Source organism: Camelus dromedarius, chromosome X (genome assembly GCF_036321535.1).
Source record: "Camelus dromedarius isolate mCamDro1 chromosome X, mCamDro1.pat, whole genome shotgun sequence".
NCBI lineage: Eukaryota > Metazoa > Chordata > Mammalia > Artiodactyla > Camelidae > Camelus > Camelus dromedarius.
Window position 1 is genome coordinate 58,879,338 of NC_087472.1, and position 122,019 is coordinate 59,001,356.

At 36.1% G+C, this 122,019-nt stretch overlaps 1 protein-coding gene across 5 annotated transcripts; it reads left to right on the forward strand.

The window, feature by feature from the left end:
* The first annotated feature begins 22,302 nt into the window (after positions 1-22,302).
* PHKA1 (phosphorylase kinase regulatory subunit alpha 1) lies at positions 22,303-121,346 on the forward strand. 5 transcript variants are annotated; one of them, XM_031446387.2, is made up of 32 exons: positions 22,304-22,773; positions 23,299-23,457; positions 29,682-29,729; positions 31,549-31,717; positions 37,931-38,013; positions 41,202-41,282; positions 46,052-46,150; positions 47,098-47,244; positions 48,524-48,577; positions 50,056-50,178; positions 53,064-53,159; positions 54,080-54,187; positions 55,624-55,702; positions 62,513-62,647; positions 86,943-87,052; positions 88,030-88,174; positions 95,128-95,206; positions 96,966-97,132; positions 98,954-99,130; positions 100,842-100,933; positions 101,297-101,436; positions 102,527-102,683; positions 103,163-103,242; positions 104,433-104,511; positions 104,653-104,782; positions 106,942-107,043; positions 107,931-108,046; positions 108,176-108,214; positions 115,192-115,362; positions 117,723-117,776; positions 119,439-119,639; positions 120,832-121,346. In XM_031446387.2, the coding sequence occupies exons 1-32, from the start codon at positions 22,696-22,698 to the stop codon at positions 121,003-121,005; spliced, it is 3,672 nt and encodes a 1,223-aa protein (XP_031302247.1). In that variant the 5' UTR covers positions 22,304-22,695; the 3' UTR covers positions 121,006-121,346. The 5 variants fall into 5 exon arrangements, with proteins under 5 accessions (XP_064339109.1, XP_031302247.1, XP_031302248.1 ...); XM_064483039.1 differs by lacking the exon at positions 119,439-119,639 and having other exon boundaries at positions 22,303-22,773; XM_031446388.2 differs by lacking the exon at positions 108,176-108,214.
* Positions 121,347-122,019: the final 673 nt, after the last annotated feature.

Genomic DNA, 122,019 nt, shown 5'->3' on the forward strand with positions numbered 1-122,019 from the left:
TAACTCTTGGGTAGAAATCAATCTTTCTTTTCCCTGCTTTGCGATACTACACCTGGTCCCTGTTAACATTCCATCTATGCCAATTAAATGAATGTTAGGCTTTGTCAATAGAGAGCACTAGAGTGATCCTACAAATGCCAGAAAGAAAATGTTGCCCTTCTAGTTGCATTCTTCCATTTTATTTTATTCACTGCAGAAGTTCAGAGGTCAGTACAGAAAAGCTCAGGCTGTGCTCTCCCTATCATCAGCTGCCTCTGAGCAGCTCAAGCCTCTCCATGTACCACCACCATTTACCACCATCCTGAAACTGTGGTCTCCTCTGCAGACCAGCAAAGGCCCACTCTCTCTGGCAAGTTTCTTCACCTCTGGCAGGCAGGGTGGACTTTTGGTAGCCACACCATCTCAAAGAGGTCCGATTCTCAGCTAGAGAAAGAAGGCAGCCTCTATGATTCGTTTATCATCTGCTCTTCCTCGAGAGGTAGTGATTGCTGTTTTGCACCTGCTACTTTTACTCCTTTTAGTAGTTAACCACCTTTAACTACTTAACAATTCTTTGTATTAACAGTTCTCTCTCCAAATGGTTCTCTCTCCATGGTTTCTGCTTCCTGACTGGACTCTGACTGATATACCAATTATCAACCTAGAGATGTTTCCTTCTAAACCAAACTTTCTAGGGTATCTTTTCAATTTGTAAATGCATTTTAAATTTTACCAAATGACTTTTCATCATACATCAAGTTATTCACATAGTTTTTTTTTTTTTTTTGCATAATGGCTTTCTAATTGTAAAGAAGCCTAGAGATTGGGATTAACAGATACACACTACTGTATATAAAATAGATAAACAATAAGGACCTACTGTATAGCACAGGGAACTATATTCAATATCTTATAATAGCCTATAATGAAAAAGAATATGAAAAGGATATATATGTGTGTATATGTATAACTGAACTGTTTTGCTGTACACCTGAAACTAACATTGTAAATCAAATACACTTCAGTAAAAAATAAAATAAAGAAGCCTAGGGAAAAATGCAGAAAACATGAACAAAGAGGTATGCATTACAAATCACTAAAGTTTAAAGAATAATACAAATTTCTTTAAAACTCATTGATGAATCTTTTGTTGCAGACTCTCATTAAGATACTCCAAGTGCCATATAACCCTCTCCCCATTGCTCACTAAACCCAGACTGTTGACTATGTGGAGGTTTTATACTATGAATTGGAGGAGAGCTTTGTTTCCTGGAATTTCACCCCCCACACACACACACACAAAATTGTAGAATTTGTTTACGATTACTCTCTGTTCTCCCCATGATGAAGTCACTCAACCTCACCAAACACAGATCCAACCCCCTACTGTGTCCACAGCCAGACCAGAGAAGGACTCTGAAGGCCAGGGAGAGGAGGGAAAGCCAAGGTCAAAATACATTACTTTTCAGAAGAAGGACCACCAGACAATGATCCAAACTTGAGAGCTGCCTGCTTTTTGAGCCCATTCAGGGTGAGTGATAATAGTCAAGCTTCCATTCATGCTCTCTGCTTATCTGTGCAGCAGCATAGGGCTATGTCCACCCTCCCCTCTACCAACAAACACACTGCCCACACTAGCCTGCTCTAAAAAGTTAAAGAAAAAGTAGAAAATGGACAAAACATATGAAGGCACTATTCCCAGAGTCAGAAATTCAAATAACAATAAAAATTTTTGTTTATTTTGTCCCCACTGTTAGGGAAATGCTCATTAAAACAACAGTTACAATTTTTACCCAATATATTGGTAAGAAATTAATAGATCAATATCAAATATGGTAAAATACAACTGTTAAGACTGTAAATCAGTAAACAATATCCATTAAAATTTTAAATGTGTATGCACTTGACAAAAATTCACTTATAGATGTTCATTCTAGGTACAGTTGCCAGATGAAATACAGGATACCAAGGTAAACTTGATTTTCAAATAAACAACAAGTACATTTTTAGTATAAGTATGTGTTATGCAGTATTTGAGATGTACTTATATATCTCAAACAATTACTAAATACTAAACAATTATTCATTCTTTATATGAAATTCAAATTTAACTGAGCATCCTAAATTTTTATTTGCTAATTCTGACAACCTAACCCTAAAGAACAACTCAATCCTATATACAAGGATAAATGTACAAGAATTTTCATTGCTGTGTTGTTTATAATAATGAAAATAGAAATATTTATCAATAGAATAATAATTTTAAAAACTACACTGTGATTAAATATGCAGAAGTTAAAAAGACTAAAGTGGATTTATAAGCACTGACATGAAAAAATTCCTTAAAATATATTCTTGGGTTAAAGAATTTTATGAAACAATATTTAGAATTTGATATCATTTAGTAAGACAAAGCAAAACTAAATTATGCATTTCTATAGGTACAAATACATTAGCAAATGCATAGAAGTAGGTCTTAAAAGATACTCATCAACTTTTTGTTTTGTTTTGAGGGGTCTTTTAAATTTTTTTAACTGAAGTTAGTTGACTTACAATGTTTCAGGTGTACAGCAGTGATTCAGTTATATATATGTGTACGTATGTATGTGTATGTATATATATATTCATATATGTATATGTACATAGCCTTTTTCATATTCTTTTCCATTGTAGGTTATTACAAGATATTAAATATAGTTCTCTATGCTGTAAGGAGGTCCTTGTTTATCTATTGCATATATGGTAGCGTGTATTTGTTAATTCCAAATTCCCAATTTATCCCTCCCCCCACCTTTCCCTTTTGGTAACCATAAATTTGTTTTCTATGTCTGTGAGTCTATTTCTGTTTTGTAAATAAGTTCATTTGTATCAATTTTTTAGATTCTACATACAAGTGATATCATATTATGTTTGTCTTCGTCTGACTTACTTCACTTAATATGATCATCTCTAGGTCCATCTGTATTGCTGCAAATGGCATTATTTCGTTCTTTTTCATGGCTGAGATATATATATACATGACATATATTGTTTATCCAGTCATCTGTCAATGGACATTTAGGTTGCTTCCATGTCTTGGCTATTGTAAATATTGCTGCTGTGAACACTGGAGTGCATGTATCTATTTGAATTAGAGCTTTTGTCTTTTCTAGATATATGCCCAGGAGTGGGATTGCTGGATCACATGGTAAGTCCATTTTTAGTTTTTTAAGGAACCTCCATACTGTCATCCATAGTGGCTGCACCAATTTATATTCCCACCAACAGTATAGGAGGGTTCCTTTTTCTCCACACCCTCTCCAGCATTTATTATTTGTAGACTTTTTGATGGTGGCCATTCTGACCAGTGTGAGGTGATACTTCATTATAATTTTGATTTGCATTTCTCTAGTAATTAGCAATTTTGAGCATCTTTTCATGTCCTGTTAGCCATCTGTATGTCTTCTTTGGAGAAATGTCTATTTAGGAATTCTGCCCATTTTTTGATTGAATTGCTTGGGGGTTTTTAATTTTTATTTTATTCTTTAGGGGGAGGTCATTAGGTATATTTACTTACTATTAGTTTTTTTTAATTAATGGAGGTACTGGTGATTGAACCCAGTATGGATAGAAGGAATGGATGGATGGATGGTTGGATGGGTGGTGTAAGAAGAAAAGAGGGAGAAAGGGAAACAGGGAAGGATAAAGGAATAAAATAAGGATGGAGAAAAGGAAAGAGAAAATGAGAAGCAAACCAGATTTTCCTGCTCTTTTGCATGGCCCAAGCAAATATGTCCTTATCTTTAGACTATCTTATTTCTTATAGGATCCTTAGTTACTAGATGTCTGCTAAGGTGACATTTTATTTTGAAGACAGTCTTGACTTCTATTACTCCTATTTGCTGCTTTCACTCTTTTTTTCTTTCTACTCTTCCTCCCTTGTTCATCTTATCCATGCGCATGGCTTCTCTTACTATTCTTCAGTAGAAGTCTTCCAATTCTCTTCCTCCAACCTCAGCCTCTTCGCCAAGTAGCAATCCTACATTTCTAGTTGTACCACATGGTGGCGCTCAAGGAGAGGGAACCTTGGGCATTCTTTTTCTATTCAAGTTCTGGATGCTCTAGCCACATTCCCACTTTCGTCTTCTGCATCTTACTACAGGCTCTTGGAGTCATGGACCTCAGAGGAGGAGGGGTTTTTGTAAGAGGACGAGGTCATAATTTGAAAGTAACAACAATAATAATATTTGCGGAGGGTTCCCATCTGGACGGATCAATGTTAAGCACTTTACATGTTATCTCACTTAAGCTCGATCTTCAATTTTAGGATTAACAATCTTGGAAGACCAGGTTTATTACCTTTATTTATAATTAAGGAAACAGACTTAGAAAGGTAAATTCACTTGCCCAAGGTCACACAGTAAGCAGAAACACCAGATTTGAACCTGAATCTGTTACTATACAGCTGGAGTTCTTGACTGCTGTGTTATATTATTTGGGGATAAATAAGAGAATGATGTCTCTTTCTATATAGTATGTGGGGTATGGAAACAAGAGACTCCTCTATTGGAAAACACTGCAAGACAATGGTGTCTTTAGGTAAATTAGACAAAAATTTTAAAATGATAACTAATTCTCTTTGTCGTAGCATTCTATTGCTAAAATTAAAACAAGAAGTGGGAGTGAACACTGGAAAAAAGTAGAGGATGAGGTTGTCTTTTTTAACCATGAAACAAAAAAGCCAGAGTGCATTCAAGAAAGAATTGGGTAGAGACAGATATGGAGAAAAGAAGAGGGGAAAAATTGACCAGAAATTCCTGCATTTGGGGTAGTGTTCGAGAATGACAAAGACATGAGTCTTTGTGGCATCTGCTGGTTTCAAGTTACCAAGCAGAGAAAACTCTGACTAAAGTCAGCCTGTGCAGGTACAGCAATATTCTGAAAGATGTAGGCAACCTGATGACTGAAGGTGGATGGCAGCAGCAAAGGGCATTGCTCAGGGTTCAAAAGTAAGCTTTAGTGGAAAATTGTGATAGTGCCCTCTGTCAAAGAAGGGGCAGCCAGGTCATAGGGCAATATTTCATAAAAATAAGAGCACAAACTCTATCTTGTGTTCTCATTGTTCCTGATATGACTGATAGACTCTTCCTGATGTGACTTAGGAAGGTTTCATCTACATAGAGCATTCCTATTTGAGGTATCCCTGGGAATAACAACCAGAGAATTTACCAGAATGCTCCATTTAAAATGTTTTCAAGACCCAATCTGCCATTCCAACAAGAGAGCAGGAAGGATGTAACCTTACAGAGATTATAAAGATTTATTGACTTGGTTGGGGAGAGGGTATAGAATACTTATGAGAAAACAAATTGAATCAGGTGACTGACTTATATGGGGAAGTTGTTGGCTAGACGTGGGAAGGAGAAGCAGAATAGGAGTGCATTTTCTAGAACATATAACTGCTGAGGAGAGGACCTTCTTAAAGGTATAGTCCACTGCAGCATTTGGGAACAAAGCTGGAGAAGAAAGCACTTTTTCGTTCTGTGAGGCACTTGGAAATAAGAGAATATAGCCCCCAGTCTCCTTCCTCAAAAGCCAAAGGCCAGGCCTGATGACCTAGATAAAGCTGTTTATGTTCCTTGGAGGTCTTTACTTCTTGCACAAGAAACTTCTGGGGGAAAAAGGCCGTGGTAGCAGCAGTACTGGTAGGGCAATGCCTTGACACTAGGCTTTCATACTCATTGAGAACAATTGGGTACTGCCTCAAAAACATGGGAAACAAAGAGGCTCCAAGAGAACAAACAACAAACTAGTGGTTACCAGTGGACACATTTAAAACCTATCCTTCTCAAACTCTTCCAAAAAATTGTAAAGGAGGGAATGCTTCCAAACTCATTTTACAAGGCCAATATTAATGTGATACCAAAACTGACAAGGATGACACAAAAAAGAAAATTACAATCCAATATATCTGATGACCATAGATGAAGAAATCCTCAACAAAATAGTACATCAAATAGGACAACACATTAAAAGGATCATACACTATGATCAAGTGGTATTTATTCCAAGGATGCAAGGGTGTTCAACAACTGCAAATCAATCAATGCGACAAACCACATTAACAAAGTGAAGAATAAAAATTATATAATCATCTCAATAGATGCAGAAAAAGCACTCAAAAAGATTCAACATCCATTTATCACAAACTATCAATAAAATAGGTATACAAGGAATGTACTTCAACTTAACAAAGGCCATATGTAACAAACCCCCCACTAACATCATACTCAATGGTGAAAAGCTGAAAGCATTCCTTTCTAGATCAGGAATAAGACAAGGATGTCCACTCTTGCCATTCTTTTCTTTTATTATTGAGTAATAGTTATTTTACAATGTTGTGTCAAATTCTAGTGTAGAGCACAATTTTTCAGTTATACGTGAACATGTATATATTCACTGTCACATTTTTTTTTCACTATGAGCTACCACAAGATCTTGTATATTTTTTCCTGTGGTATACAGTATAATCTTGTTTATCTATTCTGCATTTTAAAGTCAATCTGTCCCTTTCCACCCCCCCCCGCCCCCTTGGCAACCACAAGTTTGTATTCTATGTCTATGAGTCTGTTTCTGTTTTGTATTTATGTTTTGTTTGTTTGTTTGTTTTAGATTCCTCATATAAGCGATCTCATGTGGTATTTTTCTTTCTCTTTCTGGGTTACTTCACTTTAAATGACATTCTCCAGGAACATCCATGTTGCTGCAAATGGCATTATGTTGTCGGTTTTTGTGGCTGAATAGTATTCCATTGTATAAATATACCACAGTTTCTTTATTCAGTCATCTGTTGATGGACATCTAGCCTGCTTCCATGTCTTGGCTATTGTAAATAATGCTGCTATGAACATTGGAGTGCAGGTGTCATTTTGAAGTAGGGTTCCTTCTGGATATATGCCCAAGAGTGGGATTCCTGGGTCCCACGGTAAGTCTATTCCTAGTCTTTTGAGGAATCTCCATACTGTTTTCCACAGTGGCTTTCCTTGTTTCCCTCTCCCACTCTTAATGATTTAGAAGTCTTCTTTTACAATTTTGTGTTTATTCTTTTTGTAATTCATGGCAGTTATCTCCTTTCCAGTTATGAGTTTCTCATTTTTGTAGCATCCTGCTTCTTTTCTATTTAGAGTAGACCTGTCAATATTTCTTTTATCATGGGTTTAGTGTTGCTGAACTCTTTTAGTTTTTGCTTGTCTGTGAAGTTCTTTATCTCTCCTTCTATTGTAAAGGATAGCCTTGCTGGATAGAGTATCCTAGGCTGCATCTTTTTTTCATTCAGGACTTTGAATATATCTTGCCACTCCCTTCTGGCCTGTAGTGTTTGTGTAGAGAAATCAGCTGAGAGCCTTATGGGGGTTCCCTTGTAACTCACTCTTTGTTTGTCTCTTGCTGCCTTTAGGATCATTTCTTTATCCTTGACTTTGGCCATCTTGATTATGACATGTCTTGGTGTGGGTCTGTTTGGGTTCTTCCTGTTTGGAACCCTCTGAGCCTCCTGTACTTGGATATCTGATTCCTTTAGGTTTGGGAAGTTTTCAGTCATGATTTCTACAAATACCTTTTCAATCCCCTTTGTTCTTTCTTCCCCTTCTGGAACCCCTATTATGCATAGATTGTCACGCTTTATATTATCCCATAGGTCCCTTATATTGTTTTCATTGTTTTTTTTATTTGTTTTTCTCTCAGCTGTTCTAATTGGGTACTTTCTGTTGCCCTGTCTTCAAGGTCACTTATTCGTTCCTCTGCATTATCTAGCCTGCTTTGTACAGTCCTTAGGTCAGCTGTCATCTCAGCAAATGAGTTTACTAATTCTACTTGGTTCTTTATAGGTTCTATTTCAGTTTTGACATACTTTATATCTCTAAACACTATTTCTTTTAGTTCCTTCAGTACTTTGATCACTCCTTTTTTTGAAATCTTGATCTAGTAGGCCATCAATGTCTGTTTCCTTGATCATGCTTTCAGGGGATTTCTCTTGCTCTTTTAATTGGGAGTGGTTCCTCTGCTTCTTCATCTTGCTCATATCTCTCTGGCACTGTGGCTTAAGGAGTATCAGTTATCTAGTTCTCCTGGAGACAGTGTGCTCTTAATGATTTTATTGAGAGGTCTTTGTGTCTTCGCTCTGTTTCATGAACTCAGCTTGCTGTTTCCAGAGGCCCTCTGTTGGCGCCCTCGGCTGTGCTGCTCCCAATGGCTGTCAGCTAGCAGATCGTGCTGCCTCCTGACACTGGGTCAGGAGCTGAGGTCTTACCTGGTGGGCGGGCGGGTCACTCCCCCTCCCGATGCAACAGTCAGATGCTGCGCTCAGGGGGAAGCAGGTGGGCAGATTGCGCCCCCTCCCAACACCATGGTCAGGTGCTGCATTCCTGCCAGGAAGAGGGGTGGCCGCCCGTCCTCTCCCAGTGCCAGTCACTCCGCTGCTCTGTGCGTCTGCGCTCCAAAGACGGGCTCGGGGAAGACCGGGGAACGGCCCCGCCCCTGCTCTGTGCCAAATCTCAGCTCCTTGTTTGTCTTGGCGGGGTGAGTTCTCTGAGGTGCCAGGGCAGAAAGATCCTATCTGCCTCGGGCTGTAAACAAGTCTCAGTCCTGCCTAGGAGGTTGCAGAGCCCCCAGGTGCAGATTCAGGTCTTGGTTCCTCCCCTGCCCTGGCGCTGCGCACAGGAGGAGATGGCAGCTGTGGCTGCGCCCCGCCTCTCTTCTCTTGAGTAGCACCAGTAATGGCGGCGCAGGCCTGAGGAGACAAAGGATACGGCGCCCCTCCCCCCATGGTACACCAGCCATGTTGCTTTGCTTTTTTCACAATTTATGGGGGACCGAGGTTGTTCTGCTCCATATCCCTTCCCAGCCACGGTGCGAAGCCCCCTGCAGTCCCCCGGGGCTGCCTCAGTGCTGCTGCCCCAGTCCTCCGCCCGGCTTGGGCAGCCTGTCCCGGCCCCAGCTGCTGACTCGCATCTCAGGCTGGGTGTCATGGGGACCCTTTGTACCCGTTTAACTCAGTTCTGTCGGTCAAGGGGTGCTCAGGGCAGATCTGAGCCTCAGAGGCTCCCCTTCCGTCCCACTGGCCTCTCCGTTGGAGGAGGGGGGAACCTAGCGAATGAGCGCCAGTCCTCCTTTGCTGCTCCCTCCCCGCGGGATCGGTCCCGCACTGTTTTGCTTTTTCTTCTTTCTTTTTTTCTTTTCTCCTACCAGATTTTTGCTGTCTTTGTCTTTCGAAGAGGGTGATGTTCTGTCAGAGTTCAGCAGGTGCTCTGGTTGGCTGAGTGGGTCTGTAGATGTGAGTTTTGGTGTATTTGTGGGAGAGGGTGAGCTACAAGCATCCTTCTACTCTGCCATCTTGCTTCTCTCTCCCACTCTTGCCATTCTTATTCAACATAGTATTGGAAGTCTGATCTACAGCAATCAGGCAAGGGGACAAAAAACATCCAAATTGGAAAAGAAGTAAAACTGTCACTATTTGCAGATGACAGAATACTATATACAGAAAACCCTAAAGGCTGCAAAAAAATTAGAAATAATAAACATAGTAAAGTTGCAAGGTACAAAATCAATGTATAAAAATCTATTGTGCTTTTATACACCATCAATGAACTATCAGAAGGAGAAATTAAGAAAACAACCCTATTTACAATTACAATGAAAAGAATAAAATACCTGGGAATAAATTTAACCAAAGAGGTAAAAGACCTGTACACTTAAAAATATAAGACATTATACTTTTTTTATTAAAGTGTGGTTAATTTACAATGTTAGTTTCCGGTGTACAGCAAAGCTATTCATATAAATATATATAAATATATATAAATATATATATATATATACACACACATATGTATATTGAAAAATATAAGGCATCATTAAAAGAATTGAAGAAGGTACAAGTAAATGGAAAAATATTCCATGCTCCTGGACTGGAAGAAATATCATTGTTAAAATGTCCATATTACCTAAAGCAATCTACAGATTCAATGCATTTCCCATCAAAATACTGACATTTTTCACAGAACTAGAACAAAAAATCATAGTATTTGTATGGAACTACAAATGACTCTAATAATCAAAATAGTCTTGAGAAAGAACAAAGCTGGAGGCATCACACTTCTTGATATAAACTATATTACAAAGGTATAGTAGTCAAAACAGTATGGTATTGGCATTAAAAACAGATACATAGATCAATGAAACAGGCTAAAGAGCCCATAAATAAACTCACACATATATAGTCAATTAATTTACAGCAAAGTAGCCAAGAATATACAATGGGGAAAGGGCAGTCTCTTCAATAAATAGTGTTGGGAAAACTGGACAGCCACATGCAAAAGAATGAAATTAGACCACTATTTTACACTATACACAAAAATTAACTCAAAATTGATTAAACAGTTGAATATAAGACCTGAAAACATAAAACTCTTAGAAGAAAACATAGGCAATAAGCTCTTTGACATCAGTCTTGATGATTTTTTGAATTTGACACCAAAAGCAAAGACAACAAAAGCAAAAATAGACAAGTGGGACTTCATCAAACTAAAAAAGTTCTGCATAGCAAAGAAAACTATCAACAAAATGAAAAGACAATCTACAGAATGGTAGAAAATATTTGCAGCTCATATATCTGATAAGGGGTTAATATCCAAAAGATATAAAGAACTTACACAACTCAATAGAAAAAAAATCAGATCAAAAAATAGGCAGAGGACCTGAATACGCATTTTTCCAAAGAAGACATACAGACAGCCAACTTGTATATGACAAGATGTTCAACACCACTAATCATCAAGGAAATGCAACTCAAAACCACAATGAGATATCACCTCACACCTGTTAGAATGGCTATTATCAAAAAAAAAAAAAAAAGAAGAAGAAGAAGAAAAGAAAAGAAAACAGGAAATAACAAGTGTTGGCAAGGATGTGGAGAAAAGAAAACTCTTGTGCAATGCTGGTGGGAATGTAAATTGGCACAGCCACTATGGAAAACAGTATGGAGATTCCTCAAAAAATTAAAAATAGAACTTCCAAAATCAAAAATTAAAAATAGAATATGATCTAGCAATTCCAATCCTTAGCATTTATCTAAAGAAAATGAATACACTAACTTTAAAAGTTACATGCACCCTCCCTCCATATTCATAGCAGCATTATTTGTAATAGCCAAGATATAGAAATAACCTAACTGTCCACTGATGGATGAATTTATAAAAAAAAAGTGATATATATATAGATACATATATCTATATATATATTTATTTATATATATATAGATATATATATAAAATGAATGCTATTCAGCCATAAAAACGAAGGAAACCTTGCCATTTGCAAGAATATGGATGGACCTTGAGAGTATTATGTTAAGTGAAGTAAGTCAGACAAAGACAAATGCCATATGATCTCACCTATATATGGAGTCTTTAAAAAACAAAAACCTGAACTCATAGATACAAACAACAGATTGGTAGTTGCCAGAGGCAGGGGTAGGGGTGGGCAAAATGGGTAAAGGTGGCCAAAAATACAAACTTCCAGTTATAAAAATAAGTAAGTCCTGGGAATATAATGTACAGCATGGTGACTAGAGTTAATAATACTATATCACATATTTGAAAGTTGCTAGGGCAGTAAATCTTAAAAATTCTAATCACAAGAAAAAAATGTAACCCTGTGTGGTGATGGATGTTAACTAGACTTATTGTGCTGATTATTCTGCAATATATACAAATACAGAATCATTATTGTTAAACATGTAAAACTAATATAGTTCTATATGTCAAATATATCTCAATAAAAATATATTAAGAAAGTCCAATTCCATTTACAATAGAATCTAAAAGAATAAAATACTAGGAATAAATTCAATCAGGGAAGTGAAAGACTTGTATACTGAAAACTACAAAACATTGCTGAAAGAAATTAAAGAAGACCTAAATAAATGGAAAGATAATCTGTGTTCCTGGATTGAAAAATTGAATATTGTTAAAGATGTTATTAATATCCAAAGTGATCTACAGATTCAACCCACTCCCTATCAAAATTTCAACAGCCTTTTTTGCAGAAATGATAAGGCCAATCCTCAAATTCATATTGAATTTCAAGGGGCCTCAAATAGAGAAAATAATCTTGAAAAAGAACAGAGGACCCACACTTCCTTACTTCAAAACTTACTAAGCTGCAGTAATCAAAACAGTATTGTACTGGAAAAGGACAGAAATGTTGACTGATGGAATAAAATTAAGGGTCCAGAAATAAACTCATGCATCGATGACAAATTAATTTTTGACAAGTCTATTCAATGGGGACAAGTTCTTTTAACAAATGGTACTGCGACAACTGATTTCCACATACAGAAAATGAATTTGGGCCTCACCTCACACATATACAAAAATTAACTCAAAATGGATCAATGACCTAAATATAAGAGCCAATATTAGAAAACTCTCTGAAGAAAACATAGGGGTAAATCTTAATAACCTTGGATTTGGCAATGGATTCCTAAATGTGACACCAAAAGCATGAACAACAGAAGAAAAAATAGATAAATGGTATTGTATCAAAATTTTAAAACTTTTGTGCATAAAGAAAGGTATCAAAAAAGTGAAGGCCAATCTACAGAATGGTAAAAAAATTTGCAAATCACATATCTGATAAAGTTTAATATCCAGAATATATAAAGAATTCCTACAACTCAGCAACAAAGAGAAGAAAACCCAATTAGTTTTAAAAATAAGCAAATGACTTGAACAGACATTTCTCCAAAGAAGATATACAAATGACCAATGAGCCCAACATCACTAGTCATTAGGAAAATGAAAATGAAAATCACAATGTGATACCATTCATAGCACTTCACATGTACAATTTAAAAACTATAACAAGTATTGGCAAAGATATGGAGAACTTGGATCCATCATACCTTGCTGGTGAGAACGTAAAATGGTATAACTGCTGTGGAAAACAATTTGGCAGTTTCTCAAAGAGTTAAACATAGAAATTACCGTATGACTTAGCAATTCCTCTCCTAAGTATATACCCAAAAGAATTGAAAATAGAATCTTAAACAGACACTTTTATGCCAATGTTCAATGCAGGACTATTCACAATAGCCACAAGGTGGAAACGACTGAAGGGTTGTTACACTTCATGTAAATGAAGTGTGGTGTATATATGCAATGGAATATAATTCAGCTGTAAAAAAAGAATTACATTCTGATATGTGCTACAATACGGATGAACCCTGAAAACATTACGTTAAGTGAAATAAGCCAGACACAAAAGACATAAAGCAGATTAGAAGATACCAGGGGCTGGGAGAAAGGGGAAATGGGGAGCTATACCTAATGAATACAGAGTTTCTGTTTGGGTTGATGAAGAAGCTTTGGAAATATGCTATACTATGTAAGAAGGAGATAAAATACAAGCATATAGTCATAGTTACATAAAGAAACTCTGGAAAATAATGTATTTATTGAGATGAACTGATTAGGGGAACAGGGTGAATGGGGAAAATGGGAGAGGAGTAGAAGCAAGACTTTTCACTACATACTTTTTATTATTGTTTGAGTTCTGAATCATATGAATGTATTACCTATTCAAGAAAAGGTTAACTACAATTAAAGATAAATACAGAATTCCAGGCAATAATAACAAGGTGAGAAAAGAACCGCTGTTCAATGAGTCAGTAAAGCATGCTACAAACTGTGTCATGTTTCAAAGAACAGAAATACTGAACTATTTTAGATATGTTAAAACATTTTATAGTTAAGAGTACATATTAAAAATTAAGAGCAGCCACTAAAAGAATGTAAGTGCAAACTATAGTTTCTAAGCCAGAACAGGAAACAAAAGGGAATATAGAAAGATTTATCAATCCAAGGTCAAAAAATGTGGTAAAAAGAGAATACAAATCAAAATGGTGGAAACAGCACTCTAAATATGGCAATCATAACACTTTAAACAGGTGGAATTAATCTATTAAAAGTGGATTTTGAGAATGAATAAGAGACATGCAGAAGGCTATTTGTTCCAGCATTATTTATAATATGAAAAGACTAGAAACAACCCAAATGTTCCATCAATAGAGGTCTAGTACATCCACATAATGAAGTACTATATAGCTTTGAAAAGGATTAAGAATATCTCTATATATTCTGATGGAGTGATCTCCAAAACATGTAGTTCATTTGAAAAAGCAAAGCAGAGAAAAGTGTGCATGATACCATCTACATAAGAAGGGAAGAGATAGAAATACATATCAATGCATTTGTTTATACAAAAGGGAAATATATATCATAAAATAAAGAAAAATTGTTACCTATAGGGAGTGGGAAGGAATAGCAATAAAGAGATAGGGATGAAAACTAGACTTCTTTGAGTTTACTCCTTTGTTCTATAGATTTGACTTTGGAACCATGTAAATACATCACATAATTGTGAAATCATTTTTTTAAAAAAAGCAATCCCTAAAAATCAAAAGCAAAATAAAACAAATGAATCTGTGTATCCAGATAGCGACATCGTAACACATAAAGTGACCTTAAAACACAGCAACATTAATGTATACCCCTAACAGGATACATCTTAAGATAAGGACAAAAATATCTACAAAAGAATATTAAACTCTTTGTGGTGATCATATTTTTGGTAGTATGATGCTGGTATAGTTATTTTGACACTGTTGTCTGTATATTGTGGAATAAAGCAAATGAGTGATAATGTTGTTGTTTTGAGAATCAGGATTTTGTTGTGATAGAAAGAAGATATAGATTGTTGAGGTTAAGTAAAAATTCATGGTCCCAAATTTAAATTGGAAGGAGCATGATGCCCAGGGCCCAGATTTTGATTTCTAAATACCATTACACACTAAACTAAAAGGAACTAGAACTCCTGAGGGGAATGGCTGAGTTCTTGTCTGAGATGGGAAATATACATGTAGAAGCTCCAAAGTCCTGCATTCTCAGAAAGCAAGGAGGCTATCACAGACCACTAGGGTTGTGTCAAAAGGACCCAGGGGCCAGTGTATAGGGGCTAAAGATGGGACAATCTGAGTATCAGTAAGAATAAGTGTAACAGATTAAAATACATCAAATGTTTAAATCCGTATGTTTATGGTAATACTAAAAAATCACATTTTAAAAATTATAATTAACTCATCACTTTGAAAACCAATAAATAAAGGCATTTATTCTGCCTTTCCTATGCAAACTGTACCACTAGGTACCAAACAGTAGATGAATTCTTTCATAAAAGAATTTCCGCTAATAAGTGAATATGGAATGACAGAATATCACTGTTTTGCAACTCTTAATGAATAAATGGATCTAACCACTGAGGGACAACCAAACATTATGTGTCACCTGACGGAAGAACTCCATATGTGCAGTTTAGCCAAGAAAATGGAACCTGAATCTGATTAAGCCTCTAAAGTGAAGGACCAGTTTGTAGGAAAAACAGAAGACAGGAGAATATCTTAAAAAAAAAAAACTACCATGAAATGGAATTGGCAAAGTCCAACTGGGGAAACCCTATAGGACAAACAACCATATTTTTTTTTAACAAATTCCAAGGAAAAAAGGAGAGATATGTGGGAAAACCTATGGCTTAAAAGAAACTTAAAAAACTTATAAGACACATAAATCAAATGGATCTTCTTCAGATCTTGATTTTCTCTCTTTCTTTCAATCTCTCTCACACACACACACACACACACACACACATATGCATTTATGAAATAGTTGGGAAATTTGAACAAAGAAAGGATGTTTGATGATATTAGGGAACTATATTTTTAGGTACAATAATGGTAGTGTGGTTATATTTAATAAAGCTTTCTTATCTTTTATAAATGCATAATATTTATGAATGAAAGAATATGAAGTCTGAGATTTGCTTCAGAATAGAATGGGAGAAAGAGTAGGTGGGAGTTTAAATGACAGAAACAGGATTAGCTATTAGTTGGTAATTGTCGAAGATAGGTGGTGAGGTTCATTGTATTATACATTCTATTTTTGTAATAAAATATTTTTTAAAAGTATCCAAAGGAATACAAAAATAAAGATATAATCAGTCAATAAAGCTAAGAGCTGGCCCTGGGAAAAGATAAATTTCTAGGCAGATTCATCATATAAAAGAGAGAAAAGACACAAAGTACGTCAGGAGTACAAAGGGGGGCATGATTCAGATTCAGAAAAGGCTTAAAAGTTGTAAGAAAAGTTTGCCACAATTTTCTAGTAATAATGTTTGACCCCTCCCCACCACCACAAAGACATTTGGCAAGATCTGGAGAGTGGTTGTCACAACCTGGTTGGTGGTGTGGGGCAGAGAGGTAGTGCTACTGACATCTAGTTGGTAGAGGCCAGGATTGCTGCTAAACATCCAAGAATGCACAGGACAGTCCCCACAACCAAGAATCATCCAGCCTAAAATGTCAATAATGCCAACATTGAGACATCCTGACCTGGATTAAATTGGCAGGCTTCTAGAAAACTATTAATTATCAACATTGACCCAAGAAGATGTTGAAAATCTAGATAATGAAATAATCAAAAAATAAATTTAAAGCATTTTCACATATCTACCTGTTTCCAAAAGACACCATGTCATCAAGTTCTGCCAGATGAGTTCTACCAAGACTTCAAGGAACACATGACATTCATTTCATGTAAAGTTTTAGAGAATAGAAAAAGATGGGAAAGGGGAAAGAGTATAGCTCAAGTGGTAGAGGGTATGCTTAGCATGCACAAGGTCCTGAGTTCAATCCTTAGTACATCCTCTAAAAAGTAAATAAGTAAGTCTAATTACCTTCCCCCACAAAAATTTGTTTTTATTTTTAAAAAGATGGGAAACTACCAATTTCATTTCACAAGCAAGCATCATCAATAAAAATAAAAGATTATAGGCCAATATAATTTAAAAACAGATGCAAAAATCCTAAAAATGTATTAGTAAATTGAATCTAGTGCATATTAAAAGAATAGTTTATCATGACCAAGTGTGGTTCATCTTATGAATAAAATTATGGCTCACCATAAGGAAACCTATTGTGTAATTCACACATTAACCAAGTAGAGGAATAAACTATATGACTTTTTTCAATACATGCAGAAAGAGCAGCCAATAAAATTCAACATTTATTCATAATAATATTAATGATAAAGTTCTAGGAAGCCAAAGAGAGAAAGGAATTATTTTAAAGTGATAAATGGTATCTTCTGGAAACCTACTGCAGATATATTTAATAGTGAAACATTAGACTCAGTTAAAATCAGGAACAAGAAAGGATAACCACTATCCCCGCTATAAGAGTTATAAAGATTTGAAAGGTAACGACACAACTGTTACTGTTTGCAAACGATATGCCTGTCCACTTAGAAAATCCAAAAATATCACCTTCAAACCAGTACATCTAGTGAGCTAACATAGAAAGTGTATATAAGATTACCATACAAAAATCATTTTCCTATATGCAATAATAACCAATTAAAATATAATGAGGAAATATCTTATTCTTAATAGCAAAAAAAGCTGTAAATTTACCACACAATAAACCTAACAAAAAAGTCCAAGTGTTTCATGGAGAAACCTATAAAGTTTACTGAAAGAAATAAAAGAAGGCCCAAATAAATAAATACACATTGTTTGTAGACAGTAAAGCTAAATATTCTCAACATGTCCATTCACCCCAAATGAGTCTATAAATTCAGTACAATCACAATAAAAACCAGGATTTTCCTTAGAACCTGACCAGATAATTCTAAAGTTCTTATGGAAGAGTAAAGCTCAAGAATGGCCAAGGAAGTGCAACATTGATGAAAGAGTAGAAAAATAAATTAATAGAACAGAGTAGTGATCCAGAAACAGACCCACGGGTGCCATCAAAGTAGCATTTCAAATCAATGGGAAAATGGTACTCATTAAGTGGTATTAGTGCAATTGGCTAACCATTTAGGAAAACGTTGTTAAGTTTCTATCTAAACTCATTTATAAAAATGAATTATAGAGGAATTGAGAGAGTTATGGAGAGATAAACAACAAGTTTCTTCTGTATAGCACAGGAAACTATATTCAATATCTTGCAGAACCTATAATGAAAAAGAATATGAAAAAGACTATATGTATGTATATGTATGACTGAAACATGCTGTACATCAGAAATTGACACAACGTTGTAAACTGACTGTAGTTCAATAAAAAGAAATTTTAAAGAGTTATGGTGGATAAAAAGCAAAACAATAAAAGTATTACAAAGAACAATAATGTGTTAATGATCTTGCAGGCAGGAAGGCTGTATTAGTTTCTTAGTGCTGCCATAACATATTACCACAATCTAGGTGGTTTAAAATAACAAAATTTTATTCTCTCACAGTCTAGAAGCCAGAAGTCCAATATCAAAGTGTCAGCAAGATTGGTTCCTTCTAGAGTCTGAGGGATTATCTGGTCCATGCTTCTCTCCTGGCTTCTTGTGACTGCTGGCAATCCTTGACATTCCTTGGCTTGTAAATGCATTACTTCCATCTCTGCCTCTGTCTTCACAACGCCTTCTCTTCCCTATGTGTCTTCTTTTCTTATAAGGATCCTTGGCATTGGATTTATGGCCCAGTAGGAAAATCCAGCATGATCTCGTCTCCAGATCTTTAATTATGTCTGCAAAGACCCCTTTTCCAAATAAGGTCTTGTTCACAAGTTCCGGGTTAACATATTTTTGTTGGGTCACCATTCAACCTACTATACAGGCCTTCTAAAATAAGACGAAAAGGAAAAGACTCATAATTTCATTAACAATAAAAGCTATGTGAAAAAAGAAACCATAAATAATTTTAATAGTCAAACCACTTTTGGGGAAACATGTGCATTATCTCTTTCGGAATTCTTTTTTAAGTTAAAATACAGAATATATCATTTTTAAAACTTCCTATAAATCAGTAAGAAAAACAGCCTGAGATAAATGACTAAGTATATAAACAGTTATTAACCAGAAGAAATAAGATAAAATAAATAAGTTTATTATTAGTTTAGTTAGTTTCTTAGCTGGTTTCTTAGTTTCTCCATAATATAACATAAATTAAATTTAAAAAGCATAAAATGCCCAATGACATTACTATTCAGATAAATGAAACTTAAGGAAGATACCATTTTGCACCCATCAGATTGCCCAAAATTAAAGTTTAATGATGTGTATTTGTAAGGATGGGGAAAATGGAGACTTTCATACACTACTGGTTGGTGCAGATAATTTGAATGGCTTTTTAGTTATATCAAAGTTTTAAATGCCTATTTCCAAAACACCTGTATGCACTCACAAGAAGACATATATGTATGTTCATTGAAATACTGTTTTCAAGAGTTCTAACCTGGAAACCAACCAAATGTTCATCAATAGAGGAATGCCTACATAAACCATGGTATATGAAGTAGATTCTTATGCAATAACATGACTAGATCATCATGACATAATTTGGGATGGATAAGACAATCTGCACAACAGTAGGTACAGTATCATATTGCTTATATTAAAAGAATACACAGAAAATAATGTTTATATACATTGCTATATATATGTGCAAATCCATAGGGAAAAATCTGGAAGGATACAAACCAATACTATAACAATGGTTACCTTTGGGGAGAAAGATAAAGGAGATGTTAATTATGGGTTATAGACATAGGGAACTTTAACCTTATCTGTAATAGTTGAACTTTTTTCATGAAGAATATGTTTGTAGATTACCTATAACATTTTTTTAATTTAAAGGGAGTGAATGGGAAATAATGGAAAGGAGACAGTATATGAACTATTTTTTCAATAAATTCAATAATAAAAGATTTATTATTAATAAATAGAGAATAGCTAAGGAAAATGGAACATCTACTAGAGGGAAGATTAATGCAGACATTAACATGTAATGTAAAACCAGGGAAAATATTTATAAATGGGAAGTTAAAAAATTTTTGGATTTTTGAAAATTAGTATGATTAAAACTTCTGGGTAATATAAAGGAGCAACAGTAAAATATTCTCAGGAACTTGGAAATAAAATTTTATTCAAAAGCTAAACTATGAAATGAATATACAATGAATTAAATGAAAAAATGACCTTCAAGAAACATAATGGCTTCCAAATGGACAAGACTTGAGTATAATTTGGTTGAATAATTCCCACGTATCTAAAGGGAGAACGTGTCAGTGAACCAAGGAAGCATAGAAAAGGAAGAGTCTGTGAAGCCAACATAGACAGAACAGACTTATTAGTTACTTAATCTTTATGCGCCTTAGTTTCTCCATCTCTAAAATGGGGTTAACAATAATATTTACTTCGTAGGGTTATTGTATAAAACAAAACAGCACTTGGTAAGGAGCGAGGCTTATACATTTTAAAGGGAGGGAATGTGGTGGTCAGGCTAATATAAACTGTCACAGTTCTCTTTCTCATTATCAGCCAGTATCTGGTTTTCATACATCAGTCTCTCATGAGGTAACCAACATGAGTCAGCCTTCTGAGTCTGATCGGTTCAGTGACACTGAGGAGATCAAGTTTCTGAGACTGTAGGACAGAAAGGCTCAGCCTGGAACGAGGTTGAAAGTACCAAGGTAATGCCATCCAGCAAGGTCTCTTGGTAGCCAGCCAGTTACCTTTCTTGATGACATGCTACCCTTGACATTCCTAATTATTCACACCTCTAAATAACTTATGGGGGGGGTCTATGCAGAAGAAATTAAAAAACTAGAAAAAACCTAAAATATTAATAGGTGGTTGTTTGTGTGAAGGAATTATGGGTGATTCGCTTTACTTTTCTACACCTTCCAAATTTTCTTTAGTGAGTATATATTACTTTAATATTTTAAACACATTTTAAAATGATGGTGAGGTGAAGAAAAGGAGAGGGCAGTAGCTTCAAGGGGACAAGGGTAGAGAAAGAGTTTTTGATGCAACAGGCCAAGGGGAAGGTATGAGGGAGTTAGGACCAGAGCAGGGACAGTCAAGCACTCTTTCCTCCAAAATGGAAGCAGTTTTCCTTGGAAAGACTTTTTCTCCCCTGTGCACCTGGGCCTTGAAGCGGCTTGTCATTTGCCAGTCACAGCATTTGCGTAGCCAGCGAATGCAATGGAAACTATTTGCTTGCGAATTCTAAGTATATCACCGTATCTAACTATATCACTGGCTGGCTGTTGAACTTGAAATTCCCAGATATGAGTTCTTGAGCATTCCCTCCCTCCTTCTTCATCATCGTTACCAAATATTTTCTAGTCACCTCCTAGGTGCCTGGCGTTATGCTAATTTGGGCGGGGGGGGGGGGAGGGTGGGAGTTGGAATGGAGGGAGCTTACGAAGAGAGACTAAATTTAGAGAAATAAAAAGATAGACAAAAATGCAAAATCACTGTGACCTAGGAGAGGTGACTAGGGAAGGCTTATAATCAGAGACTCTCGGAGTTGGACCTTAAAGGTCAATTGGTCTAATTCTCTTACCCCACGATTCAGAGAGCAGGTGGTACTTAAGCCGTGTCTTGAGAGACGTGCAGGGTTTGGCTAAGTGGAGATCAAGATGTGGGGGGTGGGGGCAGTAAACAGAGGGAGCAAAGGCCCTGAGGCTAGGACACCCGGCGGGGTGCAGACCGAGTATCCTTTGGCCGGTGATCAGCGTTAGCTACAGGCCTGTTTCTAGTTTCCCTTTCTTGCCTTCATTTGCAGCTGTCTTTGTTGCCTCAGCCTTGTGACCTACGTGCGCACGAGGGAGCCTTCCAAAGCCGTTATACAATCTCCTCCAGCTCCTGTCCGTCCAAGTCCATCCTGAGCACTGCTCGCTCCAAGCCAATTTCCCGCCTGGGGCACTCGCTTCCTCAAAGCACACCACCGCCCCGTCCTTCCAAGGGCGCCGATTCGCCACTTTCTAAGGAATAAAGTACCTCAGGGACTTATTTCTTGTTTGGTTTGGGTCAGAGTGAGTTTAATCTGAGCTTTGAGTCAAAAGTGTAAAACACAATAAAGACACGGAAATTCCAATTCTTTAGACCTTTAACGCAAACGATCGTTCTTTCCTTTCAGATTTGAAGTTACCGTAGGTTCCTATAACTATCCCGGCGGAAGAAACAGCCTCCCCAACATTTTGTGTGCACAGTGAGTGTGGACAACTGAAACAGTCACTTGAGGTGTTTCGAAAATAACTCCCAGATAGCACATTGCCTACGGTGACACATTCTCGGCCCCGGGGTGGTAGAAGGCGGGGCGGGGCGAGTTCCTCGGCGTCACGCGCAGCTGCCGGACCCGCCGCGCCCGCCCCGCCTCCCGCTCGCCTCTGGCGCAAGTTGGGGCGGCGCCGAAGCCGGTGAGCCGAAGCTGCCGGCCGGCCGCGCGGGAGGCTCTGGGCCGCGGCAGTCTCTGGGAGTTGAGCGGAGGATGCAGGAGCCACGTGCGGAGGCCCGACGGGCGTGAGGACGGCTACAAGCGGCGCCGGAGGCACTTCGGCGGGGCACTAGACCGCAGGAGGCTCGGGCGCACGCCGGCGTGTGGTGGCTCCGGAGGCCGCCGTGGCCGGGACAGCCGGCCCCAGGCCTGAGCGGTGGTAGGGCTCTGCCGGGCCTGGCACTCGGGCTTCCCACAGCGAGGGTGGAGCTGCGTTGGAGCCTCCTTTCTTGGAAGACTGTAAGCCCCTGTGGCACCCGGGCCATTTGTCTGAGGGGACTGGAAACGCGGCGCGATGAGGAGCCGGAGTAACTCGGGGGTCCGGCTAGATGGCTACGCCAGGCTGGTGCATCAGACTATTCTGTGTCATCAGGTAAGTGAAGGAGTGGAGTGTGTGTGTGTGTGTGTGTGTGTGTGTGTCCCAAACCACAGCTGGGTTCCAGGGGCAGAGCTGAAAGATGCGCTGAAGCTTGTTTATTGATACTGTCCCCCGCCCGCGATTTGGGCGTCATCTCCTTCCCCTCCCGCCAAAGAAAAGAGGTAGGGGACATTTTAAGACTAAACTGTTGTGAAGATTTGACGTACCTTATATATACTGTCAATTTTATTTTTTCTACTCTTAATGCTGATTTTTCGTTGGTAGTTCATTCTCTCCAACTGGAAAGTTACAACACTCCCTTTCTATTAAGAATACCCACATTTCAGGCTTGTAAGGCTTCAGTCAGCTCTTTCCCCTTATTCAGGATAGCACTTATTTGCACTTAGAAGAGGAGATTGAAACTCACAAGTGGGGAAACAGAAGAAGGACCAAAGTCCTTAAGTATCCATTTGATAGATTCTGTTTCCTCATATTAACACCCTATGGTTACCTGCCTGTCCCTTTTTCTTATCCCTACAGAACCCAGTGACTGGCTTGCTTCCAGCCAGCTATGATCAGAAAGATGCCTGGGTCCGGGATAATGTCTACAGCATCTTGGCTGTGTGGGGTTTGGGCCTGGCCTATCGGAAGAATGCAGACCGGGATGAGGATAAGGCAAAGGCCTATGAACTGGAACAGGTACTCAGAATGAAAATACAGAGATTAGGAGCTGGGGCGGGGCAGGGATTGAAGGAAATACACAGGAGCTAAGAGAAGTGTATTTTGCATTTCTCCCTCTTTTTTCACCTTGCTATAATTACATTTCAAAGAGCTTTCCTGTATTGTACTGATTTTTTTTTTTTCGTAAGTGGAAACTTGAAACTTGCTGATTCAGGGGGAGAGGGCACAGTCTGTTCTGTTACAGTGGAAAATCCCATCCTCAGATCTTTGCTAAAATTTATAATCCTCTTTCCAAGTAAATGTATTTTTCGATCTCCAGCATATTTATTCTCATTGAGAAGAATGTTTGGAGGCAGGTATCTGCCATGTCACTTTGTCTTTGAAAATGATAGGTGGTATTTGTATGAGGGTAACTGATACAAATTAGCAGATTTTCCCAATTAGACACAAGTGAAGACTTCATTTGTTGATTTTTTATATCTATGGCCACTGTCAGTCTGTTGTGTGTCCTCCCCCCATGCCCGCCCCACCCCCATCTCCCAGGGCAAAATGAGGTTAGAGTCCACAGATACCTTTAAGCCAACTTTTAAGGCCCTCTCCTCAGTAAAGAAGCATCCTTTGTAGAACTGTTTAGACACAGGGTCCTACGTCCTCTTGAATGACTAAGAAAATAATATTCTGGGCTACATGGGACTCAGTGCTGTCAGTTGTAAGGTGTATGTGAATTCTTTTCCATCAGTGGGAAAAATTCTCTCCACACCAGCCTTTTTCTCAAGCGGTCTCCCTCGACTTTGGCAGTCTGAGCTCCAGTCTTCATCCATAAATCAGAATATTGAGATTTGGTTATTTTTAAGAACACCAACATACTGTGAGTGCACATAAAGCAGTCTTTGGCAATAGGGAAGTTTTACTGCGTTGTCCTCTACAACGGCAGGTACTTGTTATTCCCTCAAGCCATTATTGAGAGGTACTTAGATCCACAGAAAAAATTTGTTGCAGTTTTTTCTCTAGCTCAGGAAGCACAGATCAATATTGTTATGACTTGCAGGAACAAATGTACATAACCATTGTAAGAATTTGGAGAATATAGAGGAGTGTTATAAAAAAAAATCACCTGTAATCCTACTCCCTTCACAAATCCTATACCATACTCTAATGTTTTGCTATTTTGATCTCAGTATTTTGTTTGTTTTGTTTTGCTAGAAGTTAATATCAGTGGAAACAATACCCAAGATTTTATACCTGGTACAATTTGGCCAATGTTTTCAATACTATTAGAAGAAATCTGTGTCTCTTTGTTGACCAATCATTCTGCAAAATTGACATTTTTCCTTATGTGCCCCAAGAAGAAAGAATTTAATAGAGGAAAGGGGAAAAATTAGGGAAACATTGAATTGTTCATTGTGAAATTTTAACGTTGCAGTAAATAATTTTTCACATAACCCCCAAATATTTTCTATAACACCTCAGTAGTAACTTTGGAATGTCTCAAAAACATTATGGCAATAGAAAACATCTTCAAAAAGAAACATTTATTTGGGATTTCTAAAATTTCTATGAGCTTTCATTATGAATTTAAACAGATTTTGTTATTATGACTCATTAATTTTTTTTCTCAAAACTGACTCAGTTAATTCAGACCAGGGATCAGAATACCATCTCTGTAAAGGCCAGATAGTAAATATTTTTGGCGTCGTAGGTCATATGTGGTCTCTGCCCTACTACTCAGCTCTTCCAAAAGCAGCCAGAGACAATACATAAATGAATGAGCATGGTTATGTTCCAATAAGCTCTAGTTACAATAACAGGCCATGAGCTAGCTGCTTTTGTCCCCACTCTACATGAATGGTTCTAAACTCTGGCTGTACATTGGAATGGCTTAGAAAGCTTTTAAGAAATACCCTTACTGGACCTCACCCTAGAACAGTGTAGATAAATCTCTGGAAGTGGAGCCCTGGGGGCAGCAATTTTAAAAAAAACTACCTAGGAGATTCTAAAGTGCAGCCAGGGGTAATCACTGATCTGTGGACAATAAATGAACATAGGTGAAATCAAACACGGTAAATCCATAGATTAAATTCCCACCTACTGTCAACTTTCCATTCCTGGGCAGATTTTCCAAAACCGTTGATTATTAGTCATCTCTACCCTTCCTTCCAGTTCTCACCTAGGTTTCTTTCTGAGAAATAATGTTAGAGAATTCTGGATAAAAAGGGAACAAGGGTTTAGATAACTGTTCTATCTTAGGTTGAGAATAGAATGTGCATACCCATAGAAATAAATAGGCACACAAATAGAGCTCTTTGGCTGCCTCCAGTTCTACTTCTTCCTCAGTTTTGTTCTCCTTGTGTAGGCTCATCTTTTCTCACAGCTTTAACTGTTAACCTTTATGAAAATGACTTCCAAAGCTCCATCTTTAACTCTGACCTCACTTCAATTTCAAACCCTGATTTTCATTCTGTCTTCTGATCAGTTGCACCTGCATATCTTGTGGCTTCTCAAAGTTGACAGGTCTGAAACCCCACCTTCCCTACTAAAAACAAACAAAATAGACTACTAAACAACAGCAGCTCACCACGCATCCCTTTTTTTCTTATTGATATACTCACTCAACCAGTCACCTGGGCAGCATTACTTAGACATTTCCCAGTGTGTTCCATGGAACGCTAAGTCAACTAAATTTGGGGCTATGTTAAACAGTGAGTTTTTGTTTTAAATAATTTCTCAGGGCCTTTGATGTACTGATGTGCATTTTGAATCTAAGATGGGATTGGATTTTACAGCCTTTCCAGAATTTTTTGGACTAGTGTTCTATAAAACAGTGTGAAAAGTGCTGCCTTAGGGTAATTTTTGACTTGTCCCTTTTGCCTTTTGATACATGCAGACCAAGGTTTGTTAATTCTTACAATTTTTTTGAATCCATCCCCTCCTTTCTATTCCCTTCTGCCTCAACCCTAGTCTAAACCCTGATCACTTAACACTGTTGTGAGAACAATACTTAAATTACGTATTTTCATTCTCAACAATCTTTCTATGGCTCTCATTTCCCTATAAGTAAAATCCAGATGTTTGGGATTGATAGGCAAGACTCTTTAGGGTTTGTTCCTAGCCTGTTTTTTCAGTATTATATCATGCTGATACCCTGTATTCTACCCCTAGTTCTAACCAGGTTGGTGTCCTCGTTATTCTAACAATCCCTTAATAAAAATACCTGACATTTGTGTAAAGACTTTTTATTGTACTTCATACTTCCCCATAATTACTAATATTTTATTCTTACAACACCCTGTGAATTAGGTATGACTTTCCCCAATAAGTGGGGGGTTTTACAAATGAAGGGATTGAAGCAGGGAGATGAGGTTGGAATTTGATGGTAGCATGAATACTACCTGGGTATTATAACTTCAGATCTAGTCTTTTTGAATTTTTCCTCCATGGACGCCATGGACATTCCCACCTCCAGATCTTTTTATGAGCTGTGTCTTCCGCCTGTGAAGCCTGGCACTAATCCCACTTTTTCTGTGGTTCTTGTCCTCATGGACCTCTGAGTTTTACAGTGATCACTTCTTTCTCAGGATTGCTTTCTTGGAACTTCTACATTACTATGGCCTATGCCATTCAACATGTTCAGTTTTTCACTGAGCAGACTTTGTGTATCATGTGCTGGGCTCTGTAATAAATATACAAAATAACATGGGGCAAAATGTCTATATTTAACTCTTAATTTTGTATTTTAAAAAATTTTAAATTTACAGAAAAGTTATAGGAATAGTAAAATGAACATATTTGCATATACTCTTTATCTAGAATCGCTAGTTAACATTTTGTCATATTTGCATCCTCCCTCTAAATGTGCGTGGGCACACAGGTGATTTTTTTGGTAAGCCATTTGAGAGTTACTTGCGGACATGGAATATATATTTTTAAACATACAATCTGCTTTGTGCTTTGACTTAAAGGTCTATTTCTGAACTGCTCTCTGCCTCTTTTTCTTAAGCATTTCATAGCCTGATGGGGGAGACAGATATATAAACATAGTTATAATACATTAGGACAGAGACTGTAGGTACTATGTATATAGGAGATAAGTGCAACGTTCTGGAAAGTCTAATTTCCCCTGAACAAGGCAAATAAGGATTTACAGAGGAGCTGGGTTTCAAAGGATAACCAGGAATTGGTAGGTAGACTATGTTCATACTTTAGTTTTTTTTAACGTATCTGTCCTGTCTTCCTTGTCTTTTATGTTTTGCAAAGCCTAGTAGGGTGCTTTGCATATTTTAGATGCTTATATGTATCTGATTGTACACATACCTTGAGAGAGAGACAGAGATTAATACTTACATAGCCATGGTTGTATGTAAATAGTTATATATCCTCATATAGTCAATTCACAAACACATAGATCCATATCCTCAAAAAAAAGTGGGTTAGAAGAGGGTGTCACTTGGTATAGTTAGGAGCCCTGGTGTATGAATAAACATGTATAATTAATGTCAACCAGTACACTTGAATCAGGAAATGGGCAGTTTGGGGGAATACAGGTACAGAGACTTCCCCTCATTCCATGCTTTCTATTAATTTTATCCTGACTTGGAAGTTGGAACTTGAGGACACAAATGTCTGACAGTGGCCATTCCAGGAGGACAAAAGTAGATGGCAATCAGGAATCCTTCACTGCGTCCATCATTCCCCAGGTCTGCTGTTTAAGTTAAAGAAAATATGGACAGTAGTAGCAGGGCTGGATGGCAAAGGGAATTGAAAGGATAGAATAGAAACCGGTGACATGTAGAAGATAATCTAGAATTAAATAAAGTCTACCCACAGAGTGAGGAGGCTGTGTTAAAATCTGTCTATAACAGTATACTAAAGGATGGTCCTTTTAATTAGGATCAGAGTAATGATAGAGATTTTCTTGTAGGGTTGCAGTCAGTTTCATTACTTTATAATAAATGCTGCATGCTTTAAAAGGTGACAAGATCATACACTGCCTGTTTGTTCTCTCTCTCTCTCTTTCTCTCCCTCACTTGCTCTCTGTTTCTTTCCTTGATCTGTAAGGGCAAGAGACCATTTGTAGACAGAAATTACTTAAGAAAGGGAACTCTTCCAAGGAAACACTTTATTTTCCCCTCAATGAAAGACTTCATAAAGAATTGGAACATAATTTAATAGATACTTGTCCTTATCATATCTACTGCTTGTAGTCTCACTTGAATGTTTTGAAAAAATAACAGAAGGATGCCGCTCCCAAGTAGATTAGTTTTCAGAGATGTCCTGAAGCCACCTCTGAGCAAGCATTCCCTGGAGTAACCTGGTTGTATTTCTTCTGGACTGTGAAACAGAAAGCTTAGAGAAATGGAGAAGCTGTTTGGCGCTATATTCTTCCAAAACATATTGCCTACCCATGCCACTGTTGATGGGCCCTTCTAGTGTTACGTAGTATAACAAGTATATTACAGTATATGATTTTACACTATATTATAATTAAATATACTTCTTATATTAACTAGTATAGTATAACTGATATGGTATAAGGTATACTATATTAGACTATACTATAATTAAATTTAATTATTGTTACTATATTATACTAATAAAGCATATAGTTGGTAATCAGAATTTTGGAGTGTTTTGTTTAGAAAATTAATTACTTTAGAAATTGCCAAGTCCTAGTAAGAGAAGTAGTGATAACTTGAGACATAAGTTTGTGTTGTTGTTTTTGTTGTTTTTCAGGGAAAGGGGTCGAGTTGGACTAACAATTCCCTTTATAATTATTCTGAATTGAAGTTCATTTATCCTCTAGGGGAAATGTCCAGAAGAATATTTCTGTGGACTCTTGAAGATAAGTCTTGGCTAGTTTAGAAAAAATAAAAGTGATGCTCTTGGCTATTCTAGGCCATAGGATGTATTTTAGAATATCCTCATAGCTTTATGATTTTTGAGCTGACTTGCCCTTCTTTTTCCAGGTAGAATATCCTCTAAGAGGATGGTTGACTTAGTTTTACAGAAACCTGTTGGAGCTTAGATATTTTTTTTTAACTTGAAGGAGTCACCAGCTGCAGCGTTTGGTTCCACTTTTGGCTGCGATCTGCTCTTCTGTGTACCTATAAAGTAAATGCCATGTAAATAGGAACCCAGGATAAGGTTACTTGTTCTCAAAAGGTCATGTACCAACTGCAGTTGCTGAGTAAGTGTTCTTGTATCTAGGATGTTTATAACAGTCTTGTTTCCATTTATTTCTGCAGAGTGTAGTGAAGCTGATGAGGGGACTGCTACACTGCATGATCAGACAGGTATGGCATTGTTAACAACACCCTCTCTAATAAAAGCACATTGTAATAGTATCTCTATCCTTACAAAATAGTTATAACTTATTTTTTTTCAATTTCACAAATAGTACATGCTAATTTTATAAAATTTGTAGAATCAAGGGATGTAGAATGTCATCCATGATCTCACCACCTAGTTACCACTGGAATGTTACCTTAGAAGTCTTTTTCCCCCTCTACAAATGATTTTTAATATACTTCATCATTATTGTACATACAATTATGTATATTGAGTAAATGATGATACAAGTCTCTAAGCCCTCATCTGAAACCCTTGGGACCAGATAAATTTTATAATTCAGAATTTTTCAGATTTTGAAAGGTAATACAGTACATATGCCATATATTAGGTTATGCCCTCAGCAAGCCCAGAACAGCACTCTGTCATCAAAAACATTAATCTCTCTGTAGAAAAACATGCATTTTCACAATTAAGTAGAATAAATAAAAACTACAAATAGCTCCATGTCACTTTAAATCAGGTGCTGCCACCAGATGAATTTTGGTACAAAACTTAGGGGAAAAAAACCTTTTGGAAGTGTTTTAAATTTTAAGATTGGACATGAGGGGCCAAAGACTTTTATCTCCTATCATTAATTTGCATTTTCCTGATCTTGAATGAAGTCGAGCATCTTTTTATGTGTGGATTGAAAATTTTCATTTCTTCTTATGTTAATTTCCTGTTTGAGCCTCTGCCTGTTTTTCTTTTACGCTGCATCCTCCTTGCCTATTTGAGGAGTTCCTGTACATTATGGATATTAATCCTTTGTCACATGTACTGCAATTATTTTTTAGCAGTCTCTGGCTTATCTTTTGGGTTTGTTTATGACATTTTTTTCCATTCAAAAGTGTTTTACTTTTTTCCTAGGAGATCTTTACACGTGTTGTGCACATTGACTCTGAACTGATTTTCTTGAGCCCAAGGTTACATTTTATTAGAAGGAGAAATTCAGGCCCAGATTAATAAAGTGACCATCCCCAGGCACACAACAAGTCTGAAGTAAAAAGAAATCAACTCCAGACTTCTGAACTTTATCACTGATATCTCTACTGGACTGTCTCACAGCCATCGTTTTTTTCCTTCTTTGCCACTTTTTAATTTTTTTTGTATTTTAGATATTTGCATTTTCTACCTTACCAAGTAGGTTTAAAGTCACTAATTTCTTTAACCGTATTTAAAGGTATGATAGTTACTATCATATATCAGATGCATACATAATCAAATGGAAGTTTCAGGAAGTAAGTCTTTCATTTGTTCCTTGCACAGTGCTTCCTTTCTGACCTTGGTTTCGGCTTTCTTTTGTATCTTTTCTTTGTCACTCCAGGGATCCCTCCACAGTTCTTTCCATTACTCCTTCCAAATATATACTCTTGTTCTAATTTCCCTCAAAATTCCTACCTGTTTCAGGAACAGACACATCTTTTTTACAACTCAATTATCTCTTACTAAGCTGTTCTCACTCAACCTCTCTGCATCTTAGTTTTTATCTACAAAGTGACAAAACAACCATCTGAAGAATGAAAGAAAGGTAATGAACAGGAAATAGCTGGTTTTGACTGGTATTATTTTCTAGTTAAATTGCTTAAATTGAAAAACAGCAATAACAGACTTTCCTAATTGTATTAGTGTAGGGAAAAAGAGGTAATAATGTATTTTGAATATTCACAGTTGCCCAGTTGCCTGAAGACTGAATGCAATGGTATATGTTAGAGTACTACAGAAGTGTGGCATATGGGTTGATTTTTCTGCATAGCCTTCTTTTACTGTTTTTGTTTGCTTCAGGTGGATAAAGTAGAATCCTTCAAGTATAGTCAGAGTACCAAGGATAGCCTCCATGCCAAGTACAACACCAAAACCTGTGCCACTGTAGTGGGTGATGACCAGTGGGGACACCTGCAGTTGGATGCTACCTCCGTGTACCTGCTCTTCTTAGCACAAATGACTGCCTCAGGTCAGTACAAGGACAAAAGTACTGGGAACCACTGCAGTGTGGAGCACTAGCTCTGGGCAAAAGTGGCTTCTTCAAAGGTGTTGGCCAGAAAACAACATCACTGTTTACATTGCTCAAAGATACACACTGGAAATTTTAAACAAAAAAACCCCAACTCTCTGAGGTCTAGTTAGTATTCTTTTACATTGAGAGACAAGTATGGGGTACTAATATATATTTTTAGTTGAGAACTAGGAAGTTTGAGGTAGATTTTCTTTCGACAGGTATTTTTATCTTTTATTAATCTCCAGATACTCTAAGATGGGAAAGAAGGGCTAGGGTTTATTGTTTGTTCTCATACTATGCACTGACAAGTATATAGTTAGTATTAACATCATCTATGTTGTACTGCTCTTTATGGATATATTATAAACAAGGCATCTGTCATAGGCATCTAAATTATATTAGGGGAGTTAACTTAAGAATCAGAATTCAGTTATTTTAAATTATTGAATAACACACCTTTTTCAGATGGTTTCACTAATAGCTTTAGATGTTTTACCTGAAAAAGGGAATTATAAGAACTAACATGATTCCCTTTTATTTCTTCTAAATCAGGGAGGACTTTGAATCTGATCACACTCAGTTTGTAAATTAAATAAGACCTTTGCCAGATCTTCCTAAGTAAATAAATATACTCCTCACAATACCACATTTTTGACATTTCATCTTTATCTTCCTATCTGATGACAGAGGTCTTTGGTACTAAGGGAATTCAGGGGGAGAATTACCCCAGAATACTTTTCTCCTTTTCTCGTATAAGTAAATATTTGGTGATAAAGCCTTACTATATTTTCCCTTCTGAAAAACACACAGCCCAGAGGCTGAATAACCTTTTCTTAAAGTTATATCTATCCACATACACCCTTCTTTTGGAGGGAAGTTTCCTCCTGGAATAAATATTTTTTTAGGTTTCATTTATTTAAATAGAATAGTAGCTATAACTCCATTTCTAATATTCTTTTAACACCAACTGTGAAGTGATTTTCTACAAAGCAGTGTCTAAATATCCACTGTGATTTTTTTCATTTTGCATCCAGAAGGGCAGCTGAAATATACTAAAGAGGCTTGTAAGAGACATATTCATTCATTCAACAATATTTGTTGATTCTTGACTTAACATCTGATTTTCAACTCAGTGTGCTGAGTTTGATAGGTGCTTGGAATAAAGTAGATATTATTTGGTCAGGCCTTAGAGGTATAAGTAGGAATAAATAGAAAATCACAAGTCAGAAAAGGAGAGGGAACAGCATGAGTATATCCCAGAAGTTTAAAAGGTACTGTTCACCAGGGTAAGGTTTGATATCTTCTATGGTTAGAGTATAAGATAGATCTGGAAAAATGGCAAAAGATGGAGCTAGGAAGTTGGGGCTAAGTGTTTAAGGGCCCGTGTACCACCTTAAGTAGTTTGGAGTTTAGTCTTTAGTCAGTAGAGAGCCACTCAAGGTAAATAATCAAAGTTTCAGGTGATTCACTGCAGTAACAGGAGGATAGAGTGGATAGGGGAGGAAATTAAGATGGACGGCTAGTTAGAAGGTTAGTGAAATACTTTAGGCAAGAAATGATGTAAACCTATGTAAGGCAGTTACCTTGAGGAGGAAAAGGATAGATGTGAGAGATGATTGGTGGGTAGAGTATGAAAGATCTTCATGGAAAATTTAGCAATTCTCTGCACATTGTTGATATCTTAAAAAAAAATCTCAACCTTGATTAAAAGAGAGGCTTACACAGAAGCTGATTGCAACTTTCAGGATAGGGGCAGAGGAGCTCCAGAGATCCTCTCCCCAGCAAAATAACCATAAGCAGTGAAAATTAATTTTAGAAAACCAATCATTTAAAACCACTGGATTCTTCTGTATAGCACAGGGAACTATATTCAATATCTTATAATAACCTTTAATGAATAAGAATACGAAAATGAATGTATATACATATATGCATGACTGGGACATTAAGCTGCACACCAGAAATTGACACATTGTAACTGACTATGCTTCAATTAAAAAAAAAAAAAAACTATGGATACAGGAAAAGGAAAGAAAAATAAATAAATAAATAAAAATAAAACCACTAGAAATTCCCCTAAGGGCACACAGCAAGTGGAGAAACATTAATTCAAGGAAATCTAAATCTTAGCAATGAGAGTGTATAGCATTTGGGCCACAACCTACTCCCTCTCCCACTCCCAAGCTTACCATTACAGAAGCACTACTCAAGGTGGATGCAGCCAAGAATACAAGGCTTTCTCTCCCCCCAGCTCCCAGTCTGATATCTCCCTGAGAGATAAGTTATGATATCTCCCTGAAATAGGTAGGTTGCCAGCATTTCTCATCCTCGCCAGCTCTGTGTTGCAGACGCTCTAGTCCAGCCAAGAATAACTAAGAGGTCTGGGACTCCCTTCCTACCCTCCAGTCCCACTTATGGAGTGGAAGCTTAACCCCAGGCAGAGCAGACAGAATACTTGGCTTGACCCACCTTTCTAGTAGCATGGAGGGTGACACAGACCACAAGAGCAGAAAACTCCATCACTCCTCCCGAGAGAACTGACTCTATTTGGAGCAGTGTAGGAAAGTTCAAGCCTAAGGGCACTCTCAGAAACAATGAAAATTTTGGTTCTAAGAAATTATGAGGGGGCTGATAGCTCAATAAGAGCAACAAGCTAAACCATAAACTAGCTAGAGGTTTTATCAGAGAACCAAGGAAAGAGACAGCTAAAAAGAGCCCTCCTAAGGTTAGAATAAGTGTCAAAGACTGGCATCAAAGAACACCTGAAATAGGAGGAGGGTATAGCTCAGTGGTAGAGCCCGGGCCTAGCATGCTGGAAGTCCTGGGTTCAATTCCCAGTACCTCCATTAAAAAAATAAATAAGTAAACCTAATTACCTACCCCCGTAAAAAATAATTTTAAAAAATTAAAACTGCAAAGAACACCTGAAATGGAGCCTGAATTTAACTGGATGAGAGCAATTTATGCTAAGTGAAAGAACCCAGACATAAAAGGCCACGTATGGTATGATTGCATTCATATGAATGTCCAGTAAGGCAAATCTTTAGAGACAGACAGTAGATTAGTGATTACTTGGAGGTGAGGGGAGGAGAATGGGACAAGTGTTGAAGGGAAATAGAGTGACTGCTGTGGATACAGAATTTCTTTTGGGGGTGAAGAAAATGTTCTAAAATTGATTCTGGTGGTGGTTGCAGAACACTGCATACCCTAAAAACCATTGAATTATATACTTGAAATAGATGAATTGTATGGTATGTGAAATATATCTCAGTAACATTGTTTTTAAAAATGAGGGGGAGAGAGGCTTAATTTTAGCTGAGTACAAGTCAATCTAAATGGAGTACACCACTGAGTCAGCCTCATTTCTGGAGCTCTGCATGTGTTAATATGCTTTATACAGCACTGCCATCTTTGGCAGCACCCAAGCCCTACTTCATTTCACCTTTGTGTCTCATGTCTGCACCCTCTATTCTGAAAGCAGTGCCTTGGCTCCACAACAGGGACAGGACCCAGAGGTCCTACATGTATGGTCTTGCTTCAAGAGATAGGTCCTTGCCCTGTGGTTAAAAAGATTGTTTAAGATCATTCAATAAATAATGACTGAACATCTTCTGTTGAGTATTACTTAATACCATTCACATTACTATGTGTGATGCTTTTTGGGGCTATGTGAGATACTTCTAGGGACTGCAAATATAAATAAGATATGCATCTTTCCTTCACATTCAGGTACAGATTTATCTATGGTACAGAGAAAAAAATAAGTTCATAAGAGCAAGAAAAATAAAATTTTATGAAGCACAGAAGAGGGGAATCAATGGCAGCATCACAAAAGGAGATAGCATTTGAGCTGGGCCTTGAAAGAACAATTAGGATTTCAAGATTAGAGAACGCCAGGGAAACAGAGTGTCATGAGCAAAGGGACAGATGGTAGAAATGTGTCACATTTATATGGTATAATGATTAATCGTGACACAAGTCTAAGAGATGGGCAAAAAGTTTGTCACACCTCTTACCTTCTATCAATCTCTGTTCAACCACCTTGGCACACAAAAGTGACAAGGTAAAGCTATGAAGCTAATGTCCAATGTTACTATGTCTCCTCTCTTTTTCCCTCTCTATCCAAGAGGTAAAGTTCATTACTGCTTTAAGGAAACTCATTTGCTGCTGGTGCTGCCCTGTACTGTGGTTGCTATCTTAACAGAGCCATGGATCAGGAGGAGTTTGCAATCTGATGATCCAGATCATATAGTCCTTTTCAGTTTTAGAGTTCCATGATTTAAAATATTTGTCAATAGATCAAAGATTTAAATACAAAAAATGAAACTAAAAATACCAGAAACATTCATGACATAAAGCTTTTTAATAAAAGTTTCTGGGAAGAAAAATATTCTGTAAACAAAATCAAAGTTCAAACAAGCTAGAAAAATACTTGGAACACATATGATGGGCAAAAGGCTAATTTCCTTAATATTCCTTAATATATTAATAACTAAAAGACCAGCAACTCAATAGAAATTGGTGAGGGACATGACCAAACAGTTCATAGGAAAAGAAATACAGATGATTTATAAACATAAGAAAAAACTCACAACATTACTCATACTGAAAGCACTACAAATTAAAGTACAAGGAGATTCTATTTCTCACCCATTACAGTGACAAAGATAAAAACTTTTATTAAAGCCTATGTTTACAAGAGTGTAGGAAACAGGCAGGCAGCTCTGGTTAGTTTGTAAACTGTGTAATTTTCTTTGCAAGATAACTTGGTGATTATTGTCAACATTTAATGTACACATGTTGAAGTATTTAGGGAGAAGTGTACTGATATTTGCACCTTACTTTGAAGTGTGTCAAAAAATAAGATGGGTTGCTGAATGGATCGATATGTAATGAAAAAGTATAGTAAAATGTTAATGGTTGAATCCGGATGGTTTGTATACAGGTGCCACTGTAAAATTCTTTCATTTTGCGTTTGAAAATGTCCAAAATAAAATGTTACAAAAATAATATATATAAATCTGTGACCCAGAAGTTAAGAATTTACCTTGATATGCTGGTACGTGCGTACAAAGATATAAATACACAGATATTTATTGCAGCATTGATTGTAGTGATGAAAGATTAGATACAACCTAAATGTCTTTCAGTAGGGAACTGGTTATATGAATAGGGATTCAGTGGAATGCTATGTAGCCATTAAAAACATGAGGCAGGTATATTTAAAAATTGTCTCCAAGTTATATATGAAAAAAACAAGGTGCAGTATAGTATACAGCGCCCTTATGATATTTATGTTTGCAGAGGGAACTGGTAAAACTGGTTTCCTCCAGAGAGGAGATTTGGCAGGGTGGGAATGAATGTGATTCTGGGTAGGAGGAAAACTTTCACTGTGTAATTGTTGGTATTTCTCACTTGATGGTGGGGGAAAGGAGAGGAGTTAGTTTTTAAACAAAAATAGATCATATTGTACATATTGGGATGCAGTATCGTATCTTGGTTGGGAACTCAGTCTCTGAAGTGAAACAGAAGTTGATAGTCAGTTGAGTCCTGATTCCACTATTTATTAGTTACATGACCTTAGGCAAATATTTAACTTTTCTATGCCTCCTGTGGAAAATAGAGGCGCACACCTCTTAGGGTTGTTGTAAAAATTGAATGTATTCATGCCAAACATTTTATTTATAAACTACAACTATCTTTGTATAGCTTACATTTAGAATAATTATCATTTTTACTCCCCAAAGGATGGCTTTAAGTTCTTAAAAATCATAATCTTTACCTACTTCTTAGTATTTAGACTACCCTCAACTCTTTTTTGAAGTATTTGTCTTTCTTTTTCCAGATGCCTAGGTTTGTACATTTAAACACATCATAAATTAGTTGCCTATGGATTTAGGAGTCTGAGACTTTCCATTAAAACCTACAAATAGCAGTGAAAATTCTTCCATGTTAAAAGATGCTGGTATCTCACTTAGTTGAAGGCCCGCCTAGGAAAGACTAGTGGTATTGTTTTTATGGTTTAGGAATCAAAGTGTCTCCCATTATTCCTGAGCAGGAGTAGGATTACTTGGGAGTGGGAGGAGGGGTCAGTTAGTCACTATGGCTGCCTATAAAGCCTGTAGTGATAATTGACTAGCTCTATATCTTTATTCTATTTTTCTTCAGGACTTCATATCATCCACAGCCTAGACGAAGTTAATTTCGTACAGAACCTTGTGTTTTACATTGAATCTGCATATAAAACTGCTGTAAGTACTCATTTTAGAATGAATTTTAAACATATGATGTTTTTAAAATACAGAACAACCCATTCGTTCTCTTACCGCTGACCCTCATAGTGAACCAATCTATAAGGCTTCTGGCAGAAATTGCCTTCAGCCTTTTTCTTTACTAAACTCTGTCATCCTCTATTTGCCTTCTTCCCAAGGGATTTACAGAGTTAAGAGGGTCAAGATGCAATGCTTTCATTCCTTTCAAACTCTATTATACCTCATGGTATGTATTTGGCAGTCTGGGTCTAAATTGTGGTCTTATTTTAATGGTTTGTGAATAAACAGGAACAAGATGGCTAGGGAGTATTACGGGTCAGTTAACTACTTGGAAATAAAGTTTAATGTGTTTAATATCATCTGTAGACATTGGTCCAGTGCTTACTATACAAAAATAGTTACTTTTTCTCACAACTACTATGTGAGGTAGGTTTTTATTAAGTCATAGTATATTTAACGTCTTTTCTCTCAGAGACTGCTGTTCTTCATCGTATGATGTTCATTGTATTGAAAATGGCTGCGTCACAAATATTCTAGTTGTTTTTTAGTTGTTTAATTGTTTTAGTTTGTTTAGTTGCTTTTTAGTTATTGATGTGAGGATAAATCTGGAACCTGTCACTCCATATTTGCCAGAAGGATAATTCTGATGTAGACATATTTGATGCAAATAGACATTACTTGTTGATGGACCACTTTGTTTTCTGATACCATAGGCCTGCTGTGATCCAGGGTTCTCTGGCCTCTCCATTGCAGCAAAGGGTTGCAGCAGTAGAATTAATGATCTTTGTGCCTTCTAATAGTCTGATACTTGCTGCACAAACTAAGGTAGAGCTGGGTTTAGGGGCAAATGAGACTAATCATGGGATAAATATGGGTTACCTTTCTGAAGCTTCATTTTTTAGCTCAGAGATATGTTATGAAGAGTAATTTAAGATAGATACCAAAATAAACATACATACATGTGCACATGGGTGTTTCCAAGTCTTGTTCAATGAGAGGGCCTAGAAGCCTGACACCACAGTAACAGTGAACACCAGTGCCCAGGTCTTGTATGTAACTATCATTCTTTAATAAGAGAAACCAGGATTCCTTGTAGAAGTGGTTGATTCTAGGGTTGGGGCAGGGAAAATACAAGATGAGATTGGAGCATCTTATAGTGACAAAAAGTGAGGAAGTGTTCAAAAAGAATGGAGCATGTCAAAAGGGCACAGGAGCCAACCTAGAAGAACTCCCAATGGCTAAAGCTGGAACAAGTTGAGCAACAAAATAAATAATGATAACATTTTATTATAACCCAGAGGATAACCTAAATATTTTTAAGTTCATGCTAGTGTAAATAAATAACTGAGTAAATAAATGGGGTAGAGAGGATAGCTCTTCCTTAGAGAAGAATTGTAATTAATGAGTGTAGGGGTAATGAAGGAACTAGAAAATCACTGTTGAAACGCCACTATAAATTATTGCAGGCACAATTCACCGATGGATGCTAAGTTAGTGGGTGGATGAAGATAAACAGGATTATTTACACAGTCATGAAGTATCTCTCTCAAGATATTAATTACAAGCATACCTTATTTTACTGTGCTTTGCTTTATTGCACTTCACAGTTTTACAAATTGAAGGTTTGTGGCAACCCTGCATCAAACAAGTCTATTGGTGCCATTTTTCCAACAGCATTTGCTCACTTCATGTCTCTGTGTTACATTTTGGTAATTCTCGCAGTATTCAAGCCCTCCACCAGCAAAAAGTGTATGACTCACTGAAGTCTCAGATAATGGTTAGCATTTTTTAGCAATAAGGTATTTTTTAATTAAGGAATGTGCATTTTTTACTTAGACATAATACTATTGCACACTTAATAGACTATAGTATAGTGTAAACATAACTTACATGCACTGGAAAACCAAAAAGTCACGTGACTTACTTTATTGCAATATTCACTTTATTGTCGTGGTCTGGAACTGAACCCACAATATCTCTGAGATATCCTTATAAATAGTATAATAATATAATAGTATAATAGAAAAATAGTCTGCAGACAATATCTTAACCAAGTGATGAAGGTTAACATCATCAGTAATAAGACATATCAACATCATGTACCCCTGATATGATGCACTAAGAAGGAGCATAATGTCTATAGTATTCTTGCTAAAAATACTTAACTTCAATCTAATCAAGAGAAGACATCGAGCAAACCCAAACTGAGGGAAATCTATAAAATATCTGACCACTAATCTTCAGAAAGTGTCAAGGTCATGAAAGACTTGAGAAACTGCAACTGATTGGAAGAGACTAAGGAGGCATGACAAATGCAACATGGTATTCTGGATTGGATCCAGGAATATAGAAGGCTATTAATGAAAAAAACCAGTGAAATCCTAGTAAAGTCAATAATTTGGTTACTAGTATTTAACTGATGTTAATTTCTTCATTTTGACAATTGTACTGTGGTTATGTCAGGTATTAGCATTAGTGGAAGCTGAGTGAAAGGTGTGTGGGACCTCACTATTTTTGTAGCTTTTCTGTAAGTCTAAAGTTATTTCAAAATAAGAAAAATTTTAATTAATTTTAAATGTTTTCTTTATATTATCAAGGGAATGTATAGAGCTATGGTTAAGAATGTAGGCTTTGGAGCACTTGGACTCTAATCCTAGCTCTGTCATTTATTAGTGTTGTGACCTTGGGTGAGTCATTTAACCTCTCTTTGTACCTCAGTTTCATCATCTGTAAAATGAAAGGATTAAGGAAGATAATAGTGTAAAGTGCATAGACAAGTGCATGGTACATGGTCAATGCCAATAGAGAGTAAAATTAGAATGGATGTTTAAGATAAAATACTTGGTTACTGTTTAGGCTCCGTCTCCTACCCCCCTGGGTATCTGCTTTTATGAAAAAAATTTGAGAAGCACTTCTTAAGATGGACTGTTACAGTTCTTAGTCCTGATAAACTGTCAGAGGGTCTTCTAACTTCTTGGAGGCCCCAATAGAATTTAAAGCTACTGGGAAAATAGCTACGGGGGGAACCTAACTCATTGGCATCTCCTTAGTAAGCACTGTGGGTAAACGTATATATGGCAACTTAGCTAATATGTGTACCTTTTATTCAAGGATTGTGTATCTAATAAGCATGACTTGCTAATGGTGTGTTGGTTATTTTATGCCAGGACTTCGGGATATGGGAACGTGGAGACAAGACCAACCAAGGGATCTCAGAATTGAATGCCAGTTCAGTTGGAATGGCAAAGGTAATTTTTCTTGCCTTGTTTTTACCACGTGTCGGGTAAGGAAGGCTTAACATGCATGTGGGCCATCATCAAGTTAATTGTCCTTTTAAACCACAGGCAATATTACAATTCTCCCATAGAACTATGGGCATGTAGATGAAGACTTCTTTCAAAAGCTCCAGATTTGTATGTCCAACTGCTTTTGTAGCATATATCTACTTATATATCCTACAAGGACCTCAGAAAACATATCTTAAGCTAAACTCATCATCTGTGTCACTACAAAAACAAACAAAAGATGGCTTCTGTTCCTTCTATACACCAGTTGAAAAAGCTTGATATCAGGGAACCATCTCTCAATCCTCCACCCTAGTCATTCTCTTGCATCCCCTGTATTGTTATCTTCATCATTATTATCTTCTACTTGGCTTCATCTTTTCCTTCCTACTGCTACCACCTTAATTTCAGCTCTTATCTCTGGAAACAGCAAGAAGGCATAAACTAGGATAGCATGAATAGTATCAAACATATTCATTATAATGATAAATATTCATGACTTAATTTGTTTCCCCTACCAAAAGGCAAAGTTACAGATTGATTTTAAAAAAGAAAAGAGAAAAGAACTCCAGTATATACCTATACCACCTATAACTCTAAGACAACAAATTGCTACAGAAAGATTAAAAGCAGAAGGATGGGCAAAGTCTGGCCAAAATAAACAAAAAAGATCACAGGTGACTATGTGAATGTCAAATGAAGTAGAATTCAAAGCAAAAAAGTATTTATGACACATTGTAATTGACTGTGTACTTCAATAAAATAAATAAATAAATAATTTTTTTTAAGTATTACATGGAACAAAGAGGACAGAGAGGGTCAAGATAGAATTTTAAAAGGCACAACCTATAATGAGAAAGTCTGGTCTGGAATGTATTTTCAGTTAATACAGGCAAAATATATTAGAAACACAAGGCAAAATAGAAATAGCTATAAGGGGACAACTTAACACAAACCACTGACAAGCTATGACAGATAAAAATAAGAACTAGAAATAGAAAATTTAAACTATGTAATTAACGTGGTTGAATTGATGAATATATTTGGAACTTTGTGCCTATAAAATATTTATTCCCTGGGTAAACTTTCTGTTTTTATTGCATTTTTTAATTACCAAAGTGATACAGATATTGAGCTTATTTTTAAAAACTAAATCCTACTCTGTTTACCTCTTTGTTACCTGATTTTTTAAATTCAACAATCTCATATTTCACTGAACAACATAACCAAACATCCTCTTTCATACAGATAATCTAGTTCATTCTTTTCAGTTGCTGCACAGTATTTAATAATTACTGTACTGATAATAATGCTTTAGTGAGGATCCTTGTACATATATTCTGGTGAACTTGTACAAATATTTTTGTAGGATAGATTCCTAAAAGGGAAATCACTGGTTTAAGTGATATAAATTCTTTTAATTGCCCACCAAAATAATTTCCAGCTGTTTATGTTTTGCCCCATTCTTATATGATGGATGCATGCCATCATGTGCCATATGCGCATTTTTCTCAAACCCTCACTACTCTGGGTATTACCAATACTTTGGAATAATTTGACTTAAAAATTTTTTAACCACTGAAACTTTTCTTTACATTTTATTTTGAAATCATTTCAGACCTTGGGAGTGTTGCAAGAATTCTGCAAAGAATTCCCATATACACTTCATCGAAGTTCCCCTCTTGTTAACACTTGCTTTTTGTTAACACACACACATTATGGTTTTCCGAACCAGTTGAGAGTAAATTGCAATGATGCCTCATTTTTCCTAAATATTTCAGTGTGAGTTTCCTCAAAGACTCTTCCATAACCATGGTACAATCATCAAAATCATGAAATGAACACTGGCATTATACTACCACCTAATCCAAAGACCCCATTCAGATTTCTTTAATTGTCCTAATAATATCATTTATAGCAAAAAGAAACAGACAAAAACCTTATGATCCAGGATCCAATCCAGGATAACATGTTATGTTTAGTTGTAATGTCTCTTTAGATTCCTTTAACCTGGAATAATACTTTAGACCTTACTTGCCTTTTATGACTTCGGCATTTTTAAAGATTACAGGCAAGTTGTTTTACTAATGTCCCTCAGTTTGATTTTGTGTGATATTTCCTCATGATTTGATTCAAGCTATGCAGTTTGGCAAGAATACTACAGAAATGATGATGTGTCCTCAGTATATCATCAAGAAGTACCAGATGTGGATTTGTCCCATTGCTGTTCATGTTAAGTTTGATGACTTCATTAAGGTGGTATCTGCCGTATTTCTATGCAGTAAATTTGCTGTTTTTCTTCTTGTAATTAATAAGTATTTTGTACCTGAATGATTTCTGCTTACCCGTTAGGTCTCAGTTTAGACATAATTTCTCCAGGAAAGCTTTTCAGAACTGCCTGCTATCCCAAAGACTAAATCAGCTCTGCCTCATAATTGAGGAACTATAAATAACTAATAAATACTTAAAAGAATATTCAACCTTATAAGCAAATTAATACAACAGACTCACCATTTTTCTATCAGATTAGGAAACAATTTAAAGATAATACTTTGTTTGCATTAAAGAAGTTTCTGTCATACACTACAGTATAGCTTACATGAAAAGCAATTTAGCATTAAGTCTTAAAAATTGTTCATGCCTTTTGACCCAGTTATTCTACTTCAGGGAATTAATACTTAGAAAATAACTCATTCTACTCTGTTTTTACAAGTTCAACTTTGTTGGTTTCCACATATAAGGGATATAATATAGTATCTGTCTTCCTCTGCCTGATTTATCTCAGTTAGCATAATGCCCTCAAGGTATATCCATGTTGTCACAAATGGTAAAGATTTCCTTCTTTCTTATGACTGAATAATATTCTGTTATATGCACATAGATACATACACACACACACACACACACACACACACATCTTTATCCATTCATCTGTTGACAGATACTTCTATTGTTTCCGTATCTTGGCTGTTGTGAATGATGCAGCAGTAAACATAGGAGTGCATATATCTGTTTGATATCCTGTTATCATTTCCTTTGGATATATACCCAGTAGTAAAATTGCTGATCATATGGTAGTTCTATTTTTAATTTTTTGAGTAACCTCCATACTTATTATTTTCCATAGTGGCTTAACCAGCTTGCATTCCCACCAACAGTGTACAGGAGTTCCCTTTTCTCCACATCCTCACCAATACTTATCTTTTTGATAATACCCATTCTGACAGATGTGAGGTGATATCACATTGTGGTTTGGATTTGCATTTCCCTGTTGATAAGTGATGTTGACCATCTTTTCATGTACCTGTTGGCCATTTGTATGTCCTCTTTGGAAAAAATGTCTATTCAATTCCATTGCCCATTTTTAATTGAATTATGTGGGGTTTTTTGCTGTTGAATTGTATGAGTTCTTTACATATTTTGGATATAAACTTCTCATGTGGTTTCCAAATACTTTCTCCCATTCTATATGTTGCCTTTTCATCTTTTTGATTCTTTTGTTTTTGTGCAGAAGCTTTTTAGTTTAATGTAGTCCCCCTTATTGATTTTTGCTTTTGTTGCTTTTACTTTTGGTGTTATATCTAAAAATCATTGCCAAGACCAATGTAAAGGAGGAGTTTTGTGGTATCAAGTCTTATGCTTAATCCATTTTAAATTAATTTATTATTCAGATAAATTTATTATGTATTATTTATGCCTGTATCATACTATTTTAATTACTATAACTTTGTAGTATAGTCTGAAATCAGGACATGTTATGCCTCCACCTTTGTTTTTCTTTTTCATGACTGCTTCAGCTATTTGGGGTCTTTTGTGATTCCATACAAATTTTAGGATTTTTTTCCTATTTCTGTGAAAAATGCCATTGGAATTCTGATAAGGATTGCACTGGATCTATAGATGACTTTGGGTAGTATGGCTGTTTTAGCAATATTAATTCTTCTGATCCATGAGCATGGGATATCTTTCCATTTGTTTATGCCTTCACTTTCTTTCATCAAAGTATTGTAATTTGCACAGATCTTTCATCTCCTTGGTTAAATTTATTAAGTATTTTTATTTTTTTGATGCTATTGTGAGTGGGCTAGTTTCTTTCTTTTTCAGGTGTTTTATTGTTAATGTACAGAAAACACCACTGATTTCTGTATGTTAAATTTTATATCCTAAAACTTTACTAAATTTGTTGATTAGTTTCAGCAGTTCTTTGGTTAAACCTTTAGGGTTTTCTATGTATAAGATCTTGTCACCTGCAAATAATGACAGTTTTACTTCTTCCTTTCTGATTTGGATGCCTTTTATTTCTTTTTCTTGCCTAATTGCTTTAGCTAGGACTTCCAGTACTATGTTGAATAAGAGTGGTGAGAGTAGGCACCCTTGTCTTGCCCTGATCTTATAGGAAAACTTTCAATTTTTTACCACTGAGTATAATGTTAGCTATTGGTTTGTTGTATATGGCCTTTATTATGTTGAGGTATGTTCCTTCTATACCAAATTTGTTGAGGGTTTTTATCAGGAGAGTATGACTGCAACCTCCATCTTAAGTGTCTCTGGAACAATATGGAAGACAAATAAAAAACCTCAGAAGCTCCTGGGAATAAGGAATATTATTATATTTTCTGTTCTGCTCAATATATTTAAAATGTCATGTGCATTAATATGATACAGGGTACAGGGAAAAGAAATATACATCTTTATAATGCTGAAGTTGTCCTTTCTTTCTTTGTTCCTCAAAGGCAGCCCTGGAAGCATTAGATGAACTGGACCTGTTTGGTGTGAAAGGTGGGCCCCAGTCAGTTATCCATGTCCTAGCTGATGAAGTGCAACACTGCCAGGTAAGAGAATAATGGACCACATTATAGAAAAATGTATTCTTACTCAAACTCAAATTTAGCATGAGCTTTAGAATAAGGGAACCTGAATGAGTATATAATCTGATTTATTACCATGTGCCAAAAATGTCTTATCAAGCATCCTACAGAGATAAGCCTGATATAGCATGGACTATAACATAGATCATAGTCCTGTTCTCTCACCCAAGGTTATGAAAGGATCCCACCATAGTGTATGGAATTCTCCAGTATTGTCCTATCAAGAGCCTCTGGGCTCTGCTCCTGAATATCTCCTTTTCTAAACATACCAAGAGAACAAGAGATGGTCGGTTTTGAGTGTTCTTCTTGATAGTGGCTCTGAAACTTTCTCTTGTCCCTGGTTGGCTCTAGGGTTAGATGTTTGGAGATTAGATTGTTTACGTGGTAAATATGTATCTTCAGCTTTATTTAGGATTATTCTCTGTGTTGAAAGATTAAGGTTCTTGTCATTGACAAGATGGCCTTTCTCCTCTTCCTCAAACCCTGATTAGACACTCATAGTGTTCTAGTGAATACAAACTCACCTTCTGATTTTTAAAATGCGCTATTTTCCATGGAAAAGATAAATTTCAGGAGTATAGGAGCTGAGCCTTCCATATCCTGCTTCCCAGCAGCTACATTTTATCTTTATGCTTAAGCGTAGTTGCTAATGGAGCCACAAGATTGTGGGTGGATGTTAGAGTATTCTTTATCCATTAGCAGCTGCTTAAGAATCAGGATTAGGAAGCTTTGAGAGCAAGATTAAGACAAGGGATTTCTAGAAATAGCTAGTTTTCTAAGTTCTCACTATTGAAAAATTTTTAAGTTTTCATCTGAATGATCCTCTTCCCTAAATCTTTTGAAACTAATGCTACTAGTTTTATAACCCTGAGTTATTTACTATGTGCCATATTTGACTTCCTTTCTTTTAGTCTATCCTTAATTCAATACTCCCCCGGGCTTCAACATCCAAAGAAGTTGATGCTAGTCTACTTTCAGTTATTTCCTTCCCAGCCTTTGCAGTAGAGGATAACCAGTTGGTTGAGCTCACAAAACAGGAAATCATCACCAAGCTTCAGGTATGTCCATATGTGCCTTTCTTTTCTTTAGAATTCTGACTTTAAGGGGAAATTAGTATCTTTGGCCTTGAATATGACCTGTGTCATTATTTAACCAAGTGATCAGGGTTAACATCACCAGTAGTAAGATATATTGACATCATGTATGCCCTGATACAGTACACTGAGAAGTGCACAGCACCTCTGTGGTGTCCTTCCCAATAATGTATTACTTCAGTCTAATCATGAGAAAACATCAGACAAAACCAAATTGAAGCAGGGGTGGGTATAGTTCAGTGGTAGAGTGCCATCTTAGCATGCATGAGGTCCTGGGTTCAATCCCCAGTACCATCATTAAAAATAAATAAACCTAATTACCCCACCCCTAAAAATAATAAAAAAAATAAAATTTAAAAATTTGAATAAAAAACAGATTGAGGGACATTCTACAAAGTAACTGAGGAACACTCTTCAAAAGTGTCAAGGTGATGAAAAACAAGGAAAGACTGAGGAATTATCACAGATTAGAAGAGAATAAGGAGACATGACAACTAAATGAATTGGATCTTGGAACAGAAAAAAAGCATTAGTGGAAAAACTGTTGAAATCCAGATAAGTTCTGTACTTTGGGTAATAGTGTTAATTTTTTAATTTTGGTAAGTGTTCTGTGGTTACATAAGGTGTTAATATTAGGGGACAGTGGCTGAAGGGTATATGGGGGTTCTCTGTACTGTTTTTGGAACTCTTCCTGTAAGTCAGATTATCTCAAAAAAATTTTAATGTGTTTCTTTTTTTAAAAAAAAAAACTGTGATCTCTTATGAACTGTGTGAACAGGACCACAGAACTTAGTAATTGGGTTGTCATAGACTTACCCTATGGTGGAAAGCCATGAAGAAGATAATATAAGAACGCTACTTTAGGGAAGAGCCTGTAACAGCTCTCATTTGAAATCACATTGCTGAAATCAGTTTCTGCTGCTGAGCTGATAACCATGGTTTTTTAAAAATTATTATTATTATTTTAAAATTTAATTTAATTTAATTTTTTGTGGGGAGAGGTGATTAGATTTACTTATTTATTTTTAGAGGAAGTACTGAGGATTGAACCCAGGACCTTGTGTATGCTAAGCATGTTCTCTAGCACTTGAGCTATACCCTCCTCTCTTAAATTATTTTTAAAGTATCATGTTTATATTGATGATAGGTTGGCACATGTAGCTGCTGCAAAAGATAGATTTCTGATTAATTATATTGCTGTGCCCATGTGCATGCTTCCAACTTGTCTCCTCTGCATTCCCAGGGTCGTTATGGTTGCTGTCGCTTTCTACGAGATGGATATAAAACTCCTAAAGAGGTAGGTTTGTTTTCCCCAAAAGGAGTCCAAAGTTGAATAATCACTACTATGTGCAGATTGACTCAGAGAAAATAGTACTCACTGATAGTACTTAAAGTAATCACTAAATAGAATAACAACAACTGATATTTGCTACCTTTGTTGGGACTAGTTGCCAAGTATTGTCTATGAGTCTCTCTGGATGAAATAAAATAGAGGAAGGTGTAGTCCTTATACCTCTTGCAGTTGGTTAGTTTCAGGAAAGAGCTATTGATGGATGCTTAAAGCAATGGATGAAAGTTTAGGGAGAAGCAGAATATTTACATAGTCTCAAAGTATTTCCCCCCAAATATTTAATAATTATAAAGGGAAAAATCTATCAGTGGATCTTTTTTGGATCCCTCCCACCTTTTGCAGTTGGTTAGCTCTAAATGGTACTTGATCTTGAAAAGTTAACTTCCTTTTGTTCTACATATCAAAAGTTCTCCTTGGAAATATCATTGGAGAAAATTAACTATTATTAAAGGGAATAATAAACACTTTCATTGGCTTTGTAAACATTATTGAACACTTAGGTTTGCTGGTCGAGAGCCATTATGATTTTTTTAAAATTATCGAGCTCAAACTCTTCTGGTTTACTTCCCCTTTTTCACTTTATTCTTTAAACCTTTTGACTTAACACCTTTGACTTCTGCCCGTATTGAACTATTAAAATTGTGCTCTGAAATATCATCATAATCTCCTAAGTGACCAGTCTCTAACCCCTGGTTGAAACTGGACCAAGAGGCAGCTTTGGGAGGAGAGGGGTGGGGCAGGGATGCTGGGATGTGCCCACCCTTGGCCCTGCCAAAAAAAAAAATCCAGCAGCCCTTTCTCAGTCCTTATTCACCTTGACTTCTCTGTCGTACATCACTGTTACCTATCCCTACATTTTCTTGAAGTTCTTTTCCTATTTTAATTTCCACAACTCTACCCCATACTAATTTTCTTCTCTTTCTATCCTTCTCTTATCAAACTATGAAGGTTTACCATAACTCTGTTCTTGGGCTGCTTCTTCATTTTATATACACACACACACACACACACACACACAAACACACACACATGCACACACACACACACACACACTACATCTGTAACTTATCTTCATGTGTCACCTCTATAAGGAAGATTCCCAAACTCTCATCTCTTTCTGTCCTTCTTAACATTTCTGTTTATGTGTTCTGCTGCTACCTCAAACTTAACAAATACAAAACCGAACTCAAGTTTATTATGAATTAGACTCACATCTTCATACACCTGCTTGTGGTGTCATTATTATCCCAGTTCTACTAAGAGTCACATGACGAAGTACTAAGGGAGGGGATTGTGTATGTGCTCTGCCTTCTCTGAAACAAACTGTATCAGTGGTGAAAGACTGTGTTGTAATACTTCTGAACTAAAGGTATAGTCTAACCTTGGAGTGATAAGACAGACTTTGTTTATTGTGTTTTTACCAGGATCCCAATCGTCTGTACTATGAACCAGCTGAGCTGAAGTTATTTGAAAACATTGAGTGTGAATGGCCATTGTTCTGGACATACTTTATCCTTGATGGGATCTTTAGTGGCAATGCAGAGCAGGTAATGTGCTGGGAAAAGAGCATTTCAGTAGAATGTTCTTATTATGTCTTCCTCTTTTCAGTTAATGGCTGTGCTGAGCCTGTGTCCAAATGAAAGCCTTCCCTAATAGGGAGGAGACAGAGTTATCTTCTAGATACTAGTAGTTGAGGGCACTAGGTTAAGAGTTACAAGACCTGGATATTGTCAGCACTCAGACTTGACTTTTAACAAATAGAGAAAGCAAAATAACAAGTCCTGTCCACTTGCCTTAATCATTAGAGGTGCTTGAATTTACCTCCTGACTTTGTATGTCTTTTTTCTTTTAATAAATCTTGGAAGTGATGTTCTGACCTAAACAAAAACAAAAAAACAAAAAACGAAACAACAACCCACTCATACCCTGTATTTCACCCCAGAAAATACGGTCATCATTGCTTTTTGAGCTACATAAATAAAGTAGTTTAGAAACCATTGCTGGAAAACAGTGAGGTTGGGAAATTTAATCAAGTAAGTTTAGTGTTAGGCACTCTGCAGACTGGCTGTGTTCTAAACTTGGACATAAATCCAACACATTTGGAAGTCATTTATACTTGGCTACATAAAATACAATTTTGTGTAATTTGAATGCTTTGGCCAATAGTAATCTGTAACTGCCAATATGAGTTTGAATAATAGGGTTATACCAAAGTTTCAGGGACCACAAAGTGCTATTTTACTCTAAATTTTAGTAAATGATAGAGTATCCATTTTTGAGCAAGAAATGAAATAAGCAGTAATAGAAATACCCGCCCTATTTTGACCACCCTATTTTGATTCTACCATTTTTCTCTGTCCTTCTCAAATTCCACAAAATTGTTTAGCAAAAACTGTGCTTGCTCAAAGGAAGATTTATTTATCAAATGTGCCAAGTAAATACAAAGCACATTCAGGTTTCTTGAACTCTGGGGGAAAAAGAGTTGGAAGGCCTGAATTCTTTTTTATTCTTTTTTTTTTTCCTGGCTTTGCTACTGACTACTGAGTAGCCCAAGTATTGTCATTGACTTCTTTGCTTTTTCTGTACAGGCGTGCCTCAGAGATATGCAGGTTTGGTTCCAGATTACCACAAATATTGCAAATATTGCAATAAAGCGAGGTGCATGAATTTTTTTGGTTTCCCAGTGCATATAAAAGTTATGTTTACACTAGAGTCTATTAAGTGTGCAACAGCAGTATGTCTTAAAAGAAACAATGTCACACCTTTATTAAAGTATTAATTCCATAATTAAAAATATTTTATTGCTAAAAAATGCTAACCATCATCTGAGCCTTCCATGGATCATAATCTTTTTTCTGGTAGATACTTTGAAATACTGCGGGAATTGCCAAAATGTGACACAAAGACACAAAAAGAGTAAATGCTGTTGGAAAAAATGGTGCCAATAGACTTGCTCAAACAGGGTTACCACAGACTTTCAGTTTGTAAAAAATGCAGTATCTGTGAAGCACAATAAAGTGAAGTGCAGTAGAATGAGGTCTGCCTGTACATATGATGAGAATAGTTCTTCTCTCTTCAGTGAAGAAGAACTTAGCCCTAAAATGCTTTGAATTTCACAGGTAGACATGTCATAAGTGCAGGGTACATTCAGTTTGGCTATAATGAGGCGAAAATCACCATGCTCTACATATTCAAGAAATAAAAACTGTAGGACTTAAGGGAAAACGTGGTTGGGAACAACACTTAAAAAGTTTGTCAGAAATACATACAAAATGATAGGAATGTAATAAAAACAGTATCACGGCTTTACATGTTAAATGCTTAAGAAATACATAAATACCACAATAGATATGAAACTTATGCCTTGAAAAACACCTGTAGTTTGCTTGTGGATATGTGCACCCACATTCTTACCAGCTTACCTGCGAGGCTCCCATGCTCATCCTATGTGCCACAGGAAGAGAACAAAAGAGAGAGAACGTAAGAGAAAAGAGGAAAAGAATATAGAACAGGGAGAAAGAATAAAAAAATAGGCTGAGGATAAAGGGGGAAATTAAAGAGAAGGGAAGGCACAGAGCCATGCAGCCAGGGCAGCCACAACATGGGAGCAGCTCGGGAGTGGTAGAGAGAGCTGCCTGAAATTGGGTAGGAAGTTATAACACCACATATGGATGTTATATGTGGACGGGTTGTGGTTCATTGTTCTCATGTGTGCACATGTGTGTTTTGTGTATTACATGACTCAGTTCAACTGAGTGCATTCTCAGACTGAATTTGTGCATGAGCAGATATGAAATTCATGTTTTGCTCAAATTATTCTCTAATATATCAAACACACTGGAACAAATTTGTGTTTTCAAAACAACTGTTACAGCAGAACTGACTGTATATTTTTTTCACCATAAATTACAGTGGGTTTTTTGTTTTTACTTTTTATGTATTACTAATCTACAGCAAATTGTTAAACAAAAAATGTAAACTTGATCATAATAGAAACTTAATTTAGCAGATAAAACACAGTTTTAAAAGCAATTATATCTTAAGTCAAAAAGCTATACTTAGGGTAGTACATAGTGGCTAAAAACAGGCCCGTGGAGGCAGGCTGAGTTGGGCTCAAATCTGGGGTTAGCCTTGCACTCACTGTGTGATGTTTCACAAGCTCATAACCTCCTTGAGCCTTAATTTCCCTGTAGAAAAGCTTTAATTACACACCCCTGGATAATTATTAAAATTAAATGTGTTAAAGTGTCCAAAACTCCTAGCATAGTATCTGGCCTCCAATAAGCATTTAGTAAATGCTGCTTCCCTTTCTTCTCCCTTTCACTAGGTGAATACACTCCTTTGTAATAGGACCTTCTTTGGCTACAACTCTCCCCTTGATCCCCAAAGGGAAATCTCTATAAATTTTGTTCTCCTTTTCTTTTATCTACAGGTTCAAGAGTACAGAGAGGCTCTTGAAGCAGTCCTCATCAAGGGCAAAAATGGAGTCCCACTTCTGCCAGAGCTGTACAGTGTTCCTCCTGACAAGGTGAGCTGGACAGTGCTGTACCCAGGAGCTAGGAGAAGAGGAGCAGTACCTTGAAAGGAGTGCCTTGTTTGAGTCTAATAACTTCTAATCTTCCGATTTTAATGTTCTATAATTTGTCTTTAGGTATAGGACAAGAAAAATATGATTTTATTCCTTCGAAAATAAATTTTTAAAGCAGGCTCAGTTATGGCACTGTTGCATAATGAGACAAGGGTAAGACCAAACCTTACAGTGGTAGTTTCACGGGTGTGTACTTATCCTCAGGCTCATCAAGATGCATACATTAGGTGTGTATGGCCTTTTTGTATGTCATCCCTACCTCAATTTTAAAAAGTAAAACAAATTGTTCAGAGATTGATTTAAGAAATCAAACCTTATGGTTGACAGTGATACAGAGATCAGCAGGCAGAACTAGAGTGATGTTCTATGTAAACTCTCAGGATTTGATATTTTCTGCTTTGAGGCTAGTCATCTGGGATTGTTTGAGTAGATCAGGCTTGGAAAATGAAGTATGTCTCCATTTTCCCAAAATGCCGGTTGGGATTACCATCGTTCCTCTTCTCCATTGCAAAAGAGCATTAACCGGGGAGAGATGCAGTCTTCCATGTTGGTGGGGAATAAGTTGACTAAGCTCCTAGCAACATCAGCAGCATTACCTGAGAGCTTGTTAGAAATGCAGATTTCAGGCTTTCCCCCACACCTACTCAGTCAGAATCTGTCTTTGGACAAGATCCTCAGGTGATTTGTATCCACGTACAGAGGAGCACTGCCCTAGGCTGTAGTCATGGTGCTTGACTTTTCAGTGCATTGCATGTGTGACTGTTTTATAGAATATGAATCGCAATTCAGACTCAGTCTCTTTGTTGTCTAATATCTTAAACCTGTTCTTTTTCTTCATCTCTTTATGTTTTTTTTTTTAGGTTGATGAAGAATATCAAAATCCTCACACTGTGGACCGAGTCCCCATGGGCAAGTTGCCTCATATGTGGGGTCAGTCTCTATATATCTTAGGAAGCTTGATGGCAGAGGTAAGGGGAAACTTCAAGGCTTTTCCCCTTTTTTCTGCTTTAGTCACCATAACAATCAGATTTGTGAGTAGCTCATTAAATCTGAAGGGTATATCTTTTGCCTTTGGTATTCTGCCTTAATTACATATTTTCCTCCAGGTCCTTGGAGTGGGAGCATGGCCAATCCTTGACAAAAATCTTTCTCTGGGCAACCATGTCCCTCATGCTTGCCCAGCATACTGTACTTGGAGCTGTTCTGGCATCACACCCTAAAAAGTTCCCTTTCAAAACGTCCCCTAGTGTGTTGCCTGGTTACTGCAAATGCAGCTGTGCTTAGATAGTAATGACTTATAATGGATTTAAGTGCTAACTTTTCCAAGCAACATAATGTTTCAGTCTTTAATTGAATAAACTGACAAGATAATTTTAGGTATCATGACTATGATTGGGAGCATCATAGTTTTTTTGTTTATTTGTATTTTTTTGGTAGAGGGCCCTTTAAATGTTCCTTATATTATATTAAATTCTGTTGAGATAGTTCTTAATGAAGCACTTGGGAATTTCTTACTTTATGTCCAGCTTATTTGTGACATTTTGAGCCATAAAAAGGGTTCCCTTTCCAAGTTTTCCAGATTTACTGACAAATCTATTTCCCCATTGTAGGTTATTATATAAAGTAAGCTATAACCCAGGCTTCTAGAGGATCTAGGTGGGGACTTAGCTATCCTTTTTGAGCCAGAGACTTTGGCCTGTTTATCTACAACTATTTATTTTCTGCAGCTGTTTTTATTCTGTTTTCTTTTGTTTTTCCCAGTTTTATTGAGATATAATTCACATTTATCACTATGAGTTTTGGGTACACAACATAAAAGTTTGATTATCTTTAGTTGACATTATTAGAATGTAACAATAATATGCTTAAAATAATCCTTACCTGGTGACTTTCTCATTCAATTAGAATAAATTAAATGCTATGAAAAAGGAGATGAATAGTATTCTTAAGGGCTACATGAGTTTATCCCATTTTATCAAGGACAGAAATTCAAGTCAAGTCAAAAGATATCTGCTGAACAGAAAGCATAACAAGCATATAAGTAAATGTGAAAGCAATAGGACTAGTGACTTAAATTATTGATTATAAGCATTGTGATCTGATCGTCTGATCATGTACATCCAGAGAAGGTGGAGGAATAACTAGAAAACTTTCTGTGTATCATTTATACCCCATCTACTTCCAAAAAAGAATTTGTGGCAGCCACTAGAAATTAACTCCAGATAAAATTAATTTGGATGTGAATTCAGGAGTTCAAGCTTTTTTATACAGTAAAGGTGTTTATTTCCTTCCCATACCTGCCTCTCACATGTTATACAGGGTTCTGGCATGGGTATGTTGTTTCTCCTCAAACATTAGCTTTCTATAAAGATATATAATCTATCTTTTTATTGTTTTTCTTCAGGGATTTTTAGCTCCTGGAGAAATTGATCCCCTGAATCGTAGGTTTTCTACTGTACCAAAGCCAGATGTTGTGGTCCAAGGTATGTATTCTTTTTTTCTTATTGAGGTATAGTCAGTTTACAATATTGTGTCAATTTCTGGTGTACAGCACAGTGCTCAATCATACATGAATATACATATATTCATTTTCACATTCTTTTTCACCATGAGCTACTACAAGATACTGAATATATTTCCCTGTGCTGTACAGTATAAACTTGTTTATCTATTTTATATTCTTATTCCCAGCAGCAGAAACTTTATATTACAGATCTGGTTTGGGCCAGCAAATGATGACTTTATTCTTTATGATGTATTTTGTTAGGCTTCGAAAAGTATAGCATGAACTTGGTTCTGTTTGGTTTCAGGATTGCTTTTAATTCTAACCATGAACAAATGCTTAATAAATGATGTTATTTGACACTCTTAACCACTTCTTACTTCTGAGAACTCTTTTCTTTTCACCATCACGATATTATAGCCTCCTGATTATCTCTGCTTTCATTCTGAGTATTCCTTCTGTGCTTTTTCTGCCAGTATTCTTTTCTTCTCATATCCTCCTAATGGTTGTGTACTTAGTCTTATACTCTTATCTTCCTGTATTTATACCTGCATTCGTTTGCTAGGCTGCCTCCTTTGTAATCAGTTTGCTTCTGAGACTCCAGCTATTACCTCTTTAGAGAATACTCCAAACCTTTATTTTTTATTCCTAGCAATCAACTTAAATTTTGAGGTTATCTACTCTATGCAAAACACTGGGCTAAGCTCTATAAACATTAAGAATTCTAGTCCCAGTATATATAAAACATCTTTACCACTTATACTTCAAATGCAAAACTAACCTTGTATGTCTCCATCCCATCCTTTTACCTCTCCCAAGAAAAGCAGATCTTTCCACCTTCCTTAACACTCTCAATGACATCACTACTATCCTAGTCTCCTAGGGTAGAAAACTCCAGGTGATTTTTGACTCCCCAACAACACTGTCCAATATGGGACGAGATCCTGCTGTGAGGTTCCTCTGATATGTCTCCATTTCAACCCCAACCTTCACTGGAGTTGATTCTATATAGAAAATAACCCTTTGTATTTTCTAAACCTTCTTATGTTTGGCATCCTATGTGTTCATACAGATAGTCTTTGCTTATCAATGCACAGGCATACGTTGCTTTAGTGTTCTTTGCAGTTATTGTGGTTTTTTTACAAATTGAAGGTCTCTGGCAACTCTGTGTCAAGCAGTTCTATTGGCACCATTTTTTCCGAGAGCATTTGCTCACTTTGTGTCTCTGTCACATTTTGTCATTCTTGCAACATCTCAAACTTTTTCATTATTATATTTGTTATAAGGATCTGTGATCAATTATCTTTGATGTTATTATGACTCGTTGAAGGCTTAAATGATGGTTAACGTTTTTTTAACAATAAAGTATTCTTAATTGAGGTATTTACGTTTTTTTTAGATGCAATGTTATTGCACACTTAATGGACTGAAGCATAGTGTAAGCATAACTTTTATATGCACTGGGAAGCTAAAAATTTTTGTGACTTGCTTTATCATGATACTCATTTTATTGCAGTGGTCTAGAACCAAACCTGCAATATCTCCAAGGTATGCCTGTATATAGCAAACATTATATATAAGACCTTTACTCTTCCCATCCCATGAGAAACCTTGTTGTCCTTTGAGGCTTATGCCATCTGACTATATTGGCCTCCTGGTTACTCTGATTCATTCATTAAAGACTTTGAGACTTGGCTCATAGCGTTCTTCTTCTTTCCTAATTCCTGCCATAGTGAACATTTTAGCCTCAATATTCTTGAATATCCATAACTCTAGTGACCTTTCCTTCCACTGCTACTCCACTCACATTGAGGACCAAACTTTAGAACTGTTTCACCTCAGATATTCCATTCCCAAAAGTCCCAATATCTAGTCATAACTATATACTATTTAAATTTTCTTTTTCCCCTCATTATATTTGTCTGTATTTTCTACTAGTCTACCCTTCCATAATTTTAGTTTGATCATCTAAAATATCTTAATCACCAGTGCACCATACTTCTGCTACAGCCACCAGAAAAATCATAGCCCCAGATCAATTTCACAGTCTGTATTTTCTGATCCTATACATGGCCTGCTAAAATCTACCAGAGAAAAAAGTCACACAAATGAGCAGAGTGCTATCCACAGTCTCCAACTCAGCTAGGCCCACCATACCTCCTGTTAGTCCTTGTTATTGTCAATCAGCATTTTCATTCTTCTCAACCACTATTCCACACCTTTTCTTTTTTCAACCCCACTGCTTGTTTTCAGCCTCTTTCTTGGCCTGATGCTTCATGCTGGATAATATTGAAAGAAGAGGCTGAGAATCAGGCTGAAAGCTGGGCAGCAGTGGAGGGGACAGTGGAGACCAGAGCTATAGGTTGAAGGCACTGAATGTTAAAAGAGGGAGCATCCTTCCTCCCAAGAGAAAGTGTTTTTGTATATAATGTATTTTTTCACTTTTGGGAGATTCTTTTTGTACAACTTCAATAAAGACTATAAGTAAAGGTTGAGGCTTTGATGATTTTTTCCCTTAAATATTGGCTAAATCTGTGCCTTGGAGCACTCTGGGTTTTATGTAGTGACCAAAAGTTTTTGGTTTTTTCCTCTTCTATACTGATCTCTGCATTGAAAGTTCTAATCCAAATTCCTGTCTGTCTGATGTGGGGGTGATCAAATCAAGTGTGGCTGTAGGCTCTTTGTCTTCCAAAAGTGCTATATTTTTTCCATTATACTCAACTGAATCCAGCTGTCTTGCAAAGTTTGGGTGGTGCTGTCCCTGGATGGAGGCTACAAAAACAAGACTTGGTGAAGATCTTACTCTTGGTGCTGATACTATTTGATGAACTTTGACTAAGCTAATAACATCTTATAAGCTAGGCCTTAGGTGGTGCCTGTCTTTTATTCACCTGGTTCCCAACTGGGGCCATAATCCTGTCCTGGAAAAAGTACTCTGAAGAAAACTTGGGGCAGGGGAGGGAAGAGAGACCCTTGGAGAAAACTGGTATGCTAACTGTAAAGAATTGAGCTTCCTGGTTTGAAAGTGGCTAAGGGACTGCCTGTGATGGACACTTTGGATGTGGTTGGAAGAATCTATGGGGAGACTGGTTGAGTTACATTTGTTATATTTCAACCTTTCTGTACAAAACGTATCAACACCTGGAATTGTTACCTGTCTGCAGTTTTGACTTCTTAAATAAAGATGCTTTAAAAAGCTCCCAAAAAACCCAAAAGTTAAAAAAATATATTATCCAGGATGAAGCAGAAGGCCAAGAATTAGGATGAAACTGATCTTTGTCAGTTTCCCAACCCCCCACCACAATCTTACTTATATCTTCATCTATCCTTACCTTAAGTCTCAGAAAAGGTGTTTCTTCTCTTCAGTGCCAACTCCTCCTCCTGATGCTTGATCCTACCCTCTTTCCCAGCCTTCCTAGAAACCTACTCTTTCCTGTCATCTTCAAACTTTTTTTCTCTGTTGGTTCTGATTTTAAGTACATTGACATGTTCATCTCCCTCTAGGTATCTAATTCTTCCTTTCTCATCCAAACTTCTACTTCTTTATATTCCATTCATTCTTCAGTCCTTTACAACTAGCTTATTATTCCTCTGAAAATGTTTTTGCTTAAGTTATTGCTAAACCCAGATATTTTTCAATCCATTTCTTAGTGGATCTTTCTGTTTCATTTATTGTTTCTATTTCTGGAAACTCTTAACTCCCATGTCTTCTGTGATACCATACTCTCTAGGATCTCCTTCAACCTAAATTTTGTATTTTTCTGTCTTATTCTAGGCCTCCTTTTCTTCTCTTTGCCCTTTAACTATTGACATTCCTGGGAGTTTTGTCCCTAGCCCACTGCTCTTCTTACTTGGAGTATTTGCTGTTGTCTCTCAGCCTCCTCCCATTCCTAACCTTTTCCCTTTTACTACCTCCGTACTTCTACCCTCTCAGAAGATGACCCCACCTCCTAAACCATAGAGAAAATATAAGCCATGAGGCAAGAACCCTTCACTCCCACCGCCAGGCTTTTCTTCTTCTGCCCATTTCTTATATGTTGAAATTTCTCAGGATTATATTTTAGGTCCTTTTCTCTTTTTCTCTATATATTCTCCTTGACCCATCTCATTTCTTTCTACGCTCCTGACTCCTGAATCTGTATCAGTGTTCTTTAAGACAGGCTCACTTGGTTGTTTCACATGCACTTTAAACTCAGCCTCACCCTCCTAGTACTTCATCACCCATGTCTGCTTTTCTACCTATTTGACAGTGTCATTAAATGGCCCACCTTTCTCTCGGTTACACAAATAAACACCTGAGGAATCATTCTCAATACTTCCCTTCTCACCTCCTGTATTCAATCAGACAACAAGTCCTGGTTTCTTTACCTTCTAAATAATTCAGTAATCTGGTTTATCCATTACCAATGTCATGATCCTAATCTAAGTAATCAGCATCTTTTCCTTGCATTACTATGATAGCTTTTAAAGTGGTCTCCCTGCCTTCAGTCTAGTTCCTCTATAGTGTATCAGTTTATTCTTTAATCATCAACGTATTCAATATGTTCTTTTCAACTTGGAGGCATGGATATGTTATTCTCCTGATTACTCATCTGCAGGGGCTTCCCATTGCCCACCTTCTTAACGTGCCTTACAAGGCTCATTATGATCCGGTCCCTGACCCCGTCTTCAGTGTCATTTCTCACCACTGCGTCTTCCAGCTGTAAAGAACTTTTTATAATTCCTAGATCTACCTTGTTCTCTTTTGCCCTTGAGCCATTGTCTATGCTATTTCTTCCTGTCTGGAATAACTTCTTCCTTACTTTTGCCTTCTCTTTTAACAGAATAATTCCTATTCAGCCCTCTAGCAAGACTCAATGTCAGTATCATTTTCTACAGGGATTATGTCTGTCTTTGTATCCCTAGCATATGGCAGTGCCTAGCATATAAGTGGTACCAAATAAGTGTTTTTCTAAGTATTTTATAAAATATAAACAAAGAGCTGAGTTGTTGGGGTTCAAAGTATTCCTGGGCCCCAGAGCATTGTTCTTTTGCATCTCCTTTAGTCCTCTCAACTCCTGCTACCCTCTACAGAACCCTGAGGCTCAGAAGAATACAATTTGGAAATCATTACCCAAGGATAAAATACAAAATCCTTAAAGTGACACATATGCCATCCATGATGATCTAGCACCTGTCTGCCTTTCCAGATTCATTTAGTTGTTGTTATTATTGGTGGTGGTGGTAGGTTTTTTGTTTTTCGGGGGAGTTTTTTTGGTTTTATATTTTGCCACTGTGCAAGATATTTCATGCTACAGCAGTACTGAAGTATGTTGTAGTCCCCCTACTGTTCTCTCTCACACACACATACACAAACAACCACATTCTTTTCCATTTTCATGTCTTATCATTCTGAACCTTCTAACTGGAATGGCTCTCCCCATTCCTATTTCTTTCTTTCTCCTGGCTGAATTACTCATTCTTTGAAATTCAGCTTATGCATCAACTCATTCAGGAAGCCTTTTCTGAAACCATCCCCTGCCAACCTCAGACTAGATAGCTGTCACTCTTTGGTGGTCTCATAATGTTTTATGCTTATCTCAGTTTACTTAGCAAGTTATTTTGTAATCAGTTTGTGTGTTTATCACTTTCACTACTCTGTAAACTCCTTTAGGGAAAGACTAACTTATTCATCTCTAAATCCCTAGTGCTTAGCACTGTACCTTATCCGTTTAGGTGCTTAGTAAATATTTATTCGTGAATGAATGAATGATCACATGTGTTTCCCTGGACTTTTGTCAGCCCACTATTATTCCTCCTCTGTATATTTTCCCTGAAGAATCTTTGTCATTTTCAGTTAGAAGTAATCAAGATGGTGTTGTGTCCAGGGGACTCTGTAATCACCATACCCTGCATATCCTGTCCCAGGCCACAGTAATACAATATCATGAAGTCCTCATGATAGACAAATGTACAAAAGATAATGGCAAAGGAAAGCAGAATAGCACTTTGTGAACTAGGCTTTTGCCTCCAAAACTCAACACAGACAGTACTGGTAACCTGGAATGAACTGAGTGGTACCTTCGTTTTCTCACAAACCCAGTTCAGCACATTTAGCAGCACTAGAGGAGCAGGAAGAGGGTGCCTGTTTGACCCCAGTGCTTAGTGTTAAAACAGCTGAGGCCCTTCTCAGATTATTGGCCCCCAGACAGGTATCAGTCCCATAGAGGGAGAATAAACAGAAGAATCAGGGAGCTGGCCTGGACTTCTCTCATGTGTCTGATTACCACTTCAGAGACATGAGTGTGAGAAGAAGAAAAAGGAGCTGTCCAGGCTTGGCAGGCTCTGAATCTACAGAAGTGTTATCCTCATCCCCCAAAACAACCACACACAATTTCAAATATGGCACCTCAATTCTTTATCTTCAGCTTCCCTTGCCTTTTATCATTCTTTAGCTCTAGAACAATTCATATCATTAAAGTATTCTTTATTATCCTCATAATCCTGGCCCTCGTCTTTTTTTTCCTATTTAAACATGGAATCCCAGATGTAAGTGTGGCATTCTCTGGAAGCACATAGGTACTCAGCCAAAAACCAGAATTGAATACTCTAGCCATGAGATCTTGTTTCCTTTTCTCTTTAGATAATATTATTTTGTACCTAGCATGATACTTGTTTCATCAGTTTCTGCCATAACGATTAATTTCCTCCCATTCCTTTTCTCTTCCCTTCAAAAATATTATGTGGGTTGAGAGACCTTTAGATTCTTATTGAAATAAAATTTTCTGTTGACTTCATCTTTCTTTCCTAGTTTCCATTCTTGCTGAGACAGAAGAAATAAAAGCCATTTTGAAGAACAAGGGAATTGATGTGGAGACTATTGCTGATGTGCACCCCATCAGAGTACAACCAGCTCGTATTCTCAGCCACATTTATTCCAGCCTAGGTAAGGAGATTGGCCAGCCTGCCAGAATCAAAGCGTTATTCAGTACAGGCTGGTTTCTTTCCCTTTTATTCTTTCTTAATCATGTATTGCTTTATTAAACTGGATCTGAAAAGGAATTTAGAGTCTCTGGAATCTAAGTTTCTAACCCTATATATCTTGAGCAGGCTTGATAATTTTCAGTGTGTTTTATGAACTCTTTGATACATAGGACATGACTGTTACCAGGCAGTATTATCTCTTCATTCCAAATGAGTGCTTAACCAACATGTTCTCCCCTTTCCTGGGACTTATATTTCCATTTTAAATACAAGCTAATTTTATGTAGCTCAATAGCCAAGGAATTTGTTTTTAGGTCTTTTGTACCTTGTCATGTAATGAATTAGTTGACAGTATTAAACAACTTCCACTTCTTAATCTAATACTTATTTTTAATTAATATTTATTTTTATTCAATTTATATATTAAATTTGGTGATAGACACATTAAACAAATTACTACCAATTACAGATTAACACAAGTTATTACAAATTTCACATTAAACAAATTACTACACTGTTGACTGAAAAATAGTATACACAAAATTTCCAAACTACTCTTGTAGAAGGCTTAATAATGGCCCCAAAAGATATCTAGGCCTCAATGCCTGTAACCTGTAAACATTACCTTATATGGCAAAAGGGATTCTGTATGTATGTTTAGGTTAAGAAGATTGAGATGGGGAGGATTATTCTGGATTATCCAGGTGGGCCCTAAATGTAATCACAAGTGTCCTTGTAAGAGGTATCCAAAGGGAGATCAGACTATAGAAACAGGAGATATGATGACAGAAGCAAGAGATTAGAGTGACAAGGCTACTAGCCTTATTGTCTAGAAGCTGGAGGAGTCAAGGAACAGATTCTCCCCCGGAGCCTTCAAAAAAGCCAGCCCTGCTTGACACCTTGATTTTTATTTTACCTCATAATATCCATAAGGCTCATTTTGGACTTCTGACCTCCAGAACTGTAACAGTATAAGTGTGTGTTGTTTTAAACTAGTAAATTTGTGTTACTTTATTGTAGCACCAATGGGAAATTAATACAATCTTAAGTCAAGCCACAAAGGGGTAGATATATAAATGAAGAATGTATCTTAGATAGTAGATTGCTACTTACAAACCCAAAGCCTAGTTGTGTGTGTGGTACTTTTTTTCTTCATCAAGAGTGGTCTGTTAGTAATTAAAGCTAGGCCAGATTTTGTCCAGCTCAAAACCAACCTCCTTGCCTTTTTACTAATACCTACTCCAGACACTCAATTTCCATGGGATTAATGTAGATCTAAATTGAGAGCAAATCAACCAAGGAGGAAAGGACCAACAGTCGGAGCCGACTGTTCTTTATCTTTCCTAGGCATCCATATTTTATCCCGACAAGGCCTGATCTCCCAGAACTATTAACATTGCATCTGGCTTTAGGAATATATGGATACCCCTTTCTTCCACCCTAGCTATAATGTAAAAAATGCCTTTTCTTTTTAAATTAAGTGCAAGGTTGGAATTTTCTTAAGAAATTTTACTTAAAAATGGAAAACTAAAATATAAACACATAGAAATTATTAAGTTTATTGAATATAGGTCTCAAGTCCTAATTAATTTCTAAAATCTAGCCACAAATAAGCTTGAATATTACAAAATACTGAACCCCTAGTTCCCTCCACTTCCTCAACCCTATCTTAGGTGAATGCCAAGTCAAGACTCTGATACTTCTGAGATTAATTTGAGTTGACGCTTTACTAGGTGAGATGGGTACCTTAGTCCTCCCCAGAAGCAGGTTCCTGTTGTTTTTTTTTTTTTAATTTCCTTAGCCATTCCCTGTAGCTTCCAACTATAATGTGCTCCTAGTCTCCGATACCAGCCCACTAGCACTAAATCTCTTGACATAAGGAAGGTGTTTCTCTAGCTAGCCCAAAACTTACTCTATGAATGTCACTATCTTCTTTGCCCTTCTTAGAAGTCTCTGTGGTTTTGGGTTTGAGCAAGTCCTATTGGTGCCTTTGATGTGATTCTCTCTGGCTCTCACTTAGAGGTTGATACCTTTTACCCTTTTCTTCTTTATATCCATTGTTCTAAATTCAGCATAATCTTACTAGGATATAGGTAACTTCCAAGCTCTGAGCCTTCATTGCTGGAATCTACCTGCATCACTTCAGATCTCCCCAACAAACAGAAGCAAACTCCTTACCGATTATTACTTTTTCAAAGTCTGTACTTTGTTTTGAGCCTTTTACTAACTTATTGTTTCCTAGCCAAAGGAAATAAGGACAGCTAGGTCTTCAGGCCTTCAGTTTAATGAATGATTGAACATTTCAGGGACTCAAGTAACAAGTTTTATTTATCTCCCAAGTATGCTCCATCATTTGTTTCATTCATTCATTCTTTCTTAAGGATCTATTGCTTATATTTATGTATCAGGCACTGGGCTTAATGCTGTGAGAGATATAGACATATAACCAAATAATTATAATACAATCTCATAAATGCTATAACAATGGTGTTATGTACAAAGTATAGGAGAAAGAGAATAGATTTGCCTGGGAAAGTCAAGAAAGGGATGATTTGGTGGTTTATCAAATGAATGACTTCAAAATTCCATTATTGCAACAATTTCACTAAAACAGAATTGCTTTAAGCATACATTGAATGACAGCTATAATTCTACCAGGGAAGACAAGATATTTCTCTACAAGGCATATTCATTTATATATATTAACTAAGTGGGATTCTCTGCCTCGCCTCAAACATTCAGTATTTCCGTTCCATAATATATGTTTTAGATTTTAAATATTATGTGGTTAATCAACTTTGGGAACGTAGGAACTTTATAGGAGAGTGATGTCAGAAACATGGCAGAGTGATAAAGTACCTTTGTCTCTCCCCTTCAATCTACAACTAGTAAAACATTCATAACACAACAGAGGTGCCTCTGTCCAACACAACAGAATGCTGGAGAATTCCACACATCTGTACATCTAAAGGTGGGTGGATTGGAACATATGGAGAAGGTGGAACCAAGGGAACAGTGGAGTCAGTGCCTGCAATCCAGCCCTCTAACTGTGGCAGCTGAGCCCACAGCTTCAGAGAACCAATAGCAGCAGGTGAAGCAGCACACATGACTCTGGCTTCCTGATCACGCCTGCACCCATGATCACAGGTAACTGGGCAGCAGCAGCAGTGGGGCCTGATACCCCATCCCTCCAGCTACTGAGGCACCCATGACCCCAGACTCTGGCCCCCCTATTCACAGTGTCAGAGCCTGCAAACCTGACAGCACTGGACACAGTAGAGGCACCTGTGTGACTCCAGCTACGCCCCAACACCGTTCCCCTCCCCTAACAGCAGAGCCTGTGTCTCAGGGGATCCCCCACACAAGAGAAGAGCCCACCATCCTAGTAATGACAGCAGCTCTGGCAGAAGCAATGCAGCAATGACCCCAGAGGCACAAGAAGCAATAGCAAAGGCATGTAGCCACACCTGTTACACATATGGTGGAGGCTGGAAAGTGCGAACTCTCAAATATAATCAGCCACAGCTCAGGTAAGAGAAACAAACAAACAAAAAAACCTTGTGTGATAGCGCCACCTACTGGAAAACAAAAGAAAGGACTCTAATTCCTAATCTGTCTTTTAACTTTAAATACGACTGCAGAGGAACAATTCATCAAGCAACATGAAGAATCACGGTAACAGTATATCACAAAAAGAAAATGACAATTCTCCAGAAACCAAACTTAAAGTCATGGAATATTGAGGACTAACTGATAGAGAATTCAAAGTAGCTATCACGAAGAAACTCAGTGAGATACGAGAAAACTCAGAAAGGCAATTTAATGAGCTCAGGAATAAAGTTAATGAACAGAAGGAATACTTTACCAAAGAGATTGAAACTCTCAAAAAAGAACCAAATTCTGGAGCTGAAGAACACAGTGAACAAGATGAAGAATGTGTTAGAAAGCACTGGAAATAGAGCAGATCATATGGAAGAGAGAATTATTGAGCTCAAAGATAGAAATCTAGAAATAATACAAGTAGAAGAAAGAAAAATAAAATATACATATAAAAAAGAGGAAATCCTGTGAGAGCTACATGACTCTTTTAGGAAGGGCAACATTAGGATAATGAGTATCCCAGTAGGAGAATAGAGGAAGAAAAGAGCAGAGAGATTATTTAAAGATATAATAGCTGAGATCTTACCAAACTTGGGGAAGGAACTGGGTAATCAAGTCCGTGAAGCGAAAAGAACACTTCATTAACCTCCCTGCAAAAAGACCTTCTCCAGGACACATAATATTAAAATTGTGAAAAATTAATGACAGAGAAAGAATTTTAAAGGTAGCCATTGGGGGAGAGAAAGGATGCTAACCTACAAAGGAACCCAGTAGGCTATCAGCAGATTTCTCAGCAGAAACTCTAATGTCCAGGGGAGAGTAAAATTACATTCTCAATACTGAAAGAAAAACTGTCACCCAAGAATGCTCTATCTAGCAAAATTATCATTTAGATATGAAGGAGAAATAAAGACTTTCCCAGACAAAAGGTGAGGGAATCCATCAAGACTAGTCTTACCTTATAAGAGATATTGAAAGGAGCTCTTCTACCAGAAACAAAATGGCAAAAATACACAAAACTTTAAGCAAGGTGATAACTAGAACCAGAAAATTGCAACTCTTTATCAGGTTTTTAAAAACATTTTATAAAGGTTAAAGGGGAAAAAAGAAAGCAGAAAAATAACTGTAGCAATCTTATTTTGGTAACAAACCCACAGCATAAAAAGGGATAATTTGAGACAACAAAAACATCAAAGGGGAAGAGGAAAAGGGAAGAACTCATGTAGGTTAATGAACATAAGATGCTATCAACAGAAGAAGGACTATTTTAATCTATGAGAAATTTTATACAAACTCAGGGTAACCACAAAACATAAACATAAAGCAAAGATACACAGACACAAAAGAGGAAACTCAGAAAAATATCATAGAAAACCATCAAACCAAAATGGCTGACAGAAACAAAGGAAAAAGAAACAGTGGAGATATAGAGCAACCAGAAAACAAAAGATAAAACTTAAAAAAAAAAAAGCAATACTAAGTCTTCATCTTACTTACAATAACCTACTTAAATGTAAATGAACTGAATTCACCAGTCAAAAGACAGACAGTGGCTAGATGGTTTTAAAAACAGACCGAATTATGTACTGCCTCCAAGAGATACACCTCAGCTCTCAAGACAAACAGGCTAAAAGGGAAGATATGTAAAATGATACTCCAAGCAAATAGCAGCCAAATGAAAGCAGGTATGGCCATACTCATATCAGACAAAATAGACTTCAAGCCAAAAAAGGTAACAAGAAACAAAAATGGACTGTATATAATGATAAAAGGGGTAATTCATCAAGAAGACATAACAGTAATTAATACACATGTACCTAACATAGAAGCACCAAAATATATGAAACAATTATTAACAGGCCTCAAGGGAGAAATTGACAGCAACACAATAATAGTAGGGGACTTTAACACCCCACTTACATCAATGGTTAGATAATCCAGACAGAAAGTCAACCAGGAAACAACAGTCTTAAGTGAAACATTAGACCAGATGGATTTGATAGATTTGTAAAGAACATTCCATCCAAACGTAGCAGAATACACATTTTTCGCAAGTGCACATGGAACTTTCTCATGGATAGCCATATGTGGGGACATAAAACAAGTCTCAGTAAATTTAAGAAGATTGAAATATCAAGCATCTTTTCTGATCACAATGAAATGAAATGAAACTAGAAATCAACAAGAAGAAAACAAAAAATCACAGAAATGTGGAGACTGAACAATGTGCTACTAAACAACTCTTGGGTCAATGAAGAAATCAAAGGAGAAATAAAAAATTGCCTGAAGCCAAATGAAAATGAAAATATGACATACCAAAATCTATGGGATGCAGCAAAACCAGTACTAAGAGGGAAGTTTATAGCAATACAGGCCTACCTCAAGAAACAAGAAAACTGAGTAGCACCAAAAGCCAAAGCCCAGGTTATGGGACCAGACATTGGCCCAGGCTGGGAGCTTGATGCCCAGAAGCTCATAGGACCATCAAGGAGCTGCCCCTGCCAGGGAAGTCACTCAAACTCAGATGTTCCATCCTAGTGTGACCCAGCTGGGTCTGAGGTGGGGCCTTACACATTGGGCATCCCACCCCCTTCCCCCAGGCAAAGAAGAATTTTAAAAAATAAACAAGAAAACTCTCAATTTAGCCTCATACCTAAAAGAACTAGAAATAGAAGAACAAAGCCCAAAGTTAGTAGAAGGAAGGAAATAAAGATCAGAATGGAAATAAATGAAATAGAGACCAAAAAGATAATAGAAAAGATTATGAAACTAAGAGCTGATTCTTTAAAAAGATAAATAAAATCAACAAACTGTTAGCTAGATTCACTAAGGAAAAAAGAGAGAAGGCCCTGATAAATAAAATCAGAAGCTAAAGAGGAGAAATAACAATGGATGCCACAGAAATACAAAAGATTATGAGAATATTATAAACAGCCATACACCGACAATTCGACAACCTAGAAGAAATGGACAAGTTCTTAGAATTATACAACCTTCTAAGACTAAATCTTAAATAGAAAACCTAAATAGACCAATTACTATTACAGAGATTGAAACAGTAATCAAAAAAGTTCTCAAAAAACAAAAAGTCCAGGACCAGAGAGCTTCACAGGTGAATTCTACCAAACATTCAAAGAAGATTTTTATACCTCTTCTTCTCAAACTATTCCTAAAAATTGAATAGAAGGGAACACCTCCTAACTCATTTCAGAAGACCAACATTACCCTGACATCAAAACCAAAGACAACACAAAGCAGATAAAATTACAGGCCAATATCTCTGATAAACATAGATGCAAAAACCCTCAACAGAATATCAGCAAACTGAATTCAACATCAAAAGGGTCATACACCATCCATGATCAAGTGGGATTTATTCCAGGAATCAACATTCGCACGTCAATCAATTGATACACCACATTGACAAAATGAAGGATAAAAACCATATTATCTCAATAGATGCAGAAAAAGCATTTGACAAAATTTAACACTCATTTATGATAAAAACTCTCAACAAAGTGGCTATAGAAGGGACATACCTCAACAGAGTAAAGGCCATATGTGACAAACCTACAGCTAACATTTATACTCAATGGTGAAATATTGAAAGCTGTCTGTCTAAGATCAGGAACAAGACAAGGATGCCCACTCTTCCCACTCCTATTCGATTAATATTACAAGTCATAGCCTGAGAAATTAGGTGAGAAAAAGAAATAAAAGGCGTCCAAATTGGAAAGGATGAAGTAAAATATCACTATTTGCAGATGACATAATTTTATACATAGAAAACTATTAAGACTCCACCAAAAAACTATTAGAAGTAATAAACGAATACAGTGAAGTTGCAGGATACAAAATCAAATATAAATATTTTGCATTTCTATTTGCTAACAATGAGCTAGCAGAAAGAGAAATTAAGAAAATATCTAGGAATATGCTCAACATTGTTAATCATCAGGGAAATGCAAATTAAAAACACAGTGAGATATCACTTCACACTTGTCAGAATGGCTGTCATCAAAAAGAACACAAATAATAAATGTTGGAGAAAAGGGAATCCTTATACACTGTTGGTGGGAATGTAAATTGGTGCAGCCACTGTGGAAAACGGTATGGAGGTTTGTCAAAAAACTGAAAATAGAACTGTCAGATGACCCAGCAATTCCACTCCTGGGTATATTTTGGAAAAAAATGAAAACACTAATTTGAAAAGATACATGCATCCCAATGTTAACAGCAGAATTATTTACAGTAGCCAAGATATGGAAGCACTCTGTGTCCATCAACAGATAAATGATTAAAGAAGATGTGGAATACTATTCAGCCATATAAAAGAATGAAATTTTGCCATTTGCAACACATAGATGGACTTGGAGAGTATTATGCTAAGTAAAATAAGTCAGAGAAAGACAAATAATGTATGATATCACTTATATGAGGAATCTAAAAAATACAACAAACTAGTGAATATAACAAAAAGGAAACAGACTCAGATATGGAGAACAAACTAGTGGTTACTAGAGGGAAGGGGGAGGCGCAAGATAGGGGTACAGAATTAAGAGGTACAAACTACTGTGTATAAAATAAATAAACTACAAGGATATATTGTACAGCCCAGGGAATATAGCCAATATTTTAAAATAACTGTAAATGGAGTATAATCTTTAAAAATTGTGAATCACTATGTTGTATACCTGAAACTTATGTAATATTGTGCATCAGCTATACCTCAATAGGGAAAGTTTTGAAAAAAGGTAAAATATTCATCACAAATTTAAAGTTTTATAGGACATGATTTCTGGTGTATTGATAATATTAACATTTTAAAAACTGTTATATTATCATTTAAAATATATCCACTGAAATCTAAATACTGTACTCTGGTAACTTGATATCCACAATCATCCCTTTAAAAAATGCATGAGCAAGATATTGTTCAACAACAACCAAAAAAAGAACAATATCTAGGAATAAATTTAACCAAGGAGATGAAAGACCTGTACAGTGAAAACTATAAGACATTGTTGAAGAAATTGAAGAAGAAACAAATAAATGGAAAGATATTCCATGCTCATGGATTGGAAGAGTCAACACTGTCAAAATGTCATTACCTAAAGCAATCTACAGGTTCAGTGCAATCTTTATGAAAATCCCAAGGACAATTTTCACAGAAATAGAATATGAAAATCTTACATTTATATGGAACCAGAAATGACTGCAAATAGCCAAATAATCTTGAGGAAGAAGAATAAACCTGGAAGTATCACATTTCCTGATTTCAAATAACGAAGCCATAGTAATCAGAACAGCATGGTATTGGCAGAAAAACAGACAGCTCAATGGAACAGAATTGAGAGTCCAGAAATAACACCCATGCATATATGGACAAGTAATTTATGACAGATTTATGACAAGCAAAGAGCATACAGTGGAGAAAGAATAGTATCTTCAATAAATGGTGTTGGGAAAACTGTACAGCCACATGCAAAAAGAAATGAAACTGGACCACTAACTCACACCATACACAAAAATTAACTCAGAATGGATTAAAGACTTGGCTATAATACCTGAAACCATAAAACTCCTTGAAGAAAACATTGGCAGTACACTTTTTGACATCAGTATTATGATCTTTCTAGCTATGACTCCTCAGGCAAGGGAGCAAAGCAAAAATAAACAAATACGATTAGCGTCAAACTAAAAAGCTTCTTCACAGCAAGGGAAACCATCAATAAAATTAAAAGACCACATACTGAATGGGAGAAGATATTTTCAAATGATACATCCAATGAGGGGTTAATATCCAAAATATAGAAAGAACTCATACAACTCAACAACAGCAACAACAACAACAGCAACAACAACCTGATTAAAATGAGCAGAGGAGCTGAAAATACATTTTTCCAAAGAAGACTTATCAGATGGCCAACAGGCACACGAAGATGTTAAACATTACTAATTATTAAGGAAATGCAAGTCAAAACCACAGTGAGATATCTCATACCTGTAAGAATGGCTGTTATCAAAAAGACAGGAATAATATACTACTCAGCCATAAGAAAAGATGAAACCTTGCCATTTCCAAAAACATGGATGGACCTTGAGGGTGTTATGCTAAGTGAAATAAGTCAGACAGAGGAAGACAAATACTGTATGATTTCACCAATATGTGGAATATTTTTTAAAAACTAATAAACAAAAGCAAACATGTAGATACAGAGAACAGAGTAGAGTAGTGGTTACCAGAGGAGAAGGGGCCAGTGGTGGGGGTGTGTGAAATGGCTAAAGGGGATCAACTGTATGGTGACAGATGGAAAGTAAGTTTTTGGTGGTAAGAAAGGTATACTGAAGTAGAAATACAATGTTGTACATATGAAACATATATTGTTATAAATCAGTGTTACCTCAATAAAAAACTTTGTAAATATTAAACTCAAATCTTTACATAATGCTAATTCTATTCTAATCTATTAGTGCACATAGATACATTTTTATAGTTATATTCATTGTGTACATATTAACTTGTGCTGTATTTTTTTCACTTATTCTTTCATGTATTTTCACATATTGAAAGAGCTATATATTATTCCATCAAATTAAAGTAACTGTTTCCTTGTTATTGGCTACTTGAATTGTTTGCCAAAATTTTTATCCTTCTATGAATACCTTTGTATAGGCATTCATGCATATACTCCTGTTTTCTTCAAGTATATTCTCAGAAAAAGATTCTGGATAAGAGTATTATCTTGTTGCATGTTGCCAGATTATTCTTTAGAAAGACCAACCAATTTTTAAGGACCTCAATAAATATAAAATATACCTTTTTACTTTTACTACTCCACCAACGTTGGACAGTTATCCTTTGTTCTTATTAGATTAATAGTTTTAATACATGTAAGTTATTCTGATTTCCTTTCCTTAATTAATTCCCAGTGAGGGTATGCATTTTTTCCTTTTTGCTTTACTTTTTAAAAAATTGTGTCTTCTATTACTTGCATATCTAGCAGGATCTGCTTCATATATATTTATCAGTTCTTTATATTTTATGGTAAGCTTTTTATCTGTGAAGTTTATAATGTATATCTTTCCTATTCTATTACTTTCTTTTAAGTAATTATTTTCTTGCCTTTGTGCAACTTTTTCAACATCACATACATTCATTTTATCAGATATATCTTTCATTTCTCCAGGAATTGTGGATTTATCTCCTAGTTTCACTTGAATAGACATGTTATTCTTGTTCTCTCCAATTTTCATAAGTAGTAGGTTATCTGATTCCAAATTGCTATATACATGTTGACTGCAGGGAACTGGAAGATAGAGAAAAGCACAAAAGAAAAAGATAAAAATCACCCATAATTCTCCAGTCTCAGTAAGCCACTGTTTCTGTTTTGGAGTATTTGCTTCCAATCATTTTTGTAAAATAAATACACACTTGTTTTTAGAAAAATGGTGTCAGAAAGAACAGCCTGCAGTCTGTTTTTTGAAACATGATATATGTTGAACCCTGTTACATTTTCTTAAATAGCCCCCACAACACTATTTTAATATCTACATTAGCATAATATCTTCAATTTTTGTCATGTGAATGATAAACTTGTTTTTGTAAAAATAAATACCCTTTTTTCTATTTGCTTTGCAAATTACTTATATTCTTTTACCATTTTTCTACTGTAAAATGGTCAATTTCTTACTGGTTTATACCAGATTTATTATATATAAGGGATGCTAACACTTTGTCTTGCACATGTTATTGCAGTATTTTGCTATTTTATTATCTACCTTTTGTTTGCATTTGATTTTAATATATAGAAGTTTCACATTTTTTACATAGTAAAATTTTCTCCTTTTTGGTTTCTTCTTTGCTGTTATGCTTAGGAAGATAGATCCATCCCTAGGTCAGATACATTTTCACTGCATTTTTTTCATTCTTTATTGTTGCATCTTTACCTTTAACTCTTAGTTTAGAATTTTAATTTTAGTTTATGAAGTAAGAATCATAACTTATTTGCCAAATAATTAGCCCATCTTTCCAGCACTATTGTTTGAATAATTCATATAAACACTATTTTAAAATGCCACCTTTATCATTTACTGTACATACATAGACTCACACATGTATGTGTATGTATGTTTCTGGTATTACTTTTTGGTGCTGTTGATCAGTTTCTCCTTTCCTAGTAACACACTTTTTAAGTTATTACAGCTTCAGCCTCACCAACGACTGAAGAAATGTAAGATAAACAGCAATGAAATATAAGGTTTTACCCATCAATTTTATAAAAACTAAGGTTGATAATACCCAGTGCTGGTGAATATGTGGAGAAATGAACACTCTCAGCACTCCTGGTAGTAGTGTCAATCAGAGGCAGTTTGGCATTACCTATGAAAATTTTTAATGCATGTACTTTTGTTCAATAACCTTACTTCTAGGAAGCTACCCTATATAACACTTACACAAGTACATCAGAATATATGTACAAAGATGTTCATTACAACATAATTTGTAATGGCAAAAGAACAATTAGAAACAACCTAATGTGAATGAACAAGAATGACTGAATTATGATATATTGTGTCACAATTAAAAAGAATAAGGTAGCTTCAAGCTATGTTGAAATAGCTTTTATCAGACTAGCCTTCATAGTAAGAACAACTACCCTGGCTGGATTTTAAAAATAAAAATGAATGAAGGCATCAGAAAGTAATTGAGACAGCCAAGACTTGAGAGGCCAAAACCCTGGAGAGAAGAGAACCTCAGAGAAGTAAGCTCACCATTCTCTGTGCACTTTCTTTTTGAAGCATTTGCTGATTCTTAAGCTATGCTTGCATAGAGTGAGGGATTAAGAAACCAAGTATAAAGACTCACTGCTACAAAGACGGAAATTCTATTTCAGGACCTTCTTATGTGGAAGGGGCTATGATAAACACCTGAGGCTTTCAGTTGAATCCCTGAAGGATGGGCTACACCCTAAATGTAAAGGCGAATCAGAAATAGACCATTTCTCAGAAAATATGAAACACAAACCCTAAAACACAAATAAGTGGAAATACATCCATGTTCATGGATTGGAAGAGTTAATATTGATAAGATGTCAATACTATCCAAAATGATTGACAGATTCAATACAATCCCTATCAAAAGCCCAATGATATATTTAGCAAAAATAGAAAAGTTCACTCTGAAGTTCATATAGAATTTCGAGGGACTCCAAAGCAATCTTGAAAAAGAACAAAGATGGAAAACTGATATTCCCTGATTTCATAACTTACTACAAAACTACGATAATCAAAAGAGTGTAGGATTGGTGTAAGAAAATCTATAGAAAAATGGAATAGAATAGAAATCCCAGAAATAAACCCTTGTAGATATGGTCAGATGATTTTTGACAAAGGTGCCAAGTCCATTCAGTGGGGGGGAATGACAGTATTATCAAGACATGGGAAAACTGGATATCCATGTGCAAAAGAATGAAATTGGACCCTTGCTTTACACCATATACAAAAATTAACTCAAAAGGGATCAAAGCCCTAAACCTAAAAGCTAAAATTATAAAACTCTTAGAAGAGAATAGAAGAGAAAGCTTCATAACATTGGGTTTGGCAATGATTTCTTGAATATAACACCAAAAGCACAGGCAACAAAAGAAAAATTAGATACACTGGACCTCATCAAAATTTAAAACTTAAGTGCCTCAAAGGATGCCATCAAAAGGGAAAAGACAATCTATAGAATGAGAGAATGTATTTGCAGATTATATATTTGAAAAGGGATTAATGTTCAGAATATATAGAGGACTCCTACAACTCAACAACAAAAAACCAAACAACTCCCCAAAATCATCTATATAGACTCAATGCAATCCCTTCAAAACTCCAATAGCATTTTTCACAGAAATAGAAGTAACAATTCTCAAATTCATATAGAAACATGAAAGACCCTGAATAGCCTAAGCAATCATGAGAAAGAAGAACAAGGCTGGAGGCATCACATTCCCTGATTTCAAACTGTATTACAAAGCTGTAGTATTCAAAAGAGTATGGTAATAGCATAAAAATAGACATATATACAAATGGAACAAGATCAAGCCCCAAAATAAACCCACACATATATGGTCAACTAATATGTGACAAGGGAGCCAAGAATGCCAGATGGGGAAAGGATAATCTTTGACAAATGGTACTAGGAAAAGGGATATCCCCATGCAAAAGAATGAAATTGGACTACTGTCTTACAGCATTCAGAAACATTAACACAAAATAGATTAAACACTTAAATGTAAGACCTGAAACTGTAAAACTCCTAAAAGAAAACATAAGGGAACAGTTCTTTGACATCAGTCTTTGTAGTGATTTTTTGAATATGACACCAAAAGCACAAGCAACAAAAGCAAAAATCAGTGAGACTACATCAAACTAAAAAGCTTCTGCCCACCAAAAGAAACAATAAAAAAAGTGAAAAAGCAGCATATGGACTAGGAGAAATCATATACCTGTTAAAAGGTTAAAATCCCCAAAATATAAAGAACTCATACCTCATTAGCATAAAAGCAAACTATTCAATATTAAAATGGGCAAAAGAAGTGGGTTGCAGGTAATAGCTCAGTGGTAGAGCACATGCTTAGCATGCACAAGGTACTGGGTTCAATCCCCAATACCACCATCAATAAATAAGTATGAATAAAATGGGCAGAGGACTTGAATAGACATTTTTCCAAAGAAGACATCCAAATAACCAATAAGTACCTGAAAAGGTGCTCAGCATCACTAGTCATCAGGGAAATGCAAATCAAAACCACAGCGTGATATAACTTCACACCTATTAGAAGGCTGTTATCAAAAAAAAAAAGATGTAACAAATGCTAGTAAGGATATAGAGAAAAGGGAACCCTTGTACACTGTTGGCGGGAATATAAATTGGTACAGCCACTATGAAAAACAGTATGGAGTTTCCTCAGAAAATTAAAAATAGAGCTACCATATGATCCAGCAATCCCACATCTTGGTATATATCTGAAGGAGATTAGCTATCTGGACTCTCGTGTTTATTGCAGCATTATTCACAATAGTTAAGACATGAAAGCAACCTAAGTGTACATCAACAGATGGTAAAGAAAATGTGGTTTGTATATACATTATAATGGAATATTATTCGGCCATGAGAAAAAGGAAATCCTGCCATATGTGCCAATATGCATGAACTTTGAGGGCATTTTGCTACGTGAAATAAGTCAGACAGAGAAAGACAAATACTGTATGATCTCACCTATATATGGAAGCTAAAAACATCAGGCTCATAGAAACAGAGTAGAATGGTGGTTGCCAGGAGCTGAGGGGTGGGAGAAATGGGGAAATGTTAGTCAAGGGTACTAACTTTTAATTTTAAGATGAGTAAGTTCCTGGGATGTAATGCACAATGTAATGTACCATAGTTAACAATACCACATTGTATACTTGAACGTTGCTATGGAAGTAGAGCTTAACGTTCTCACCGTAACAACAAAATGGCAATTGTATGAGGTGACGGATGTTTTGACTAACCTTATTATGGTAAACATTTCACAATGTATCTGCATATCAAATCACCACATTGTACACCTTAAACTTACACAATGTTATATTCAATTATATCTCAATAAAGCTGGGGGAAATATTTTTGATAAAAAAACCACGAATTTAATTGCGAAAGGCAAAGTACTTAACTAAACATTTTTCCAAAGAAAATATACAAATGGTCAATAAGCACATGAAAAGAGGCTCAACAACACTAATCATTAGGGGAGTGCCAATCAAAATCCCAGTGATTTCACTTTATACTCATTAGTATGGCTGTTATAAAATAAATAAATAAAACCAGAAAATTATAAGTGTCAGTGAGAACATGGAGAAATTGGAACCCTTATGCTCTTTTGGGGGAATATAAAATGATGTAGCCATTGTGGAAGAGTATGGCAAGTTCCTCATAAAAATTAAACCTAGAATTGACCCATCAATTCCACTTCTGTATATACTACCCAAAAGAAGGGAAAGCAGGAATTGAAATAGATATTTCTTCATCAATGTTCAAAGTAGCATTAGTCACAGTAGTCAAGAGGTAGAAATAACCCAAATGTGCCTTGACAGATGAATGGATAAACAAAATTTTGTATATATAGTAATATTTTTATATAGACATATATCAGAATATTATTCATCTTTTAAAAAGATGGAAATTCTAACACATGCCACAACATAGATGAACCCTGAAGACATTATGCTAAATGAAACAAGCCAGGAAAAAAAGGATAAATAGGTATGATTCCACATATATGAGGTACTTGGTGTAGTCAAACTTATAGAAAGAGAATATAGAATGGTGATTGCCGTTAAAGGATTAAAGGGTGGTTGCCAGAGATAGGGGGTGATAGGGAGTTATTCAGTGGGTGTAAAATTTCTGTTTGGGATGATAAAAAATGTCCTGGAGATGGATGGTGGTGATGGTTACAGAACAATGTGAACATACTTAATGCCACTGAACTATATGTTTAAAGTGGTAAATTTTATGTTATATATATTTTAGTACAGTAAAAATCAATTAAATTTTAATGTTTTTTTAAAACAATTCACATTTTTGGAGTTATCAGACAGGACTCAAACTACTGTTAATATATTCAAAAATAGGTTTAGAAGGTGAATTTCACTGGAAAATTCGAATATATAAAAAAGGATCAAGTAGAATTTCAAAGCTAAAAAATACAGTAAGTGAAATTAGGAATGCAATACATGGGATTAACACCATATGAGACATAGCAGAAGAGAGGATTAATGAACTAAAAAGTAAGTCAGTAGAAAATAGCCGTAGTAGTAAAGCATGTAGAAAAAAAGGATGGAAAATTAAAAGATCATTAAGAGACACAGTGAAGGCTAGAGTCCAAATTCAAGAGAAGGAATGGAACAGTATTTTAAGACATAGTGACCAAAATTTTTTCAGAACTTACTAAAGATATCAAGTTACACATTCAAAAAGGCTCAAAATCTGTGAGCAAGATAAATACAAAAATCAAACCTTAAATTTAATAGTCAAACTTCTGGAAACTGAGACAAAGAGAAACTCTTAAAAGAGCCAGAGTTAAGAAAAGATACATTACTCTCAAAGAAACAGTGATCAAGCATACAGCTGACTTTTCAACAAAACCATTGAACTCCACAGAACAACTGAATGACACCTATAAATTACTGGGAGAAGATAACTGCCAGACTATAATTCTATATCCAGTGAAAATATCCTTCTGAAATAAAGTAATATAAAGGCACGTTCAGATAAGTAAAAACTGAGAATGCATTATTAGCAGACACGGTGAAACACTAAAGGGAGTTCTTTAGGCAGAAGAAAAGTGATCACAGACAGAAGCATAGGAATGCAGAAAAGAAGAAAGGAATGGAAAGTGTAAATATGAAAGACTATTGACTGTATAAAGCAACACTAATAACAATACCTTGTGGATAAAATAACAAAAGTAGAAGTGAAATAAATGACAAAAATATAAATAAATAAATAAATAAATAAATAAATAAATAAATAAATAAATAGGCAGGATGTGAATGAAGTTAAAGTGTTATAAGATTCTTGCATTATTCAGGAAGTGGTAAAAGTACTAATTTAAGATAGACTCTAATCAGTCAAGGAGGCATGTTTTAATCTCTGAGGCAACTTTTCTCCAGCAGGAGTTCATGACAGAATTAGGCCCTACAAAAAATGGGGTTTTTCCATTCTTCTAAGGGTGACATGCACTAGTTCCATTTTAAATACAAGGAAGTCAATATATACAATGGATATCTAGAGAATTAGGACATAATTCTCTGGTGATTCCAGTTGAGAAGACCTGCTCTGGAATAAACATTAAAAGAATAATAAAAGATTGTCTAACAAGCTGATAGAGGAGAAATGATACAATAAAATTCTTGATTAAACCAAACAAGGCAAAAAGAAGGAAAGGAATAAATGGGACAAATGGAAATCAAGTAGTAAGATATATTTTAAATTCAAGTATTCAGTAATCATATTAAATACAAATAGACTAAATGCTTCAATTAGAAGACAGAGATTGTCAAGATGGCATAATAAAGCAAAATCCAACAACATGCTACATAAAGGAGACTCACCTGAAATATAAGGACACATGTTGAAAATAAAAGGATAGAAACAATATGCCATGCAAATAGTAAACAAGCTGAAGCTGATGTAACTATACTGATATCAAAGTATACTAAAGGCAAAAATATTAATAAAAATAACGAATAACATTTTATGGCAGTAAGGTGTCGATTTAACAGGCAGCTATTAAAAAAAACTGGACATACACATACCCTGGGCCTATAATTTCCACTACCACGTATATACTCAACAGAAATCCATACATATATGCTCTAAAAGACATGAACAACGTGCAAAAAGACTTAACATGACAGGCCAGAGAATGCCACCCTTAGAAGGGCCTGCTTGCAGGGTTGGCATCTGAAGACCTGGATTTTGGGAAGGTTTCCACCATCCCCTAACTGATAAGGATAGTTCACTATGTCTAAACTGAGCAAACAGCATGGCTTGTGCTGAACACCTGCTTTCCTTCTGAGAGTCAAAGAGTTTTGGTGCATGCCAGGCAGAGGGTGCCCATGTGATGAGCCCTTAATAAAAACATTGGGTCCTAAGTCTCTACTGCTAATAGGTAGCACTTCACACATGTTGTCACAGTTTGATGCTGGAGGAATTAAGCATGTGCTCTGTGACTCCCCTGGGACAAGATTCTTGGAAGCTTGTTCCTTGTTTCCTTTAGACTTTGCCCCATGCACCTTCTTTTCCCTTTACTGATTTTGCTTTACATCCATTGGCTATAATAAATCTTAGCCACAAATATGACTATGTGCCAAGTCCCATGAATCCTCCTCCCGTGAGTCACCTCATCACCAAACCTGGGGTGGTCTTCAGGACTCCCAACACACCTGTGACAGTGGTAGGATTGTGTAAAGTGACCCTAACTCACTTAAAAATGGTAAAAGCATTGTTTGAGAAAAGGAAATCGAGGATGACAAACCTGTGGTACCTGGGTGTCTATGTAGTTATCCATGGTATGAAGCAGACAGTAGCTCAGCTTATATGTATATTGTATAATATATTGTAAGAGGTAAAAGTTATCTATGGAATTTGAAAATGTTAGAGCCAAAGGGCTCTGGCTACTTTGGCCATGGTGGCCGAAAGTGCAGCCTAAGTGATGCCTTTGGTTCTTCTTTGCTCCTCCAGGCTGGAGGAGAAAGGGTCCAAACATTCCCAAAGGTGAACTTTGGATGGACCAAAACGTTGAAAAGTTTTTGTCCAAGTGGGAGGGGGAAAAAGGGTTGAATTACTTCCTAGTGCTGGAGCAAAGTTTTATAAACTGAAGGGAGAAAAGCACTCTAGCCACTGCTGCCACAGCCCCCTACCCCTACCCCTACCCCCACCCCCACCCCCACATTACAGCTGGGATCTCCCTGCAGCTATAACATTAAGCCTCTAAGTGCTGGATTTTCTGCTCAAAGTTTGAGTAAACTTTCATTTAAGAGGAAATGGGGGGACTTTTAAAAATAGCTTTGTGTTTTGTGGCTATTGCATCTGGATATATGATAAAAATTGAGGTAAAATGTTATATTCTTGTAGTCTCATAAAGCTGGAGGGGTCATCTTGACTAGGGAAAGTAGCAAAAAAAGAAAAAAAGAGCATCAGTTGGAAACAACTACCTTGCTTTTTATTGCCAGTGGGCAGATTGGAATTCAAACTCTTGAGTATTAGAAATGAAACTAATCTCCATAACTAATGATTTTTGCTACCACTTTTAACTATTGGAGTTTCTGGAAAAAGGACGACAACATAAAAAGAGAATCAATATTCAGATAAAAATACACTTTTTGAGTTTAAAAAGCAGTTTTTAATTGCTAATGTGCTTTTATGAAAGCAAACGTCTAACTCTTAAGAAGTTGATGACTTTTTCATCCTGATGTGTATATTTTTCAGTGGGTTAATTTGGACTGTAAGGCACAATAAAAAGAGCTTAGGAAAGTGTTCTTGACACTTGGACTTAGACCACGGTTGACCGGCCCTGCACTACCTCAGCTTTGCTGCTGCCTAAAAAAAAAGCCACTAGCTTTTTTTGGCATCCTAAATTCACATATTCTAATTGCCTGGACATGGCTCTCAGCTGAAACCTGATAAGGCCACTATAGGCTGTTCCCACATCAACACCAGATGTGCTCAACTGAAAGCAGGCACAGGCTAAATGAACTCTAAATGAACTGTATGAACTTCAAATGAACTCAGAAGTGGATTGTTGCAGATTTGGGTCACCCCTCTTGTGGCACTCTGAACTGTGAAACCACTCTGGTGCTGGCTGGACTATTTGGGTCAGTTGGGTCAGTTGCAGATGCCTGTAGGAAAAGTCTTATTCTCTGATGGGACCATTTGAAATAGATCTGCTGATTGGCTCTATATTTCTGATGCAGAGACTGATTGTGTTCCTAACGTGATTTCTGCAAAAGCTGCAAATTGGGGGAGGGCACATCAGGGGGAATGTGATCCCTCCCCGACTCCTGACAGATCAGACTCTATCCTTTCTGGGGCTGTGTCACTGCTGTTGATGATTGTGTTTGACTTTCCAGATTGGCTGCAGCTTATAACAATAGATACAAAAGCTGATTCTACTTCCTTTCTCTTTCTCCTGATACATAAACCTTAGTAAGGCAATGTGCTTATTAAATGTAGCTGTCCCCATAAGGAGAGTGATCTTTTCTAGGCTGCTCACTGAATAAATGATCAGGATGAAAGGAGTGGGAAATATGAAAACCCAGTTTTAAAATATTTGTAAATTCAGGATTTCATCTTGACCAGTTCCTGGACATGATATGTCTTTCTGGTTAAGTCATATAAAAATGTTTGCCTCTGAAAATACTTTTAAATTTCTTACATACAACTCTTCTAGCCAAAAGGTCTGGATGAGAAGAGGAGATGATTGTAAAACTATGACTGCTAACTGGGACACACAAATTTTGTAACAGTGGAGGAAAAACAAAATCCTGACACCTGGGGAGGCGTGGGTGAGGAGAGGGGGCATTAATGATCTTTGATTTTTAGAACTGCTCCTAGAATTTTTCCCCTCCTCCCTAATAAAAGCAGGTGTTGCCTTCCCTGCTGCTGAGGGTGCTTTGAATTCAAACTGACTTCTGAGCCTAAGGTCAAGTGTCACTAAGCTGACTATGAGACAGCAGGTGGTGGCTTCAGCTCCTACACCTTCCACTCAGCACCTCCACATGTCATCCACACTCACAAGGCAGATGAACTGGTACCATGAACAAAATTGTTTGGGTCCAGCTGCCTTCAGGAAATACTCCCATCGAAACCAAGTTCTGAACTGAATTTTTTGGATTGGATTGGAAATCCTAGGGCAGGAGGTCTCACAGTGGGAGGCCAGTCACATTAGGGATCCTGTTAACTTAGAATGCCTGCTTAATTTATGTCCTGCTCAGGATACCCTAACAATTGTAAATGTATTTTGTCCAAGGATACTGCATGTGCCTTCTGGAATTGTTCTTGCCTGTGAGCCCTGACTATCCAGGCATTGCCTCAGCCCTAGAAGGCATTCAGGTCAACTTCAGTTTACTGACAGGCTTGTGCTGCACCTCGGTTGATACCTCAAGCCAGACTTTTTAAAATGGTTAATACAGAAACTTAAGGAGGAAGCCACCTAGCTTTTGAAGATACATGTTTATGGTAATGGGTTGTTTTCTCTGGCTCAGTCTCAGACCCCTAAGGACATAACTGAGGACAGTACTGCAGATTGGTGTCACTCTGCTGCATGGGTCCTACCGACAAAGACACGTTGGCCAAGAGCCAAGGGGATGGATTGTACAGAAAAGAATTCCCATGGCAGGCCTCAGAATTCTATCCTTAGAAAGGCCTGCTTACAAAGGTTGGCACTTGGCTGGTGTCTGGGAACTTGGATTTCAAGAGGGTTCCACCATCCTCTGAATGTAAAGGTTGTATACTATGTCTAAACTGTGCCAACAGCATGGCTTATGCTGAACACTTGCTTCCCTTCTGAGATTTTAGAGTTTTGGTGCACTAAGCAGAGGGTGCCTATGTGACCAGCCCCTAATAAAACAAACATTGGGCATTGAGTCTCTAATGAGCTCCCTTGGTAGACATTTCACACATATTGTCACAATTTGATGCTGGACGAATTAAGCAGGTACTGTGTGACTCCACTGGGAAGAGGACTCTTGGAAGTTTGTGCCTGGTTTCCTCTGGACTTTACACCATGCACCTTTTTTCTTTGCTGATTTTGTTTGTATCCTTTTGCTGTAATAAACCTTAGCCATTACTATAGCTAGTATGCTTGAGCGCTATGAATCCTAGTGAATCACCAACCTGAAGGTGATCTTTGGGATCACCAGCACAGCAAGAATGTTCATAGGAGCTTTATTTATAATAACAAAAAAATTGGAGGAAAAACTTACATGTCTATCAACAAGTGAGTGGATAAATAATGATACATTCATACACTGGAATATTATACAGCAATTAAAATGAATGAGCTAATTCTATGTACAACAGTATGGATGAATCTCATAGATACTATGTTGAGTGAAATAAACCAGATTTTAAAAGGAGATACTGTATGATTATATTAATATGAAGCTCAAAAATGGACAAATCCTACATATTTGTGATGGTTGAAGTTTGACTGGGGGTTAACTTTGGGAGCTGTGGGACGTTAATAACTGGGAAGGGGCACAAGGGAGGCTTCTGCAGTGCTGGTAATGTTCCATATCTTGGTTTAGGTTGTGTGTTTGCTATGTAAAAATTCATCAAATTTTACATTTAAGTTTCATTTACTTAACTTCGTGTATATTATACTGTAAGTAATTACAGAAAAAAAAGAACCTAGTGTCCACTGATGGATGAAAAGATAAACAAAATGTGGTATATACGTACAATGGAATATTATTCAACCAAAAAAGGATAAAATTCTGACATGTACTACAAAATGGATGAACCTTGAGACATTATGCTAAGTGAAATAAAGCCAGTCACGAAAGGATAAATATTGTATGACTCCACATATATGAGGTACCTAGAGTAAGCAACTTCATAGAGACAGAAAAAATGGTAATTGCCAGGGACCAGGGGGAGGGGAGCATGGAGAATTATTGTTTAATGGGTACATTGTCAGTTTGGGAATATAAAATATTTCTGAAGATGAGCAGGAGTGATAGTTGTACAACATGCAAATGTAGTTAATGCCACTGAACAACTAAAAATAGTTAAAATAGTAAATTTTACGTTACATATATTTTACCATAATAAAAAAAATGGAAGGAACAATGGATAAACCTGGTTGTGATATCAATCTCAGGTAGAATGTGTGCTTTACAGAATGGACCCTGGAATATGGCCAAAGGCATTGAACTGATTCTGTCCCTAAGAGTGAAGCAACACTAAAAATATTTGTTAAGTGACATAGTTAGTAAGTATCATACTGAGGATAAAGAAGGGGCAAAAATAAAATCCCCAAGAAAAATGTGTTCCAGCCTCCCCAACCCTGAAAACAAGTAGTACTAATTTTGTCAGTACTGACATGAAAGGATATTTAATATATATTTTGGGGAAAAAGAGTTTGAGAACAATGTATATACTGTTATCCTATGTTATAAAAAGGAAAAAAATGTGAGTAGATGAACTGTTCCCTTATCGTAAGAAGTATTGATGTAATAATTGCCTTTTGAAAAACAAAAAGAAATTCAACTGCATTTAACAGACATCAATTAGATAGATTCTAATTTCAGAATGCTAAATTATAAAAAGATATTTTATGCTCAAGGAAATAAGATGGATATGTGTGTGTTAATGTGCACACGTGTGTACATACATGTATACACACAACATTTAGACACATGATGTAGATATTCTATTCAAATTTTTATTAACATTATGCCTTACGTTTGTAGCTGTCTTAGAGTTTTGTCTTCCCCCCTTCTCCAGTTTCCAAAATTGCTCCTCTGCAAAGTAAATTTTACTCTAAGGTTCCACAAAATTTCCTATCAGATACAAGAGTATTAAAATATTTTGACTTATTTGGATAAAATCTGTTGTCTCATAGAATAAAATGTGTCAGTACTATGCTACTGAAGGAGATCAAGATGCACTCTTATTTAATTTTTTCAGTTTGATAGGCCATCTTTAAGTTGATAAGGGTTTTCTTTAACTTTGTTGAGTCATAACTTACAGTGATTAGTTTGATCATCGATATAGCTTTAGCACTTTTCATGGACTTTAAGGAGATTCAGTGTATGAATATTGGTAATAGAATGCTGTCATTCATAGAGCTGTTAATTTTTGTATGCATTCTTGCCTCATGTAGATGATGTGGCTTCTTTCTAAAAGCATAAAGTTCTTTAAGAACAGAGATAACTGCCTACTCTTTTTCTTGGAAAACCCCACAGTGGTTATTAGTATGGCCTTGTACATGACATGGACACTAACTTTGAGACACAGAACTTAGTTTGTTCAATCAGGAAGTGTAAACGAATATAAAAAATGTTTGCTGATAGGATTTGTGCACTAAAAAGATCTTGACTATTTCTCAATTCTATATCAGGGTGCAACAGTAGAATGAAACTCAGTGGAAGACCCTACAGACACATGGGAGTCCTTGGAACTTCAAAACTCTATGACATTCGGAAAACTATCTTTACCTTCACTCCACAGGTGGGTAGAATGAGCTTTAATGTGCATTGAGGTGAATGGAAATAAAAGAGAAACACTATAGAAATAAAGCATTTACTGGAGTTGGGACGAGTGTCAGAGTTCCATGAGGCCTTGTACATATTAAGTTGCTCAGTAAATGTTTGTTGAGTTGGACTGAATTGAACTTGCAGCACAGAGCGGTGCCAAGTGACTGGCTAACAAGTAGTCCTGGGTGTTGCAGAAATAGTGGCTAGGGATTTTACAAATGTTGAAGTAGGTTAAAAAGTACTCTTTACTTTATTAGAGGTCAAAAATAATACTATATTTACCCTTTATAAACAAAATATAGTCTGTTTTATTCAGCTACTGAATTATTTGTTCTCTTTGTTTGGGGGAGGGGCCCTTTTTACATGCCTGAAAATCTTTGATATCCTCTTCTAAACAAAAATGTCAGTACTGTTTTAGCCATGATTATACTCTGTTATTAACCTGATATTTATTAGCCATATTACAATAGCAAGCCTGATTATATATGTGTATAAGAGGAAAACTATCTTCTGGAAAGAAAGCCTAAGCTCCCCATTTGTCATCTTATGTCTGAAATAGTGCAGCTGAGGTATAGATGAAAGAATAATGGACCATAGATTCTATCTCTGATTTTGCCATTTGCTAGTCATAGAACTTTGCTAATCTAGTCAGTGTCTCTTGGCCTTATTTTTTTAATCTGTTAAAAAGGAAAAAGGCCCCCACTGGATTGTTACAATTAAAATCATGTACTTGAAAACACTTTGTAAACTATAGGACACTGTAAAAATGTCGAATACTACTATATGTACCAGTGGACCACCAGATATTTTGGGAAGAATTAGACATTACATTTGGAGGCATTGTTGCCCCTGTGACATTTTATATACCCTTGTGAATATGTGAGTACTTTAAAATATTATTTAATAGTTGTGAGAGTAAATTATTCTGAGTTGTCAATTTTTTTCCCTCAGTTTATAGACCAGCAACAGTTCTACCTGGCTCTGGACAACAAGATGATAGTAGAAATGCTTAGAACAGACCTCTCCTATCTCTGCAGCCGCTGGAGGATGACAGGCCAGCCCACCATCACCTTCCCCATCTCAAACAGCATGCTTGGTAAGGTTGTATGAGGCAAGGAAGGAATGTGTTTTTAGAATAAGTCATGTGGTTAGCCCTTCAAAGCCTTGGAGTCACTAGAGAGCTGCTATTTTCACTTATTCTTTCAGCAGTTTTTTATTAGCTCCTATTTTGTGCCAGGTCCTTTTCAAAGCACTGGTCATACATGGGGTGAATCAGGTAGATGAGGTTTTTACTCTTATGGAGCTTAAGATTTATAATAAATATGTAACAAATAAACAAATATACAAGAATATTCCAGGTGGTTTGAGAGCTGTAATTCAAAAGATGTAATACAATAACTTGGTTGGAGCTACTTCAGATAACTGGTTTCTAGGCCAATTTGCAGAAACAAAATTTGCAGTTACTAATACAATTCATTTTAAAAACAGTAATACTACATTCTGCATCTTTCTTACTCCAATGGAGCATTACAATTTTATAGATAAGTTCCCAGACTTCTCATTCCAAGACTTGCCTAACTGAAGCAATAAAATCTAGCAGGGAAGAGTAAAAAGGCTTTCAGTTTATCTTTCCTTTATTAGCCAGGCGTCCTGACATTGCTTACTTAAAACTGAGTGAAAGGCTTTATTGTTCTCTCAGTTCCTGGAGGACTAGAGCCAATACTGAAGCACTGCTTCCTTTCTGTGTCTCTGCTGTTGCTTCCAAAAGCCTGTTTGTACTGCCAAAGTACATAGAATTCCTTTTCATTAGAGAAGAATCCTTTGTCATAAATCATTCAGAGTCCAGACACACTGTTAGGGATTTTGGTCACATCTCTAAAGTGCTTCAAAAGCACAGGAGTTGAGGAAGTAGGGTAGTCTTTCTTCTTTTTGTCTTTCTTCTTTATTCAAGACAGTTAGCAAGTACCCATTTAGTAACTACTGTGTTCCCAGAACTGCCTTCAGAAAGTATAAAGTCTAATTTGAGTGGCAAAGCTAACTCACAAAAACAATAGAAAACAATTCAAGACAGTATATAAAGAAGTACTAAACCATTAGACTGGCATTTTACAGTGACAGTGATCAAGTTGTCAAAGAAAATTTCTTGACTTGGTGGGACTCACCCAGGCTTTTGGGGATGTGTAGTATTCATATGGGAGGAGAGAAAAAGAAAATGTACTTTAGGTGAGGAAAAAGTTACCATGAATGAAGCCTGGAGGCAGGGATGCACTTGCCTTGTGAGAGGACAGTGAAGAGGCCAAGCTGAACAGAGTGGGCCCTGCATGTTGGAGTATAATTATTGACAAAATTGGACAAGTAATGTGGGGTCAGATTATAAAGACCTTGAAAATAAGCAGAGATATTTAAAACAGATTTCCTCAGAAGTCTGAAACTATTAAAAGCTTTTGAGCAAGGAGTGACATGATGAAAGTGATGTTTAAGGAATATTGATTTGGTGACAGTATACATTGTAGTTAGGAGAACCTGATACGAATGAAATTAATCCAGGTATGAAGTGATGAGAAGATACACTGGATTGGTGGTAGTAAAAATAGAGTGGGAAAGAAGGATTCAAGAGTCATTTTAAACAACACCTGCGACCCAAGTGTTGACTGACTAGATATGAGATACGAATCAAGATAATGTGAAGATTTAGAGATTAGGTAAATAATGCTGCCATTGATAAAAGCAGAGAGATTCTAAAGGAAGATGCCAATTGTAAAGGGACATGTTCAGTTTGTAGTGATGAAGAGGTTTCAAAACTGGAATACCTAATACTTGGGATGAGATAAATAGCCATAGCTTAGGAAAAAGAATAAAACTAAAGATCTAGATTTAAATCACAAAGTTTTGATACTTGGAACATAAACACACAACAAAAACAGCAGTGTCAATAGCAGTAACTACAGTGTTTACTGAGCACTTTCTCTGTACCAGGCATTGAGCTCAGTGCTTTCAATTTGTTATTTTGAAATCTCTACAACAACTCTGTTCAGGTAGGTACTATTAATAGCCCCATTTTATAGATGAGGAAGGTGACTCATTGTATAGTCACAAAGCCAGTAAGCAACAGAGTCAGATCTGTCAGTCTCCAAAGCCTACATTACGAATAGCTGTGTGTTTTTGTCAGGGAAAATTTTGTCCTGGTAAAATGAGAATGAGAGTATTAGTGATCACATTAAAAGGTGAATTAATTAAATTCTCATATTAAAGACAAAGATTTCTAGGATAGCTAAAAGAGCAAAGTCTACCTAGATCCTGTTTACAAAAGATATCCCTAAAATAAAATTATGCAGAAAAACAGAAAATAAAGGGAAGTGTAAAGATATATCATGTAAATGCTAACAAAAAAAGCAATGGTGACAATATTAATATCAAAATTGATAAATAGAATTCAAGGTACAAATCAGTAAATGAGACAAGGATATTTTATATTGATAATATTTACAGTACACCAAGGTGAACAGAACATTTATAAAGTTTTATCTACTGGAGAATATCAATGAAATATATAAAGCAGATATTTATGAAAACTTAAGGACAATGTGATAAAACCATTGTACAATCATAGTGGGAAACTATAACATATCTCTATCAGAATGTTACAGATCAATTATACAAAATAAAGATATAGGAGATTAATAAACCTTATTTTTGTGTTTATGGGTATATATAAAACTATATGCAGAAAGACAGAATACAAAAAGAATGTTTATTTTTAAAAAGTAGAGCTCATACACATGATATTGCCAGACATAGGACATAAAACTAATTAACACAAGAATACTTTTTTAAAAATCTGACCATGAAGGAATTAAATTTTTTCCAAATAATTCTTAAAGAGGAAACCAAATTTGAAATTAGTGCTTAAAAATGAAAAATGATACCCCTACTTATCAACACTTAAGAGATTTGAACAAAGTCATACTTAGAAATTTTCATATTCTTAAATGCTTTTCACTTTCGGAAAAAAACCCAGTTCTGTTTCTAGACAAAAATGGAATAGACTCACTTCTCCCTATTCTTCCTGCTAAGTAGAGCTAAAAACATTATCTATAATACATTATCTATAATACAAATATAAGAAGACTCTGAAAGTTGGATAAAAGAAGGGAGACTGGCTAGGGACATTGAACTTGAGAAGTGACACAGCAGTGAAGTTCCTGTTTTCTTTTTTCCTGTCTCATATATCCTGGACTGGGTGCTGGAGAAGCTGTTATCCCAGAAACACACATAGGTACAAATTTTTAAAGGTCCAGAAAAAACCTTCTACCTCTAGCCAAAGGAACAGGAGAGGGGCAGCCTAACCAGACAGAAAACTTCTAGATAGTAAATGTTCTACTTCACTCAAACACCACAGAAAAAAAACTGCAGCCCTACTCCAATCCCTATCAGTGAGGTTGAGTGGAGAACCTCAACTTCTGCCTTCACATAGCTGTGAAGAGGCAGCCCTCTCCCTCCTTAGGAACAGTGGGGATACTAGTGGGGAGCTTAGACTTTCATCATTGCCCAACAATAAAGGAACTTCTTCCACACCCATCTAGCACTAACAAGGCAGTGCTCCTTTCCCTGCTGCACAATATCAAAGGAGACTTGCTGAATCAGAAGATTTAATAAGATCCAGAGTCTCATAAAGCGATAATCCAAATTTCCAGAATACAGTAGAAAATCACACATACCAATGCCCAGGAAAACCCAACTTCAGTGAGAAAAGATGATTAACAGACACCAATACCAAGATGGCAAAGCTGTTGGAATTATGACAGATTTTAAGGCAGTCATCATAAAAATACTTTACCACGAAATTACAACCACACTTGAAACTTGAAAGTAGGAACTATCAGCAAAGTCATAAAAATGCTTAGCAAAGAAATTGAAGAGATAAAGAACCAAATGAAAATTTTAAAATTAAAAACTACAATAACTGAAATGAAAAACTCATTAGATAGGCTCAAAAGCAGAATGAAGATGTCAGAGTGAACTTGAAGATGGAACTATAGAAGTGACCCATTCTGAACAAGAGTAAAAATAGACTGAAGGAATATGAACATAGCCTCAGAGACCTGTGGGACTAATAACAAAAGCTCTAATATTCATGTTGTAAGAGAGAAGAGGAAAAAGAATATGGGACTGAAAAAAGTATTCCAACTAATAATGGCTGAAAAAATGGCAAAAAGCATAAACCTATAGATTCAGACAGCTGACAGAGTCCCAAACAGGATAAATCTAAAGAAACCCATGCCAAAACGCCTAATAATCAAACTCCTGAAAAATTAAAGAAAAAGAAAAATATCTTGAAAGCAGTAAGAGAAATGATACCTTGCCTATATGGTAAAAACAATTACAGTGACAACAGAGCTCATCAAAAACCCTGAAACAGAGGGAAGTGGCACAACAGTTTCCAAGTGCTGAAAAAAAAGAATTATAAACTAAGAATTCTGTATCTAGCAAAAGTGTACTTGAATAATAAAGAGGGGAAAAAACCTCAGGTGAAGGAAAACTAAATGAATTTTTCTGAAGGAGATCTGCTATAAAAGAATAGCTTAAATGAAGTTCTTGAAATGAAAAGGAAATAATACAAGGATAGAATGTCAGAACATTAAGAAAGAAAAAGAACACTGAAAAGAGTAAGAATATGGGTAAATATAATAGACTTTCTCCACTTCAGTTTTCTAAATTATGTTTGACATTTGAAGCAAAAATCATAACACTGATATGGTTCTCAAAGTATGTAGAGGAGATCTTTAATGCAGTTATAAATGGGGGGAGGTAAGGGACTAAAAAGGATATTTACACATAACTGGTAAAATGTTGAAACTAATAGACAGTGATATATGTATAATGCATGTTTGTATGTATAATGTAATACCTAGAGTAACCACTAAGAAATCTATACAAGGAAATACAGTCAAAAACACTAAAGATAAATCAAAATGGAATTCTTGTATGTGTTTTAGAAGGCAGGAAAAAAAAGAGAAACAAACAGAAAACAAGTAAAATGGCAGTCTCATCCTTAACATATCAATAATGACATAAACTGCAAAAGGCCTAAGTACACCAATTAAAAGACTGAAATTAGCAGAGTAGACTTAAAAAATGATCCACATATATGCTGTCTCCATGAGATTCAGTTCAAATGTAGCAATGTTGGTAGACTAAAATAAAAAGAATGGAAAATTAATTATAAAAAACTCAGAAGTGTCCACATTAATATCTGGTAAGGTAGACTTCAGAGTAAAGAGAAAAAATAGAGATAATAAAAATAATTTTTGGAACGAGAAAGGGGATAGAGCAACAGAAATGGAGGAGGCTTTAAAAATTATAGAAGAATACCAAGTACAATTTTGTAAATCTAGAAAAATTGACAAATTTTCTAGAAAAGTAAATAATATAAGAATAAGCTTAATAAGAAATACGTATAGAAGTATATGAGAAAATTATAAAACTAATAAAGAGCATAAAAGATTTTAATTACTAGAAGACATACCATGTTGCTAGATGGAAATACTTAATATTGAGAGGATGTCATTCTTATTATTCTATCAACTTAGTGAATTCCAAGTCAAAATAAAGACAAATTTTTATGAACAAACTGTATTTAAGTTTAAAATGGAATTGAAAATGTACAAGAATAATCAGATTTTTAAAAAAAACTAGAAACAATGAGAGAAGATAGATCCATTAGAATTATGATAATGATAAAGATAGCAATCCAAATAGTGGCAAAAGAATGTAAATACATTTGGGAAAATCATTTATTTAGGCCTGCTCCTTTATATTTTATGAAAAATTAAATTCTAAATAGATTAAAAAGCTAATAAGCAATAAGAAAACCCTATCAAGGTATTAAAAGAAAGTATGAGAGAATATTTTTGTGATCTTGGACTGAAGGAAGCTATACTTTGCAAGACACCAAAAAAAGAAAAGTTGACAAAGTTAAAAACATGAAAATCTAAATAAATCTTTTATGCAAAAATGAAGTGTGGTGGAATTTGAAAGACAAATAATAAAGTAAGTAAAGTATTTGCCATACATATGATAGAGAAGAGGGTAATAGTCACAAAACTAAAGAGTACTTGAAAATCAATTGAAAAGAAAAAGATAAACTGTTTAATAAAAACATAGGAAAGGGGCATGAACAGGAAATTCATAAAAGAAATACAAATGGACAGTATATACATGAAAACATGCTCAGTCTTACTAGTAATAAAATTAAAACGATGTCTTTTTAACATACCAGATAAACAAAGATTAAAAGGATTATTAATGCCATTGTTGTTAAAGGTGTGGGGAAATGATCACTTTCTATACTAATGGTTGAAATTAAATTGGCACAACTTTTCTAGTGTGCAGTTTGGCAGTCTAAAATTTTTAGTAAGTGTTCCCTTTATCCTAACAATTGTACTTATAAGAATTTATCCTAAGGAAATGATGGACTAAGTGTGTCACAGTGTTGCTTATAGTAAAACAACAGTCTAAATGTCTACTATGGAATCATTTTTAACTTTTAAAAACGATAAATTAGAAAAAGTGAATCACCAAAGAGTAAGTGTAGTATGATCCCCTTCACATAAAGTTGGGTATTTGTTAGCCTTCTAAACATTTTTTATACCTCCACACATACACACACATAAACCAAGGCTCATTGGATGAGATAACGTATAAAATGTTCAGCACATTGCTTGGCATGTAACGTTCAGCAAATGGTTGCTGTTACTATTGTCAGCATTCAGTAGATATTACATATTCTGCCATCAGGCAATGTGCTAAGTACTTACAATAAATAAGATACTGTCTTTGAGGAACTCGTCTATTGGTCATTATCCCTTACCATTTCCCATTCTGCAATGTCATTGGCTCTCAGATGAATTGTTGAAATACAGGGTGGTCAATGAGGAGTGTCTCATTTGTACCATCACTGCCAGAATGTTGATTTGAAATAATTGAAAGAGCCTCCTTATTTCAAAGTTAAAACCATAAAGATTGTTTCAAAATTCTCTTCATTTCAAGATGAAGATGGAACTAGCTTGAATTCAAGTATCCTGGCAGCACTCCGAAAAATGCAGGATGGCTATTTTGGTGGGGCAAGGTAAGTGACTACTACATACTCTTTAGTGAAATGAAATGAAATTTAGGTAAAGTAATGATAGACTTGTGATGTCTTTTTCTGTATCTTTAACAACATATACCCGTCCTATTCAGAGGAGCGGGTGTTTGATAGATTGAATCAAGGAATTTAATATTACAGAAAAGGATTGGAATGTTTCCCCGCCCTGTTCTACACTCCATAAATTCAGTGGACCAGAAAACTTACTCTGAAAGGAAGAAAGGAAGGGAAAGAGGGAGGGAGGAAAGTAGGTTACTAGACTATTCAATTTTGTCTGCTTTTCTTTTTTCTCTAAGTTTTTATATTGAAAATTTTCAAGTATACACAAATGTGCAAGAATCTTATTGAACACAATATACCCTCCCTCAAGACTCACCTGTGGTTAACATCTGTCCCACTTGTGTGTTTTCTCTCCCAATCCCTCCCTCCCTTCTTTTCTTGTACCTTTCACCCTCTCTCACACACACATATGTGCACACACAGACACACAACTGTGAGTTAGAGCACTTTTTGCTAAACTGTGTGAGAGTTAGTCAGAAATATCATGACTCTTCAATGCTAGATACATCAGTTTCTCTTTTAAGAAAGAGGGCATTCTCATACATAACTACAATATAATCATCACACTCAGAAAATTTAATATGGATATGATACTATTATCTAATATGGAGTCCATATTCAGAATTACCTCATTGTCTCAATACTGTTTTCCCATAGCTTTTTTTCCTTCTCCAGATCCAATGAAAGATTACTCATGGACCTTTAGTCATTATATCTCCTTGATGCCTTTTAATCTAGAACAATTTCCCAGCCTTTTATTAATATTTTATGCTAATTTTCATTACAGTTTTGCAGAAGGAAGGTCAGTTATTTTGCAGAACATCTCTCAGTTCAGTTAAAGTAGTATATTCCAGGTTTCTCCGTTATCCTTTCTCCAACAATCTTTGACCAAGTAGCTTTAGCTTCCATTGAATCAGATATTACTAATGGGGCTGTAAAATGATGATTCTGTGTTTCTAGCATTCTGTGTACATTTAATAGTTAGAATCCTTCTATAAAAAAGACCTTTCCCTTACCCACTTTTATTTTGTAGTTTTAGTGTCAGCATAGAATCATATATCTTTATTTTATTCTTATGTCACACTCCATTACATCATTTATTTCAGTGTTCAAATTTATCCAAGAACTGGCCATTGGAAGCCCCCTCAAGCTGACGTCTTTAGAAAATCAGTACTACTGACTTTCCCTTTGTGTTTAGGTTTTGCAATTGCCTTTATACATAGGGGAGGATATCACTTACAATCCACTATAATTCTTGAAATTTTCAGATATCATTTTCCTTTTCAAAATGGTCTTTTTGAGTATTTTTGAAAGTGATATGATGGATTTGTGATGATTTATCTTCATTCTGTCCTGGCTTCTCTTGTAGCCAGTGGAAATTTTTGCCAACTGTTTGGCATAATTAGCAACATAATATATGGCAGTGAAAGAAAGCAAAACTGATCTGCTTGCTGCTGGATTGTGAACCCATAATTGTAATCTTTATTAACATGGCACCCTAACCTATATTACACTACACCTAGGAGTGCTGTAAAATTTCACTTTAACAAAATTGTACCAACATATAAACATTGGTAATCTGCCAATAGAACATTCCAGTTATCCTTTCTTTGCTGAACTGCGTTGTTTTAAAAAGGATTTCCTCTGATTTTCTGTTTTCTGTTTACCCTCTAATTGTCAGGATTCAAACAGGCAAATTGTCAGAGTTTTTGACAACATCTTGCCGCACACATTTGAGCTTCATGGACCCTGGACCTGAGGGTAAACTGTACAGTGAAGATTATGAGGACTACGATAGTGAGCTAGTGTCTGGTGACTGGATGAATGGTTATGATTCAGCCAGTAATGGTAAGGAGGCTTCATAAAGACACTGGACTTGCCAGACAAGAATACAAAGTATTGTTGAGCATCCTCCTTAATATTTCTCACTGCCAGCAGTCTCACGCCTATTTAATACACTTAGATTTCTACTTTTGTTTGGCTTCACTTTTCATCCTTCTACTTACCTTTGGTTTCTGGTCTAATATCCCTGTGGTGATTATGGAGTATAGACTTGGACTATCCCTTACTAAGGTTAGGGAAGATTTCTCTCCTGGGTACATAAAATGGCTGGTGATGTCAAAATGGGAGGAAGCAATGGTGAGTGAGATATTCAATCAAGTATGTGGGAGGAAAACTAGACATATATACACTACTGCTTTTTGAAGTTAAAAAACATAAAAATATGAAATTCAATTAAAGATTTTTATATAGAATAAGACAGGGGCACATCAGAATCTCTAAAGAGGTCTACATAGTTTGAAAAAGCCTATCTGGTATACCTGTTGCTTTCCTATTACAAACTAAGTAAATAAAGCAGGATAAAATCTAATTGGCCTTGGGGAATACAAAGATGATACAGTGAGAAAGTATAATAGGGGCATAAATTTAAAATGGCTGAGAAACACCCTAAATTGTTAAGATACTGACCTAGGCAGGGCAGGCATTACATTATTTGAATCCTAAAGAGAGAAGGGCCAATAGGAGTGAATTATCCTTCTGGCTGTCTAAAACATGGCTTGCCTGTTTTCGTTGTCTGAGTATTTGACTGTTAGTCATATCTTAAGGCAGCCAATTTCTTTATCTTAAGAGTGGTGTGCTGGAGAGAAGAAAAATAAATTAGCTTTCCTTGGTGAGCTAGCAAGCATAATCTCATATACAATAAACCAACACAACTAGCAGTCAAAAGGACTGTTTTCTTGTTTGGGCTCAGCATTTACTCACATAAGTACCATTTCATTCACTTTGTTTTCATAAGATCTAAAATAGTGTGAATTTCTTTGTTGGAAGAGTACTTTAAATACAAGATTATTTCCTGTTATCAGTAATAACCAAAGTCATGATATCTATGTTGGCATAAGCTGAAATATTTTGAAAACCAGACAAGACTGATCTTATATTGAGATTGTTTGCTATTCCATGGGTAGTTGTGATTTATATCTGTTAATTCTCATTCGCTTAGATTACTTTATGAAATATATCTCTTTAATGATATGTTTGACTAAATTTGGTATTATGCATTCTGAGTCATTTCCCCTCTCTGTGTTTACTCATTGGTGGCTTCACAATGGATGTGTCTATTTCTTGCCAGCCCTTCCTTGGGGAGAGTGCTTCTCTCCAAATTCTTCATAATCCTCCACTCAAGTGTCTAGATTGTGTTCAAGGTTATAATATTTGTCATTAGGATGTCACTGCCATTTGTGGAATCTGTCTGTTTTCAGCTAGACTCAATATTTAGTGGAAGATTTTTGCCCTTCCCTACAAGTCCCCACATACCAGTGAGACTCAAGGGGCCCTGTTCTACTCCTCCTCCACCACTACCATCACACACGTACGTAGATTATGAAGTGCTCCACCCGGCCTAAAATAAGCTCATACTACTTTTCAGGGGCCCTAACTTAACTCAACAAAGTTGAAGAACAGCTGGGTCTTGGTAAATGACCATAGTTTCTGAGTGGTAAAGCTATGAGATTGTGTAATGATTACAAACTTTTTTTCCCCCATGAACTGAAACAACCTATTTCTGGTGCTGTGTTGTGGGCACAGGAGCCAGTCATTCTGTCTGGTGGGGTAGATTGTGAAGTAACTAAAATGTTTATTTTTTTCTCTCCCCTCCCCAACTAACTGCAGCTCGCTGTGGTGATGAAGTTGCTCGTTACTTAGATCACCTTTTGGCTCACACTGATCCCCATCCTAAACTAGCCCCTACCTCACAGAAGGGAGGGCTAAATCGGTTCCGAGCTGCTGTGCAAACAACCTGCGATTTAATGTCCTTGGTGACCAAGGCCAAGGAGCTGCATGTACAGAGTGAGTAATGCCATGACTCACTGGAGTCAGGAACAGGATGACGTGAAGCCCACGATGGGGGTGGGATAGTTATTACAGTGTAAGCAGGAACTTTGTTTTGTTCACTGCTTAATCCCCAGCATTTCAGGCAGCACCTAGAACATATTAGACACCCAGGTATTTGTAAAATTAATGAATTGGGTATAGTTTTGCTGTAACCAGTGCTATATAGTCTGGTTTAACCAGTTACACAGCAAGAAGAGACAGAACAAGAGACATGGAGCATATTCTGTTTTACCATCAAAGTATTAAAATATGGAAAGTATTTTTTTTCTCCTTTGGAAAAGTTACTAATTTGGAAGTAATTTTATTTAAAGATAAAGCATGGCAGACTATTACAAGGTAGCCTTGCAACAGAGAGGGAGATATTCTCCCTTAGGTAAGCTGTATCTGGTTCCCTTGGACCAGCTGCAACTTACACAGTCTGTTGTTCCAACAGTATAGAGCTGTATTTGTCAACTACAGTACTCATTCTTCAGCAACTTTGCCATTCTCCTCCCCATGACCACTACCCTCCTCCTGTAGTATTTGCAGTGGAGGATGTCTTTTCTACTACACATTGCCAGTTGTAGACATGATTCCTAAGAGTGTCTAGTGCCTCTATGGTAGCTGCATAGGAAGGGACAGAAGGGCTCCTTGGCCACACACCTAGCGGACCTAAATGTTAACATTTCACAGATAATGAGAATGATCGAGATGCATGCTCTTACTGTCTAAAACTTTATTGATCACTACTAACCAAAGATATTAAACATGACCCTTGGGGAATCATTTAACATTTAGAATAGGAAAAAGCTTAGCATACAGAGCCTTTGCGTATGCTTCCTTGACAAAGGGCTTATGCAGAGATCAGCTTTATTAAGTTATACTTATAGATTGTGAAGGGGAATTTGAGCTTCACTCCCAGCCCTGCTACTTACTTGCTTGAACAGTTACTTGAGCTCTGTATCTCTCTTTCTGTATCTGTAAAATGGCAAAAATGACAAGAGAGTCTCTCCTTAGAGGTTATGGTAAGTATTTCAACAATGAACTGTGAGTAAAAATCTTAGAAATATCTCAAAGTTGGTCAGCCAGTACCTTTTTTGATTCCCTAGATATGAGCACCCGTTATTGGGGGGGAGGTGGTAATCAGGTTTGTTTTTTGTTTGTTTGCTTGTTTGTTTATTTATTCATTAATGGAGGTACTGGGGATTGAACCCAGGACCTTATGTATGCTAAGCATGTGCTCTACCACTGAGCTATACCCTCCCCCTCATCTATTTATTTATTCTTGAGGAGATCCAACTGCTAGAAGCCAGATACTCTCCTAGATGAGTCCAGAAAATATAAAATATAACTGGATTCTTTCTATTATACATGATATTCTATTAAAGTACCAGTAATAGCACCACTGTGGTATTGATTACATTCGTAGAATTTAGTATCTTGTATGTCCAGCTGACACTACAATTCTAGATATTCCATTCAAAATATGTTTATTGATTGATTGAACATTCTTTGATTTATCTGACATTCCTATTTCTTTTCTTTGATATTCCCAAGAAAGGATAAATGTCTTATTCTCGTTCTGTAAAGAACCAACCCATATGTAACTTCACTGTTGAGGTCAACTGTGCATTTTTAATAGTATCCTAATTATCTAAGCTTTCCCATAAATTTCAACCTCTTGCAGATGTTCACATGTATCTTCCTACAAAGATATTTCAGGCTTCCCGGCCTTCATTCAACTTACTTGACTCACCTCACCCCTCGCGAGAGAACCAGGTAAACTTGCGCATGAGGTATTTCTATCAGCTTTTTGCAAAACTGCCATCCTTACAGAAAATAATAGAACTAGCCATTATGGCTTCTGCTAGTAACTGGTGGTAGGCAAAATGCTACCCTGGTGAAGATATATGGCCTTTTTAGCTCACTTTTTAAATGGGGAAGTTCTTCTCATCAGGCTTTAAGAAAACTAGATTGCCATATCATACATTCTGAAGGATTCATTGTTTCGGCTTTACTTTTCATCAAAATTTAGGGAACTCTCACAGAAGAGTTTCATAGATGAAAAGATCAATACTCCAGGGCATTATTTAAGGTGAGCACTTGTGGACTTTCTTTTTTTTATCTTTTCTCAAACTAAAGGGTCCCTCTGTTCGTGTAGAAATACATCTTCCTAGAAAACAGTCTGGGGAAGTGGACTTCAAAGCACTGGTTTTACAGTTGAAGGAGACCTCCAGCTTACAGGAGCAAGCTGATATCCTCCACATGCTGTATACTATGAAGTAAGTGATGGGTATGATCAGCCTAGTTTCCTGTTCATGTAGAAAGGCAGTAGAGCATAGTAAATATAGCACAGCTTTGGAGTCTCACTGATAAACGGATTTGAATAGTTTTACAACCTACCCACTGTGTAACTTCAAAGTCTCAGTTGTCTTTATTTATAAAATTTGGATTATGTCTACCTCAGAATTGTTGTAAAGATTAAACAAGATCTCTAATATAACTCCTGGTACATAGTAAGTGACTAAAAACATAACCATTACAGGTTTCTGTATATTAGTTTTGTATCTTGCAACTTTACCGAATTCATTGATGAGTTCTAGTAGTTTTTTAGTGGAATTCTTTACATATTAGGGAAATTGGCCTACGAATTTGTCCTATGACTTTGCTTATAATGGTTTTTGCATTAAAATTTTTATTGTATATATATTGTATGTACACATACTAATATATATATATATCAGTCTTTTCTTTTATGGCTTCTTGTATATAGTTCACATTTAAAAAGTCCTTTTGCCTCCAAAATTATGAAATAGTTCTCCCATATTTTTTGTAGTACCTTAACATTTAAATTTGATACATTTGGAGTTTTGGTATACAGTGTGAGGCATGGATTCAACTTTTTTTTCAAAAGCTACTTGATTGTCTTAACATCATTTAATAAATGATTTACCTTTATCATATGTTAAATTCCCAATTTCATAGCACTTTATATGTCTTTTATGGTACTTCACAGTTGAGTTGTGCTGTAGTAACTTTTGCAACAATGTATATGTATCCTTTAAAAATAAGCAAACATTGTTCTTACTTCTTCATTAGTTCTTTGACTTTTAATTTCAGCACTTTGAAGCCCATTAAGAGGATAAAAGTATGCATTTTGTCAAAACATAGTTGAAACTAAAATTTATTCTTGTCTAGGTATCTGGCTTTCAGGACTGACTATTAATCATAGTTTTACAAGAATTCATAGTAAATAACATTCATTTCCTAATAAGAGAGATCTATCAAAAACAGGCATATCCATTATAACACAAAAGATTGTTGCCTGTAGCTTTACTTACACTTAATTTAGGCCTGTCTTTAACATTCCAGAGGACCTGAGTGGGACACTGGATTGTATGATGAAGGGAGTGCGACAGTCAGAGAGCTTCTTACTGAACTATATGGCAGAGTTGGAGAAATTCGCCACTGGGGCCTGATCCGATACATTTCTGGAATTTTAAGGAAGAAGGTGGAAGCGTTGGATGAGGTACCTACTGTAAATTCTTCTTGAATTGATACCAAATCTAAATGGAGGTGCTTTTTGAAAATTGGTTTCCACAGCTGTTTTTTAAGGCAACCACCACAACCTCTAATCATTTGAGATGTTGTTTTTCCCACATAAAGTTCCTGATATTCAGGTAGCTCTTTTTTTTATGAATGTCAAATATATACTACTGAAGCATATAAACTGTAGACTTGTAGAGGTGTTATGCACTATAAGAATTGTAGATCTTAAGAATGAATTTATACTAGGCTAAAAGTTCCTACCTCTTAGGAAATAAAGATACCTCATTGTTGCTTCCTAGAAATCCCTCTTTTCTGATTTTCATGGCATTTCCTGAGGAAAAGTTTCGTATGTCATTAAGTTAAGGGGGAGCAAAGCTTTCTAGGCTAAAAAGAGGCATTTTCATGGAAATCTGAGATATTATATAGACAAGATAATACTGTTATACTTTTTCTTCTTAGGCCTGCACAGACCTTCTGTCCCACCAGAAACATTTGACGGTGGGACTCCCTCCAGAACCTCGAGAGAAGACCATCTCTGCGTGAGTATGCTTTTTGGTTAAGTTTGATCAAGCTTCTCTGAGACTTTCAGGAGCTATATGGACTGACCACAGTTCTCTTGTCCTAATCTTAAATAGATGATAACATCCTACGTATGTGAGCTTCTGTCAGAGACAGTGTGAGAATGTTGGTAATGACAGGACATGAGTAAATGAAAGCGAAAATTCACAGGGAATAGTACCCAAATGTATTTTGCTCTTTGGGGTTTTTTTGTTTGTTTGTCTTTTGTTTTTACTTGTTGGCTTTCCCAAAAAAAAAAATAAAATAAACAGGGCAACTGGAATTAGCACCCACAAAAAATCAGCTATACTCCAGACTTTGTTCTAGACCTTTTTTCTTAGCTTATAGATGGCTGTTTTCTCTTTTTATCTCTTCACATTTCTTCTCTCTGTGTGTGTCTCTTTGTCCAAATTTCTTACTTATATAAGGACACCAGTCATATTAGGTTAGGGCTCACCCAGTGACCTCACTTTAACTTAACTACCTCTGTAAAGACCCCATCTCCAAAAAAAGTCACACTCTGAGGTATAGGAGCCAGGATTTCAACATAGGAACTTTGAGGGAACACAGTTCAACCCATAACACCTTACTCCTGGCAAACAGAACCTTTTGTTACAAATCAGATCAATTTTGTGACTGCTGCGGGCAATCCAAAAGAAGATGGCATGCTCCATTCCCCCAGAGTGCTAAGTATCAACAGGAGAGTCAGAAGTATGGGAGGAGGTGTGCATATGTGTGTGTCTGTGTGTGTGTAAACTGATGAAACTATAAAAAATCAGTATAATGTTATAAAGTGTGACTCTAAAGTAATAAAATGACTCCCAAAAGGCACAGCTTAAACTTAGCTTATTACTTTCTAGTCATAATAGTTATTTGTCAAATGTTAAGAATTAACCATGAAAAACTGGTCTGGAAGGACATTATGGGGTGAGTTTTAAATACAGTTTTGAAGGAGAAGGGCAGTCCAGGCTCAAAGAGGAGATAGTAGAGCTCTCCTGAGTTGACCTGAGCCAGAGTGCTTCGGGGGAGGCAATGAACTTTGAAGACTGCTCGGTAATGATGAGATGTTGAGACAGTCACTTGGACTTGGGAGGAACATTTTTATTTTCTCAATATATTTAGATTTAAGTAGTTGCAGAACTTTGTCTTTCTTTACTATCCTCTTCCTTAGACCTCTGCCCTATGAAACACTCACTCAGCTGATAGATGAAGCCAGTGAAGGGGACATGAGCATTTCAATTCTTACACAGGTGAGCAGAATTATAAAGCCTAATCTGGTGACTGATATTTAAAAGTTTGTCTTCAAGTTGATCTGGCAATTTCTGAAGACCAGAAAATAGGCCTTGTGAGACAAGGGGCATGATTTTTGTCTGTCCTTATTCCACCCACAGGAAATAATGGTATATCTAGCCATGTATATGCGAACTCAGCCTGGCCTCTTTGCTGAAATGTTTCGACTTCGAATTGGTCTGATCATACAAGTTATGGCAACAGAACTGGCCCACTCCCTTCGATGCTCAGGTACTCAATTTAGTAACTATTTGAGGAAGAATTCACTTTTAATGTAGGTCTATTGAGTTTTGAATCAGGAGGGAAAGGAAGCTGAAACACTTATCAGTAGCTCAGAAGTTGCATTTAGCAATCTTGTTCCCATGTTAATCTCTGTACAAGTCAAGGGACTGCTATGACAGATTTATATATTAGTTCTCAACTTCAAAATTCCACCTCTTGGGGGCTCTGCACACCAAATTACATTCCTACTAACTCCTAGAGTGATTTGAGGCATGCATCAAACTTACTGTGACAGACTGTGGTCAATTCTGATTCAGGCAGTGTAGCTTCTGGCCACCAGAATGAGAGTCACCACATCAGTTTGATTATAGTGTCAGTATTCTGTCTAGTCAACATCAGGATCAAATAAAGGAAGGCAGTATTTCTATTAATATTTATCTGACAGGACTCTTTTTGAAATTAACTATGTATATATTTGGCAAGATAACCGTTTTAGTTAGAAGAATAGCTGGGGCCTGTGAAAGGGGTAGTGTAGAATTGTGTAAAGCGTTGGTGGCGGGACCCCATGGCGTGACTATTTTTCCTATTGGTATTTGTTTGATTTCAACAAGAATGTCAAGATAATAGAGATAGGGGTTGCATACAAAAATAAAATCACAGTTGCAAAACTCAATTTTAGCCATTGTTTCAGTTAAATTTACCTAAGAGGGTTTTAACTGAGCTGTTAGCAAGGAGCTAAATTTATTGGTTTGACTCTAACCTAAATTACATGAAATAATTTATATTTAAATAACCCTTTAAAGGAAGAAAGTTAATGATTATTTTATACCTACCATATGCCAGACACTGTACTTTTTGTTTTATATTAGCATATATTATCTCATTTAATCCTTACAGCAACCCTCTCGCAACCCTCTAGAGAAGGTATTTTTATCTCACTTTTACCAATAAAGAAATTGAAACTCAGAGAGGTTAATAACTTGCCCATAGTTACATAGTTAGTAAATAGTTGAATTTGAGTGGGTCTGCCTGATTCCAAATGATTTCCAACTCAGCACATTGTTAGATTACATGTATTGTGTATGTGTATGTGTGTGTGTGTGTGTGTATATATATATATATTTATATGTATATATGTGTGTGTTTATATATATATATATATATATATATATATATATATATATATATATATATATATATAAACTCTAGCTTTGGTATCAAGGGATGTTTTATGAGGGTCTGATTATTCAATAATAAACTTTGACAAGGAATAAATCCCCAAGCATTTTTCACTTTTCCCTAATTGCCTGTTATGGATTTTTTTCTTGTGGATTCATCAAACCATGGCTATTTATTTCTTCTAGGATAAAGTCAAGATCCCTGGGTCTGATACTCAAGACCTTCAACAGTCTGGCGTCTACCTCCTACTTCAACAGTACTTCCCACTAATTTTATCAATCCCCATCCTTGGAGATTGATGTTTCCTCTGATTTCCAAAGCATTTATTATCTATACCTGTATACCTCACTTAATATAGCCATGCCATGTTTTATTGTTGTTTGTCTTGTTTACATGTCCAATCTCTCCCAAATAGTTGGTCAGTCTCTTAGGGTCAAGTACCCTGTCATACCTGTTTGTACTAACATTGCTTAAAATCATGACTTACATGTAGTAAACTCTTAAGTGTCTAATAATGTTGATGAGCAAGTTGAAATTATCTTCTCAATATTCTTCGTAATTTCATGAATTCATATCCATTCTCTTTTTAAATCTCTATATATCCAGACTGGGAGGTTTTGATTATTTTAGTCCATCTTCATATATACATCCATTGCCTTTCTCTGACTGGTTTCCAGTTGCACTGTTCTCCTTTCATTCTTCCCACTTTCAAATAAAGATTCTACTGAGTACCCTAATGATGTGGAAGAGGGATGAAGAAGAAATCAAGGACCTGGTTAATCCATAAACTGGATAATCAGTCCTTAAATTATTAAGACTCTGTTGCAGCATGAATGCCTAGGCAGTATGGTGCTGGAAATTTATTTTGTAACTCTGTTCTTCCAATCAAGTGACTCAGAAATTCTAAGCCAGAAAGGAAATAGAGAAAAATAGGGTGAGAATGGAAGGCTAATTAGAAATCCCTCTGTCCTAACATTTCTGCTGACTAGCTGAGGAAGCCACAGATGGCCTGATGAATCTCAGTCCTTCAGCCATGAAGAACCTCCTGCATCACATTCTCAGTGGCAAGGAGTTTGGAGTGGAACGAAGTGGTAAGGTTGAATAACTGCACGTCCATTTCTGAGTGTTTGTTTTAAGTGTCTCATTGATTTTAAAATGTTTTTATTGTATCAGAGGAATTTTCCCCCAAATAAATAGAACCCCAATATATGAAACAAAACCACTAAAACCAAAACTGTCTTCTGGAATAAGATTTGGAAACCACTGTGTGTCCTTTTTTCCTTAAATGATACATCAATTAAGTGGATTATTACCATGTTTTGTTTTGGACTGTTTTATACTTTCCCTTACATTATCCTGTCTCTACTTTAGGCTAACTAGCAACCTGTATCATCTGAAATTTTCTTGTATTCTAGTTGTCAATAATTCAGTAGCACTTAACAGTGGTGTGTGTGTGCGTGTGTGTGGCTGCTGCAGTACTTCTGATGTATCCTTCACCTTTAAATTCAAATACGTCTAGGGGTCTATCACAAATTAGTCTTACACCTGCACTTGGTGGTTTGGCAGTGGTATTTGGTATCAAGCACCTAAAATATCAAAGCAAATGAAAAGGGTTATCTCTCATGCTTAACTTTTAGACTTGGAATAAATAAATATATAATGTCAGATGGATAAAGAAAGTTATAAAGTAGTGTTCCTCAAGCCTTAATTGTTCATAAGAATCACCTGGGGATCTTGCTAAAATGCAGGCTTTGATTCAGTAGGTCTGGAATTTGGCCTAAGATTCTGACAAGCTCCTAGGTGATGCTGAAGCTGCAGACCTGTGGACCACACTTTGAACAGCAAGGTTATAGTTGATTGTTTTTTTATTATTATTAACATAAAAGGAGGATATGCATCTAAGTCTTGAACTTGGTGGAGAAAAGAAACTGAACCTGATTCTCCTCCCTCTTTCTCTTTAATCTATCATGCTGTATAGTTCGCCCCACTGATTCAAATATCAGCCCTGCTATTTCTATCCGTGAGGTTGGTGCTGTTGGAGCAACCAAACCAGAACGAACTGGGATCATGCAGTTAAAAAGTGAGATAAAGCAGGTAAGTTACTACTTGGGAAATGAGCTGGGATGTTGTCATGTTTAAGAACATTCTTTTTGAATCAGACTTTGTTAAGATCATGTATTTTGTTTCATACCCTGAATTTAATTTGAGCCATTTATTTTTCAGGTGGAATTTCGTAGACTGTCTATCTCAACTGAGAGTCAGGTGAAATAAATAGGGATTCTTTAACATAAATTAACCTGCCTTTAGTTGTATAAAACATGCATGAGCTCATGGCCTTTTTACAAATAAGCCACAAAGTAGCTTGTTTGAGTCTCCTTTATAACAATCATTCTATAGACAGCGTTCCTTTTCCCAGACCAAACTATTTTGATAATTTTAGGAGGAAAGTAATTTGTTCTTGATGGCAAGAAATTGAAACCTTGAGTTCCTTTTGTTAGGATTAACATGTAATTTTAGAATTAATTTTCTTTATGAAATGCCTTAGATTTCATACTTTTAAGAACCAGTCTAGGTGAAGGCTTTTTTAAAAATCTATTTTCAGTTATTGACCTGAAATTAGATTTTTATCATTGTCATGATAGAGGTATACGAAAAGTGTTGTGGACACAAAGAGGAAAAATATCTAAGTCGATCTGGGAGTTTGTGGGAGTCACGAAACATCATATTGTAGCCTCTTACTCATTTTTCCCTGCAGATGAGAATAAATGAGTTACTATGTTATACAAAGAAATAGTTAATACAAACTTCTATAGTTCCTTTCAAAACTCTGGGAAATCACTGATTTCAAATTCTTTTCATGAAAAGCTTAAAACTACTCCTCCTACTTTCAAAAATAGACTTATGCTAGCTTACAGTATTAAAGCATGTCCAGAAGAAGAGAGACGAAATGAAAATTTTGTTTGTTTATTTGTTTATTTGTTTGTTTTAAGTGTTAGAAACCACTCAGAAGAAGAATGAGCCAATGCTTGAAGTTTAATTTGAAGTGAACTTAATTTGAGTATACTTATCAGATACCCTTCCACATTTATATTATGCAAGGGCAAGGACAGAATGGAGTAAGAAAGAGCCTTGTGATAGAAAAATGTTCACTTTACAGGTGTTTTCCCAGACAATTTGGAAAGTTTGAACATTTCCTATCTGAAAGGTGAAAGAACATTTCATAAGAGTTAAACTGATATTCTTCCTAAACAGTCCTTTTTTTTTTTTTTTTTTTTGGTTGACAGTGATTGGCTAAATACTTTGTAGTTGTTGTTTATAGTCTCACAGTATTACTTACAAGTTCACTATATGTTTAGAACTTGAAGTCCATGTTCCTAGCTAGATTAATATGATATGAAGGACTTGACCTACCTAGCTATATCATTTAATTCTTTTTTGTACACATTCACTATCTATAGGACTTCAAGAAAGGCAAAATTGTTAGGAGTATAATTTAGAGGATTGAGAGCTTAAATTTTCATTGCTTTCTTATTTCTAAATACTGATTTTCCCCCCTTACCTACCTGTCTGGTATTTTGTATTGTTCTAAGCCCTTTTCTCTACCACTCACCAATATCCTCTTTTCTGATTATGGGAAAAAATACTTTTAAAGGTAGTTTTATTTATTTTACCCTTTACCATGACGTCTAGAGTTAGGCTGTTTCAATCAGCTTTTTTAATGATAACATGCTGGCTAGTTACTTGAATAGTCTGTAATTTTACTGTACTAATAACTTTTAAAAACCCAAATAAGAGTTGTCTTGCCTCAACCCTTTTAAAAATTTACTTTCTCAAGTTTTTTTTCATAACCAATGGTGGTCATCCTCTGAGTATAGATTTGATGTTACCATCTTTTCTGGTAACCGCTGCTATCTTATGTTATATACCATTCACAAGTGCTTTGAATATGCTGTTATATACATCATGACATATACTGATCGAAAAGAAAAACAAAATGAATCAAAAAGTAAAATTTTATACTTATAAATTAATTTCATGTATAGGGGTAAAAACTTTCCATTTCTTTTCCAAAAATGCAGGAGAGGGAGTTCAACTCCCCATTTTCATTTCAGAAAACAAAATTCAATTTAATAAGTATTTATTTTTTAAGTATCTGTTTATTCATTTATTCTTTCAACTAATATAATTAATTGCATGCATACTGTGCACCAGACACTGTACCAGAAAGCATCAGTATACCCTGGGAACTTCCTAGAAATGTAAAATATTGGTTCCCACCCTAGACCTACTGATTCAGAAAGGCTGGAATGAGGCCCAGCAGTCTGTGTTTTAATAAGCTTTCTGGGTGATTCTGATGCATTTTTAATTTTGAAAACCACTGGGATACTTATTCTTCTGATTATTAATTCATTTATAAATATTGAATGCCAATTTTGTACCAGGCACTGGAAATACAGTAGTGAACAAAACAGATGTGGTCCTTGCCTTCATGAATCTTACAGTTTAGGAAGACTGACCTCTGATTTAGTTTCCTTGGTTTAAATCATTGTTACATAAAGGCCTATGATTTCAGGTCTCTTAGGCTGAAGAGATTAAGGCCAGATGACCATCAAACAAAAAACGGAAAACTATTGGAAATAATATTGGTATTTCTGTTGACCTTAACCAAGAATATACCCTGTAATGAATTTGTATAGTATGACTTGGCCAACTTTATCATATCCACATTAATAAAGGAAGACAGAAGCATAGAGGTGAAATTGATCTAAAAGCTCAGAACTTGATATTTGGTTTTGGAAGAGTCTGAATAGCCTTTGTGGTTTGACTCCACTCTCAGCAGCCTAGGATCTTGATGGTAGAGATGAAGACAACGAAGAGAAATCAAATGGCAGTTCATCTACTTGGTACATCAGTGTGATAGTCACTGGCCAATAAAAATGTCCTAGGGTGTATTTCTCTTTTACATAGCTACGGTAATATAGGGATTTGGCCCAACTAAAATGTGAGAAGTTCTTTTCTCAGAAAATATTTCTATTATCTTCTTTTTATTTTGTATTTATTTCTGAATCTAAACTGTCAAAGAACTGCTTTCCCCAATGTATTTCATCCTTTACTTGTATAAGTTCTTCAAAGTTCATTACATTGTAGCATGTATCCATATTTCATTCCTTTGTATTGCTGAACAGTATCTTATTATATTGATATGTACCACATTTTATTTATCCATTCATCAGTTGATGAACATCTGGGTTGTTTCTGGTTTTTGGCTATTATGAATAACACTGCTATGAACCTTTATGTATAAGTTTTTGTTTGGACATATGTTTTTATTTCTCTTGGATATACATCTGGGAGAGGAAGTGCTAGGTCATTTGGTAACTATGTTTAGCATTGTGAGGAACTGCCAAATTGTTTTCCAAACGGACTGCACCATTTTACATTCCCACCAGCAATTTATGAGAGTTCCAGTTTCTTCATATCCTCGTCAGTCCTTTCTATTGTTATCTTTTTCATTCTAGCCATTTTACTGGATATGAAGTGGTATCTCATTGTGGTTTTGATTTGCATTTCCCTAATGGCTTACGATATTAAATATCTTTTCATGTGCCAGTTGGCTATTTGTTTATCTTCTTTGGAGAAATGTCCATTCAGATCCTTTGCCCATTTGTTACTTGGGTAATTTGTCTTTTTTCTTGTTGAGTTGTAAAGGTTCTTTATATATTCTGGATTCAGGTCCCCAAATGTTCTTTATGTATTCTGGATGTAAGTCCCTTATCAGATATGTGATTGGTAAATATTTCTTCCCATTCTAGGGGTTGTCTTCTCACTTTTTTTTTCCTTCAGAGAATATCAGCCACAGAATCTACTTTCTTGATAGTGTCATTTGAAGATCAGAAGTTTTTAGTTTTGATGAAATCAATTTACCTAATTTTTCTTTTAGTATCATATCTAAGAAGCCTTTGCCTAGCTCAGGTTCACAAAGATTTATTCCTATTTTTTAAGAGCTTTATAGTTTTAGCCTTACAATTAGGCCTATGATTATGTTTCTGGGTTCCCAAGACCACCCCCAGGTTAAATGATTCACTAAGAGGACTCACAGGAATAAGCATATAGTTGTACTCAAAGCTATGGTTTATTACAGCAAAAGGATACACAGCAAAATCAGCAAAGGGAAAGGTACCTTGAACAAAGTCCACGGAAAACAGTTATGAGCTTCTTGAGTACTCTCCCAGTGGAGTCACACAGGATGTGCTTAATTCTCCGTGCAATGAGTTGTGACAACATGTATGAAATACTGTCAACCATGGAAGCTCATTTAAGACTCAGCACCCAGGATTTATATTGGGTGCTGATCACATAAACAGCATCTGTCTGGCATGTAGCAAAACTCCCAGAGGGAAAGCAAGTGTTCAGCATAAACCATAGAGTTTGCACAATTTAGGCACTGTAAGCCACTGTTACCAATTCTGGGAATGGTAGGAACCTTCTAAAATCCAGGTTTCCAAATGGCAGCCAAGGGCCAGTCTTATAAGCAGGCCTTTCCAAGAATAGCACTTCTAGCCTGCTGTGTTAACTCTTTTCTGTACATAACCCATTTGGGCTTAATTTTTGTCTATTGTGTGAAGTAGAGAGTCCAATTTAATTCTTTTGCATGTGACTGTCCAGTTGTTCCAGCACCATTTCTTGGAAAGACTATCTTTCCTCCATTTAATTTTCTTGACATTCTTGTTAAAAATTATTTGACAACAATGTAATGGTTTATTTCTAAACTCCCAATTTTATTTTAGTAATCTACATGCCCAGTCTCTGTCTCTATGACACAGTCTTGATTATTGTAGCTTTACAATAAATTTTGAAATTGGGATTTGTGAGTCCTTCAACTTTGATCTTCTTTTTTTAAGATTGTATTAGCTATCATGGGGTCCCTTGAATTTCCATATGAATTTTAGGATAAACTTGTCAATTTCTGCGAAGAACCCAGTGGAATTTTGATAAAGATTATATTCAATCTGTAGGTCAATTCCAAGATTATTGGCATTTTAACAATGTTAAGACTTCTGATCCATGAAAATAGGATTTCTTTCTATTTATTTAGGTCTTTAATTTCTTTCAATATGTTTTGTAATTTTCAGAGTATATGTTTCATACTTCTATTATATTTATTCCTAAGTATTTTATTCTTTTTAATGCTGTTTTAAATGGAATTGTTTTCTTAATTTCATTTTCAGATTGTTGATTGCTACTGTTTAGAAATACAATTATTTTTGTATATTGATCTTACATCATGCAACCTTACTGAACTCATTTATTAGTTCTAATTGTTTTTTAGTGAATTCTTTATATACAAGATAATGTCATCTGTAGATGATTTTCCACTCTGAATGACTTTTATTTCTTTTCTTGCTTAATAACCCTGGCTAGAGTCTCCAGTACAATGCTGAATAGAAGTAGCAAGATCAGAACATCTTTGTCTTGCTCTTATCTTAAGAAGGAAAACATTCAGAAGTTAATCATTCATTATGATGTCAGCTGTGTTTTTTTGTTCTGGTTTTTTTTTTTTTTTTTTTTTGTAGATGCCCTTTATTAGATTTAGGAAGAACCCTTTTGTTCTCAGTTTGTTGAGTGTTTTTAACATGAAGGCATGTTAGAATTTATTAAATGCTTTTTCTGCATCTATTAGAATGGTGTGGGTTTTATCAATTGTTCTGTTGATATAGTGTATTGCATCAATTGATGTCCAGATGTTAAAACAACCTTGAACTCCTGGAATAAATCCTACTTTTCATGTGTATTAAAAGGTGTATAATCCTTTTTATATGGTGCTGAATTTATAGGTTTGCTAGTGCTTTGTTGAGGATCTTTGTATCTGTGTCATAAGCAATACTGATCTGTAATTTTCTTTATGATGTCTTTGATATTGGTATAAGGGTAATACTGGCCTCAGAGAATGAGTTAGAAGTTCCTTCGTTTTTTCCTTTTTGGAAGAGTTTGTGAAGAAGCAATAGTAATTCTTTTTTAGATGTTTGGAGGAATTAACCAGTGAAGCCACCTGTGCCTGCGTTTTTCTCTGTGGGAAGTTTTGTAATTACTATCGTATCTCTTTGTTATAGGTCTATTCAGATTTTCTGTTTCTTCTGGACTCCATTTGGATAGTTTGTGCCTTTCTAGGAACTTGTGGTTTTCATCTAAGTTATGTAATTTGTTGACATATGGTTGCCAGTGGCATGTCCTTATAATCCTTTTTATTTCTTTGAGATTGGAAATTTTGTCCCCTCTTTCTATCTTGATTTTAATACATTTCCTTTTTCTGGTTTCATTATTTTCTCTATTATTTTTTATTCTCTCTTCTATTTTTCTTTCTGTTATACTCTTTATTATTTTCTTCTCCTTGCTTTGTTTAGTTTGCTCTTCTTTTCTTTTTATTTTTTTCTTTTCGTTGTCTTAAGGTAGAAGGCTTAGTTATTGATTTGAGATCTTACTTTTAGTGGGGAAGGTAATTAGGTTTATTTATTTATCTTTAATGGAGGTACTGGGGATTGAAATCAGGACCTTGTACATGCTAGGCATGCATCCTACCACTGAGCTATACCCTACCCACCAAGATCTTTCTTTTTTTAATACAAGCATTTGTAACATAAATTTCTCTTTAAGCCCTGTTTTAGCTGCACCCCATAAGTTTTGGTATGTTGTATTTTCATTTTCCTTCATCTCAGAGTGTTCTAATTTTCCTTGTGATTTCTTCCTTAACACACCAGTCATTTAGGGATGTGTTGTCTAATTTCCACATATTTGTAAATTTCCCAAATTTCCTTCTGTTACTGATTTCTAATTTAATTTCATTGTAGTCAGATAACATGCTTTGTGTCTTATTTCAGTTCTTTTAAATTGAGGCTTGTGTTATAGCCTGTGAGAGCAACAAACTAAGCTATAGACCAGTTAGAAGTTTAACAGAAATAACCAGGGGAAGAGACAGCAAAGAACCTCTCATGTCATCAATATTTTTGGGACTCTTTTTATGTATCACTAGATGCTTTTTAAAAAGATTGTACCTGTTTACATTGCTGCTAGCTGCTTGTAAGTCTGCTAGCTTCACTATAACCTCTTTGTCTTGGATGTTACACTGAATTTATGGTTTATAATTCTGCAGAGTGTATTTATTATTCACTGTGCTGTAAGGCTTTATCAAAGAAATAGAAATAACTTTTGATTTATATTCTTTCCTCTCTTTTTCTCCTAAGTCACCTGGAACCTCTGTGACTCTAAGTAGTGACTCCTTCCCTAGTGCCTATGGTGAACAAACATCTAAAGATAGTCGTCAAGGTCAATGGCAACGCCGAAGAAGGCTGGATGGTGCACTGAACAGAGTCCCAGTTGGATTTTATCAAAAAGTATGGAAAGTTTTGCAGAAGGTGAGCATAATGTACTGTAGATGTCTCTTTATTTCACACCACCCCCCTTAAAGTTCTCAGTTTCCTTGTCTGAGATACGATGTGACTGTAATATCACTGCAGTTCTATAAAAGTCATGTGTGGGGGGAGGGTATAGCTCAGTGGCAGAGCACATGCTTAGCATACACAAGGTCCTGGGTTCAATCCCCAGTACCTCCTTTAAAAAATAATAATAATAAATAAGTAAACCTAATTACCTCTCCCCTAAGAAATAAATGAATAAAAGTGTAATACATTAAAAAAAACAAGGACCAAGAGAAAAATGAGAAAACTATTCTTTTTAAAAAGTCATATATTCATATGGATAAAACCTAGAAGAAAGCATTAAAATGAAACAGTTGATTTGTTATTTTGATATTGTTGATAATTTAGTCTCTCTCCACTATTGTTGCTATGGTGGTGTTTATAAATTAGATTTCAAAAATCATCACTTCTGTTTTTTGGCCATAGTTGGACGTTGTGGGACATTGTGATATATTTGCTGATAATCAAATGAGTGTGGTGATAGAAACTGGCTTTATTTGTAGCTTTTGTAGAGTAGAAATGTTATTTGTAGCAATGTGCTATTAATAACCAAATGTTACTATAATGAACTAACTGAAGCATCTGGGGAGTTTTGTAAGTCTTATCTGTATTGTTTGTTGGATGAAAACTACTAAATATATGCAAAGTCATAATGATGCTATTAGTCCAAAGACTCTATTGGTGTGATGAATTTTTGTTTTTCTGCCAAAGGCCTAGTTTGCAAAAAACATTTAAAGGGGACATCACACCACTATGATTGTGACAGATTTAGATGGTCAGGAAGACCTTTGTACTCATTCATAGGTTTCATTCATTCATAGTCTCTGAGGTGCTACTTTTTGCTTCATTGCCTTTAGAAAGGACCTGAAGAACACTTCATCCAGGACTTCAAAACCTTTAGTTGTATTTCTCCCTTTACAACACTGATATTCTTCCAGGGACAAAATCAGGTGATCTTTGGAAAGATGAAAGTTGATTCCTCAGACTATCAACTCTGGCAGCCTTCCTTTCAAAGAGTACCTATAAGTTGTTTTCCTTCCATCTAACTTCTGTAGCGCAGTGGTGACTATATATACCTCATCTGTCCAGTTATGCCTGGCTTATGGCAGTTCAGTTTCACAGAATGCATGTAGTAAGTTCTCTTCTACCCCAGATACCATGGAAAGTATCTGTTTTTGTTATCAAGGAATTTAAATCCATAGTTATCTTCTTACACAGCAGCTATAATGCAAGTGTTATGATAAAAGTACAAAACCACAAAGCTGAGAGAATGCAAGGGAAGAAATATTCAAATCTGACTGGGAAGATTAGGTATTTTGTGACAGAATCAAAACATGGACTTGGAATCCTAACGTAAAGAGGGAAGACAAATGTCCTGTTTTTTCATTCCATTCCTTTCAGAGTATGAATATAACGTAATCACTCTGCACATAAATTTCAAGAAAGCTGGTAATTCTCTGTACAAAGATTGTTATTTGGCATATGAAACATGGGTTAGAAATGTCTGAGTCGATAAACCTGTTGGATTGAAATCTTTATCTGTGCTTTAGTATATAATGTTTTGATTTATTTAAAATCTAAAATGGAAAGTCACTAATTCCTATTGCTTTTTAATCATTGAATTGATGGTAAGGGGGGACATAAAATATCATTCATTCATATAGGATTTCTTGAGCATCTGCTGTGTACTAGACAATGCCCTAGGTGCTCACAGCAGTACAGCAGAAAACAAAACCAACAATCTCTGTCCTTACGGAACTTACATTCCAGTAGAGAGAGACAAAGAATAAATAATAAACATAATAAGTAAGAAAATTATAATGGTGAAAGATAGCAAGTACTATAGAGAAAGTAGATCAAGATGAGGGGATCAGGAGTGTTGATGAAGGATGCTTAACTAGAAAATCTAATAACTGTGCATGTCCGGTCAATGCATATCTTGAGGATTTTTTTTCTTTAACCTAAAAATCTTTCTGAAAGCCTATTTGTGATGGCTCTGAGACCTACCATGGTACCCTCTGAATCTTTGGAGCTAGTTTATCCAAGAAGGTAGATCTTCCCTACCCTTCCAATCCCCTAAGTAAAGGATAAACCTTGGGTCCCCTATAATCCAACCCTGCTTCTTGGCACATAGTAATCTCAACCCCTTGGCAAGGATGCTTGGGCTGCAGGGCCTTTCACTGGCCTGTGATTACTCAGCATCTACCCTGTGGAGCACACTTAGAAATACTAAATGTCTCCTTACAGCCTCCCAGTTGTCAACATATCCTTGGTGACATGTTTTTGCTGTTTTGCAGTGTCATGGGCTTTCTGTGGAAGGTTTTGTTCTTCCTTCTTCAACCACCAGAGAGGTAAGATTCTGTATCTTTCACATTTATGTGATTGATAGCTTATCTGGCTGAAGTATTTCAATGATCACTTTTCAAAATAACAAATCTATGCTTTTATAAATCAACTCACCATGTGATGCCTCTGAAGAAAAGAGAGAATGTTTTTAAAAAATAGAATGGGAATATTACAGAATAATTATATATTACATTAATTATGTAAGGACAGCTTCTTTAAATGGTTAGTTAAGTTATGGTGGTTTATGTGAGTTTTGCCAGAGTTGGAAAGGGCAGATAAGATAGAAATCTAAGATGAATGAATGAATGACTTCTCATGTCCCCGTCCTTCTCATCCCCACCTTTCTCTGGTAGGTTGCTTATAGACTATAAACCAGTGGCTCTTAGCTCTAACTATATGTCACAGTAACCTGAACTCCCATTTCCAATTTACTGGGTTAGACTCTCCAGAGATGAGGCCTTAGCATCTGTACTTTAAAAAAAAATCCTTAGAATAATTCTGATATATAACCATGGCTGGGAAAGATTGTCATGAACCACAGACATAGACTATGAGGTGCTTTTATATTTTGCTTTTTACCCAATCACACTGAAATTGTAAAGAAATAGCTTTTACACAACATCAGCAAAGGAGCTCAAATTAGCAAGCTAGGAATAGTAAGATTGAACAGTAGAAAATTCTCAAAAAACTGGAGTTGTTGCAGATAATGGCTGGAGGGGTGGGTACAGAAAGCTAATGCTATGCTTCAGGACTCCACTCCTGCCTAGAGGTCTTTTATGTAGTAAAGAACACTGTGTCCTCTCTTTGTCTTTTCTCTATCTTTAAGCAAGATTAAATATTAACAGAATTAGTAACAGTACATACCTGAATGTACCTTTAAGAGTCTCAGAAATACCTTTACACATTCTTCAATTTGATCTTCAGCACAACTATGTGAGATAGCAAAGAAAGAAATTGTAGTTCCCAGTTCACAGATAATCATACAAATTTAGAGAAGTGAATTGTCCAAGGTCATAGGACTAGGAACTGACAAAGACTTGAACCTAGATCTTTAGACTCCAAATCTGCATTGCCACTCTAAAGTATATACTTAATACAGTTTTACCAAAAACTATTCCTCAATCCGCTTCACCCTAAAATAACTATATTTGTTCATGCCCATTTTAATCTAACAGTATATAAATGTTTTACATAGTTCCCATCATCATGTATATACAGTTTTAGTTTCTACTTAGATTTTTTTCCTTTATCCAGTCATCATATTTATTCTTTGAATGATTCTATAAAAACTCATGAAGTTGCTGTATGATATGCCTTTATTTACACAACCATCCCCATGTTTAGGTTACTTCTAGTTTTATACTTGTGACTAATGCTGCTGTAAACCACTCTTGCACATAGGGATCTTTTTCCTCCTGAATTATTCCTTTAGGATGAACTTCCAGAAGGAGGATTATGGGTTAGAGGGCATTGACACTTTTATGACTCCTGTTATGCCTGCCAGATTGTCTTCCAAAAAGATTGAACCTATTTACTCACTCAATTACTTTAAAGGAGACTGAAGCCGTGCTGTTGGCTACAGTATTTTTTCTGCCTTTCAGAATATGAAATTGATGCCTCCTGCACGTTGGGCTCTTAGGAAGTGATTTTCTTTTTCTCTATCACAGATGACTCCAGGCGAGATTAAATTCTCTGTTCATGTGGAGTCTGTCCTGAATCGTGTACCTCAGCCAGAGTACCGCCAGCTTCTGGTTGAAGCCATCCTTGTCCTCACCATGATGGCAGATATTGAAATTCATAGTATTGGAAGCATCATTGCTGTGGAAAAAATAGTTCATATTGCCAATGACTTGTTCCTTCAAGAGCAGGTAGGCAAACCTGTTGTTTTCTCAAAGAGGAATGTCTGATACTAACCTGACTGCATTCAGACTCTTCATGAAGCCAGTGTCACTTTCTTGTGCCCTCTTCCTCAAAGCTGTTTTCTGGGTACCCTTTGTAGCAGCTCTGAGCTCTGTTTGCAAAAGAAATAGGCTGCAGAATGACCCCTGTCTTTTACCTTGTGTTTTGTGGTTGTGTTAGATGGTAAAGTTGCCTGGAACTCAGGAGGCCTTTATGCTTTTCATCATTTTTCAAACTTCTTATCACACTACTTTTTGTAGTGATAAGGACTTATTAAGAGACTACTGGATAGTATACCCTTTCTGAACTATTAAGGAAAAGAGAAGATTTGATGTGGGTTTGGTTTTGTTTTTGCTTTTCTTAATTACCTATAGGAAAATATTAAAGTGAAACTTTCAATTCTACATTTTCTATTTTCTTAAGAAGTCTTATTCCAGGAAATTAACCACATTTTAAAAATGCAAACTATTGAAAGCTTTCCAAATGTTTTCTAGATTAAGAGTAGGAACACAAAGTGAAGGACATGCACTGTTGTCAGTAGGACAGTCTCTAGAACGTGTAATTGGTGTTCCATTCTGTTAGGCACTGTGGTGGAATGCAAAAGAAATTAAAAGTTTTTCTAGGACTTCTCTAGGATTCTCTAGGACAGTCCTAATTTTAAATTTTTTGGATTGTTGTTAGTCCACATATTAGAAAATTTGGTCCCTTTTAGGCATAGACTCTAGCTTAGAAAGCTTGTGGTCTATTTGAATCAAGTCAACTGAGAAGGAAATAATGATCAAATGCAAGATAAAATAATACATGCTGAAATCAGTAGTACTACAAGGATTCAGACCAAAGTCCCTCTAGGGTGATTTATAATTATTAACATTTGACTCTTAACAGGCAGAACTCATTTGGTTACCTATTATATTTAACTTTCAAAAATTCTAAACAGTTAATACTTTAAAAATAATATCATATGATTTGGGGATTTAGAGGAAAATGCATATATAGAAACTCACATTCACTGTCATGTGCATAACCCTGATCCCTTCCCAGCTAAACAACCTAAGTTCCAACTAGTTGGTGATGGGAGGAGTCTCTGAGTTATTCTAATTAAGACTTTAATTAGGAGGGTCAATAATTCTTCCTTTCCCTTTGTTCTTAAAAACTAAACAGAAAACCCTCGGCGCAGATGATATCATGTTGGCAAAGGATCCTGCATCTGGCATCTGTACTCTTCTGTATGACAGTGCACCCAGTGGCAGGTTTGGCACCATGACCTACCTCTCCAAAGCAGCTGCCACCTACGTGCAGGAGTTCCTGCCCCACAGCATCTGTGCCATGCAGTGAGGCCTCTGGGCCCTGGCTGCTGGGAGCCTTTTGACAGCTGGTTCCTGCCTCGTTGATTGTGCATGAAACTGAAATGTGATGGCCTGATCACTCCTTCCCTACCCCTTTCCAACCCGTTCCTTCCAAGAAGAGCGAACTTTTCTGATAAACTAACTGCTGTAGAAGATGTGAACCCTTGCCTGGAGGCATCTGCTCATCCAGGCACTTCACTGTGGTCCTTAATTCTTTCATGGTTCATAAAAGCTTGTGTGTGTTTTTACTCTCTAGATCTGTTACCAACTTAGTTTTCTAACTCCTGTTTGGGGAGCAGGTATTAATAATAACTTATTCCTAAAGTTTCATTTTTCTTATGTTTGGTTTCATTGTGTGAACGAGTGGTGGATGCTTTGGGACATTATTTCAAGTGGGTAAACCCTAAATTGTTGGCTTTTATGCTACTATAAATTGGAAATATCTATTCTAAGTGCCTTTTCTTGGGGAAAGAGAGTAGCAGATCATGGTTTTCTTATTTCCTCACATGCTGCCTCACTGAGTGATGAACTTTCTGTGCAGAATTACTGTCTCTGCTTTTGCCTTTTCTATATCTGCACAAATAATTCCTACTCTTCCTTTGACAAAATATCAAAACATGCAAGTGCGGTGTGTATTTAAGGATTTCTGTATTAACTTGAAATCACATTTTATGAAGATTGTTGGTACTCAAAGATGCATTTTTAGCAGAAAATGCAGAATAACCCAGAGAAATGGAGCCAGGAGCCCAATTCCAGAGAGGATGGAGGAAGAATAAAAGATACCTGAGTAGGTGTCTTATAAGACACGGAGAGGGAAGCAGAGATGGGCTAGTGCCCTGAAGAGAGCCTTGTGCACTAATCCTTGCCTCCAAAGACTGGGCCAGCACACAACACAGAGAATACTTGAAGCCTCTGTCTTTGGCAAACAGGAATCCAGCAGACCACTCTATAGCTGCTTTATGGCGCACTCTTTCTTTGTGCTCACCTGGTCTCTGTCTCACTC

Bases quoted from the DNA above. Each gene is read 5' to 3' on its own strand.
- PHKA1 (XM_031446387.2), top strand. From the start codon at position 22,696: ATGAGGAGCCGGAGTAACTCGGGGGTCCGGCTAGATGGCTACGCCAGG. The intron at 101,437-102,526 runs GTAAGTGATGGG...TTAACATTCCAG, and splicing joins CACATGCTGTATACTATGAA to AGGACCTGAGTGGGACACTG. The intron at 117,777-119,438 runs GTAAGATTCTGT...TCTCTATCACAG, and splicing joins CTTCTTCAACCACCAGAGAG to ATGACTCCAGGCGAGATTAA.